Source organism: Mustela erminea, chromosome 3 (assembly GCF_009829155.1).
Source record: "Mustela erminea isolate mMusErm1 chromosome 3, mMusErm1.Pri, whole genome shotgun sequence".
NCBI lineage: Eukaryota > Metazoa > Chordata > Mammalia > Carnivora > Mustelidae > Mustela > Mustela erminea.
Window position 1 is genome coordinate 125,806,027 of NC_045616.1, and position 144,179 is coordinate 125,950,205.

The 144,179-nt window shown below is 37.0% G+C and overlaps 1 long non-coding RNA gene and 1 pseudogene across 3 annotated transcripts; one reads left to right on the forward strand and one right to left on the reverse strand.

The window, feature by feature from the left end:
- Nucleotides 1-7,902: 7,902 nt before the first annotated feature.
- On the reverse strand, nucleotides 7,903-8,796 carry LOC116587244 (annotated as a pseudogene).
- A 19,258-nt stretch (nucleotides 8,797-28,054) lies between these two features.
- LOC116585646 lies at nucleotides 28,055-108,255 on the forward strand. Of its 3 annotated transcripts, none has more exons than XR_004283745.1 (4): nucleotides 28,055-28,117; nucleotides 89,482-89,631; nucleotides 91,762-91,887; nucleotides 108,138-108,255. It is a non-coding gene; the product is annotated as an uncharacterized LOC116585646 (long non-coding RNA). The 3 variants fall into 3 exon arrangements; XR_004283743.1 differs by lacking the exon at nucleotides 108,138-108,255 and adding an exon at nucleotides 94,499-94,878; XR_004283744.1 differs by lacking the exons at nucleotides 89,482-89,631; nucleotides 108,138-108,255 and adding an exon at nucleotides 94,499-94,878 and having other exon boundaries at nucleotides 28,057-28,117.
- Nucleotides 108,256-144,179: the final 35,924 nt, after the last annotated feature.

Below are 144,179 nucleotides of genomic sequence, written 5' to 3' on the forward strand. Positions count from 1 at the left end.
TTTTGCTGAGAGAAGCAGTCTTAACTCTCACAAGGTAGTTCTCCAGAGTCTGATTACACAACAAGAGATTACAGAATCAGCACTTATTCTGGAAATTTGCAAGTTTGTGCTGAAGTGACCCTCCCTAAGCCTTGAGTATTTGGCAAAGAGAATGGGATATAAAAGGCAAACAGAGTTCAGCTATTTATTTCTTTATTAACTAAATGTAACCTAACCAGAATCCAAGTGATGACTCTATAGTAGTGAACCAGTTTTCCTTTGCAGAGATTTAATGAAATATGTGATCATATGATAACATTTGCCATCAGATCATTGAAACTTGAGACAAGTATGAAGGAACAGTGCTGTCTTATCACTTCTAAACACTAGTTATAAGTTGTCTTTGATACTGAGTTCTATTTATATGATCGGTGTAGTTAAATTTCTCTGGGAAAAAAAGTTAATTATGTACTGCACCTTATTCAGGGTGATTTCTTTTTTTAATTTTTGAAGATTTTATTTATTTATTTGACAGACAGAGATCCCAAGTAGTCAGAGAGAGAGGAGGAAGCAGGCTCCCTGCTGAGCAGAGAGCCCAATGTGAGGCTTGATCCCAGGACCCTGAAATCATGACCTGAGCCAAAGGCCTCTGCCTTAACCCACTGAGCCACCCAGGTGCCCCATTCAGGGTGATTTCTGACTTAAAACTCTCTTCTGTCAACATTCTCAATAATATTGCCCTCTTGCCCTGCTGATACTCATCTATTCAGCAAACCTTCAATCAACTCAAATGTTTGCCTATGCTCCCACAGCTTAATTGCCAGAAGTGATACAATCACACAAAATAGTGCTTCTGAAAATTTGTAGAAGATTTTCAATTTAAATGCCAAATTATCAACTTAAATTTTCACATACTTTGTCAGTTCTTGTACTAACTCATCAAAGGAGCCACTCCAAATTATTATCATTTTACTCAAGCACAGCACACACCCTTGTCTTCAGTGAAGTGAAGGTGTTAAGAATTGGGAACTTTCAAGTATAGTCAATGAGACTTTAAATTGGTACAATATTTCTTGAAATTGTATTGGCATAAATTATCAAAAATTTAAATATACAGTCTTTTATTTCTGACCATGATGAAATAATAATGACTTCACTTCTTTTTTTTTTTTCAATTTGGCTATCTTTATACCTTTATTTTATATCTATAAGAGCCTTAAATATGACAATACCATTCCTTGGTTTGTCATGTATATTATAAGTATTTTCCATAATTCCCACTTTGTTTTGTGATTTTATTTATTTATTTAAGATTTTATTTATTTATTTGACAGAGATCACAAGTAGGCAGAGAGGCAGGCAGAGAGAGAGGCAGAGGGAGAGGAGGAAGCAGGATCCCTGCGGAGCAGAGAGCCGGATGGGGGGCTTGATCCCAGGACCCTGGGATCATGACCCGAGCCAAAGGCAAAGGCTTTAACCCACTGAGCCACCCAGGTGCCCCAATGTGATTTTATTTGTTAAGATTGGAACTTGTGGGATTCTTGTAGGGTGAAAATTTAAAGGTTCTGACCTTACATTTGTGTGACCCCAAGAATGAGTGCCTCTTTTTCTTTTTAAATATTTTCTAATTTTTAAGAAATCTCTATACCCGCCTCCCCCCCAAAAAAGGGGGTTGAACTTAACAGCCCTGATATCAGGAGTCACATGTTTCACCGACTGAGCCAGCCAGCATCCCAAAATGAATGCCTCTTTAGGAGTAAGCTGCCAAAGGTTCACCCTGTTATTTATGATATTCATATTCTGCTGTAAACAATTAGAAAGTTTTGCTTTTAGTGCAAAACTTAATGTCTAAGGAAAGGAATGTCTGATGTCTCTGATTTTTTTACCTATTTGTCACTTTCTGGATCACTGTGCAGAAGGAGATCCCAAAAAAGTAAGCCTGTTTCATTAAATTGAGGAAAGAGAGATGAGAGTTTGTAGTAGTTGAGACAAAGCCTTTGGCTTTGCTTTTTCTCAAGATTTCTTTAGTTAATCAGGGTCTCCTGTGGTTCCATACAGATTTTAGGATTGGTTTTTTCCATTTCTGTCAACATGCCATTGGATGTTAGGGATTACATCAAATCTGTAGATTGCTTTAGGTAAGTAGTATGGACATTTTAGCAATGTTGATTCTTCCAAAGGAATGGGGTATCATTCCATTTTTTTGTGTCTTCTTCAGTTTCTTTCATCAATGTCATGTGATTTTCAGTGTGTACAACTCTGGTCTCCTTGGTTAAATTTATTCCTAGGTATTTTATTCTCTTTGATGCTATTGTAAATGGAATTGTTTTCTTGATTTTTTTTTCAGATAATTCAGTATTGGTATATAGAAATGCAATTGATTCTTGTATGAATATTTTGTAAGCTGATTTGGTCATTAGTTCTAATTTTTTTTTTCTTGAGTCATTAGGGTTTTCTGTGTGTAAGATCGTGTCATCTGCAAACAGACATAGTTTACTTCTTCCTTTCCAATTTGGATTAATTTTATATATTTTTCTTGCCTAATTGCTCTAGCTAGGACTTCCAATAGTATGCTGAATAAAAGTGGTGAGAGTAGGCACATTTGACTTCTTCTTGATCTTAGAGGAAAAGTTTTTTAGATTTTTCACCATTGAGTATGATGTTAACTGTGGGCTTATCATATGGGTCCTTTATTATGTTGAGGTACATTTCTTTTGTACCTAATCTGTTGAGAGTTTTTGTCATGAGTGGATGTGGTATTTTGTCAAATGCTTTTTCTGCATCTGTTGAGATGATCATATGATTTTAATTTTCATTTCGTTAATGTGGTTTATCATGTTTATTGATATGTATATGTGGAGCCATTCTTGCATCTTATGGATAAATCCCACTTATTTTTAGTGTATGATCCTTTTAACATATTGTTGAATTTGGTTTGTTATTATTTTGTTGATATTTTTTCATCATGTTTATCAGGGATATTGGCCTGTAATTTTCTCTTCTTGTGATGTTCTTTCCAGCTTTGGTATAAGGATGATGCTGGCCTTGTAAAATCACTTGTAATCTCTCTTCTTTAATTTTAAAAGAGTTTGGAAAGATTGGCATTAATTCTTATTTATATGTTTGGTAGAATTCTCCAATGAATTATTCATTTGATCCCAAGCATTTCTTTTTGGGAGGTTTTTGATTACTACTTCAATCTCCTTACTTGTTTTTGGTCTGTTCAGATACTCGACTTTTTCATGATTCCGTTTTGATAGGTTGTTATGTTTCTTGGAATGTATCTATTTCTTTTAGGTTATACAACTTGTTTGGCATATGATTTTTCATAGTGCAGTTGACCCTTGGACAACATGGGTTTGAACTGCATAGGTCCACTTATATGTGGATTTTAAACAACACAGTACTATAAATATATTTTTCTTCCTTATGATTTTTTAATATTTTTTTTCCTTTGGCTTACTTTATTTTAAAGATACAGTATATAATACATATAACATACAAAAGATGTGTTAATGACTATTAATGTATCAGTAAGGTTTCTGGTCAACTGTAGGCTGTTAGTAGTTAAGTTTTTGGGTAGTCAAAAGTTATAGGTGAATGTTCTACTGCATAGGAGGGTTGGTGCTCTAAACTCTTGCATTTTTCAAGGGTCAACTGTAGTTTCTTTCTTTCTTTTTTTTTTTTTTAATATATTATTTATTTATTTGCCAGAGAGAGAAAGAGCAAGATAACACAAGCAGGTTAAGGACTTATAGAGGGAGGAGTAGGCTCTCTGCTGAGCAAGAAGTCTGATAGAGGACTGGATCCCAGAACCCTGGGATCATGACCTGAGTCAAAGGCAGACACTTAACTGACTGAGCCCCACAGGTGTCCCTCAACTGTAGTTTCTTATGATCTTTTATATTCCTGTGGCATCAAGTGTAATACCTCCTGTTTAATTTATAATTTTATTTATTTGAGTTTTCTCTTTTTTTTCTTAGTCTAGATAAATGTTTGTTAATTTTATTTATTTATTTTTTGGTAAAACTTCTCTCAGTTTCCTATTGTCCTAGTCTCTATTTTATTTATTTCTGCTCTAATGTTATTATTTTCTACCTTCTGCTAACTTTGGGTATAGTTTATTCTTTTTCTGTTCCTTGAGGTATAAACTTAGGTTTTTTATTTGAGATCTTTCATTTTTCTTAATATAGGTCTTTATTGCTGTATGCTTTCTTTTAAAACTGCTTTTTCTGCGTTGCATACATTTTGGTATATTGTGTTTGCATTTTTATTTGTTTCTAGATACTTTTTATTTCCCTTTCAATTTCTTCTTTGACCCACTGGTTGTCTGAAAGTGTGTTGTTTAATTTACCTACACTTGTGAATTTCCCAGTTTTCCTGTTGTCATTGACATCTAGTTTCATACCTATCTATTAGATGAGTTCTATTATAGAACACTCCACATAACATTAGGAGATGATTGTTCATTATTTTCAATCACACGTGGAATGTCCCATAAGACCATGTGCTGGAACATAAAATTAGTCTCAATAATTTCAAAATGATTAAAATAATACAGTATGTTTTCTGGCCACAATAGAATTAAACTAGAAATTAATGATAAAATATTGCCTGGAAAATTCTTAAGTAAGTATTTGAAAATTATTTAAACACTTCAGAAAATAATAGTTGAATGGAAGAAATCACTAGGGAAACTGAAAGTATTTTAACTTAATGAAAATAAAGGCATAGTATGTCAAATTTTGTTGGATGCAGCTAGAACAATTCTAGGAGACATTTATAGCTAAATAATGTTCACACTAAAGTGAAGAAGCATTTAAAATCAATGATCTAAATTTCTGTCTTCTGAAGCTAAAAAAAAAAAAGAAAGACAATGTAGAAGAAAGAGATTAATGATGGTAGAGTACAAACCAAAGAGAATATGGACAACTAATAGAGAAAAATTAAACCGAGAGCCGGATGCTTAGAAACATAAGTAAAATTGATAAGCCTCTAGCTAGATTGATCAAGGAAAAGGGGAAAGAGACAATTTACAAATATCAGGAATGAAAGGGAGGATAATACTACAGAAACTACAGAAATTAAAACAATTTTCAAATGTAAATCTCCTTGTATCTAGTAAAGAAATTGAATGTGGGATGCCTGGGTGACTCAGTCTGTTAAGCTTCTGCCTTCAGCTCATGTCATGATCCCAGGGTCCTGGGATTGAGTTCTGCATTGAGCTCCTTACTCAATAGGGAGCCTGCTTCTCTCCTCTACCTACTCTGCCAGCTACTTACCCTGCTTGTATCTTCTCCCTCTCTCTCTGACAAATAAATTTTAAAAAAAGCAATTGAATAAGTAAATTCCTTTCTACAGAGAAAACTCCAGTATCAGTTGGCTTTACTGGTGAATTTATATATATATATAAAATTATGTATTATATGTATTATTATGTTCAGTTAGCCAGCATATAGTATATAATAAGTTTTTGTTGCAGTGTTCAGTGACTCATTAGTTGTGTATATCACCCAGTGCTCATCCCAACACGTGCCCTACTTAATAACCATCACCCGGTCACCCCATCCTCCCTCCCCCTTCCCTTCTGTAACCCTCAGTTTGTTTCCTGGAGTCCATAGTCTCTCATGGTTTGTCTCCCTCTCTGATTTCTACCCATTCAGTTTTCCTTCCCTTCCCTTGTGGTCCTCTGCTCTATTCCTTATGTTCCACATATGAGTGAAACCATATGATAATTGTCATTCTCTGCTTGATTTATTTAACTTAGCATAATTCCTTTCATTTGATGCAAATGGTGGATATTCATTTTTTTCTTATGGCTGAGCAATATTCCATTATATATATGGACCACATCTTTATCCATTCGTCTGTTGAAGGGCATCTTGGTTCCGTCCCCAGTTTGACTACTGGGGACATTGCTGCTGTGAATATTGGGGTGCATGTGCTCCTGCTCCTTTTTACTACATCTGTACCTTTGCAGTAAATACCTAGTAGTGCAATCACTGGGTTGTAGGGTATCTCTATTTTTAATGTCTTGAGGAACCTCTGTACCATTCTCCAGAGTGGCTGTGCTAGTTTGCATTCCCTCTACCAAATATTTGAAGGTGAGATAATACCAATCACACTAACCCCTCCAGAAAATGGAGAAGGTAATAACTCCCAACTCGTTTTACATAGCCAGCATTACCTTGATTCCAAAACCAAAGAATTACAAAAAATGGAAACTACAGATGAATATCCTTTTATGAACATAGTTGTAAAAATGTTAAATACAACATTAGCAAGTTGAATCCAGTTATGTCTAAAAAGGGCAATACAACATGTGGAATTCATCTCAGGAAAATGTTTGTTTAACATTTGAAAATTAGTAAGTATTATTTACCATGTAAACAATGAGACATAAAAACAATATTATTTCACTAGATGCAGTATAAATATTTGACAAAGTTTAGCATCCATTTATGGTACAGTTATCCAGCAAAAACTATGAATGGAAGAGACTCCCTCAAAATGAAAAGAAATTCTATGAAAACATATCATCCTTAAATTTAAAAAAACTGATACCTGAGATAGGGAATGAAACACAGGGGTTCACTTTCACCACTTCTATTATCACTTTATTGAAGAGCTTAACCAGTGCAAAAAGTCAAGAAAATAAAGGAAGGGGCATACACAATGAAAAAAAAAAACAGAAGTAAAACTATTTTTATCTCATATGACATGATCAGATGTGTAGAAAAAAATACCAAGGAATATGTACTTACCAGACCTGAAGGAAAATTAGCAAGGTATTTAGATACAAGGTTAGTATACAGAAGTTAATTGCATTTGTATACTAGAAATAAGCAATGTGAAAGTGAAATTTTAAAAATTTGATTTTGACTGGCTTCAAAACAGAGTATTTTAATAGTAAATTTAAGAAAATTGGTCCAGAATCTGTGTAGTATTCCAAACATGGGTAGGTAAATCTAATAAGAACTAAATAATTGGAGAGTTATACTGCCTGATTCGAAGACTGAATTGTTAAAAAAAGGTCAGTTCTTCCCATATTGATCAGATATAGTCAATCAAAATCCTTGTAGGCATTTTAGAAGAAAAGCACAAATTGATTCATATGTATATGTGTGTGTTAAGAACCTAGAATTATTAAAAACAAGAAAAGACCAAAAGCTTAGAACTCACACAACTTTATTTCAAGACTTATTGTAAAACTCCATTACTTCAAGATAGTATAACTGGCATGAGGATGCACATGTAGGTCAATGAAACAGAAAAAATAGGCCATTTTGTCAATTAATATTCAATAAGTATGCCAAAGTAATTAAATGAGAAAAGGGTAGCTTTCCAAAAACCAGTGCTGAAAAACTGGATATGAGGAAAAAATGAAAAAAAAAAAAAAGAAAAAAAAAGAATCTTAACCTTTATATCATACACATACACATTTACATACCACCCCAAAAATTAACTCAAAATGGATCCTGTGCCTAAACATAAAAGCTAAAGTATAAAACTTCAGGAAGAAAACATAAAGAAACTCTTCTAGAGTTTGAACTAGACAGATTTTTTAAAATTTAGTTTTAACAGTTATTGAAATGATACACTCTTTATACTAATTCAAAAGGATAAAACTTGTGTTCCCACTCTAAAAATCACTTTTTTACTATAAAGAATTCTCATTGCATTGGAACTCAGACTCTAGAGCTCTAGAAGTTTAAGATGACTGGCCAGAATTAGTTAGTAGGTTCCTCTCTTTTCAATTAGGTACCTGAAATAGGAAGTCTAATTCTAAATATTAGAAGCAAAGTCTATATATTAGAAAAATAAGGAGAGAGACTATAACAGACTGCTTCAAGATACATGCCTGAGGTAAGAAACAGCTTGTACTTTCACATTGTGGCAATTTCCAGAAGAAATCTTCAGGTTTCAATGTTCAGGTTTGTATTTGGCCAGTCTTCTCCCCAGGTCTTTGATTTGGTCATTCTTCCTGGTGAGAATGCCTTTCATGTTTTGATAAGCTGCTGTTTGTTGGAATTTCTTCTCTAATTCCTTTTCAGCCATGCTCTGCTGCTTCTGAACCCTGAATAGGTCATGGTTGGCCATTGCTAGATTCTCCTCCAGGGACTTCTGGTTTTCTGTCTTGTCATTAAGTGTCCTCTGAAACTTACTCTTTAAAGAAGCTACTGTGTTTTCCAGTCATTCAAGTCTTAGACCTTTATAAAATCCTTTTAATTTCTTTGGTCAGGCTGTAAATCCCGCAGTTCTCTTTCTAGCTTTGACTTCTCATCTAATACATGTGTTGCCTATATTTCAATGGTCTTCAGCCTTGACTTTTTCATTCTCTTCTTGAAGTCTTAAAAATTTCCTTGTTCAGAAGTTCTGTTGTTTCACCCTTGTTAAGTGGAGCAAATTTTGACTTCATGGTATCTATGATGGGCTTTTTATTTGAAGATTTAAATTCTGCTTTTTCAAATTCTGCAACTTGTTCTAATGATTCTCTGTTTTCATCTTTGGAGATATCTGTCTGTGGTTTGAGGCACCACTTCTAGCTTGTGAGAAAAGCTGCCACAGAGGTAACACACTGGTGTGGGCTGTGTTGATGAACTCAAACTCCAGCTCACTGTAGACTACAGCCTGCAGCCCTCTCAGGACCTCGGAGACCTCCTTCACAGTGAAGGTCTCTTCCACCACCCTGTTCTCCTTGAGGTCCTGGAAGCAGAAATCTATAGTTTTGAGTCTCAAGCCTCTTTTTGAACAAGCAAGATGCATGTAATTAATAACTTCATTTTAATGGTGTTCATTTAGGCCCAACTCTGCCATGATGTTGGCAGAGGTTGCAGCCCAGTGGAGCTCTGCCAAACCCAGGGTCACTGAGGTATTTGGGCCACAGAAGATAGGTGCAGATGTCCTTCTTTCCCTTTCTTCCTTTCTCCCTCCTTCCCTCCCTCCCTTTCTTTCTTTTGATTTTATTTATTTATTTGAAAGAGAGAGAGAGAGAGCATGAATCAGGGGAAGGGCAGAGGGAGAGGTGGATTCCCCACTGAGTGTGGAGCCTGATGAGGGGGCTCAATCCCAGGACCTTGACCTGAGCTGAGTCCAATGCTTAACTGACTGAACCATCCAGGCGCCCAGACACAGATTTCTTAAATGGCATACCAAATGCATGATCCATTAAAGATGATAAATTGGTTATTATCAAAATTAAAAATTTTCTTTAATGAGAGATTTAATGTAAAAAATTAAAAGGCAAGTTATAGACTGAGAAAAAATTCACAGTACAGATATATTTTTTAAAGATTTGTATCCAGAATATATAAAAAACACAACTCAATAATAAGACAACCCAGTTAAAAATGGGGAAAAATCTGAATAGATACTTAAGAAAGAAAATATAAAAATGGCAAATAAGCATATAAAAAGATGTTTGATAACATTATTTATTAGGAAAATGCAAATGAAAGGCACATTAAAATATCACTGTATATCCTATCCCAGAAGAATGGCTAACATTATTCTGTGGCCATTAGAAAGTGTGAACTAAAGTTATGTGTGTAGACAAAAGAAGTTGCATATAATAAGGAAGGAATAATGCAGAATGCAGAAAAGGATTTGTGCATAAACTGTATATGGGTATTTATCTCTGTCCATATGCTTATGTATTCATGTGTATTAGAATTATCCAGAGAAACAGAATAGGATCTGTGTGTGTACAAATGAAATTTATTTTGGGGAATTGGTTAATGTAATTGTAGATGTTTGATGAGTCCAGAATCTGATGGGGAGACTGTCAGGCTGGAAAGTAAGGAAAGAGTTGTAGTTTTACTCTAAAGGTAGTTTGCTGTAGAACCCACAAGAACTGCGGTTGCAGATGAAGTCTAAAGACAGTTTCTAGAGAAGTCTCTCTTCCTCTGGAAAGGTCTGCCTTTATTCTATTCAGATCTTGAACTGATTGGATGAGATCCATCCACATAGTAGAGGGCAATGGGCCTAACTTAAAGTTCACCAGTTTAAATGTAAATTTCATTCAAAAGCATTCTCACAGAAACATCCAGAATATTGTTTGGCCAAATATCTGGATACCCTGTAACCCCGCTAAGATGACATAAAATTAACAATAATGCTACATGTGTGCTTACCCACATTAACATCACTTCTTTTTGTTTTAGTGCTCTTCACTGATTGTTTTTTTAAAAGCATTTTGATACAATAAAAAATATAATCAGAATAAATCATCAAATAGTCTTTTAAAAACTTTTCATTATATTTATTTTTTGAGATATAATAATAATTGGTGAATTACATTATGTAAGTTTAAGGTGCATACAGTATGTTCATTTGATAAATTTATATGTTGCATTAAAAAAATTCTTTATTGTATAAAATATACATTATTCACCAACTTAACTACTTTTAAATGTAAAATTCAGTAGCATTAAGTACATTTACAATATTGTGCAACTATAGGACTTTTTCATCTTCCCAAACTGAATCTGTTTTTCTTTTTAAGTTTTTATTTCAATTCCAGTTAGTTCAGATAGTGTTATATTAGTTTCATTTGTACAATATAGTGATTCAACAATTCAGTATATCACTTGGTGCTCATCATGACAAGTGGGCTCCTTAATCCCCATCCCCTATTTAATGCATCTGCCACTGACCTCCCCTCTGGTAACCATCAGTTCGTTCTCTATAAAGAGTCTGTTTCTTGGTTTCTCTCTCCTGCTTTCTTTTTCCCCCCTTTGCTTTTTTTTAAATTCTTAAATTCCACATAATAGTGAAATCATATCATATTTGTCTTTCTCTGACTTGACTTATTTTGTTAGCATTATACTCTCTAGCCCCACTCATGCTATTGCAAATGGCAAGATTTCATTCTTTTTTATGGCCAAATAATATTCCATCCTATATATATACCTCATCTTCTTTATCCATTCATTAACTGATGGACACTTGGGCTGTTCCCATAATTTAGCAATTGTAAATAATGCTGCTATAAACATAGGGGTTAATGTATTCCTTTGAATTAGTATTTTTGTTGTGTTTCGGTAAATACCTAGTAGTGCAAATACTGGATCATAGAGTTCTATTTTTAACTTTTTGAGGAACTTCCATACTGTTTCCCATGATGGAGGCACCAGTCTACATTTCCACCAACAGTGAATGAGGGTTCCTTTTTCTCCACATCCTTCTCCACATTCACAAGCCAACACTTGCTGTTTCTTGTGTTACTGATTCTAGCCATTCTGGTAAATGTGAGGTGGCATCTCACTGTAGTTTTGATTTGCATTTCCCTGATATTTACCACGAACATCTTTTTACGCATCTGTTGGCTGTCTGTATGTCTTCTCTGGAGAGATGTTCATGTCTTCTGCCCATTTTTAAATAGAATTATTTGGTTTTTAGGTGTTTAGGCTTAGTAAGTTCTTTATATATTTTAGATACTAGCCCTTTATTGGATATGTAATTTGGAAAAAACCTTCTCCCATTCTGGAGGTTGCCTTTTAGTTTTGTTGATTGTTTTCTTTTCTGTGCAAAAGCTTTTAATTTGATAAAGTCTCAATAGTTTATTTTTGTTTTTTTCCCCTTGCCTCAGGAGGCATATCTAGAAAACAGTCAAAGGAGTTACTGCCTGTGTTCTCTCCTTAGCGTTTTTGTTGTTTCAGGTCTGACATTTAGGTCTTTAATACATTTTGAATTTATTTTTGTGTATGGTGTAAGAAAGTGATACAGTTTCATTTTTTTTTTCATGTTTCAGACTAGTTTTACTGATGCCATTTGTTGAAGAGACTTTTTTCCCATTGAATATTGTTTCCTGCTTTATCGAAGATTAATTGCCCATATAATTGGGGATTTATTTCTGTGATTTCTGTTCTGTTCTATACTGTTTTGATTGCTGCAGCTTTGTAATATCACTTGGAGTCTGAAATTGTGATGCCTCCAGCTTTGCTTTTCCTTTTCAAGATTGTGTTGGTAATCAAGGTCTTTGTGATTCCATAAAAATTTTTTTTTAGGATTTTTCTAGTTGTATGAAAAATGTTGGTGGTATTTTGATAGGGATTGCATTAAATGTGTAGATTGCCTTGGGTACTATAGATATTTTAACAATATTTGTTCTCCCAATCCATGAACATGGAATGTTTTTCCATTTGTTTGTGTAATCTTCAATTTCTTCATCAGTGTTTTATAGTTTTCAGAGTACACGTCTTTTACCTTTTTGGTTAGGTTTATTCCTAGATATCTTATTATTTTTGTTGCAACTGTAAATGGGATTATTTTCTTACTTTCTCTTCCTGCTGCTTCATGATTGGTATATAGAAATGAAACAGATTTCTCTACATTGATTTTGTATTCTACTATTTACTGAATTTGTTTATCAGTTCTAGAAGTTTTTTGATGATCTTTTGGTCATTCTGTATATAATATCATGCCATCTGCAAATATTGAAAGTTTTACTCCTTCCTTACCAGTTTGGGTGCCATTTACTTCTTTTTCTTGTCTGATTGCTGTGGCTAGGACTTCCAGTACTATTTTGAATAAAAGTGAGAGTGGACACCTTTTTCATGTTCCTGACCTTAAGGAAAAGGCTGTTTTTTTTTCATGAAGGATCCATAGAGGATCCTTCCATGAAGGATGTTATTTTTTCATGAGTGGCCTTAATTATGCTGAGGCATGTTCCCTGTTTTGTTGAGGGTTTTTTTTTAATCATGAATGGATGTTGTACTTTGTCAAATGCTTTTTCTGCATGTATTGAAATGATTATATGATTCATATCCTTTCTCTTATTGATGTGATGTATCATGTTGATTAATTTGCAAATATTGAACCACACTTGCAACCCAGGAATAAATCCCATTTGATTGTGGTGAATGATTTTTTAAAATGTATTGTTGGATTAAGTTTGCTAGTATTTTGTTGAGTGTTTTTGCATTTGCATTCATCAGGGATTTTGGCTTGTAGTTCTCTCATTTTAGAATTGTCTTTATCTCATTTTGGTATCAGGTAGATGCTGGTCTCCTAAGTGAATTTGGAAGTTTTCCTTCCTTTTCTATTTTTTGGAGTGATTTGATAAGAATAGGTATTAACTCTTTAATTTAGTTTGTTAGAATTTGCCTGTGAAACTATCTGGTTCTTGACTTTTGTTTGTTGGGCGTTTTAAAATTACTGATCTAATTTCTTTGTTGGATATTGGTCTGTTCAGATTTTCCATTTCTTCCTGTTTCAGTTTTGGTAGTTTACGTGTTTCTAGAAATTTATCCATTTTTTCTAGGTTGTCTAATATTTTTGGCATACAGTTTTTATCGAATAATTGTATTTCTAATTATTTTCTATAAATAATTGTATTATTTATCTAATAATTGTATTTCTGTGGTTTTGGCTGTTATTTCTCTCTCTCATTTGCAATTTTTTTTTATTTGAGTCCTTTCTCCTTTTTTTCTTGATAAGTCCGACTAATGGTTTATAAATTTTATTTTATTTTTTTTTCCTCAAAGAACCAGCTCCTGGTTTCATTGATCTGTTCTCTTGCTTTTTTAGTTTCTATATCATTTATTTCTGCTCTAATATTTATTATTTTCTTCCTTCTGCTGGTTTTAGGTTTTGTTTGTTGTTGTTTTTCTACTCCCTTGAGTGTAAAGTTAGTTTGAGATTTTTCTTTCTTCTTGAGGTAGGCCTGTGTTGTTATAAACTTCCCTCTTAGAACACTTTTGCTGTATCCCAAAGATTTTGGACAATTTTGTTTTCATTTTCATTTGTTTCCTTGTACTTTTTTTTTTAAAAGATTTTATTTATTTGATAGACAGAGATCACAGGTAGATGGAGAGGCAGACAGAGAGAGAGGAGGAGGCAGGCTCCCTGCTGAGCAGAGAGCCCAATGCGGGGCTCAATCCCAGGACTCTGGGATCACAACCTGATCTGAAGGCAGAGGCTTAACCCACTGAGCCAACCAGGGACCCCTGTTTCCTTGTACTTTATAATTTCTTCTTTTATTTCCTGGCTGACCCATTCATTGTTTAGTAGGATTTTTTTTTAATTTTTAATTTTTAATTTTTTAATAAATACATATTTTTATCCCCGGGGTACAGGTCTGTGAATCACCAGGTTTACACACTTCACAGCACTCACCATAGCACATACCCTCCCTAATGTCCATAATCCCACCCCCTTCTCCCAACCCCCCTCCCGCCAGCAACCCTCAGTTTGTTTTGTGAGATTAAGAGTCACTTATGGTTTATCTCCATCCCAATCCCATCTTCTTTCATTTATTCTTCTCCTACCCCCTTAACCCCCCATGTTGAATCACCACTTCCTCATATCAGGGAGATCATATTCCAATATATTTTTTTTCCTCAGTATTCAAAAATGGGATTTATTTATTTATTTTTTAATTTTTAATTTTTTATAAACATATATTTTTATCCCCAGGGGTACAGGTCTGTGAATCGCCAGGTTTACACACTTCACAGCACTCACCAAAGCACATACCCTCCCCAAAGTCCATACCCTCCCCAAAGTCCATAACCCCCATTCTCCCAACCCCACTCCCCCCAGCAACCCTCAGTTTGTTTTGTGAGATTAAGAGTCACTTATGGTTTGTCTCCCTCCCAATCCCATCTTGTTATATTGATTCTTCTCCTACCCACTTAAGCCCCCATGTTGCATCACCACTTTCATATCAGGGAAATCATATGATAGTTGTCTTTCTCCGCTTGACTTATTCACTAAGCATGATACGCTCTAGTTCCATCCATGTTGTCGCAAATGGCAAGATTTCATTTCTTTTGATGGCTGCATAGTATTCCATTGTGTATATATACCACATCTTCTTGATCCATTCATCTGTTGATGGACATCTAGGTTCTTTCCATAGTTTGGCTATTGTAGACATTGCTGCTATAAACATTCGGGTGCACGTGCCCCTTCGGATCACTATGTTTGTATCTTTAGGGTAAATACCCAGTAGTGCAATTGCTGGGTCATAGGGCAGTTCTATTTTCAACATTTTGAGGAACCTCCATGCTGTTTTCCAGAGTGGTTGACCAGCTTGCATTCCCACCAACAGTGTAGGAGGGTTCCCCTTTCTCCGCATCCTCGCCAGCATCTGTCATTTCCTGACTTGTTGATTTTAGCCATTCTGACTGGTGTGAGGTGATATCTCATTGTGGTTTTGATTTGTATTTCCCTGATGCCGAGTGATATGGAGCACTTTTTCATGTGTCTGTTGGCCATCTGGATGTCTTCTTTGCAGAAATGTCTGTTCATGTCCTCTGCCCATTTCTTGATTGGGTTATTTGTTCTTTGGGTGTTGAGTTTGCTAAGTTCTTTATAGATTTTGGACACTAGTCCTTTATCTGATATGTCGTTTGCAAATATCTTCTCCCATTCTGTCAGTTGTCTTTTGATTTTGTTAACTGTTTCCTTTGCTGTGCAAAACCTTTTGATCTTGATGAAATCCCAATAGTTCATTTTTGCCCTTGCTTCCCTTGCCTCTGGCGATGTTCCTAAGAAGATGTTGCTGCGGCGGAGATCAAAGAGGTTGCTGCCTGTGTTCTCCTCAAGGATTTTGATGGACTCCTTTCTCACATTGAGGTCCTTCATCCATTTTGAGTCTATTTTCGTGTGTGGTGTAAGGAAATGGTCCAATTTCATTTTTCTGCATGTGGCTGTCCAATTTTCCCAACACCATGTATTGAAGAGGCTGTCTTTTTTCCATTGGATGTTCTTTCCTGCTTTGTCGAAGATTAGTTGACCATAGAGTTGAGGGTCTATTTCTGGGCTCTCTATTCTCTTCCATTGATCTATGTGTCTGTTTTTGTGCCAGTACCATGCTGTCTTGATGATGACAGCTTTGTAATAGAGCTTGAAGTCCGGAATTGTGATGCCACCAACTTTGGCTTTCTTTTTCAATATCCCTTTGGCTATTCGAGGTCTTTTCTGGATCCATATAAATTTTAGAATTATTAGTTCCATTTCTTTGAAAAAGATGGATGGTACTTTGATAGGAATTGCATTAAATGTGTAGATTGCTTTAGGTAGCATAGATATTTTCACAATATTTGTTCTTCCAATCCAGGAGCATGGAGCATTTTTCCATTTCTTTGTGTCTTCCTCAATTTCTTTCATGAGTACTTTATAGTTTTCTGAGTATAGATTCTGTACCTCTTTGGTTAGGTTTATTCCTAGGTATCTTATGGTTTGGGGTGCAATTGTAAATGGGATTGATTCCTTAATTTCTCTTTCTTCTGTCTTGTTGTTGGTGTAGAGAAATGCAACTGATTTCTGTGCATTGATTTTATATCCTGACACTTTACTGAATTCCTGTACAAGTTCTAGCAGTTTTGGAGTGGAGTCTTTTGGGTTTTCCACATATAGTATCATATCATCTGTGGAGAGTGATAATTTGACTTCTTCTTTGCCGATTTGGATGCCTTTAATTTCCTTTTGTTGTCTGATTGCTGAGGCTAGGACTTCTAGTACTGTGTTGAATAGCAGTGGTGATAATGGACATCCCTGCCGTGTTCCTGACCTTAGCGGAAAAGCTTTCAGTTTTTCTCCATTGAGAATGATATTTGCGGTGGGTTTTTCATAGATGGCTTTGATGATATTGAGGTATGTGCCCTCTATCCCTACACTTTGAAGAGTTTTGATCAGGAAGGGATGCTGTACTTTGTCAAATGCTTTTTCAGCATCTATTGAGAGTATCATATGGTTCTGGTTCTTTCTTTTATTGATGTGTTGTATCACATTGACTGATTTGCGGATGTTGAACCAACCTTGCAGCCCTGGAATAAATCCCACTTGGTCGTGGTGAATAATCCTTTTAATGTACTTTTGAATCCTATTGGCTAGTATTTTGGTGAGAATTTTCACATCTGTGTTCATCAAGGATATTGGTCTGTAATTCTCTTTTTTGATGGGATCCTTGTCTGGTTTGGGGATCAAGGTGATACTGGCCTCATAAAATGAGTTTGGAAGTTTTCCTTCCATTTCTATTTTTTGGAACACTTTCAGGAGAATAGGAATTAGTTGTTCTTTAAATGTTTGGTAGAATTCCCCTGAGAAGCCGTCTGGCCCTGGGCTTTTGTTGTTTTGGAGATTTTGGATGACTGTTTCAATCTCCTTACTGGTTATGGGTCTGTTCAGGTTTTCTATTTCTTCCTGATTCAGTTGTGGTAGTTTATATTTCTCTAGGAATGCATCCATTTCTTCCAGATTGTCAGATTGTTGGCATAGAGTTGCTCATAGTATGTTCTTATAATTGTATTTCTTTGGTGTTTGTTGTGCTCTCTCCTCTCTCTTTCATGATTTTATTTATTTGGGTTTTTTCTCTTTTCTTTTTGATAAGTCTGGCCAGGGGTTTATCAATCTTATTAATTCTTTCAAAGAACCAGCTCCTAGTTTTGTTGATTTGTTCTGTTGTTTTTTTAGTTTCTATTTCATTGATTCTGCTCTGATCTTTATCATTTCTCTTCTCTGCTGGGTTTAGGCTTTCTTTATTGTTCTTTCTCCACATCCTTTAGGTGTAGGGTTAGGTTGTGTACTTGAGACCTTTCTTGTTTTTTGCAAAAGGCTTGTACTGCTATTTCCCTCTCAGGACTGCATATGCTATGTCCCACCGATTTTGAACCATTGTGTTTTCATTATCATTTGTTTCCATGAATTTTTTTAATTCTTCTTTAATTTCCTGGTTGACCCATTCATTCTTTAGAAAGATGCTGTTTAGTCTCCATATATTTGTGTTCTTTCCAAATTTCCTCTTGTGATTGAACTCTAGCTTCAGAGCATTGTGGTCTGAAAATATGCAGGGAATGATCCCTGGTTGAGACCTGATTTATGACCCAGGATGTGATCTATTCTGGAAAATGTTCCATGTGCACTAGACAAGAATGTGTAATTCTGTTGCTTTGAGATGGAATGTTCTGAATATATCTGTGATGTCCATCTGGTCCAGTGTGTCATTTAAGGCCTTTATTTCCTTGTTGATCTTTTGCTTGGATGATCTGTCCATTTCAGTGAGGGGAGTGTGAATGTCCCTTACTATTATTGTATTATTGTTGATGTGTTTCTTTGATTTTGTTATTAATTGGTTTATATAGTTGGCTGCTCTCACGTTAGGGGCATAGATACTTAAAATTGTTAGATCTTCTTGTTGGACAGACCCTTTGAGTATGATATAGTGTCCTTCCTCATCTCTTATTATATAGTCTTTGGCTTAAAATCTAATTGATCTGATATAAGGATTGCCACCCCAGCTTTCTTCTGATGTCTATTAGCATGGTAAATTTTTTTCCAACCCCTCGTTTTAAATCTGGAGGTGTCTTCAGGTCTAAAATGAGCTTCTTGTAGGCAACATATTGATGGGTTTTGTTATTTTATCCATTCTGATACCCTGTGTCTTTTGATTGGAGCCTTTAGCCCATTATCATTCAGGGTAACTATTGAGAGATATGAGTTTAGTGCCATTGTATTGCCTGTAAGGTGACTGTTACTGTATATTGTCTCTGTTCCTTTCTGATCTACTACTTTTAGGCTCTCGCTTTGTTTAGAGAATCCCTTTCAATATTTCCTTTAGAGCTGGTTTGGTGTTTGCAAATTCTTTCAGTTTTTGTTTGTCCTGGAAGCTTTTTTTTTTTTTATCTCTCCTTCTATTTTCAATGATAGCCTAGCTGGATATAGTATTCTTGGCTGCATATTTTTCTCATTTAGTGCTCTGAATATATCATGCCAGTTCTTTCTGGCCTTCCAGGTCTCTGTGGATAAGTCCGCTGCCAATCTAATATTTTTACCATTGTATGTTACAGACTTCTTTTCCCGGGCTGCCACTAAGACTTGTAAATTTTACTATTAGGAGACGGGGTGTGGACCTATTCTTGTTGATTTTGAGGGGGGCTCTCTGCACCTCCTGGATTTTGATGCTTGTTCCCTTTGCCGTATTAGGGAAATTCTCTCCAATAATTCTCTTCAATATACCTTCTTCTCTCTTTCTTCTTCTTCTGGAATCCTAATTATTCTAATGTTGTTTCATCTTATGGTGTCACTTATCTCTCGAATTCTCCCCTTGTGGTCCAGTAGCTGTTTGTCCCTCTTTTGCTCAGCTCTTTTATTCTCTGTCATTTGGTCTTCTATATAGTGCACTAATTCTTTCTTCTGCATCATTTATCCTAGCAGTAAGATAGGATTTTTTTGTGTGTGTGCCTCATTAAGAGCTTTTTTTATTTCAACTTGGTTAGATGTTAGCTCTTTTATTTCTCCAGAAAGGGCTTTTATCTCTCCAGAGAGGGTTTCTCTAATATCTTCCATGCCTTTTTTGAGCTCAGCTAGAACCTTGAGAATCATCATTCTGAACTCTGTATCTGACACATTACCAATGTCTGTATTGATTAGGTCCCTAGCCTTGGGTACTGCCTCTTGTTCTTTTTTTTTTTTGTTGTGAGTTTTTCTGCCTTGTCATTTTGTCCAGATAAGAGTATATGAAAGAGCAAATAAAATACTGGAAGGGTGGCAAAGGCCCCAGGAAAATTCGCTTTAACCAAATCAGAAGAGACCCCAAATCGTGGGAGGGAGAAAGGGGATAAAAAGAAGTTCAGGGAAAAAAAAATTAAAAAAAAGAAAACAAATTAAAAAAAATATAAAAAAGAAATATAAAAAAGAAAAAATATTAAAAAGAAACTAGTTTATCATATATATGATTTTATATATATATGAGATAAACTAGTTAAAAATGTTAGTAAAGAAAAGGATAAAAGTTAAAAAAAAATTAAGCAGAAGAAAAAAAAATTAAAAAAAATTATATTAACCACAAGACTAAAGAATCATGGGGAGGAAGCCATGAGTTCCGTGCTTTGCTTTCTCCTCCACTGGAATTCTGCTGCTCTCCTTGGTAGGTGAACTTTGTCCTGGCTGGATTTCTTGTTGATCTTCTGGGGGAGGGGCCTGTTGTAGTGATTCTCAAGTGTCTTTGCCCGAGGCAGAATTGCACCGCCCTTATCAGGAGCCGGGCTAAGTAATCTGCTTGGGTTTGCTTTCAGGAGCTTTTGTCCCCTGAATGCTTTCTGTAGAGTTCCGGAGGACGGGAATGAAAATGGCGGCCTCCCAGTCTCCAGCCCGGAGGAGCAGAGAGCTCGGCCCCACTCCTCAGTGTGCCCTCAGAGAAAAGAGCCCAATCACTCCCATCTCCCTGGCCTCTGGCCGTGCCCCAAGCTCACCCAGCCTGCAACTGGTTCAAGGTAACCCCCTTGAACCCCGAGCTGAGAGCTCACTCCTCAGCTCTGTCTCTTTGGCCGGCTTCCCCACTCTAATACCTGCAAGCTCTGTGACATTCAGACACCCCTGATCCTTCTGTGACCCTGCGGGACCTAGGGCCATGCTGGACTTTTGTGGGCTTCACCCCAGTTTAGCCTCTGGAGCTATGTCCCTCAGTGGCGCAGACTTTTGAAAGTCCTGATTTTGTGCTCCGTTGCTCCACCATTTGCCAGGAGCCAGCACCTACCCTCACGGTGTATCTTCCCGTCGCTTTGGATTCACTTTTCCGCCGGTCCTACCTTTCAGAAAGTAGTCCATTTTCTGTTTCTAGAATTGCTGTTCTTCTTCTCTTTGATCTCCTGGTGGATTTGTAGTGTTTGCAATGGTTTGGTAAGCTATCTACATGATCTCTTGCTATCTGATGTAGTCTCAGCCTGCTACTTCTCCGCCATCTTGACTCGTCCCTCAACACCTGCACTAAGAGATTCTTTAGTGTCTTTTATACTTTTTACAGGCCCAGCTACTAACTCTATAATTGCTATTCTGAATTCCAACCCTGACATTTTACTTACATCCATATTGATTAGATCAGTGGCAGAGAGTATTACCTCTAGTTCTTTCTTTTGTTGTGATTTCCTCCTTCTAGTCATTTTGCCCAGGAAAGAATGGATGAATGAGAGATATAACCACTTCCCAAGTAAAATACACAGTGGGGAAATTCCAAAGAAGTAAGAAATAAAGAAAGAAAAGAAAAGAGGAAAAGAGGGAATATAATCTAGGTGGACAAAACACTTGGTCCTGGGTGTATTTTGGTCTCTTTGTTAGAAGACACTAAATCCCAAAATTGTAAAGAAAGCAATATGTATATGTAGACACACACATACACTTACATACATAGATAGATATAAAATATTTATATAGAATATATATTTACATTATAATAATATGAATATATATGCAAAAATAAAGTTGAATGTAGAGAAAGGAACTAAAAAATGAAGAATATATCTATAAAATGTAAAAATGAAGGTTAAAAAAAGACTTAAAAAAATGAAGATTTGATAGAATAAGAAACTAGTTGAAAAGGAAAAAACAAGAGAAAAAGGAAATTTTAAACAGAAAGATAAAAGAATCATGAGGAAAAAAACCCTAAAATTCTGTATACTCTTTTCCCCTATTGCTAGAGTTTTACAGTTCTGTGTGCTCCATAAACTTGGTATTTGCTGGATGTTCCAGCTGGCCCTCTGGGAAGTGACCTGCTGTGCTGATTCTTGGGTGTATTTACCTGGGTGAAGTTGCACTACCCCTTGCCAGAGGGCCAGCCTCAGTGTAAGTGGCCCTGGGTTGCTATATGTGGCTTTCGTTCTCTGAAGGTTTTCCTCCCCTATTTAGGAGATGAAACTAAAAATGGCAGTGCCCAATCCAGTCCTGGAGCTGAAAGATTGCTGCCCTGTCTCTTTAGTAAATGCTTACTTTTATGTGTTCCAAACTCTGCAGACTCCTACAGTGCATACCTGTGCTGGTCTTCCACATGGAGAGTCTTTGCCCTATTGTGCCTATGCCCTCACCATCTGCCCTTCCCCCTCCTTGGAGGAAGGTGGAGGGTCACTGACTTTCTGCCCATTGTAGGGCTGCCCACATGGAGAACAGTCACCTAATCATGCTGCAGTTCATGATTTATGGCAAACCAAGCTGACAGACCCCCTCCTGGGCTCACTGACCATAGCTAGCTTCCCCAATACAATGTTTGGAAATTCTGATAGATCAGGCACCCAAGTTCTTCCTGTGACCCTTGGGAATCCTGAGACCACACTGTCCCACCTAAGATTCTGCCCTGCTTCCCCACCTGAGCAGCTTTCAGGTAGGGACATCTCTCATTGGAGCAGACTTCTATAAATTCTTGTTTTGTGCTCTGGAGGTCTGTCACTTCTTGGTAGCCAGTTTATAGGGGTTCCCTCTTCTGGATATTTATCTTCTGAATATCCCCTCAGATTCACTTCTCTGTACCTCCTATTTGCAAAAAGTGGTCATTTTTCTATTTGTAGAATTCCAACAATTCTTTTCTTACATCTCAGATTCAATTCACAGGTGTTCAGAATGATTTGATGGTTATCTAGCTAAATCCAAGGGACCATATGAAGTGATGTCCCCTACTCTTCTGCCGTCTTGCCTCCCTCTGGTCCAGTTTCATTCTTTTGTATGTTGCTGTCCAGTTTTCTCAACACCATTTCTTGAAGAGATTGTCTTTTTTCTGTTGCGTATTGTTTCCTGCTTCTTTCCAGAAGATTAGTTGACCATATATTCTTTCCTGAAGATTAGTTGACCATATAGTTGTGGGTTAAGTTCTGGGTTTTCCAATCTGATCCATTGATCTATGTATCTGTTTTTGTGCTAGTACCATACTGTCTCGATCACTATATCTTTGGAAGTCCATAATGTGATGCTTCCAGCTTTGCTTTTTCAAGACTGCTCTGGCTATTTGGGGTCCTTTGTGGTTCCATACAAATTTTAGAATTGTAAAACTCTAGGCATTAAGTTGCACTGGTTGCCAGAAATCATGAAATTTGGCCCCTCTCACTTTCTAAGCCAATTGCTATGGGGGTTTATCTTTCTCTTGCATTATGCTTTGTGATAGTCAGTATCTTGCTCTTTTCTGTGATGGCAGCTCCATTACCACCATACTGGCTATGATCCATGTCTTTCTCAAACTGTGTCTCTGCACATTCTACCTTCTCTGATGTTGCCTATTCTCTATCTTTAGTTGTGGAATTTGTTCTGTTATTCTTCAGGTTGATTTATTGTGTATTTAGGATGATTTGATAGTTAATCTAGTTGTATTCATGGGATGGGCAAGCCTATGATCCTCCTACTCTGCCACCATCTGCCAACATCCCTGAATCTGTTTGGTTTTAAGTGTGGCAATAAGTAGGCAAAAGAAACACACATAAAATTCCAGATCTGATTTTTGTTTAAAAGATTTTATTTGTTAGAGAGAGACAGAGAGCACAAGCAGGCAGAGTGGCAGGCAGAGGCAGGCTCCTGAGAGAGAAGCAGGCTCCCCAGTGAGCAAAGAGCCCGATGTGGGACTCGATCCCAGGACCCTGGGATCATGACCTGAACTGAAGACAGTGGCTTAACCAACTGAGCCACCCAGCTGTCCCACCAGATCTTATTTTTAAGTGATCTAATTCTGCAGTACCAGCTTTAATTGTGATAAGCTTACATTTTGCTTTTCCTCTGTCTGACCTCTGATGTCCATTTCTCAGTTGGCTTTGAATGCCCAGTGGGATCTGAGGGAGTATAATATATTTATGTAATTGCCTCTTTCAGTCTTAATAGAGTACATAGATTCATCTCCACCATAAGATGAATAGATTCTCCCTCACCCCCATGCCATAAATAAATTATTGGCTGCATATCTGCTACTAGATGTCAGAGTTGCTACATCATTACATTGTTTATAGACATGCCACAAGAATGCTGTGAGCCGTAATCCTCTTGGCTTTTAGGATATTTCAAACTTTGTGAATTAGAATAATGCATCATCACCCTTCTTGTATTATTGTGTGAATGTTTGTACCTGCAAAGGACATGGGCATGGATGCCTCCCTTGGGACTTTTCTCTTTATACTGAAGAACAGATTATCATAGCATCAGGATAGCCCTATGCTTATTTTGTAGAGGCATAATTCAGGTATAGAGAAAGTAAAGCTATATGTTTGCTCACTTACAAAAAAGTTTTCTTTCCACTTTGCCTATAAAGTTGTGATTTTTTAAAAGATTTTATTTATTTATTTGATGGAGAGAGATAGATCACAAGCTGGCAGAGAGGCAGAGAGAGAGAGGAGGAAGCAGGCTCCCCACTGAGCAGAGAGCCCGATGTGGGGCTCAATCCCAGGACCCTGAGATCATGACCCAAGCCGAAGGCAGAGGCTTAACCCACTGAGCCACCCAGGCGCCCCTGTGATTTTTTTTTTGAATAAGAGGCATGTACATTTCAGTGCAATCTTATTCAATAATTATGTTCTTGAATAAAACAATAAGTATATGAATCCAACAATTTGCATATAAGGATGTTGCTTACTTTAAAGCATTCAAAACTGAAATGAGAGTATTAAAGTACTAAATTCATGTCCATTCAACTACTGGGATGTCTGGGTGGCTCAGTCAGTTAAGTGGCTGTCTTTGGCCCAGGTTTTGATCTCAGAACCCTGGGATCGAGTCTTGCATTGGACCCCTGCTCAGGAAGGAGCCTACTTCTCCCTTTGCCTGCCACTCCTCCTGTTGTGCTGTGTTAAGTGGCTGTCTTCGGCCCAGGTTTTGATCTCAGAATCCTGGGATCGAGTCTTGCATTGGACCCCTGCTCAGGAAGGAGCCTACTTCTCCCTTTGCCTGCCCCTCCTCCTGTTGTGCTCTCTCTCTGCCTCTCTGACAAATAAATAAATAAAATCTTAGAGAAAAATTGAAAAATCTATTCAACTATTTGTTTGAAATGGATAAGATAGAATAATTTTTATTTCCATCCACATTATTTTCTGCATTCAAGAAAATCTTGACAAATTTTATAAATAGACATCTACTTTCATTGGCCCATTGCATTTTTTTTTGTGCAACCTACATTCCAACAAATGCACCCCCAGGTGCTAAAAATAAAAACTGGTATTCTTACCTAGTCATCCAATAGAAATCAATATTAACATTAGAAACTCAATGGGTAGCTACTGGTAAAGAAGTACATGATTTAAAATGGGGAAAACAATGAAACTAACTTTAGTATTGTTAGTAACTGAGATGAATATTACATGCTTTGGGAACTATGTTTGTATTACTTGTCACATCCCATTATAAAATATGTCACTAAAATGGAAAGGTTCGTAGAAAAGAGCACGTCCACACCCCTGGCCAATGGCCCATTTATTTCAAACAACATTCAATATAAAACAGAGACATTTCCACTGTTTTTGGAATTCACTAATAGAATTTGGCTTGTATTGCCATATACCTCCTGCCAAAGGATTCACATCTAGTGCACATTTTCCTGTGCATTGATCCTAAAACTGTATTCTTCATGATCCCTTTCTACATTCCCTTGAATTCCCTCCCCACATTCTTGCTAGACTCTTGAACTAGACCATGAATTTTTCTTGTATTGAAATTTTCAAAATGAGTGAAAAGTATTTAAGGCAAGCCAGGAATTCTCTAAGAACTTTGCTGATATTTAATTATTCCAGATGATAAAGCATTACCTTCCAATACATGTCAGGATTGGGTAGCATAATCTGGTGATATCTAAGGAATGTAGCTTGGTAATCCCTTTGGTTTTAGGGTTTTCAGGGGATTGATTTAGATGGGTAATCGTTCTGATGCTGAATTGGAATCCAGTTTTAGTTACACTCTCAGCATCTCTGGGAATAAAATGGAGAAAGATATGATATAAATGTTCAATTGTACAAATTTCCCATATAAGAAGAAACATCTTTTTTTTCCATTTTTAAATTTTATTTTTTCAGTGTTCCAAAATTCATTGTTTATGCACCATATTCAGTGCTCCATGCCATACATCCCTTCACAATACCAACCACGAGGCTTACCCCACCCCCACCCCATCCACCTCTAAAACCCTCAGTTTGTCTCTCAGAGTCCACAGTATCTCATGTTTTTACTCTCCTCCAACTTCCCCCAACTCACTTCTCTCCATCTCCCAGTGTCCTCCATGTTATTCCTTATGCTCTAAAAGTAAGTGAAACCATATGATGATTGACTCTCTCTGCTTGATTTATTTCACTCAGCACAATCTCTTCCAGTCCTGTCTATGTTGATACAAAAGTTGGGTATTCATCCTTTCTGATGGAGGCACAATACTTTATTGTGTATATGGACCATATCTTCTTTATCTATTTGTCCGTTGAAGGCTATCTTGGTTCTTTCCACAGTTTGGCGACCGTGGCCATTGCTGCTATGAACATCTTAATAATTCCTGGGAACTAAAACTTCTTCTTGTACCTACTGATTTTACATGCAAAGGTTGTCACCTAATTTGTCTTAAAGTGCCAAATTGGAATATGAGAAACTAGATCTCAAAGAGGAAAATGCTCCTTGGTATTCAGATCCACACAAGTAGGAAAACACTTGAATGACATCTGAGAGGCTTGATTTGAAAGAATAGCCAAAGCATGGATATACCTACTGCAGGACAGGACCTTTCTTGAATGGAGATTACTTTAACGAGTGGTAGCAATTTTGGAAAAATGAAAGTATAGGCTAAACCTTAATTTAGAGTTATCAATCCACTGCATCATTCTCAGCAAAACATTGAATATTTTCTTGTCAAATATGTCTAAAGACTTTTTTTTTTTGGTAGAGGTATAAAATTACAAAGGTATGTGGTAGTTCTAAGACCTTATTAGGCAAAAATAGAAAACAGAAGCCTTTTTAATATTGCTTTTGTGTAATTAATATTCTATCATATCATGTTGAGGCTGTGTGAATAGATTTTTCTAGGTGGAATAGTTCTGTAGCTCAATTCATTAATATTCCAGGAGAAAAATGGATAGAAGGACTAAGAAAGTAATATTTCTAGGTACCATTTTGCCCCTGGATGACATTATTCTTTCCACTCTTTGTGGGCCCCCAAGGTTTTGCTCTCCAATTGATCATAGCATGATTTATTGCTCTTGATGTTGACTAAAGTATTGTCATAGTTTTCTGGTCCAACAAATAACAGTGGTTCATTGTCTCATTTCTCGTGTAATACAGATCTTGGGAAGGTGCAGTCCTACTTATTTGTTAAAGGCCAGTTCAGATGCTTATCATGAACCTGGAAGTCAGGAATGCAAATCCAACACCCAAAGTCCTTTATTTTATTCTGGAGGTTCTCCAGACTGACCTTTGACACCTTTGACAGCTCCCCAAAGACAGCAGGGAAATAACAGCTTCTGTCCTAAGTGCTTGTCTATTTTTTTATCCATAAAGATCATATCATGAAAATTCTGGTGGATATAGAATCACTCCTTACTAATCTGTTCATTTGATATTAGAATCTTCTTCTTCCAATAGCATTTAGTGTGACTTCTTTGGACATTTGCTCTACTTTTATTTTTCTTGTTTGTACTTTTGAAACTTCCAATTTAACCACCAAACATTTAGGGCATTAAACCATTGTCTAGATCTCTTAGAAAACTATTAAGAACAACCTTCATGCAATGTTTCATATGCCAAAGGAGGTAGATCCGTTCTTACCTATCATAATTTGGTTACTCAATAGTGTAGAATTGTTTAAGGGTTCACTGTAGGTCCATTAAATATATTTGTGGGTACATTTAGCTTGAAAAACACTTTCTTTATACACATTTATATTAACCAAATATATCTTTGTGATACTATTTTAGATTCCAAAATATAAATCCCAGGCAACTAAGGATGGAGCCTATCTATATCTGTTCCTGTGCAGACTTGTTCTGTTCAGTGCAGTAACCATAGTTATATGAAACTTGTTAAATATAACTTAAATTAAAATTAAAAATTTAGTTCATTAGTCACACTAGCTAACCACCTTTCAAACTCTCAATAGCTTCATACATCTAGTGACTACCATGTTAGACAGTGTAGATATAGAACATTTGTATCATCATGGAAGGTTTATTAGACAGTGTTATTCTAAAGCATATAAGATTATCACATTTTTTACTTTTTTATAAAATGGCACAAGACCCACATTATAACCTTGTGCTTTTAAGATCTCTAAGGCAAGGATGTGGGTTCCATTGCAAAAATTCTAAGCTTCTAAGCAACCAGTAAGAAATCCCTTACACAATCATGGGAATTTTACTCTGCATTATTTATCTTATTTTACACTTCAGGAAACACCAGGAGGTCACAGGACTTGTCCCATCATCCTCACAAGGTTAGTGAGTGGCTCAGGTAGAATGAAAGCTGACAGCCTAGACCACTTAATCTGTGGAGAATCCAGGTGCCAGACACAATGGGGATAAGCATCACAAGTGAAGACAATCTCAAATGGGCCTCCGGAAAACCCTCCAATATGCTGTGCAAGTGTGTTTTGTTACAGACTAAAATAGAAGATTGCTTATTTCATTTTCTTTTCAAATTGTCCTTGAAACTGAGAGCTTATTTACTTCATTACCTTCAGTAGACTTGTAGTGACTATAGAATTCATCAACAAGTTATTTAAAACAGAAACATGGAAATATAGGAGATGGTTTTATATTTTTAAAACTTGAATGAGGACATTCAGACACAGGAAAAACTATTTAGCTCAACCCTTGGTAACAGAATAACTGACTTGATTAGAAATTGAGAAAATGACATACTGGAACTGGCTTTTACTGGCTCACACGAGCCCATTTTTAAAATTTCAGGAATTCTGCAAACTGGTTGTTAAATACAGCTGTTATTAAAAGTTAAATTATGTAAACCAATAATTAAATTATATTAAAATCAAAGATAAAAAATACTCAAGAATTATGTTTTCTAATTGTTTTACTACATTTTTTCTATTTCTTATGCTGTCAAGGTCATTTATGCTTACTATGTTTGTACAGAAAAAAATACTATACAAATGTGTGCTGTTACACGTTTCCCCCCAAGATGCTTCACTTGTGAAACTGTAACTCTACTTACTCTTTCAATTCCCACTACATTTGATTTTTTTTCCCCCCAAGGAGTCATGAAATACAGAGATGAGGAAGAATTAGAGATGCTTTCTGAAGTCTTACACCTGCCATTTCTTTCCATAAGTTGTTAGGGAGCAAAGTGAACCATTGAATTGAGTCTCCAAGCATATAAATGATTCTAGGAGTTAGAGAAAGGCTGAAAGGATGGTATTCCAGATTGAGGAAATAGCATGGTCATAAATGTAGAGGAGGAGAATCATAGAACATGTGTAATGAACAAAAAGATTTCTGTAACTCAGATGTTACCTAGATCTTCCCAGCCCTTTTGATAAAATGAATTCAGCACCCTAGTCCACATCATACAGAAGTCCAACAACCTATTCCAATAAGTCTCTGAATTTCTGGGAAAGTTAGAGTATCATGGAGACTCAGAATTTGAACTCCTGTATCTTTTAAATTTGCTGAGTTTAGGAATTTCTCTCTCCAACCTGTGCAGGTTACTCCATAGTTCACATTATGGTGCCTAGTCCCTTCTCATCAATTCTACCAAAAAAACAAAAAACACTCACATCAAACCTTTGTGTATGTTCACATGCTCGAATGTATGTGTTAGGTCCTTGCTATGTGAAATGTGACCCACAGACCAGTAGAATCAGCCTTCCCTGGGAGTTTGTTAAAAATGCAGAATTCCAGGCTTCTACTGAAACTTACAGAATTAGAACTTGATTTATATGTACGTTGAAGTTTGAGAATCCCTAAAGGTAAATGGTGATAAGAAGTCATATGTAGTATGTGTGTATATGTATCTACCTTGAAAGGACTCATCCCTGTATAGCATGACTCCTTGACAGAAAAGTACCAGTTATAGTGGGATTTGAAATAGCAAGTAGACCATTTCAGTTATAGGTAGTTGTATGTATCCTAATTTAAAAATAAAATTGCTGAGGTGATTTAAATACATACACCCTGAATAATGAGAATCTTTGAGAAAAGTGAGATTAGTGATTATTGATATTTATATCTATCTCCATTTTATCTTTAAGTAGATGGTCATATCATTTGCCTAAAACATCCTTATAGAGAGACAACTTCCCTTTAGTCCCTTTCTATGAAGTTACATCAGTAAATTTTTCATAGATATAATGATAAGTAGCCAGGGAGAACATTTGGGTGAATGGCTTTGATCTCGTTTGGATACAAGATAACAAGACTAGGTTCCAGACAGAATTGTTCTAGCTCTGTATAGAGGGCAATCATATGTCAGAGGATGTGGGAATAGGGAAGGAGTGTGAGTGGAAGCAACGCTGGATCCACAGTGAAAAAGCTTAGAATCTAGTACTAATTCTAGCTCTAATGTTTTTGGAGACTTTGCTTCTCTTCCTCTGGGTCGTATCCTCTTTCTCAGTCTCATTTGTGATCAATCATAAGAGTATAGAGTTTACCAGTTCACTAAGAGCACTTAATATTATTTACTTTGGGACCTGCTGGGATACCTAGAACTGCTACAGTTTTTCCAAGCTCACACAATATTGAATCCAACAAATTTTTGTAACTTAGAGAACAATGATTTTGTTCATCTTGCCATTTTCTTAAAACTCTTTCCCTTGAGTACCTATAACACTTTTTTCTTGTCTCTGCTGTTTTATCAGCACTGCTATTCTGGTTATATTTATTGGAATAGAGTGGATGCATTAGTTGCCTGAATTTGAAACAAATTCTAAATTAAGTTTTTTTTTTCTTTTCTTGGTGGTGCTGTAACCTGGAATGGTTATAGGAATGTTATATTGGTAACAATGTTATAGGAAACTAAGAATAGTTATCAGTAACAATGTTATAGGAAAACTAAGAATAGTTATCAGAGATTAGGGATAATTCTTACTTTCCATAGTGAACTGAAGTCCCTCCTGAGTCTTACATACCAAAGTCAAATCCAAGTAAATTATTGTGGAAAATCTAGTGGAGTTTGTTTTTTACTTCTTTCTGCCTTCTCATAGAGATATGCCTAATGGTGAACCTTTATCAAAGATGTGATTTCCTCATGTTACCTTTTGCTTTTCTAGTTATTCCTCAAGGGTCTGATGTCCTAAAGTTACTGTTTTGGCTTGAATCTCCCTCTTTCCTCCCCATTTCTCTCTGAATATTTATTGTAATACTGGTTCAGATTGAAAGACTTGATAACAGAATTCACAATAAAATGTTGATGGGTTTGATCCTTTTGAGAAAGTTTACATTTCAGGATTCTTTCATTTAGCCAAAACAAATAAATAATTATGTTAGAATAGTCAAGAGACTTATAAGCAGTCCTGAAATTCAAAACAAACTTTTTAAAATTCCTTCTACATCTCAGGGTGACCCTTGTTCTAAATGGCAATTAAAGACAGCCAGTGATCCACAGGATAGAGGATCCGGAGGCATGAATCATAGCCCCAAGGAGATTGCTGCTCAGTTTAAGTAGCAGTATTTTCCCAGTATATTTAGCATGTAGTAGGCTGTGGTACCCATCTAGATCCTCTTTACCATGCTCATATACCCATCCCTCATTTATGAGTGTCAGCTCCTACTGTGGGTCCACAGTAGCCTCCCTCTTTAGATAATTTTTCACAGCCTAATGGGAGGCTCTTCCTCTTGGCTGCATGCCTCTGGGGGGTTGGAGAGGAGTTGAAGAGAGCAGTGCAGAGACCCCTTGCCTCAAGCAGGAACAAATCTGTGATACATTCATGCTTCAGAATTTCTATATGTATCAGGCAAAACTGAGCTCTAGCTGGGACCTCATCCTTGTTTAGTTTTATCATGGCATAGCCTGTTTTCTTTGCTCTTCTTCTCCTGAAAGTAATCTATGAATAAATTATTCTTACAAAAATTTTCATCTCAGGTTCTGCTCCTAGGGCATTTGGTCCTAGGAATAGTACTAGAAGTGATCTCTGCAGATGGGATTCTGGAGGTTGGTTAGTCACTGGCCAGGTGGCAGTAAAAACCCCATCCTGGGTAGGTGGAGCCTTGATAGTTGCTGACATGCTGCAGAAGTGCACTCTCTAAGATGCTCACCTATGGTGAATTCGCATAGGCTACAGATGGAAGGTGGAATGCTAACTGATTCAGTGTTTCTGGCATTTGAAAAGTATAAGGAAAAAAGTAACTATTTGGACAGTGGAATGGTTTACTTTTCCTAAAAGGAATTTATATGTTGAAGAGAGATAATGATGATCTCCAATCTATTTTTTTTTTAAGATTTTATTTATTTAACAGACAGAGATCACAAGTGGGCAGAGAGGCAGACAGAGAGAGGGAGAGGAGGAAGCAGGCTCCCAACGGAGGAGAAAGCCCAATGCGGGGCTTGATCCCAGGACCCTGGGATCATGACCTGAGCCGAAGACAGAGGCTTTAACCCACTGAGCCACCCAGGTGCCCCTGATCTCCAATCTATTAATCAGTAGAGATAGAAATCCTTTAAATTCTGTAGATTGAGGGCAGACAAAGCCAAGAGCCTGGAACAGGACTTAATTGCAAGTGGCAGGAAACTTTAGAGAAGATTGAGTTCTTAGCCTAAAAAGGTCTCCTAATCCAGAGTCAGAGGTCCCACTCCAAAAGTGGGAGCCTGAGATGGGAATATCTAAGTAGATGCATTTGACTACCTTGAAATCCTAGATTTTCCTAAACTCTGAGTGTTCAGAACTGACCATTATCCTTTATTGAAAGATAAAGTTCCCTCTCTCCTGCTTTTAAAGAACATTGTAGAGGTTTCAAAGGAGAAAGGCATCTTTGGGAAAATCTTCCTTAGGAGCTGTTTCTATTTCTCTTTCTGCCTATCAGACCCAACACTTGGGCCAGATTTCAGCAAAATTAGACTGGGGAAGTATTAGCATGCTAAAGAAGAGGTACAGAATACCAAAAAAGCTGCTAGACTTAGTTAACATTTACTGGCAGGGTCTAAGAGATGATGTCTAGGAGTGGATCTTGAAGCTACTGGGGAGGAATATAAAGCTGGATTAAGGACAGTGTATTGATATGGCCACTTTTCTGTGACACAGGATTTAACACTCTGGCAGAGTTCCAAAGATACAGTTTTAATGCTCTACAGGGATGGCTCTTAGAAGTTGGGAAAAAACAATGCCATGCATCAAATGTTAGCAGACTTTTTTTTGTAATGGCAGGATAGCAAATATTTTGAACTTGAGAGTAATATTACCAATATATATACAAATGGGTGTGGTCAATAAATTGAGTGTTCCAATAAAACTTTACTTACAAAAGAAAGAAGGGGCTGGATCTGGCTCAAGGGCCATAGTTTGCCAATTGCTACTCCACACTTAATGAGATAGAGGTGCCAACATTTCTGTGGCAAACTGTGAAGGAAAGTATTAAAAGGCTCAGAGAGTGGGCATGTTAGAATGAGGCTATTACTTCAGACTGGAAAAGCCACCATCTGACTAAATTCCTTGGGAGGTCCTGGAGCCGACTTTACTTATTACAACAATAAGGAGTGTGCCAGTAAGGGAGAACCAGTATTTTTAAGAAGAATTGAGGTGGCTGTTCTCTACACTAGCACTGAGTGGGAGATGCTATTACAGACCTGGGGATGATAGGATCTAGTATCATAGTATCATAGATGATAGTAGCCAGTGGTAGCACTTAATTGTCAGAGCAAGGTGGTCATACTTAACCATAATTGGCAGAAGTTTGAAATGGCAGCCAGGAAGGCATTATCCACAGGTATCTGTGGAAATTGCTAATATAGCATCACATTCCTAGGGACAAAATAGATGGGCAACCAACAATGGTGTATATTGCTTAATATACATAGCAGTCAAAATAGACCATAAATATGGGATCAGAAAGCTGAGGGGAGCTGCCAGAAACTCACAGTTTTTTGCCCAGTTTATATACTAAGGAAATTCTTAGACATAGAACCCATCAACTGAAGGAGCGGCCAGAAATCCATATAAACAGTCTTAATAGCACCATGAGTATATAGAACAGTGAGACACTCAGTCTTTCCCTCAAAAATACCTACTGCCACTTACTTATGTATCTCAACTTTGGAGAGGCATAAACCCTAACACTTCATGAACTGATGGATCTGGGTCTTTGTTGATCCTAATACCTACGGACCCAAAGTCCTTTAATTGTCCCCTGTTAGAGTAGCAGCATACATGGATCAGGTTTAAAAAAAAAAAAAAAAAAGTCTTGATCTATGTCTATTTCACTGCATTCACTGGGGTTAGAGACTCAGCTAGAGGTCATTTACTCTGTTTTTGAATGCATAATCAGAAAGAACATACCCTGTAGTCAGCAGGACTTTCACATTAGTCTCTTGACATTTAGAGTAAAAGCTGTTGTAGTCAGAAAAGCCAGGTAGAAGTTTTTGAAACTGCCTCCACCCTGTCAGAGTAAATAAAAACAGTATCATTTTTTTTTTAAGAAGTTGGTAGATTAAAAATTTAAGGGATGCAGGGGTGGTAATGTTTACCATATCTCCAATTAATTTACCAGTCTAGTTCTTACAAACCTGGATGGCTCATGGGAGGATGGCAGTGGAATAATGCAAACTCAACTAATTGCAGCTGCTGTGCCAAATCTGGTATCTTCATTAGAGTAGAATAACACAGCCTCGTTATGTGGTATAAAACTATTGAGCTGGCAAATATATGCTTTTAATATCATTAAAAATGAGAATCAGAAGCAGTTCCTATTCACAGGAATGGGCAGCAATATACATTTGCAGTCTTATCCCAGGGCTATGCTCATTTCCCTCTCATTGTCATAATGTAAAACTAAAGAGAGCTGTGTTATTTGGATATTCTACAGAACACTGCACTGGTTCACTTTCTTGATGATATCTTATTAATTAGTCCTGATGAGCAAGAAATAGTAAATGTATGCCTTGGTAAGATACATGTGTTCCTGAGGGAGAGGTGAATTCTAAAAAGATTCAGGGACCCGTCACATTAGTGGCATCTTTATAGGTTCCAGTGTTGTGAGGCATGCTGGAGCATTTTTATTGAATGTAAAGGCTGAATTGTTGCACCATACACTCCTAACAGTAAGACGGAAGCACATTCCTTGGTAGGCCTGTTTGGGTTTTGGAGGCAGCATTCTGTACTTGGAAGTATTGCTGTCATCCATTTTTTGAGAAGGTGAAAGGCTGTTTTGAGTGGATCTCAGAGCAAGAAAGGACTCTGCAGCAAGTTCAGGCTGTGCAACAAGCAGTCCTACTCTTGAGCAATATGGTCTGCCAGAGGTATCTCTACTAGAGAAAAGCACAATCTGGAACATCTGGATAGTCCCAATAAGGGAATTTCAGCAAAGGGTCCTGGAGTAAGGTCATGCCATTTGTAATAGAATTATTTCCAATTTGATAAACAGATTCTGGAGTGCTGTAGAAGTTGAGCATCTAATCATGTGATATCAAGTGACCATTCAGACGTAACTTCTCATTATGAGCTGGATACTATTAACCCACCAAGTAGTAAGTTCGGGCCCAACATCAATCCATTGTAAAATAAAAGTGGTAGATCCTACACTGTTGGTGGGAATGCAAGCTGGTGCAGCCACTCTGGAAAACAGCATGGAGGTTCCTCAAAATGTTGAAAATAGAACTGCCCTATGACCCAGGAATTGCACTACTGGGTATTTACCCTAAAGATACAAACGTAGTGATCCAAAGGGGCACATGCACCCGAATGTTTATAGCAGCAATGTCCACAATAGCCAAACTATGGAAAGAACCTAGATGTCCATGAACAGATGAATGGATCAAGAAGATGTGGTATATATACACAATGGAATACTATGCAGCCATCAAAAGAAATGAAATCTTGCCATTTGCGACAACATGGATGGAACTAGAGCGTATCATGCTTAGTGAAATAAGTCAAGCAGAGAAAGACAACTATCATATGATCTCCTGATATGAGGAAGTGGTGATGCAACATGGGGGCTTAAGTGGGTAGGAGAAGAATAAATGAAACAAGATGGGATTGGGAGGGAGACAAACCATAAGTGACTCTTAATCTCACAAAACAAACTGAGGGTTGCTGGGGGGAGGGGGTTTGGGAGAAGGGGGTGGTATTATGGACATTGGGGAGGGTATGTGCTTTGGTGAGTGCTGTGAAGTGTGTAAACCTGGTGATTCACAGACCTGTACCCCTGGGGATAAAAATATATGTTTATAAAAAATAAAAAATTAAAAAAAAAAGTGGTAGATCCAGGTTGAGGAATTCCAGGGAGCAAAAGTAAGATGTATGATACACTCATGTCACAGAAAAGTGTTTCACCAGTGCCTCTCCCTCAGCTCATAGGTACACCTTCTGGGACTTTCTTACAAATGGCTAAAGAGAAGCAAAACCCCGAGTTTGATTTACAGATAATTCAATTTGATACGTGGTCATAAAGTAGAAATGAACTATTGCTCTACTACAGTCACATGCAAGGATATGTAATAGTGGTGAGAGGGAATCCTTCCAATTGGCAGTTGTTCAGTGGTATAGTGATTTGGCCTTGTTACTTCATTGGAGTAGAAGGTGGCCTGAGATAAGATATCCCCTGACACGGAGTGATGGTGAATAGTTTAGCTAGTTGGACATATGTAAACTCAGGGAAGTGGTAAATAATTAGTTGATTGGTCAGAAGCTTGATAGGAACAAGATTGGAAGATCAGTGATAATGATGTCTGGGGAAGAGGCATATGGTCAGAACTTTAGAAAAGGGCAGAAACTGTAACTTTATGGTTACTTTATGGGAACTTTATGGTTAATGCAGAAGAGGTACTAAACAACAAATTGTTTAGTACTTCGTACTAAGGTACTAAACAACAACTATCTTGTGGACAAGATAGATATCAGCCTTCCTCCCTTCTCAGTCACTTCAAGGGCTTATGCAATGGGCTTCTGAATGGAGTGTTCACAGTTGGAGGCCACAGAGAGGGAGGCTTTGAATGGGCCCGACAACATGCATTCTCTCTCATTTGCAAAGACTGATCAAACAACTGCTCTTACTAATAATATCCACTCTATTAGCTACCAAGACCAATGCTGAGTCCCTACTAAGGTACCATTTCTCAAGAAGATCAAGCAGCTATTTGGGGGAAAGTTTTTACTTTGATCTCCCTATTACCCTAAAAGGAATGATGATTCATTCTGGACAGGATTGTCTTGTATTCCAGTGTAGATTGATCTTTCCTGCCTTGGCTAGCATCACTACCCAGATGTTCACAAAGTAATCTATTGACATAGGATCTCATATAATATTGCCTTGAACAAAGGAATCAAGTTTAAGGCAGGGCAGGTGTGATGGTAATCATCTGACCATAGAATCCACTAATCGTACCACCTACCACCTACCACACCATTCCCAAACTGGATGGCTTGGTAGAGCAGTGGAATTGCTTCTACTCAGCTGAGGTATCAACTTGAGGGTGACATCCTATGTGGATGGGGTACCATCATTTGGGATGTGATGTGCACGTTAAACCAATGCCTACCATATGCTGTTTTATGTATCTGAGAACCAAGGGGTGAAAGTAAAAGTGGGTGTACTCATCATTAATTCTATTGACACATTTGGGGAATTTGTTCTTCTCGTTCCTGCAACTATAAGCTCTGTGGATCTGGGTGTTCTGGTTTTTAGATGAAGAGTTCTTCCTCTGGAAGACATAGTAAAAATCTCTATAAACATTTGGTGCATGGCCATTTTGGGGTTTTTCATGCCAGTAGACCAGCAAGCTAAGATTATAGTTACGTAATAGTAGGATAATTGACTCCAGTTATCATGAGGAGGTAGGGCTGCTGCTACATTATGGGGGCATTGAGAATGCTTTTGTCACTAAGTTGATCCATTTTGTTTGGTTTTAAAATGTTCGTTTTTTTTTTTTAAGATTTTATTTATTTATTTGACAGAGAGAGATCACAAGTAGGCAGAGAGGCATGCAGAGAGAGAGAGGGAAGCAGGCTCCCTGCTGAGCAGAGAGCCCGATGCGGGGCTTGATCCCAAGACCCTGAGATCATGACCTGAGCCAAAGGCAGTGGCTTAACCCACTGAGCCACCCAGGTGCCCCAAAATGTTCAGTTTTAAATGTAGATGTAGCCATAGCAACCCCAGCCTGACAGGGAGGTGGTCACTAGGACTTAGATTCTCAAGGATGAGGACCCACCAGTAAAACCACCTAGTTTGTCACAGATGCTGTCTATAGAGGAAATCTGTCATGGGTGGTGGAGGAGGGAGATAAAGAATATCAGTTACAACCTTGGAGTCAACTGTAGCAGTCAGTTGATTATAAGCAGTTGATTATAAGCAGTCTTCCCTGAATCCATAAGTGATCTACATATTGGAGAAGCTATGACTGGAAGGAGTAAACTTAATGTGAGAATCAAGTGGGTCTGAGCAGTGTGATGGGTAGACTATAGTGGATGTTGGTGTCCTATGTAGACCTCTTTAAAGAAAGGTGTATTTACTCCTAGCTGCTGTAAATGTTGGCTGCCTAATTGCTCACAGCTTCTTCGTCTGGAGGTTTGCCCTTGGCCAAATGGCAGCCCTCCTTCATGGGAGATGATTCTCCTCTCCAGAAGACTGTCCAGGATACAAAAATATGGCTTCTTTGCTTTAAGATGAGACCAATTCTATGATACCAATGCTAAGACGCCAATTCTATGATGCAATTCTTGCTTCAGAGCTCCCCATGGGATCAGGCTGAAGTTAGTCACCAGCTGAAACTATATATATATGTGTGTGTGTATGCGTATGTGAATGTATGTGAATGTATGTGTGTGTGTGTGTGTGTGTGTGTGTATGTATGTATTTTTCCTCCTTAACTTCTTCCCCTCTCCCCCATGACTTTTGTGGCAAGAGGTATTACACTGATACAGTGATTTATAAATAGCTGAACTGAGAGATAAGATCATCTGCCCTACCTTGCATGCCTTATTTTCCTTCTCTTGATATTATTTTCTTAATAAACTGTTGTACAAGAATCTTCATCACTGGCTCTCTTTCTAGGGAAATTGACCTAAGATAAGACATAAAGCAAATTTCCAAGAATCTTGGTTGTTACTAATTTTGGACATAATCAATTTTAACCAAAGATTTTCTCATTAAGGAAAGGTTTGATCCAAGAGCTATCCCAAACATATATATACTCACATAACATATATATGTACACAGGTGTGTGTGTGTGTGTGTGCATGTGTGCATAAATCGTAGATATTATATATGTTTAATTATGTAAATAAGCCAAATCCTACTCCCCAAAATGGTTTGGGCCCCTTTACATTTTAGCAGCCATTAAAAGTGAAGGTTGAAATCCTAAGTGGTGGGCTTGCCCATTTCAGTAACTTGTGAGCACATGTATCTTCTTCTTGGAAAGGAATGTAGGTTGTATGCCTGCCTGGGAGTGCCTAGGATGAATGTATGACTCAATCACATGTTTTGGAAAAGAACCAGTAGACTCATAGCCTGCTGACTAGAGCACAGGTAAAGCAGTTTTGACTTATAAATATACTTCGGGAAGATTTTATATTACCAGTAGTTAGGACCTTCATACTAGGCCTGGGTCTAATTATTTGAACTTGGATATAAGTGGACTTTTTCAGTTAGAGATATTACATTAACATAATTTTTAAATAGCTGAAATGAAAAGGAGATAAGATTATCCATCTGCCTTGTAGACAGAGATGTGTGTACATTTTTAAAGTTATCATGATGGGAGAAGATACCCAGTGACTTGTAAAAATCAACATCTCAGCAGAAATAAACAAGATAGATCAGTAGATCTGAATCTGAAAACTGTTCAAAATTTAAAAAAAAAAAAACAACACTTTATTTGTAAGCTAGAAGCCTTACCGGAGCCACATGTGTAGTTATTAAAATATTTGATAGATGTCAAAGTAGTTCTGACACAACATTTTAGTGCATTTGGTTTAGTTTCATTAACTATATAATTTTGAATTTTATAATTTTGGCAATCATATGGTAAGAATACCAAAAGAAAACTTAGACAATTGATTTTATCTAATAATAAATAAGAGTTGCTCAGGCGCTTTTCTATGAAAGCAGAGATGCTTCAAATCCCTTGGGGTATTTACCCATCAATTTGCTTAGGATGAAAATAAATGAAAAGAATGTCAAGGAAGGGCTGATATGGAGCATAAAAATGAGGGCTCCATGCAAGTGGAGAAAGGAGCCAAGAGAGCAATGTCTGAACATTTGCTTTAGACAGGTGAAAATTTGCAGCACAAATACAGAGTTGTGGGTTGCAGTCTTTACAAATTCTACTTACTAAGGGCCTTATGGAAGTTCTTTCAGGTTTTTGAAATTCCCTCTCTAATAACATTTCCTCCAAGTTCAGCTGTATGTGGTTGCTCTGTTATTCCTCCCAGCTAGACTATTTCTCACAAATGTGACCAAGAAAATATCACTCAAGAAGATTGCAGTGGCAGGCTATCCATTTAGATTGCAGGACTACTCAGCACAGACCTTGTCTTTGGAGCCATCCAGTATGGGTTGGAGATTTGGAACCTGAACAGGATCTGATCTAGGCAAGTGATAAGAAGACATCAAAAGATTTGGTGCTCAGGTCTTTGGAAGCATCTTAGATGGATATTTCTCTAAATCCAGAATACTCTCAAGTCAGCAAATCTGGACTGGAAATCTTAAATGATTTCCTATGAAATTTCTAGTACTTTATCTTCCCCATCAGGTCATAAATGTCACGAGACCAGCTTTTCTTATCATATTTAAGTTTGTCCAATGCCAGTTTATGTCTTGGCCCAAAGTAAAAAACTCAGAATGGGGACATATTAAAAGAAAATAAAAATAATTGACCATTTTGGAAAAGCCTAGAAAGTTCTGTGTAGATTCTGATCTAGAAGATGCTATGTGGGGTAGGGAGAAAGATGGTTTTTATTTTTGTAAGCTTGTTCTCTCATCCAGGTGGTGTCTTTGATGGGCATCTGGGCGGAGGGTCTCTACCTGAGTCATCCCTTTGCTGAGAAACAACTGTTTCAAGTGAACAATGTTGTACAATGTTATTCTAATCGAGAATCTCAACTGGTACATCACATAGGTTAGACTTGCAAATCTTAAGTCATGTATACATAAATAGCCAAAAAAATTCCAGCTGAAGAGTTAAGTTCTCTTTTGGAATGTGAGAAACCACTGGGCTTATAGTATAGAACATAGAGGAATAAATAGATAGGACAAGAAAGTGAAGGTGGAATATTATACTGTGAAGTGTACATGTAGATGGGGCTGTGAATGGGATGGTTGTGGTGATGAGAAGGGGACCAAATGTGGAAAGAAGTACATCCTAGCTCTCAGCCTTCCAATTTCCTAATAACATATCAGAATCTAGTCTCTTGGATATTGGCATCCATTGACATCTTCCTTTATGGCTTTTAACTTTTTATAAATCTCCAAAATAGGTAGGAAAGAGGTCTGTATACATGAGGGCAACAAACACTTTTTAATTGATTAATTAACCCCCTCATCTCATCAGAAATTCCAAGTAAAATAATTCTATCACAAGGGCAAATTTTTATTTTTTATTGCAAATGAATTGTGCCTTTATAGAATACTGTACAATTCTAGGGCCTTACTGCTTATTGATTTAGTCTTCCAGCATTCATTTACTGAGTGCTTGCTCTCAGACACTGCAATAAGCTTGGGTGTTACAAATATGAATAAGAGAGATTGTTTTGAGCAGGGTTGGCTTCATGGGTATGTAGCTTTTCTAGTGGTGCAGGGCCCATTCTCAGAAGACCCAATGCTTGGCTTAATACTCAGGTATCACTGTCTTGAAGTTTTTAAAGATTTTTGAACAAAGAGCCCCACATTTTTATTTGCACTGGGTCTTCAAATTATGTAGATGGTCTTGCTTCTGAAGCTTGTTTGAGGAAAAAAAACACATTTAAATAAATACTTATAATACAGTATCTCATATGATATGATAATGTTAAAGAAAAAAAAAAAGCAACAAGCATCTATCCAGTCCTGTATTGTGAATCCCAGAAGCAGGTGTATTTATATATGTGCTTGTGTGAGGTCATGTTTTAATTTAAGATGTAATAGTTTGGTGAGAATTTTTTTTATTTTGGTGAGAATTTTATTTGGTGAGAATTTTATTTATTTGATAGAGATTACAAGTAGTCAGAGAGATAGGCAGAGAGAGAGGAGGAAGCAGGTTCCCCGCTGAGCAGAGAGCCTGATGTGGGGCTTGATCCCAGGACCCTGAGACCATGACCTGAGCGGAAGGCAGAGGCTTTAACCCACTGAGCCACCCAGGGGCCCTGGTAGAATTTTAATACCCATTTATACCTTATAATAGTTTCCATTTTGCCAAGACAATGCAAAGTTTTTATTAATTTGTACAATTAGCCTAGCAAAGCCTATAGTACAAAAAGCCAGAAAGTATGATTTGTTAAATAACTTACTTATAACTTGTCACAGACTACTCTTACTTCCCATCGCATATCATAATGGAGCAAGCCTTGAGGGGAGGGAATAAAGAAAATGATGGAAAGGACTGTGTGTATGTGTTTGTGTGTGAATGTGCATGGAAGCATTTCAGCTGAGGACAAGCAGGTAGATATTTGGTTATTAATTGTTTTGCTTTTAAGTTGGTAATAAATAAATTTTAGAAATCTCACATGACTGGATTTTCAGAGGAAACTGCTAAGACTAAGTGAAGGTAGAGATTTAATGCAGACAAAGATCTGTATTTAAGATAGAAATTTAGGATAAACAAGGATGAAGATAAAAAGAAACTAAAAATAATGATGTTACCATATGGTTATATAGTAATTCCATCTTTCATATTCTAATTTATTTCTTTGGCAAATTAACAACAATAACACTTTGTCTTTCCATCAAGTGGTTTTTTTTTTTTTTTTAAAGAAAGCAATTTAGGGAGGAGTCAAGATGGCGGAGAAGTAGCAGGCTGAGACTACTTCAGCTAGCCGGAGATCAGCTAGATAACTTATCTAAAGATTGCAAACACCTGCAAATCCATCGGCAGATCGAAGAGAAGAAGAACAGCAATTCTGGAAACAGAAAAACAACCACTTTCTGAAAGGCAGGACCGGCGGAGACGTGAATCCAAAGCGACGGGAAGATAGACCCCGGGGGGAGGGGCCGGCTCCCAGCAAGCGGCGGAGCAACGGAGCACAAAATCAGGACTTTTAAAAGTCTGTTCCGCTGAGGGACATCGCTCCAGAGGCTAAACCGGGGCGAAGCCCACGCGGGGTCAGCGTGGCCTCAGGTCCCGCAGGGTCACAGAAGGATCGGGGGTGTCTGAGTGTCGCAGAGCTTGCGGGTGTTGGAACGGGAAAGCCAGCTACAGAGACAGAGCCGACAGTAAGCTCGCAGCTCGGTGTTACCTTGAACCGGCTGCAGGCTCGGTGAGCTCGGAGCGCGGCCGGAGGTCAGGCAGACGGGAGTAACTGGGCGCTGTTCTCTGAGGGCGCACTGAGTAGTGGGGCCCTGGGCTCTCGGCTCCTCCATGCCGGAGACCAGGAGGCCGCCATTTGTATTCCCCGTCCTCCGGAACTCTACGGAAAGCGCTCAGGGAACAAAAGCTCCTGAAAGCAAACCCGAGCGGATTACTCAGCCCGGCCCCTGGTAAAGACAGTGCAATTCTGCCTGGGGCAAAGACACTTGAGAATCACTACAACAGGCCCCTCCCCCAGAAGATCAACAAGCAATCCAGCCGAGACCAAGTTCACCTACCAAGGAGTGTGGTTTCAATACCAAGGAGAGCAGCAGAATTCCAGAGGAGGAGAAAGCAAAGCACGGAACTCATGGCTTTCTCCCTGTGATTTTTTTTAGTCTTGCAGTAATTTAATTTTTTTATTTTTCATTTTTTGTTTTTTTTTCTTGCCTTCTGGTAAAAAAAAAATTTTTTTTAACTTTTACCTTTTTCTTTTTTAACGTTTTTTAACTAGTTTATCTAATATATATATTTTTTCTTTTTTATATTTTTCTTTATTTGTTTTCTTTTTTTTAAATTCTATTCTTTTTTTTTTCTTTTTTCTTTTTTTTTTTTTCTTTCTTCCTTTTTGAACCTCTTTTTATTCCCTTTCTCCCCCCTCACGATTTGGGATCTCTTCTAATTTGGTTAAAGCATATTTTCCTGGGGTTGTTGCCAACCTTTTAGTATTTTACTTGCTCCTTCATATACTCTTATCTGGACAAAATGACAAGATGGAAAAATTCACCACAAAAAAAAGAACAAGAGGCAGTACCGAAAGCTAGGGACCTAATCAATACAGACATTGGCAATATGTCAGATCTAGAGTTCAGAATGACAATTCTCAAGGTTCTAGCCGAGCTCGAAAAAGGCATGGAAGATATTAGAGAAACCCTCTCGGGAGATATAAAAGCCCTTTCTGGAGAAATAAAAGAACTAAAATCTAACCAAGTTGAAATCAAAAAAGCTATTAATGAGGTGCAATCAAAAATGGAGGCTCTCACTGCTAGGATAAATGATGCAGAAGAAAGAATTAGTGATATAGAAGACCAAATGACAGAGAATAAAGAAGCTGAGCAAAAGAGGGACAAACAGCTACTGGACCACGAGGGGAGAATTCGAGAGATAAGTGACACCATAAGACGAAACAACATTAGAATAATTGGGATTCCAGAAGAAGAAGAAAGAGAGAGGGGAGCAGAAGGTATACTGGAGAGAATTATTGGGGAGAATTTCCCCAATATGGCAAAGGGAACGAGCATCAAAATTCAGGAGGTTCAGAGAACGCCCTTCAAAATCAATAAGAATAGGCCCACACCCCGTCACCTAATAGTAAAATTTACAAGTCTCAGCGACAAAGAGAAAATCCTGAAAGCAGCTCGGGAAAAGAAGTCTGTAACATACAATGGTAAAAATATTAGATTGGCAGCTGACTTATCCACAGAGACCTGGCAGGCCAGAAAGAGCTGGCATGATATTTTCAGAGCACTAAACGGGAGAAGGGGGTGGGATTATGGACATTGGGGAGGGTATGTGCTTTGGTGAGTGCTGTGAAGTGTGTAAACCTGGTGATTCACACACCTGTACCCCTGGGGATAAAAATATATGTTTATAAAAAATAAAAAATTTAAATAAATAAATAAATAAATAAAAATGAGAAAAACATGGAGCCAAGAATACTATATCCAGCTAGGCTATCATTGAAAATAGAAGGAGAGATTAAAAGCTTCCAGGACAAACAAAAACTGAAAGAATTTGCAAACACCAAACCAGCTCTACAGGAAATATTGAAAGGGGTCCTCTAAGCAAAGAGAGAGCCTACAAGAGGAACAGAGACCATAGGCAGTAACAGTCACCTTACAGGCAATACAATGGCATTAAATTCATATCTCTCAATAGTTACCCTGAATATTAATGAGCTAAATGCCCCTGTCAAAAGACACAGGGTATCAGAATGGATAAAAAACCAAAACCCATCTATATGTTGCCTCCAAGAAACTCATTTTAAGCCCAAAGACACCTCCAGATTTAAAGTGAGGGGGTGGAAAAGAATTTACCATGCTAATGGACATCAGAAGAAAGCAGGAGTGGCAATCCTTATATCAGATCAATTAGATTTTAAGCCAAAGACTATAATAAGAGATGAGGAAGGACACTATATCATACTCAAAGGGTCTGTCCAACAAGAAGATGTAACAATTTTAAATATCTATGCCCCCAACGTGGGAGCAGCCAACTATATAAACCAATTAATAACAAAATCAAGAAACACATCAACAATAATACAATAATAGTAGGGGACTTTAACACTCCCCTCACTGAAATGGACAGATCATCCAAGCAAAAGATCAGCAAGGAAATAAAGGCCTTAAACAACACACTGGACCAGATGGACATCACAGATATATTCAGAACATTTCATCCCAAAGCAACAGAATACACATTCTTCTCTAGTGCACATGGAACATTCTCCAGAATAGATCACATCCTCGGTCCTAAATCAGGACTCAACTGGTATCAAAAGATTGGGATCATTCCCTGCATATTTTCAGACCACAATACTCTAAAGCTAGAACTCAACCACAAAAGGAAGTTTGGAAAGAACCCAAATACATGGAGACTAAACAGCATCCTTCTAAAGAATGAATGGGTCAACCGGGAAATTAAAGAAGAATTGAAAAAAATCATGGAAACAAATGATAATGAAAATACAATGGTTCAAAATCTGTGGGACACAACAAAGGCAGTCCTGAGAGGAAAATATATAGCGGTACAAGCCTTTCTCAAGAAACAAGAAAGGTCTCAGGTACACAACCTAACCCTACACCTAAAGGAGCTGGAGAAAGAACAAGAAAGAAACCCTAAGCCCAGCAGGAGAAGAGAAATCATAAAGATCAGAGCAGAAATCAATGAAATAGAAACCAAAAAAACAATAGAACAAATCAACGAAACTAGGAGCTGGTTCTTTGAAAGAATTAATAAAAATGATAAACCCCTGGCCAGACTTATCAAAAAGAAAAGAGAAAAAACCCAAATAAATAAAATCATGAATGAAAGAGGAGAGATCACAACCAACACCAAAGAAGTACAAACTATTATAAGAACATACTATGAGCAACTCTACGCCAACAAATTTGACAATCTGGAAGAAATGGATGCATTCCTAGAAACATATAAACTACAACAACTGAACCAGGAAGAAATAGAAAGCCTGAACAGACCCATAACCAGTAAGGAGATTGAAACAGTCATTAAAAATCTCCAAACAAACAAAAGCCCAGGGCCAGACGGCTTCCCGGGGTATTCTACCAAACATTTAAAGAAGAACTAATTCCTATTCTCCTGAAACTGTTCCAAAAAATAGAAATGGAAGGAAAACTTCCAAACTCATTTTATGAGGCCAGCATCACCTTGATCCCCAAACCAGACAAGGATTCCATCAAAAAAGAGAGCTATAGACCAATATCCTTGATGAACACAGATGCGAAAATACTCAACAAAATACTAGCCAATAGGATTCAACAGTACATTAAAAGGATTATTCACCACGACCAAGTGGGATTTATTCCAGGGCTGCAAGGTTGGTTCAACATCCGCAAATCAGTCAATGTGATACAACACATCAATAAAAGAAAGTACCAGAACCATATGATACTCTCAATAGATGCTGAAAAAGCATTTGACAAAGTACAGCATCCCTTCCTGATCAAAACTCTTCAAAGTGTAGGGATAGAGGGCACATACCTCAATATCATCAAAGCCATCTATGAAAAACCCACCGCAAATATCATTCTCAATGGAGAAAAACTGAAAGCTTTTCCGCTAAGGTCAGGAACACGGCAGGGATGTCCATTATCACCACTGCTATTCAACATAGTACTAGAGGTCCTAGCCTCAGCAATCAGACAACAAAAGGAAATTAAAGGCATCCAAATTGGCAAAGAAGAAGTCAAATTATCACTCTTCGCAGATGATATGATACTATATGTGGAAAACCCAAAAGACTCCACTCCAAAACTGCTAAAACTTGTACAGGAATTCAGTAAAGTGTCAGGATATAAAATCAATGCACAGAAATCAGTTGCATTTCTCTACACCAACAGCAAGACCGAAGAAAGAGAAATTAAGGAGTCAATCCCATTTACAATTGCACCCAAAACCATAAGATACCTAGGAATAAACCTAACCAAAGAGGTACAGAATCTATACTCAGAAAACTATAAAGTACTCATGAAAGAAATTGAGGAAGACACAAAGAAATGGAAAAATGTTCCATGCTCCTGGATTGGAAGAATAAATATTGTGAAAATGGCTATGCTACCTAAAGCAATCTACATATTTAATGCAATTCCTATCAAAGTACCATCCATCTTTTTCAAAGAAATGGAACAAATAATTCTAAAATTTATATAGAACTAGAAAAGACCTCGAATAGCCAAAGGGATATTGAAAAAGAAAGCCAACGTTGGTGACATCACAATTCCGGACTTCAAGTTCTATTACAAAGCTGTCATCATCAAGACAGCATGGTACTGGCACAAAAACAGACACATAGAGCAATGGAACAGAATAGAGAGCCCAGAAATAGACCCTCACTTCTATGGTCAACTCATCTTCGACAAAGCAGGAAAGAATGTCCAATGGAAAAAAGACAGCCTCTTCAATAAATGGTGCTGGGAAAATTGGACAGCCACATGCAGAAAAATGAAATTGGACCATTTCCTTACACCACACACAAAAATAGACTCAAAATGGATGAAGGACCTCAATGTGCGAAAGGAATCCATCAAAATCCTTGAGGAGAACACAGGCAGCAACCTCTTCGACCTCAGCCGCAGCAACATCTTCCTGGGAACAACGCCAAATGCAAGGGAAGCAAGGGCAAAAATGAACTATTGGGATTTTATCAAGATCAAAAGCTTTTGCACAGCAAAGGAAACAGTTAACAAAATCAAAAGACAACTGACAGAATGGGAGAAGATATTTGCAAACGACATATCAGATAAAGGACTAGTGTCAAGAATCTATAAAGAACTTAGCAAACTCAACACCCAAAGAACAAATAATCCAATCAAGAAATGGGCAGAGGACATGAACAGACATTTCTGCAAAGAAGACATCCAGATGGCCAACAGACACATGAAAAAGTGCTCCATATCACTCGGCATCAGGGAAATACAAATCAAAACCACAATGAGATATCACCTCACACCAGTCAGAATGGCTAAAATCAACAAGTCAGGAAATGACAGATGCTGGCGAGGATGCGGAGAAAGGGGAACCCTCCTACACTGTTGGTGGGAATGCAAGCTGGTGCAGCCACTCTGGAAAACAGCATGGAGGTTCCTCAAAATGTTGAAAATAGAACTGCCCTATGACCCAGCAATTGCACTACTGGGTATTTACCCTAAAGATACAAACGTAGTGATCCAAAGCGGCATGTGCACCCGAATGTTTATAGCAGCAATGTCTACAATAGCCAAACTATAGAAAGAACCTAGATGTCCATCAACAGATGAATGGATCAAGAAGATGTGGTATATATACACAATGGAATACTATGCAGCCATCAAAAGAAATGAAATCTTGCCATTTGCGATGTGCACCCGAATGTTTATCCAGCAATGTCTACAATAGCCAAACTATGGAAAGAACCTAGATGTCCATCAACAGATGAATGGATCAAGAAGATGTGGTATATATACACAATGGAATACTATGCAGCCATCAAAAGAAATGAAATCTTGCCATTTGCGACAACATGGATGGAACTAGAGGGTATCATGCTTAGCGAAATAAGTCAAGCAGAGAAAGACAACTCTCATATGATCTCCCTGATATGAGGAAGTGGTGATGCAACATGGGGGCTTAAGTGGGTAGGAGAAGAATAAATGAAACAAGATGGGATTGGGAGGGAAACAAACCATAAGTGACTCTTAATCTCACAAAACAAACTGAGGGTTGCTGGGGGGAGGGGGCTTGGGAGAAGGGAGGTGGGATTATGGACATTGGGGAGGGTATGTGCTTTGGTGAGTGCTGTGAAGTGTGTAAACCTGGTGATTCACAGACCTGTACCCCTGGGGATAAAAATATATGTTATAAAAAATTAAAAAAATTTAAAAAAATTTCAGAAAGAAAAGAAAGCAATTTAAATATCAGAGTTGAGAATTGTAATACCAAAAATTTCCACATTCTTCTAAGATGTTTTCTTGAAGATGTAGACATATAGATTGTCTTCAAAGAATTTTTACTACATGACATAAGCAGTTAAGATTTTTTTTTGTCATAGGAGTTTCCCTTTCACCCAATATTGTCCCTTTTCAAAAACAGAGCTCTTCTAATCTTCATCCCCTCAAAAAAAAAAAAAAAAAAAAGGCATCTACCCTCCAAAAGATCAGATGAAAGGATTTCCATGTCATTCAGAGGATAGTAGTGACAGTGCTTTTTGTTTTCATTTAAGAGGATTGGGTTTTCACCTGAGCTGTTATCTACACATCTAGAATCATGCATGTGAAAGGAGGACATATTGGATGTTGAGGAAGTAGCCAACAAAGTGGAAAGACAGAGGCCTTGATAATAATTTAATATGATAAAAGTGAGAAAATTGTATACTTAGAGGCTTAGGCAGGAGAATGGAGATAAAGTTAGATACATGGGACTCTTCAGTTTTGCTAACACTCATTATAAAATGTGCACTGTCATGGTTAAACCAACATCTGTAGATGCAAATTAAGAGGGATGATGTTTTCTAATTTGAAAAGATATATGAACCCTTATGTTTATTGCAGGAATATTTACAATAGTCAGACACATGGGAAGTGCCCATGGATAAATTAGCGAATTTAGAAGTTACACACACATCCAAACACACTCACATACATACACTGGACTCAGTGTATACTCAGCCATAAAAAAAGACTTAAATCTTGCCATTTGCAATAATATGGATGGACCTAGAGGGTATAATGCTAATAATAGTCAGAGAAAGACAAATACCAGATAATTTCACTCACATGTGGAATTTAAGAAACAAAAAAGAAGAAAAGAGACAAACCAATAAACAGACTCTTAACTATAGAGAACAAACTGATGGTTATCTGAGGTGGGTTGGTAGGGGGATGGATGAAGTAGGTGACCTGGATTAAATTAAGCGTATGCTTATCATGATGAACAGTGATTAATGCATAGAATTGTTAAATCACCATATTGTATACCTGAAACTAACATAACATTATGTTAACTATACTAGAATTAAATTTTTAAAAAAATAACAGAAGAAGGGAGAGATGAAAAGTTTTGAGGAAACAAACATACGGCAAAAAATTTCCCAGAAATTCAACATAAGTAAACTCTACAGAATGCTGTTACAAAACACACAAGTGTGTCTGTGCAGGTGAATTCTTGGAAAATAAAGCAGCATGAATAATTTTTACAGTTGTGCATATTGGAAAGATGATTGATTAAAGTATGCATTTATTTGGATAGGCCGGGATTATCTCTTCCAATTTCATAGATAAGTCTGTGCAGGTTGTGTTTTGTGGTTTTACAACCAAAATGCCCAGAGGGAGGAGAACACAGCTGGGTTGGTGGCTGTGACTTTGTTACTTCCATCATCACCATTAGGCAACAAGAACACAGTACATTTTGGGGTGTTGAGCCCCACAAGTGTGATCCAAATATCAACTGCCTAATTATTTCCAACTCTTCCAGATTACTGAGATCACAAGCCCAGCCTCAACTGCGTTCCTTATCTCCCCAATCTCTAAGGATTCCTGGCATTGCTATTATTATTCCTAGTCTCTGCTCTGAAATCTTACCTTATGTGACTTATGTGACTCTTCTTCATAGCTCTTTGGCCCATATTGGACATTGGACATTGGACAAATATTGGACATATTTCAGTTCTCCAAACTGCCAATAACACAAGGCTGAGCACGTGGCAGACTTTTACTTTGAGCGTATTTGCTGTGGACTGAGTATTTGTATTCTACCCAGCTTCAGATTTTGAAACCTTTATCCCTAATGTTATGTCTTGGTGTTCAGAGATGGGACCTTAAGGAGGTAATGAGGGTGGAGCTCTCATAATGAGATTAGTTCCCTTTTAAGAAGAAATAAAAGGGAGTTTGTTTCCTCTTTGCATATGCACAGCAAAGGTAAGCCTCTTATAGACATAACCAGGAAGAGGAGCCTCACCAAGAACCCAATTATACTGGCTTCCTGATTTTGGACTTTCAGCCTCCAGAACTGTAAAAAATAACTGTTTGTTATTTAAGCCACCCAGTCTATGGTAATTTGTTATAGCATCCCAGACTAGACAGTAATAGAGTGATACATGGTATAACTATGGAGACAAAAAAGAAATGGAATATTAACCATCATTGTTCTAACATTCATTACTAATTTCCTATCTTCATATAATTTTTGCTATACATATGACCTCCTTAAGTTTTGGCTGCCTCCATTTTTATGTCTCTGGTCCTCTCTATCTGCTAGCCTCCAGCCCCCAAAATTCCCATTAATTTTTAGGCAATCTGCTTTAGTTTTTGGCCTGCTACTCTAAACTAGACCATGTAATTGAGTATGTTTTAACACAAAAGACTTTTCTACTGGGGGTAACTACCATTTCACAGCATACATTTAAGAAGCTCTCCTAACCTAAAAGTCTTTCTACCACAGGTGTCTAAAATTTAACAGTAGAGGGAAAAAACCTAGCAGAAGCTCTGTAATTTTTTATATTAAAATATAATGTGTTATTTGTCCCAGAGGTACAGGTCTGTCAATCATCAGGCTTACACATTTCACAGCACTCACCATAGCAAATATTCTCCCCAGTGTCCATAACCCAGCCACCCTATCCCAGCAACACTTAGTTTGTTTCCTGAGATTAAGAGTCTCTTATGGTATGTCTCCCTCCCAATCCCATTTTGTTTCATTTTTTCCTTTCCTATGCCACACAACCCACAACCCCCTGCCCTTCCTCTCAAATTCCTTGTAACAGTGAGATAATATGATAAATCTCTTTCTCTGGTTGACTTTTCATTTAGCATAATACCCTCTAGTTCCATCCATGTCATTGCAAATGGCAAGATTTCATTTCTTTTGATGGCTGCATAGTATTCTGTTGTGTATATATATACACCACATCTTCGTTATCCATTCATCTGTTGATGGACATCTAAGGTATTTCTGTAATTTGGCTATTGTGGACATTGCTGGGTGCATGTGCCCCTTTGGATCCCTGCATTTTTATCTTTAGGGTAAATACCCCATAGTATGATTACTGGGTAGTAGGGTAGCACTATTTTTAACTTTTAGAGGAAACTCCATACTGTTTTTCAGAGTGGCTGCACCAGCTTGCATTCCCAGCAACAGGGTAGGAGAATTGCCTTTTCTCTGCATCCTTGTCAACGTCTGTCATTTCCTGACTTGTTAATTTTAGCCATTCTGATGTGTGAGGTGATGTCTCACTGTAGTTTTGATTTGTACTTCCCTGATGGTGAGTGATGCTGGGCACTTTTTCATGTGTCTGTTGGCCATTTGGATGTCTTCTTTGCAGAAATGTCTGTTCATGTCTTCTGCCTTTTCTTTACTGGATTCTGTGTTCTTTGGATGTTGAGTTTGAGAAGTTCTTTATAGATTTTGGATACTAGCCCTTTATATGATATGTCATTTGCAAAAATATTCTCTCATTCTCTGGTTGTCTTTTGGTTTTTTGACTGTTTCCTTTGCTGTGCAAAAGCTTTTGATCTTGATGAAGTTTCAATAGTTCATTTTTGCCCTTGTGTCCCTTGCCTTTGGCAATATTTCTAGGAAGAAGTCGGTGCAGCTGAGGTCGAAGAGGTTGCTGCCCGTGTTCTCCTCAAGGATTTTGATAGATTCCTGTCTCACATTGAAGTCTTTCATCCATTTTGAGGCAATTTTTGGGTGTGGTGTAAGGAAATGGTCCAGTTTCATTCTTGTGCATGTGGCTGTCCAATTTTCCCAACACCATTTGTTGAAGAGACTGTCTTTTTTCCATTGCACATTCTTTCCTGCTGTATTGACCATAGAGGTGAGGGTCTATTTCTGGGCTTTCTATCTGGGTTTATTTCTGTTGATCTACATGTATGTTTTTGTGCTGTATGTACTGTACTATCTTGATGATTACACTTTTGTAATAGAGCTTGAGGTCTGGAATTGTAATTCCACCAACTTTGGCTTTCTTTTTCAACATTCCTCTGGCTATTTGGGGTCTCTTCTGGTTCCATATAAATTTTAGGATTATTTGTTCCATTTGTTTGAAAAAAAATTGATGGTATTTTGATAGGGATTGTGTTAAATGTGTAGATTGCTTTAGGTAGCATAGACATTTTCACAATATTTGTTGACTTTTGGTGTATTCTGGCCTCTTAGAAGAAGCTACCTCTTAAAATTTTAAAGAAAGAAAAACTTATATATATTCAAAAATAAGGGTAAACACAATGAAGGGATGGAATATCAGTAAAGATAATAATTTAAAAAAGATTCTAAAAGGAATTGATAAGATAAGTTGGTTGGATAAAGAAAAAAAAAGAGGAAAGAAGGTAATCAGGCTGGAAACTAGAAAAAGCCATGTGCTAGAATTAGGGCATATTTTGATGTATTAGAAGAAATTGTATCCCAAAATTTAAATTTAAAAAACCGTATATGTATACAAAAGGTTAAATACAATGAAGGGATAAAATATGACTGTAACAATGAAAATTTAAAAAGATTTTTAAAAAAAAGTATTGATAAGTTAAAATAGTCTAAAAAAGCATTAAAATAGGAAAGAGGAAAAAATTTTTAAAAATAGAATAAGAAAAAAATAAAAAAAATTTAACTTTGAAAGACTAAAGGATCATGGGAAAAAAGCCATGAATTCTATGTGTTTATTTTCCCTAGTTCTGGAGTTCCACAGTTCTCATTTATCAATGAACTAGTTCTTAGTGGGATGTTCTTGCTGATCTTTTGGGGGAGGGACCTGTTGCAGTGATTCTCAAATGTCTTTGCTGGAGGCAGAATTGCACCACCCTTGCCAGGGGCCAGGCTAAGTAATCTGCTCCAGTTGGCTTTCTGTAACTTTTGTTCCCTGAACACTTTCCATAGAGCTTTGGAAGACAGGAATGAGGATGGCAGCCCTCAAATCTCTGGCCGGTAGGAGCAAGAGCTGGCGGCCCCATTCCTCTGTGCCACCTCCCAGAAAAGCAGTCAATCCCTCCCATCTCCCCGGTCTCTGGCTGCACTCTCAGCTTACCCAGCCTGTGATCAAGTGTCCCTATCTCTGCTGTGTGCTCCTGCACCACTCTTCCCGGAAAAGGAAGGAGGAGATCTTCCCGGATCTGCCACTTGTGGGGTCCCTGCTCAAAGAGTAGTGGTCTGACTGTGCGTTGGGTCATGGTTTAAGGTAAGCCTGAGCTGAGAGTCCATTTATCAGCTCTGTCTCTGCAGCCAGCTATCTGACTCCGATACCTGGGAGCTCTGCCTCACTCAGAAAGCCCTGGTCTTTCTCTGACCCCTTGCTCCACAGGGGTGGAACCCCCTGCTTAACCTCTGGAGCAATGTCCCTCAGTAGAGCAGACTTCTAAAAGTTCTGATTTCATGCTCTGCTGCTCTCTCATTTGTCAGGAGCCGGCCCCTCCCCCCCCATGATTTATCTTCCTGTCATTTCAGATTCATGTCCTACCTTCCGGAAAGTGGTTGCTTCTCTGTTCCTAGAATTGCTGCTCTTCTTCTCTTCTATCTTCTGTTGAGTCTGTAGGTGTTCAGAATGGTTTGATAACTATCTAGCTGAACTCCTGGGACCTGATGATACTTAAGTCTCCTATTACTTCACCATCATGCTTCTTCCCCCTCCGAGGTTCTGTAATTTTTTAACATAATCAGAACTTTAGAGATTTCATTTCCCTGGTTAGAGCACAACACATGGAGAATTTTTTTCTCCTTCTTTTAGAAACACAAATTAAACACAATGATCCTTATATTTTAATAACAAACTGAAACAATTCATTGTAAAGGGAAATAGAAAAATGTATTCATACAAAAAACTTCAAGTGACTTTATGAGTCAGAATTTGTGCTCAAGACTTTTTAAAAATTATTTATTTATTTGATGAAAGATACACACTGAGAGAGGGAATACAAGCAGGGGGAGTGGGAGAGGGAGAAGCAGGCCTCCTGCAGAGCAGGGAGCCATATGTGAGGCTCAACAACAGGACCCTGGGACCAATACCTGAGCCGAAGGCAGACACTTAATGACTGAGCCACGCAGGTGCCCCTGTGCTCAAGACTTTCACATACCTAGTCTCTTTAATTTTTATAACCATCTGATGGGCAGTTTTTAGTCATTTAATTTCATATTGCTAAGGTATTGAGTGCCATTCAGATAGAGATGTTGACTGATGGGCCACTATATTGCAAGTTGTGTTCTCAGTTTGACATGTTAATAATCTATTCAATTTCATATACTCTGAAATGATCCAGATTTCAGTAACAGATTCACACTATCCTGATCCAAAAAAAGCTGATATATGATCCAGAATGCCAAAATTCTAATTTATAATAGGACACATCTCTCCCCAATGACCATAACTTTTTGTGTACTCTACCTTTGGGGGCTACTTCCTTTCTCTTGAATCAATGTATTTGGGGGTCAAACTAGTAATCAGATATTTATCATTGGAAAATAGGAAGAAGAGTTGCTTAGAGGTATTTTACCTAAATTCAGAAAACCGTGATCAACTATGTATATTGCGAAGTCTCCTACAAGGAGACATTTTCAATGCAGGCTACCCTCTTTTCCTTGACACATATTTTCTTAAGATCAGTTAATATTACCAGTTTATACATAACCTAGCCATTAATTCCAGAGCTGAGAAAGAGTCCAATCCTCAGAGTGTTGGATTGGCTCAAATCATAATTTATATACACTGTAGAGAAAATGGAAGGCTAAGATTAAGTGATTCATTCATGTCCCAAGGGGAGGAGGTATACATGTTTTTTTGCTTCTATACTACAGAGGAAAAGCCACTGTTTAAACTGAGAGGCTACAGCATCAAGAGCTATTCTAGGGGAAAAAAATGAAATCAATATGAGTGAATAGGCCCTTGATTTTATAACAGATATAAAATTACTAATGTAATTGGAACACAAAACATTGCTAAACGTATATTTATAGTCTGTTCCCTCCTTTCACTCTCATCAGAGGAAAAGATTCTTGCCCTCTGCATCAGATTCTGGGCTTTCCTTTGGGGTAGAGAACCTTAGTAATGGGCAAAGGAGAGAAAAAAAATTTAAAGAGCCAAGAGGCTGAGTTGATTTACCTAAGATCTGGGAATGGGGATGGTGGAGAGTAGAGCAAAAACCCTTATGGCCTTTTTTTTTTTTTTTTTTTTTAGATTTTATTTATTTATTTGAGAGAGAGTGAGGGAGCATAAGCAGGGGGAGAGGCAGAAGAAGAGGGAGAATCAGGACCCTGGGATCATGACCTGACCCGAACGCAGAAGCATATCTGGCATAGTGGGTCATCGTGGAAGCTGTCCTAATGCCAATGATACAGAGAATTAAGTGGCATAGCAGAGTACAGCCTCCTGCCCACTCTGATGTAGGGGTTTTAAGATCCTTGGAGTCATTTATCTGTGCAGAGTTGGGCTAGTGGGAAGGGGGAAATGCTTGACTGGCTTTCTCTAGGGTGGTTGGTGGGAGGAGGAACCCTTGCTTGGGACCTGATGCAGTGCCTGCACATGGTCCACTTTCCAAGGCCAGACCTTAGGGCCCGACGGTATGGAGTGGGAATGGTCTGGGAAGTTTTTCTGTCTCCCGCCACCAGTATTTTTGTGGCCTGGAGTGCTCCTTTGACTGACTTTTTATTTGTGGGCTTTTCCTACTTCCTATCTCCTATGTTTGACTTGTGTTTGTCTCTTCTGGTCAGTTCAGAAGGCCTATGGGAAGGAACCACTAAATGCTAACTGAGTAATTATGATGATTCCCCACATCAATGAAATACTCACATGTTTCCATTTAGAACTAGCACTGCGTAGTATAAATATGGATGGTAACATTCAAGCTAGTAACTTAAAATTTTAGTTTTTCTTTACTTAGGATGACATTAAATAGCAAATATAAAACAACATGATAAGTAGAGAGAGATTATTGGGAAAATAACAAAACTTTGTACTTTAGTTCATGTAATGGCATTTCCCCCCACCTCTGTTTTTGAACATAGTGCTTTTTTGTTTGTTTGTTTGTTTTGTTTTGTTTTGCACTGGGACCCCCAAATTATATAACTAGCTTCTATGAGGGAAATTTGAAAGACATCATTGCTAGAAGAAGGGAGAGGGCTGGCAGAAACTGATTCAGGATTGAGATGGAAATGCAGTCAAGATGCTTTACCACTGGAAATGATGAAATTACTTTGAGTGGATAAAATGGTACAGAACACAGGATCCCACTTGGATTCTCTGGTATAGCATTTCATGACTTGACTTCTACATGTCAATGTATGGCTTCTACAGTGCATTTATGGAACTTTCATTTTTTGGGAAATGAATCATTCCATCACTTGCAGCATAGGGTATAGCTTGAACATAGGGGCCATTTGAATATATTGTCACTAACTGAATTTTCCCAAGAACTTTATATAATTAGGTTGGTGCTGGATATAATGAGGTTGTCTACTGGAACTTTTGTTCCACCTTCCATAATGTAGAGTTGTCACTGCAAAGTAGACAGGGACTACATTTCCCAGTCCCTCTTGCATCTAAATAGGATCACGTGATTAGTTCTGGCCAGTAGAAAACAAATAAATGAAAATAGGGGTGTCCTTTCTAGATAAAGGAGTTTAAGAAATGAGTGTAGTTTCCTTCCTTCTTCTTTACTCCTTTGTGGGTCAGATGCAGAGAGATCCAAACCTTGGGGAACAGTAGAGCACAAGATGGAGGAAACCTCAGTTCCCTAATTGACACATGGAAGAAAGTTACCTGGAATGTGCTTATTGAACTTGGTCATGTGATGACCAGTAAATAAACTTCTCTTGTGTTAAGCCTCTAAATTTGGGAGATTTTTTTTTTATTTTATAGCTAGCTTACTCTAACAGCTTTCACCAAATTCTGTAACAGACTGCCTGTGACCTTTAAAAAAATTCAATCTACACTCTGATCTTACGGATGAGGAAATCAAAGTCTTGGTACTTAAATTACTCTTTCATATAAATGTAAATAACTGCTAGCAGAATCAGAGACAGATACTAGAGCTCCAGGCATCTAGTCCAGCTCACTTTTCACTTTTTGGTGATAAATTCTAAGCTTAGTAAATATTTACCTATGGTATGATTTTGGAAGTATTATTTGGTAGAGAACTGCAGTAGCATTTCTTACTTAAAAATCAAAATAGCACTAAACTAGTCAATATGTATTTTTTCATGTTATATTGAGTATTATTCAATTTTGTTAATCATAAAATCAGTCTTTTTCCTTTAAACATAATTTTAAATGTTTCATAAATTTTAATTTTGCTATGCATGTTTTATTTTAAATGAAAATCAGGAGAGAACTTGATTCATTTATGAACAATTTTCTTTATAGCAAACTTTGTTAGAATGTTTATTAAACTCTTCTAAATGAAAAAAAGAAATGCCAGTTATGAATGCTATGGTTTAAAATTGAATGGCATTTTTGGAGACTGCCAAGAGATTGCTATGAACTCCATTACCATCAAACAAAGGAATCTGATCACGAAAGAAAAAAAGCACAAGAGAAAGAATGTAGATGTTGTCTCTGTTTGAATATTGAATAGGGAAGGGTGAAAATGTCTTGTGCTTATGAGTTTTGGGTAAAAATCTTGGTCAAAGAATACTTTTGTAGGAAGAATGTAATGATAGATGCTAGCATAAGTATAAAAAATATTTTGGGTGGAAAATAGTGATATGCAGTGTATGTTGAAAGTGGTTCTCCTGTGGGAGGATTAGGAAATTTTCATCCTGTGTGAAGTATTTCTGTAATAATAGAATTTTGAGAATTCATAACTGTTTCTCTAAAGAACAAACCTTAATTTAGGCACAGAGACCTGAATCAGACTATGCACTATGTCAGTTCTGCAAGATATTGAGCAAAGTGTTCTAAAAATCTCTTATAGTTAAGGAAATAGTTAAGTAAAGTGTCAAAGGTGAAGTTTTAAGACATAAAGTCCATTTGAGAGAATTCAGAAGTGGTAACTACAGACTTCTAGATAGATAGATAGATAGAAAGGTAGTTACTAGGATTTTGTTTGCGACATGGACATATCATCATGCCCTTTAATCTCCTTTCCTGATTATTCAAACTCTCTCATAACTATTTTCATACTTAACACTGGTTTTACTACATCTTTGGAATGGAGGTGGAGATGGAGACAGGAAGGAGGAGTATTAACTGAGAGAGAAAGCATTCTTCAAGGCAGGCCATGATCTGCAGAAATATCTCAGAGGTATCTCTCTAAGGCACTTTTGTTCTTAATTTTTGTTGAAACCATGAACACCTCTTTGATGTACTGGGTATAGTAATACACACCTTCTTCCTTTCCAGTCAGCCATATGAATTTATTTACATCACAAGCTTCTGCCAGAGGCCAGGAAAGAGATCTGTGTAGTAATTCCAAACACAGTAAACAAAGGAAGTGCTCTGTAGTTTTCATAAAAATCAATGACACCTATCAAATGGCATTAGAAATATTTAGGAAGGACTATTCACAATTGCCTCAAACTGACATGATAGTACCTGTCTCAAATAAAATTGCACATCACTGGATGGTCTTGTAAAGATTCATCCAAAGTCGTGCAGTCAGCAAGACAGTTTCAGCTGCCCAGAAAAACAGATGTTAAGTGGTGATTGTGCTTTGAAATAGAAGTAAAGTCAAGGGTCTTCTACTGCTTTTGAGTATCTAAAAAGAAAAACAATTAAAATGAAAACATTCTTTTATATTGCAGTTTTTTATGCATCACTCACATTGTGTTGTCTGTGTGTACAGTTTTATCTAGTTTTATAATTAGGAGAAAACTCTAAAAGCAGTTTCTACATAAGAATTGCTAGTAAAATCAGCTGTAGGCCTCTACTCACCTTACTGTATTAGAAGTAAGCTGTTAATTATAAAAACATCTGTATGCTGGGTAGGCAAGCATTAGATGATCAGCTCTTCAATTTTTAGATTAAACAGCAATAAATGTGCCATAATCCATCATACATTGATAGCTCCATTTTTTAAAAACGAAGTCATCTTTTTTATCTAAAAGGTTTTTGTTTGTTTGTTTGTTTCTCAATATAACACTCTCCTTTCTAATTTCATCACTAATTCTTATGTATTGAATTCAGACATGCTCAATAATACCAGGTAGCATTTATTTTTGCTCAGTTGCATTCTTTTAGCAAGTCTTACGGTATAAGCCTTTAAAAAGAAATTTGTTCTCATAATCTATGCCTCTGCAATATTTCAATCCAGCAACTCGGAGAGTCTTCCAGTCATTCTTTCTTGTGTGAATCACCCTCAGGCCTTCCTAAATGAGAACAGAAGGCTCACTCAGCATTCTTTCCCCACTTTCGGGTAACACTGACCTTTCCTCATTGCTTGAGGGCAGCCTAAACTCATGATTAAGATGAGATGCACTAAGATTGTAGGACTGATGTCTTGTTGTTCAAGCACTGGGTACTTAAGGGAATTTGGCCAACTCCTGTGTGTATGTGGACGTTTTATGCATGCATACATATCATATATATGTATTGTATCTTTAGAAGAGCAATATATATTTATATTTCACACTGATTTTAAAGGACCAATTAATCTTTAGATAGTAATGAAGATATATCCTTGAGTATACAAATTTCTGAGGTACAAATTTAGTGTTGTTTTGGCATACAAAATGCTGACAGCCAAAATTGTGTTTATCAAATCTTAAGCTGCTGTTTCCATGTTTCAAACAATATTCCATATTTAAAAAAATATATTAGGACTATATTAATAAGATTTTCTAAAATTTGAAAACCAAAATTTTAAAATAATCAGCTGAATATATTTAAATACCCGTATTTTTTTGCATTTGCCCTATATATTAAAACACCTTGATATTTTTGTAGAGAACTCTTATCCTAATGTTTGAAGTCCAGTAGGTATGATCTATGTCAACTATGAAAATAAGCATTCGTCCCCAAATTATCTTGACTTTGACCAAAACTTTGTCCAGCATATGCTTAAAGGAATTAGGCAGTGCAATTAATGAAAATCAGGTGTTACGCCTTAAACACATAAAGTAGATTCTTCAGGGATTTTATGTTTGAAAGAGACAAAAACTACTATTGTTACCAATAGATACTAGTATTTTCTTGGTCTAAGTTCCATTAAGTGGTAAATATATGATGACTTGTCTTTTTTCCTTTTTTTAACAACTCACTCTTTTTTTTTTTAAAGATTTTATTTATTTATTTGTCAGAGAGAGAGAGTGAGCACAGGCAGACAGAGTGGCAGGCAGAGTCAGAGGGAGAAGCAGGCTCCCTGCGGAGCAAGGAGCCTGATGCGGGACTTGATCCCAGGATGCTGGGATCATGACCTGAGCCGAAGGCAGCTGCTCAACCAACTGAGCCACCCAGGCGTCCCACAACTCATTCTTTTTATTACACTTGCCTTCCTCCCTTTGTATCTCCCCTTAATCAAGTTTCATTGGCTATATCTGCTTTTTTCTATCATCCAGACTTAGAGAAACAATCATGATTTATTTTCTCAGGTCCCAAATCTAGGCTCTTAAAGAACCTAAACTGGTACATACAGATGGCTAACAGACACATGAAAAGATGCTCAGCATCACTTATCATCAGGGAAATACAAATTAAAACTATGAGATATCACTTCACACCAGTCAAAATGGCTAAAATGAACGACAGGAAAAAACAAATGGTGGCAAGGATGCAGAGAAAGAGGAACCCTCTTACACTGTTTTTGGGATTGCAAACTGGTGAAGAAACTCTAGGAAACAGTATGGAGGTTCCTCAAAAAATTAAAAATAGAGCTACCCTACAATCCAGCAATTATACTACTAGATACTTATCCAAAGGATACAAAAGTACTGATTCAGAGGGTTACATACACACCAGTGTTTATAGAAGCATTATCAACAATAACCAAATTATGGAAAGAGCCCAAATGTTCACTGATTGATTAATGGATAAGGAAGAGGTGGTTTATATACAGTGGAATATTACTCAGCCATCAAAAAGAATGAAATCTTTCCATTTGCAATGATATGAATGGAATTATAGAGTATTATGCTAAGTGAAATAAGTCAGTCAGAGAAAGACAAATACCCTATGATTTCATTCATAATAGAATTTCAGAAATTTAACAGATGAACATAGGGGAAAAAAAAAGAGAAGCAAACCATAAAACAGACTCTTAACCATGGAGAATGAACTGAGGGTTGTTGGAGAGGAGGCTGGTGGGGGAATGGATTAAATGGGTGATGGGTATTAAGGAGGGCCCTTGTGATGTGCACTGGGTGTTGTATGTAAGTGATGAATCACTCAGTTCTACACCTGAGACTAATACTACACTGTATGTTAACTAACTGTAATTTAAATAAAAACTTGGGGGGGGGGGAAGAACTTAAGTTGATTACCCACATTAATCAACATGAGTATATTGATATGATACCCTTTCCAGTTAAGCTTTTTGCAAAATTTTATTTTATTTTTAAAGATTTTATTTATTTGTCAGAGAGAGAGAGTGCATAAGCAGGGGGAGAGAGAGAGAGTGCACAAGCAAGCAGAGGAAGAAGCAGGCTCCCCACTGAGCAAGGAGCCTGATGTGGGACTTGATCCCAGGATCCTGGGGTTGTGACCTGAGCCAAAGGCAGGCATTTAACAGATTGAGCCATCCAGGCGTCCCAGCTCTTTGCAAAATTTTAGTAGAGAGGATCATCATTTCCAGACTGGTTATGTAATAGAACTGAAAGGAATATAGTATTTGTAGTGAAAATATTTGGATCAAATATTTCTCTACTTTAGGCAGTGAACCTTCCAGAACTTTCGGTTTTCATCTATAAAATAGAAACATGAAGAAAATCTTGCAATATGTCACAACATGGATGAGACTGGAGGGCATTATGTTAGGTGAAATTAACCAGTAACAGGACAAATACCAAATGGTTCCACTTATATGAGGTACCTAAAATATTCAGACTCATAGAGTGGAGGGTGGAGTGGTAGTTGCCAGAGGCTAAGAGAGAATGAAATGGGAGGTTGCTAAAAACAGGTATAAAGTTTCACTTATGCAAAATGAATAAGTTCTAGAGATCTGTTTTACCACATAGTGCCTGTAGATAACAATACTGTATAGTATGCTTAAAAACCTGTTAAGAGAATAGATGTCATGGTAAGTGTTCCTAGCACAATAAAATAAAAATTGAATTTTGAAAAAGCCAGTACACCTCTACTTGCCTCAGACATAATGGATACATTTTGGGGTTATCTGTTTAACTTATTGCAAATCAGTTGCTCTGAAATTTCCTATTGCCCACAGGCAGGCCATGGCAGCCATGTTTACAGTATCTGGTTCCAATCTACTGACCAAAGAATATTGGACCAAGAAAGGATATCTTTTAAACTAGACTGATTAGAGCTATACTCTCCTGGGAACTTGGAATTGATACTGAGTAATTATAATTCAGCTGGGCTGGTCATTTGATCAGAGGAGGAATAAACTGGGAGTCTTGATGGTCAAGTTAGATATGATGTACAGAGAGAAACAGAGCCAGAGATGTAGACTGCAACTCTCAGGTTCTCCTGGCCTTCCCAGGCCCCGGTTCCAGCCATTTGTGAGGCTGCTTGCCCTTTGGGTTTTGTGAAACAATGATGATAATGATGATGATGATGATGATGAAGGTGGTGACTTTTTTCCTTAATGTTTGACATGGTTTTTTTTTAATTTGCTACAAAAAGGCTTGACTAAGCCATCATAGATGTGCTATAAGGACCAAATCATAATATTTGGGAGACTTTGCAAAACCATGTTGATCTATATAAATATATTTTTAAAATATTATTTATTTCTTTAGAGAGCAATCAGGGGGAGGGGCATAGTCAAAGGGAGAGAGAGAATCTCAAGCAGATTCCATGCTGAGCACAGATCCTAATTCAGGGCTCCATTTCATGACCCTAAGATCACGACCTGAGCCAAAATCAAGAGTTGGTGGCTCAACCAACTGAGCCACCCAGGTGCCCTGAACTACATAAATATTATCTATGATTATTTTTAGAAAATATCCTAATATTTGGGGTAGTGAATATTAGGACAGTGTGGGAGGTACTCACAGGGAGACAGTATCCTTAGTTAGAACCTTTTCAACGTGTAGATAGCTATTACTCTACTACTTCCAGTCAATTTTGTTTTTAGTCTAGTGATAAAGTGAGATGTGAGAACAAATCTGGGCTAGAATTGGAGAAAAGTAGCCCTGAAAAATTTTGGAATTGCCTAATTTAGCATATTTTAAAGATTTTATTTATTTATTTGAGAGAGAGAGAGAGCGTAAGCAGGGTGAGGGACAGAGGGAAAAGTAGACTTCCTGCTGAACAGGGAGCCTTACTGGGGGCTCAGTCCCAGAATTCCAGTCCCAGAATTCCATGACCTGAGCTGAAGGCAGAGCTTAACTGTCTGAGCCACTCAGGCACCTCAATTTAAACTTTTCAAGCCAAATAATTTTTGTCATCTAAATATTTTTGAAAGTTATTGGGAAAACTTTAGTAATATAATAATCTGAGAGAATTATTGGAGATTCCAAATTTTCATAGATAAAAATAGATCAGCCAATGGAACGGAAATTAGTGATTGAGAAATGGAAGCATAATAGCAGTTGTTAACAAATATACTTTTTTCTTATGCTTTTCCTTATTTTTGTTTGTGACTTACAAATATAAATTTTGTGTTCGTTGTTTCCAACCTGAGGGCCAAGGATGCCTGGCCTGAAGACATGGGAGTTCAGAGTAGATTTAGAGAAAATGACCTTTGAATTCTTATATCCAACAGGCATTATCCATAAATGTGATAAATACTTTACTTTGTTTTAAAAATGGCTAACATTTATTAAATAATTACCTAATGGATTATATAATTTAATTCTCACAACAACCTAGATTTTAGCCCCATGTTATAAATGAGGTATATGAGACCTAAGGTGATTTGGTCAGTGTCAAACAGTTAGTGGGTAGAACTGATTTGCACCCAGTCAGCATAACTACTCTTAACTACCATAATCCATTACTTCCAGTATAAACATTATTAGGTTGAACCATATTAAACTGACATTTGTATAGGCTGAGAACATGCAAATATTAGCAATTTCATGATTCAGCATTATTATTTTCTACTGGCTTATGTAAAGCACTAATTCATTTGGAAACATCATTGAATCTAATGCAGTTTAGCAACATATATTTTCCTATAATGCAGAAATTGAAAATACAGCTAATGTATTATGAACATTGATGTCTTTGGTTTTACTGGGAGGTGACATCTTAGAATAACAAGAGTAAGGGAAAAAGGAGAAGTGAAGCAGGGAATAAAGGGAAGCAAATACTAGATTGTAATTCTGAGCTGGCTACAGTTTATTAACACATGCACAGATTCATGTGCGTGCACAGGCACGTATGCAGAGCTAGTTACTCAGGTACATGGGGCTTCTTTTTGTGCACACTGTACCCAGAACAGTTTGTGAGGGACATGAAGACATAGGTGTTCATCTGCTGGTCACTTCTTATTTCCCAGCTCTTGCTGAGGTACGTAAAACTCAAAGTTCGGCCTTTCCAGGTTAAGTTATCTGGTCTGTTTGGGCAGATCTTTTTCTCATCTCAATCTGGAAATTGTGAAAAGCCAGAACCCATCAAGGGTTTGGTCTGACAGCCCTGTATCTGCTATTGGTTCTGACACAGTAGGTTGACTGAAGGTGGTACTGACACTTAGTTCTCCTTTGGGGGGACCCTGAGACAGCATTAGACTATAAGGCCAGGACAGCAGCTGCTGAGGCACTCCATTCAGTAAGCACTTGAGGCCCAGAGGACTGGGGTGAGCCAGGCAATTCTGGGCAAGCTCATAAACTAGATCTAGTATAAGAGAACCTCAATTTTATTTGAAGCTTTGAAGAATTCCTGGTAATCTAACGGGCTGAAAATCACAGAAAAATATAGCATTTTTCCTCTGTTAATAGGCTGATTATTTTCTATTTTTTCCCCTTGGATTACCCTATAATCAGTTATTCCTAATAAAACCACAAAGTTTTAATATCATGCTTTTAGAAATAATAAAAGGTGACCCCTCACCCCCCAAAATGATATCAAACAAACAAATAAACTAGTGTGCAATCTAGGATTGATTAAGACCACTTATCTGGTACAAAAAAAGAATTACATCATTCGTAAATATTCAGCTCTCATCTCTATTTGAGAAAAGATGTTTGCAATTAAAGCCCTCCAGTGACCATGACTTTGCCTTTTTTTTCCCAGTGACTACAAAATAAGTTTTATTGGAATTTAGTCATGCTTATTTGCTTACATGCCATTTTAGCTTTTGTGCCACAAAGAAGAATTAAGTACTTTCAACAGAAACCATATAACCTACAAGGTCTAAAATATTTCCTATCTGTCTCTTTACAAGAAAAGTTCACCGACTTGTGCTTTAGGTTGCTATCTGTATTCTGAGATTCCCCAAGGATTCCTCTGGACACAATTTTATATAAATACGGCTTGCTGTCAGTTGCCCAAAATAATTTTAGAGTTTAGTTAAGATGCAAGAACATTACTAATTACCTGTTCTTAAAACTAGACATATTTGACTTTCTGAAAAGGAACTGGGATATGCAGACAAAATGCACACATGTATTCTTCTATCTGAAACAACTTAAAACTAGTTGAAGAATTTGGACATGTGTTTCTTCCCACAGATAATTTAGAGCAGTTCAGAGTGAATCCTCTCAATTGGACATGAAGTCCTGAACACCTTCAGAATAAAGACAGTGTGTACTATTGGCCAGTTGAGAAGAGTTATTTTTTTTTTTGCCCTGACAAGTTGTCCCACCTCTGGCTTCAAAGGCGTGTCTGAGTCCGCCACCTTTTCTCTAATTTCTTTTCCTAGACTATTCCTGCCCCTCAAGACCAAACCTGTTTCTCAGATAATTTCACAAGCTCAGCAACAGTCACTGTGCATAAGGGTGGGAAGGAAAGCAAGCAATTAAAACATGACTTTGCCTTTTATTCTCATTGGAAAGACAGCACCCTTCATGACACAGTGCCCCCAAACACTGCTATATTGAAATGGATCCTGAGAAGTATTTAATTCCTCCAGACAGTACTTGATCACATTTCTATTGTTGTTGGATAAGTCCCATTTCAGTATTGGCCAGAACTGACATTTCATACAACTATCCATTCTGAACAGCCCTTAGCTTGAGGTGTTACGATGTCAGCCAAATTGAAAGAAATATAATCCGAGAATAAAGTATATTGATATTTTTTTCTCTTTGGATAGGTTTTCAAGAAGAACCTAGGGAGGGGAAAGCTGAGGGGGGAGGAAGAGACAAGAGAAGAGAGTAAAAGGCTTTTTCCATAATCCTGTGTTATGAATGTTGCCATTATAGTAGCAGTCATATGATGGCTGTCACTAACTTTGTCCCTACTGCCCTGCCCAATGATACTACAGCAATCCTTTCTGGTGAACAAATGACAAGATGATGTGCTTGCCTGCCTGAGTATGGAGCCTTCATGTGAACACAATAGAGTTTCTCACTTTTACAAAAATCTTGGTTGTTCTTTTCTTTCATGAACAAAAATGTTTTCCCTACCTAAGACCTGCCACAGAGGACAGATATGATAGAAAATGTTCCCACATGGGGGACTTTGGGTATCTGGAAACCTCATTTACTTGGCATATACTTTTCAAAACTACCATGTTTTCTAGTTTTAAGACTATTTATTAACTTTAATTACAATTCATTGTGAAGCTGGCTAAAATTCAATAGCTAAAAGGGCTAAAATTCAATAACTGAAAGGTCAAAATACAATTACATAAGGAGTGGGCAAACTAGACCAGTTTGGAATTGGCTTAGGTTTTCATCTTATCCTTTCATGGTCTCAAATCTGAGATTTGAGTATTTCTTAAAGTTTAGAGCAGAAAATTTAAAAACTATATACATAGGAGGAAAACAAGATTAATTCCCAGTGTTGTGTGGTGAGATGACAAGTGACAGCATGATTTTTAAAAATTCAAAAAATTCATAGTAAGAACTTGAGCAATATATTATTTCAAATGCAATTTTCCCCCTCCCCCAGAATTGCACCATTTTTTGAAGCTATTTTGGTTCCTCTATATCAATTCATTTTTGAAATATTAGGATATGCAAATAGTCACACGGGAAATAATGGAGGCAGGTTGAAAGAAAAGACTGAAATATGAACATCTGGCTATGGTTTATTGATTAGCCTATGACACAAATTAAGTCCTAGAAATAGCTTGGATCAGAATACTGGAGGTTTAAAATAAAATGCCAAATGCTTGGCATCAGCTAACTCAATTCAACATGATTTTCATTTTTTTAAACACTTAATGCCTGGCCAGTGATTGAAGAGAAGGTATCCAACTCTGTCATTGCCCTTGAATAAAGTAAGACACAGGAGATAATTAAGGACACTTACAAGGCAAAATGGGATGTTGTACATTTCCAAATCAGTTCATACTTTTCCAAGACTCTCTTTTCATGACAAGTAAGATATAGATGGGTCATGTGTTATTTTTAAAATTTTACAGATAAGAAAACTAAAATTCCAAGGGAATATTTGATTTGCCCAAGATTATGCAAGAATAAATGGTGTATTGTGAGTTAAATAAGGTAACATATTTTTCATTGTGGGATTTCAGTGGTAATGGACACAAATATTATGAGTCAAAGGGCAGGACATGACCACTTAGACAAAGCTACGCATAAAAAAAGAGGTTAAAGGCAGCTGTCTATGAATTCTCTTCAGTGAGTTGTTCCCTCTCCTGAAGCTAGAACTACTCAGCTGGTGCTCCAAAGTTCTGTCATGTCCACTGCTAAAAAGAAGCATGAAAATAGGAACAGATAATTCATGTATTTTGTGTGTGTGTGTGTGTGTGTGTGTGTATACACGTGTGTGTGTATGTATATATGTGTGTATATATGTATATAAATATATGTACATATTCAATAAACCCATACATAGATTTTTGTACCTTATTAATGATCTACTTTGTGCCAGTCATTGTTCTTGGTGCCAGGAGTATAGCACTAAACAGTAACACAATAATAATAATAATAATAACAAACAATAAAATACATATTAAATTCATAATAGGATACAATTGTTTTTTGTTTCTGATTGGCAAAAGAAGTTTGAGGTTATAATTTTTTAAAAGATTTATTTATTTATTTGTCAGAGAGAGAGATAGAAAGAGAGAGTGAGAGCACAAGCAGAGGGAGTAGCAGGCATAGGGAGAAGCAGGCTTTCCACTGAGCAGGGAGTCCAATGTGGGACTCAATCCCAGGACCCAGGATTGTGACCTGAGCTGAAGGCAGATGTTTAACTGACTGAGCCACCCAGACATCCCCATATTATTTACAAAATCATAATAAACACTCATATACCATTCATGAAAACAAAGTATCAATTTTTAGAAAGAATTTTGGTAGTATATTTCTAAAGCATTCAAATGATAGCTTTAGAATGGGCAGTTCAATTTCTAGGAATCCATCCTAAGTACATAAGGATGTACCCAAATACTGTATATTTGGAAGTCGTTTAGGTGAATAGATTTTAAAAGTTATTTTCACAAGAAAAAAAAATCGGTAACTGTCTGTAGTTTATTAACTAACTTATTGTGTTGGTCATTTCACAATATATATACATATATCAAATCATTATGTTGTACACCTGAAATAATACAATTATATCTCAGTAAAATTTAAAAAATGTCTGTGGACCAGATCAAGAATTGCATATTGGTAGCCTCAGGGATACTTGAAGCCCACAGATGTGTTTTGTTTAGACTGCATGTTTGTTTTGGTTTAGTTTTTTGGGGCAGTGGGTTGTCTTAAATTTGAATTTCTTTAAGGTGGCCAGTTTAGACACTGGCCCCGTGACTCCTTATTGTCTTAAACAAGTCTGAATCACAAAATTATGTACTTGTTTAGTCCCTTGTAGGCTTTTGAGATTGCAAATTGGGGATTACGTTGTCTCTGAGACCAAAGTCAATTGTGTTTATTTTTTCCTGGAATCTCTGAGGGAAAAAAAAAAGTGCTCACCACTTAACTTCTTGGAAGTTTATTATAACATTGGTTTACAAGAGAGGTACACTGGGGCGCCTGGGTGGCTCAGTGGGTTAAGCCTCTGCCTTCAGCTTGGGTTATGATCTCAGGGTTCTGGGATCAAGACCTGCATCGGGCTCTCTTCAGCGGGGAGCCTGCTTTCCCCTCTTTCTTTGCCTGCCTCTCTGCCTACTTGTGATCTCTCTCTCTCTCTTTCTCAAATAAATAAATAAAATCTTAAAAAAAAAAAAAAACAAGAGAGGAACACTATAAATGTCTAACGATAATAGTAATAACAAGGGTAATGATAATGAGAATTACCATATCATACTTATGTGTTAACACTGTTTTAAGTACTTTAAATATGTTAATGCACTTAATTCTTACTATTCCAACACCCTCAAATAAAACAATAAAAAGAGGAAAATTTGGGTGCATCCTGAGGGAATTTGAGCAGAGCTGATTTGAGCTATATGCTACTTCCTGTACCTAACCACCTGTAAGACTAGATCCTATGCCAGACAGCTCAAAGCATGGGCATGCCACTCTCCAGTGGTGACATAGAGTGTTACTCTCTATATCACCACTGGAGAGTGACAATCTTCTATTGTTCTTGAAAGCCAAACAGCCAAGTATGACCTTTCCCTGAACTTCTGTATTTGTTATATGCCCAAACTATTTTTTGGAAGATCACAGCAATGGTCAGTGTGTCAATGCAGAGTTTGATGATTCCCAAGGCAATTGGTGCTTGCAGGAGAACCACTTACTGAGTTTGACAGCTTTGGTTTTGCTTGCACTGGGTTCTTCTGTGCTTAAGCAGAAATATCCTGAAAAGTTTCACTTGGTTTACTGGAATACCAAATATATGGGAATTTTGGCAAAGCTGTAAAACATCTTGATACACTGGCTATTGTTGATAATTTGAGAAGGCTCTATATTCAACCAAACCTTCAGAAAATTAGTATTGCTCTGGAGTCTGTTAGACAAATGGCAAGTTCCCCGAATTTACTAATTTGGAGGGTCATGACCTTTTTTTCTGAAATCTTTGGGTGTTGGATATACTCGGGCCCATTTTTCCAGAAACATGTGACCTATATTGTGTCCAATGAACCCACTGGTGTTAGCAGCAACTGGATGTCCAAAACCAACTTCAGTAAGGAAGATGAACTGAAGGGACTAACAGAAAGCAATTATTATCCCTCTTAGTTACTGAAAACCACACAAATTAAAGTGACCGTTAAATAAGATCATCTCAAAGCTGGTGTGCATATATTAATACCCCAGGGGAGTTCTGTTCTAGCTAAGTACAAATCAGCCTTGGAAATCTGGCCCTGGCAGTGTTTCATCTTACTTTCTATTTCCTTTATCTCTAAACCTGAGATAGTTACTAGTGAAGTGTGAAAGGCTCTAGACAAAGTTCAGTGTTCTTACATAGAGGGTCCATTGTAATCTGTGTGTCACGCTTGATAAAATTGTGATGATTGGTGCTTTGACTATGGTAGTAATTTTCCTGTAGCAGATATTATAATCAAAAGATAAAGGAATATGAGTAGTGGCATTTCCTTCTTAGGATGTAGGGCTCATGAATACCTTTAGTTATTCACTTAAATGCTATTTTTAAAACAGAAAAGCAGAATGGTTGAGAACAAATTACATTAGTTAGGTAAATTGCATTATGCAAGGAGAATTAGGTAAAATGATTAGTCCCAAGATGAGGGAAACTGAAGTATCAACTTGAAATTAAAAAAAAATTAATTAAACCTAAGAATTTTGCTATAATTCATTCACTTTTGAATTTCAGAGTTATAAATGAAGTATTTTCTATAAAGAGTATTGCAATTGGATACAGGAAATATTTACTTTTAGATAATATATCACAATAATAACAATCTAAGTGTTCACTGAATGAATGAATCCAATGAATCCATCCATTCACTGAATGATGAATGGATAAGAAATGTATAATATGTAAATATATAGACAGTGAAATATTATTCAGTCATAAAAAGAATAAAATACTGCCTCTGTGACAATACGGATGAACCTTGAAAGACTTATGCTAATTGAACTAAATCAGAGAAAAACAAATACTGTAATACCTCATTTATATGTGGAATCTAAAAAAAGCCAAACTCATATAAATAGTAGAATGGTGGTTGTCAGGGACTGGAGAGGGTGGGAGAATGGAGAGATATTGGTCAAAGGGTATAAATATCTAGTTATAAGATAAATAGGTTCTGGGGATCTAATGTACAACATGATAACTATTGTTAACCATACTGTATTAAATAGTTGGAAGTTACTAGAATAATAGATCTTAAATGTTCTTACCACAAAAAAGAAAGGTAATTATGTGAGGTGACGGAGGTATTAATTAACCTTATTGTGGTAGTTATTTTATGATATATACTTGTATCAGGCCATCACATTATACACCTAAACTTACACAGTTATATGTCAACTATATCTTAATAAAGCCAGAGAAACAATAACAAATATTGTATTTTAGACAGTTAATAAGAAAGCAAGCATTAAAACGGAGAGAATTATATCCAAAAGAGGCAGAACTTGATAAATCACATATAAAGTTTTTATATTGAGAAATATATATTAAAAATTGGAAATTAAAATGTGTGCTTTTGGATAAATTGACTCAGTTACTTTGATATGCTCAAAAGTTAGCAAAGCAGAAAATGATACATAAAATACAAACATTTTATAGGCTTTGGGAACTACTGTAATGGCAACAAGTATTTTTTAAACTATGAATTTGGCATAAACATTTATAACTGACATGATCTGAGTCACAAACTCGGGTACCATTAGGTGGTACAATAGTTATTTGTCCTTTGAGCAGGAAGCCCAGTCTTTCCTGCTTCCAAATGCCAGGTGAATTAAGTTTATGCCTGCCATTGCTGTTTAACTCCATGTGCTGCCACTGTTTCTTCAAAGATTGCCAGAGGCTTGTTATCTTACAGTGATGTCTCAAGCATAAAGCACCTTACAACTAGAAGTGTCTCAGCCTAGTGGGAGCATCACTGCAATATGACAAGTTTTTTTTTTCCCTGCTGTCCTGGTGAATTGTTAATAGTACTCCTTTTCCATTTAAAAGCATCATGGTTTAAAAAGGAATCACATGGCCTCTTTAGTTTTAAGGTTAGGGTACTATCTGTTACACGGTACCTATTTCTCCTCAAATTATACTCAATTAACTAGAGTTGTTCTTTTCAGAGAGCTTCCAGCATCAACTACATTACTTCTGAAACTTAGACATTTGCTTGATCCTGTATCACAAGCTTAGACTTTTCCCTTCCTAAGGATAATATTATTTCAGAGATCTCCTTGCTCCTTTTGTCTCTACTGGCCCTGAGGTCTTGATCTACCCCAGTTGGTCTCTTGAGCTTTAAAACCAGGTTTGGAGCCTCTACCCTAAAAACCTCTGGACTCACTATGGAAATGGATCTATCACAACCTCTGCAGCTAACTTCTAACACCAGCTCTCCTACATGATGTCACAGGTTTGACAAAGCCCCAAAAAATTTTGTAATAGCTAATCCTGGAGCAGTAAATCTCTTGTTCTTAAGAACAATAAGCAAGAGGGCCATCCACTCATGTGACCCTTCATGCGACAATAAAATACCAGCTTTTTTCATTTAAAATAATACACTACTTAACAATGAAAAGATAAATAACCCAATTTAAAAATTGGCAAAGGATTTGAGTAAACATTTCTCCAAAGATGTATGAATGGCCAATAAGCATTATGAAAAGATGCTCGACATCATTAGTCATTATGTACATAAAAATCAAAACCACAGGAAAATGCTACTCATACCCATTAGGATGGCAATAATAATAATAACAATATCCAGACAAATGTTGTAAGGATGTGAGGAAAATTGGAACCCTTATACATTAATGGTGGGATGTAAAATGGTGTAGCCAGTTTGGAGAAAATTTGACAGTTTCCCAAAAAGTTCAACTTAGAATTACTATATGGCCTAGTAACACCCAAGAAAAATATCAGTTCATGCCCACACAAAAACATGTATACAAATGTTCATAGAAGATTATTAGTAATAGCCATCATCTTATGAGTGGATAAATAAAATGTAGAATACCTATATAATGGAATATTATCCAGTTATAAATAAGAATGATGTACTGATCAGGACACTTGGGTGGCTCAGTTGGTTAAGCTGCTGCCTTCGGCTTGGGCCATGATCCCAGGGTCCTGGGATCGAGTCCCACATTGGGCTCCTTGCCCTGCAGGGAGCCTGCTTCTCTCTCTGCCTCTGCCTACCACTCTGCCTGCTTATGTGTACTCTCTCTCTCTCTGACAAATAAAAAAAAATCTTTAAAAAAATGTTGTACTGATATATGCTACAACATGGATGAACCTTGAAAACATTGTGCTAAGTTAAAGAAGCCAGACAGGAATGGACAAATATTGTTATGATTTCATTTATATGAAATGTGCATAATAAGCAAATATATAGAGATGGAAAGTAATTTAGTTATTTCCAGGGGCTGGGAGGAGAGGAAATGGGGAGTGACTGCTAATAAGCATATTTTTTTTGGGAAGTGATGAAATTTTCTGGAATTAGATAGTGGTGATGGTTGCACAACTTTACAAATATACAAAAACCACTGAACTGTACACTTTTACAGGGTGGATTTTATGATATGTGAATGATATCTCAATTTTAAAAATATGTTGCTTTGAGTCATTGGATAATTTGGATTTTGTTCAAGACTGATGAGTTATTATTAATGAGTTCTTAGAGATGACGTTAAACCTAAAACTAGAGAGTGAGAGAAATGTTCTGTATAAGGCAAACTTCTTTTGCTAAATATTCCTTTTCTCCCCTCCATACACCTATGCAGATTTTGTATGGTATTTCCATTACATGTAATGTAATTCTTTTCAGATTGGTCTATCCAACTAATCCCATTATAACATAAATACTTTTTCTTTGAAAAAAAAGATTATTAAAATAGGTAAACCTTTATGATTACTTATTGTTATTTATTTTTCACAGGGTTCCCATTAAATAGTGAGAGTCTTATAATTTAACATATGATATTCCAAAAAATTGACTTGATATACCTTAAGAGATATATGAGAAAAAGGTCATCACTATATTAAAATCAGTCTTCTGAAAGGAGTTGCAAACTGGCAGCTCCAGATCAACATCTGGCCTGCAAAGATGTCATAGATTTATTTCAACTCCCTGATTCTATAGGCATTTGAGTTTATTTATTTATTTATTATTGACATATAATAATGTATTATTGGTTTCAGGGGTACAGGTCTATGATTCATCAGTCTTACACAATTCACTGAACTCACATGAGTTCTTTTGAAAATTTGAGTTTATCAGAATTATTGGTACTGTCTTTTTTTCCCCTTCCATTTGTCTTTCATTCCTTTATTCCCTCCTTTCCATTCTTCACTTTTTCTTTCCTTTCATTTCCTTTGTGCTCGCAGACTTGTGTCTGTCACATAATTAGCTCAAATTCAGAGAGTGGATTAAGGATCATTAATCCCTTTATTTTTAGGTCAGCTAGCCCAACTTGGGTAAGTTCATACATACAGAAATTCCCAGTATAGCTTTCCATACAGATCATGGAGATTCATCCCTTTCTGTATTATATCAAAATACTTAAAACTCTTATTATGGTGGTAGTGACAGAGGTATCTCCATTTCCTCTTCCACTTTAAGTCGATTACGTTAATGACTTTTTCTGTTATATTACTCAAGCAGAAGCACAAAATAGAGGCACTGGGAGCTTGGAGTGGTTGATGAGTTTAAGAATATTACAATTTTCATAGATAAGATGGTCGGTCCTTAAGAGGTACATTTTTCACATTCTCTGGTTGAGTTATACAAAGGACACTTAAATGTGAATCTAACATGGTCACACATTGTTTTTCTGGAAGGAGACTCTGAGACTGAGTTTAGTGTGTGTCATATTTACTGAGGTGTGGCCTGAGGGATGAACACTTGGGGAAGTCAAACTGTGATACATGCCTAAGGACAGCCATGGCTGACCGCACAGGAGTTCTGCAATGAGAATGGTCCTTCAGAGTTGTCGCCCATTAGGCCAAGATGGCCAATCCTTTATAGTCCCACATCAATAAATTATTAGATGTCAGTTGTCCCAGTTAACCTTGGGTAAGGAGATTTTCTGTAGCTGAGACAGTTCCTGAAGAGACTGACAGCTATATGCATCTGCTGATGGAAATCCCAGCAGCAGCAGCCATAGGTCCTTCATTGAAAGGCTATCTGGATGGTACATTACAGTCACCATCACAAATCACATGTAGATTATTGCTAACAGTGTCAGGCAATTAATGAATCAATTAGTAGCTGATTTATGCACAAAATAGATATTTAAAGAAATGAACTTCATTTTGTTTTCAGTCTCTTGATGATTGAATTTTAAGTCTTTTTCCCTCTCTACTTTTTGTTTTTAAGCTGGGAAATCAGTGTGGACTGCAATGCTGATAACATACACTTCAACTCTTTAGAAATCGTAATTATCTTGTCCAGGAATCCTCTCACCTAAATATCAATACCCTTTTTAGGAAGGAAAGTAAAATGAAGCCAATAAGAGCTGTTCTGGGAATATTCCTGATCCCAGGAAGTATGAGCTCTTCAGGATGTGTCTCAGTCATGATATATCTGCTTGAGGTGTTCAGTAACTGAGCCCTTCTGAATTTGAGTGAAACTGTGACAGGCAACAACTCTTCTGGGTCTGGCCTAGACTCACTGATACACAAAAGGCTTGATGAGTTGGCTGGGAGAGGAACACTTTTTTGCTCTTTTTGTCTTTTTCTCCCTCTTCTCATTTTCTTCAGCCTTCCCAACAGTATGTTGTATTTGAAAAACTAAAACAATAACTCACAAATTCTGATTTGTGTCGTCTCCACAGTACCTTAAAAAAAAAAATCCTTGGGCAATGCCAAACTAAATACATTTTTTCCCCTTCTGTGCTTCATTTGAAATAATTTATGCAGAGTCTCCTTCAATAGTAATCTTTATGTTTCAAAGACTGAAATACTTGCTTTGGTTTTGGAATAGTCTCACAATCTTTGTCTTCAGAACTATACTTAATGTCTTTGCAAATGTCAAATCTTTTATATGACTTTCCCTTATTTTATTAAACACTAAATATGTATGCATGAGTAAAAATTTCATACTACACTTTGAAGTTCTTAGGCTTCCTAAAATTTATTTTAAACATACTCTGGGGGTGCCTGGGTGGCTCATTGGGTTAAACCTCTGCCTTTGGCTTAGGTCATGATCTCTGGGTCATGGGACTGAGCCCTGCATCAGGATCTCTGCTCAGCGGGAAGCCTGCCTCCCCCCTTTGTCTGTCTTTGTATTTCTATTACCTCTGCAATCCAGGCTACTTATAAACTTTTATCAACCAGCAGTCCTAAATTAATATTAAGTTAAAATATTCCAAAAGTTAGAAATAATGAATCAGTTTGGAGTATATATTCCTCTCTCTGCTTGGGTTGACAAAGTATACTTAACGATAGTTTATCCTCTATAAACTTAGTTCTGTTCATCTAGTTACAATACATATAGTTGTTATAGTCATTAATCCTTATCAAGACAAAGAGAATGAAATGTTATATTGATTAAATACAGAACAAAACTATAGATTAAACGCCAAATCAAAAATCAAAATTTTGGGATGCCTGGGTGGCTCAGTTGGTTAAGCATCTGCCTTCAGCTCAGGTCATGGTCTCAGGGTCCTGGGATCAAGCCCCACATCAGGCTCTCTGCTCAGTAGGGAGTCTGCTTCCCCCCTCTCTCTGCCTGCCTCTCTGCCTATTTATGATTTCCCTCTGTCTGTCAAATAAATATATAAATAAAATCTTAAAAAAAAAAAAAAAGCATCTGCTTTCAGCTAAGGTCATGGTTCCAGAGTTCTGAGATCAAGCCCCACAACAGGCTCCTTGCTCAGCAGGGAGCCTGCTTCTTCCTCTGCTCACTGCTCCCCCCACTTGTCTTCTCTCTCTCTCCCTCATCCTGACAAATAAATAATAAAAATCAAAAGCTTACATGCCATAAGGCATTGGGAGATGACATTTATTTAAGTATTTGACTTAATACTTAAAGTACTTGACATAAGTATTTAAGTATTTGTCATTAGTTTGAATTGTAATGGGACTATAGTAGGGCGGGGAAACATTGTTAGAGAATAGTTTCAGAATAGAGAAAATGAATGACAAATAGAAATCACTTGCCTATGAAGTTTTATCAGTTGCAAGGGCAACATTTAAAATTATATAACTTTTTTACATCTGCTAAGTTAGAATAATTTATTTCTTTACGGGAGGTTGCGGTACCATATCTGTGTCATTCGCCACTCTCTCACCTTTTTTTTTTTTTTTTTTTTTTGCATGCAGGGAAATGCCAGATAAGTTGGAAGAAGTGAGCCTCCTAACTTCCATAATCAGTATCTGTTGGGGGAAAGAGGAAAAAAAAGATTTACTGATGAGCATAATTTCACTACCAAATCACTGAGAAAATATTTCATTTCCAAGAACACTAGCATAAAAAGAGAGCAAACTCATATATTGTGGATGATTCAGTGTTGGCAAGGAAGACTACAAAGGCTTTTTCTAATAATGAATCATATGGTAATATCATATCAGGTGGCAATAACTTAATTACTCTTAATAATTTACAATTCTAGTGGTCAGCTTTTATGTTGCAGATGTGAGATACATTAAAAACACATTTCATATTATCGCACAACATTTTGATTTGCTTTTTCCATAAAACCTGAATACGTTTCTTTGTCTTCTGTGCATTGGAGTTGAGTAAAAATGTCCACTACTCTAATACTCTGTCTTCAATCCCTGTCTTAGTCTGCTTGTGCTGCTACAGCAAAAATACCACAAACTGGAGGGGCTTAACCAACAAACATTTATTTCTCATAGTTCTGGAGGCTGGGAAGTCCGAGATCAGGGTGTAGACAGATTCCATGTCTGATGAGTCCTCTTCCTGGTGGTTCTCTTCTTGCTGTGTCCTCATAAGGGAGTTCTCTAGGGTCTCTTTTATAAGGTCACTAATCCTACTCATGAGAGCTCCAACCTAATCACCTCCCAATGGCCTTATCTTCAAATAACATTGCATTGGGGATTAGGTTTCAACATGTGAACTTGGAGGAACACAAATATTTAGTCAATAGCAGTTTCTTTTATTATATCCACTTTTTCTTCACTCTTTACCAGAGAATATTTCAAACAACAAATTAAGATTGTTATTTTTTGAGGCACTCTCTGTAGATTTGTGTTTGCAAATCTGTTAGACACTAAGAAAATATGGTAGAATTAAAACACATGTTTCCTATTGGGTTTGCCTGTAGCTTATAAAGATTCTTTGTGCAAATTTGAAAAAGATGCCCTTTCCCCTGGCAGCAACAGTACTGCACCAGGACCCAAGGCTGGAGGGCAGAACATAGGCCAGATTGCAGCCCCTGCTCTGCCTTCAGCTGGGTGCCTGTTTGGCATGACCTGAACAGCGATATACAGGGCCTTGTTTCTACTTCCTTTCCGGAGTGTTCCGTGAAGTTGGGGAGAGTGATAGGTGGATAATAGGTAGAACACTATGTTACTCTGCACATTTAGTAAGTGTGGGTTAATGTGATATGAACTTAGGGTTTGTATGAACTTGGGGTAGGAATCCAGAGAAGATGAAAAACATAGTAGAGGGGAAGACTGAGTTACTACTCTAAGTAAGAACCTTTGACTTTATTTCAAAACATGTAAGTCCACTTGGTTCTTGCTAAGCATAGTTCAAGATAACCCTGCCTACCATTTGTTGAGAAGCAGAGGCTTCTTTTTTTTTTAAATTAATTTATTTATTTTCAGCATAACAGTATTCATTATTTTTTCACCATACCCAGTGCTCCATGCAATCCGTGCCCTCTATAATACCCACCACCTGGTACCCCAACCTCCCACCCCCACCCCCCGCTTCTTTCTAAAGTCTACAAGCTCCTGAGTTTCATCTCCAAGAGAGAAGGAGGGGACTCTCCAAATGACTGTTATCAGACTTTCCACCACATGTTGGCAGATGGAGGTTAAGCCAGTTCTAATTAAGTCTGAGAAAATCAAGAAATGCCAGACATTATGCTAAGAATTTAACATGCCCTTGCTCAAACGATCCTCAAAACACCCTGTGAGGGGGGCGCCTGGGTGGCTTATTAGTTATTAAGCGTCTGCCTTCGGCTCGGGTTATGATCCCCGGGTTTTGGGATCTCCTGGGATCGAGCCCTGCATTGGGCTCTCTGCTCAGCAGGAAGCCTACTTCTCCCTCTCCCACTCCACCTGCTTGTGTTCCCTCTTACTGTCTCTCTCTCTGTCAAATAAATAAATAAATAACCTTAAAACACACACACACACACACACACCCTGTGAGGAAATTGCTTTTCATGTTATCCTCATTTTACAGATGGTGAAACTGAAATTTGAAAGAGCAGTAATATACTCAATGTACAGCTGGTAAATGGTATAGCCTAAATTTAAGCTGAGGCAGTGATCATAGGTATCACCACCTGGCTACACTGCCTGAATTTATCAGGTCTGATTCCACGAGTCTTAGACTTTATAGTATGCATACAGGCTTGGCAAGCAACTCCATGACCCAGCACTTCTAGCACAGATCAGAAGGACTTACATTAAAATACTGGTATTATGAACAGAGTAAAAATAGCAATATGTCAATATCAATCATGTGCTTGTTATTTCTTGAAGTGGATAGATACTAAACCGGGTTTATTTATGATATACGATGCAAGGTAAGCTATGCATATGTGGCAGATGTGTAGGATATCATCAACACATCTATAAAAAGCAGCTCAAATGTTTTTCAAAGCTCTTAAGGGTTTCCCTGATCCTATTTGTTAATTGGTGTCCTTTTGAGTTAACATGTATTTTATGCCTTTTTCACAGGTACTTGCCGTTCATGCCTAATATCCACACCTTCCTTCTTCTCTAAGCAGGAAGAAAGCATGGGTGTAGGGGTCTGGGTAAGAATTAGGTATTAAGTTTGAAGCCTAGGCAACCTGCACAAGAGCCAATAGGAGGCGATACTCAGCCTGGTTGAAGGATCTTGCTGGTGTAGGTAGAGAGCCTGAGGTGGGGGCTCTTAGATTTAAACCCATGGAGTTCTAGGAGTGTACAGGCAGGGGAAGGAGGCTTCTCAAATGATTGGTATTGGAATCCACACCAATTTCTGACAGATTTAGTTTCAAGTTGGTTTTAATTATATCAAAGAAGGAAAATGAAGGAATGTGAAATTACCTCTATCCTGAATATCATAGGAAGGGAGACCACAGAATTTATAATCCAAGCTGAGATCCTTTTGAAGATAAAAGGTCATTCTATTACTATCAGCCTGAACTCTATGTGTCCCAAGCAAATTAGGAGTCCCGAGCACATCTGCCACATACATAGTTGTTTATCTTTGTGCAGTATTTGAGAGTTTGGTAGCACATCCATTACCATATATAGAGTATAAAACCCGTTTCCCTATATGCATTTGTACAACTTATAAAAATAATTCCCTGAACATTAACCATCAAAGGGTCATTTGAACAGCCATCTCCTTCTTGCTGGGTCATCGTTAAAAATATTTCTATTTGAAGGTTATCAAGAGTCCCTCAACCTCAGCAATATGTGCTTTTTCTTATGTGTTTTATAAATTGGGTTATCTAAAAATCTGGGTCAGAAAGTTAAAAATTAAAGGAAAAGCTGATCAGTGAAGTCAAGTATAATACAGAGCTCTCCCAAATGAACTCCTTAAATGCACACTACTCAGCTGGGTCTTCAAAGCCCTTGATAATGTATCTATCTAGCCAGTATTCCTCTTGCTTCTCTGTTCTCTTGACTCCTCTTTATTCAAAGTGATTTATTTGAATTAACATTTTACTGTATCATCCTGAAATCACTGAAAACAGTGGCTTACACAGAACCAAATTAGAATATCCAGAAACTTCTCTAAAGCTTTGTCTGAGTCCCTGAACTTTGCGGCAACACTGGCACCATCTCTACCACCATGCTAAGCACATTCTGTCAGTGCTCAGAATGCAATGTGAATCATTAGCAAAATCAAAAAGAAAAATGTGAAGAACATTATAAATAAACCACACAGTAAGGTCTTTGAAATGGTTTTCTTTACACAGGGTTTATAAAAGCAGCAAACACTGAAAAAGTGCCATCAGAAGTTTGTATTATCTATTGTGCGGTGAAGCAGAGCATTTTCCATGGTCAATGAAGGCTGAAACCAGATTCTTGGCAATGTATATCACTGCATTCTCTGTTACTGGTCCTGCTGGCTGCAAGCCATGCATCTACCAGAGTAAGACAAGTATTTGGAAAACTTATAAATAAATCTAGGCAATAAATCATTATCAATGTAGTTTTAACTATGCCTTTACCACACTTAACCTTAATCTGCCTACTAACCTCCAAAATATCCTATTCACTTCTACATAGACCTTTGATCAGACTAAGGGGTACTAGAATGCCCTTTACTCCAAACCTCATCTGCCTAATACCTGCCTATCAGAACGCTGTAAGTCCCAGTTCAAATAATCAAATTCTTCTAGTAGGATTATCTTCTCCTTCCCCAGTGCCATGTTTCTATGTTCTCCTATACTATTTATCATAGACTATTTTCTCTATAGTCTATGAGTACCCATGTAATTTATTATGCAGATCAGGATACTTTTGAAAGTGAAATTATGTGCTGAAAAAATTAATAGGTGTTAACTGATGGATAATAGGCAAGAAACAAGTGAGATGCCTCGTCAACCAATTGAAGAGTTTTAGATGTGTGCCTATCTGCTCCCACTAGAATGTGAACTCCCAAAGGCAAGTATATTGGTCAGGATTGGTCAAATTTATGCTTCAGTAACAAACAACTCCAAAATTTCAGTGGCTTAATTAAAAAAAAAATCACACTTTATGTCCAGCATGAGGCAGTGGGAAGAACTAGTTCATATAGTTACTCAGAATTCCAGCTGGTAGAGGCTCTATCATTGTGGCACTATAGCATCTCAGATAGCTTTCTTGATTGTCAAGGAAGGAGAAGAGCAACCAGGAAAGTAATGAGTCAACTCTTCCTGTGCTTTGGCCTTTCTTTTACTCACAGATAATTGATAGAACAAGCCACATGGTCTTGTCTAATTCCAAGAGGGCTGAGAAATGCAGGAAAGCAGATCAAATGTTTCATGGGCACCATTACCTCTCTCAAAGAAAAGATCCTAAGGGCTATATTTTTATGCATTTATATCCCTACAGTGCCACTCATAGTGCTCTATATGTAGAAAACACCCAGTAAAGTCTGTCATGTTGACTTTGTTGAGTTTTGACTTGACCCATTTTACTTTCCTTTTGTATATTGTTTGCCTACTTTAAGAGGAAACCTGAATTTTTGAAAGTGAGGTTTATGTCTGGAAAACTTACCTCTGTAAGATGAGGAAAGGTTGGGAACTGGTTTTTACCATGAGACACTGCCACTCAGAAGCATAAGGAGGCTCTTCTCTTTGCCAAAACATCTGTTTGCTATTTTGTAGGCATGGTCTCCCCAATGTGATCTATATTTAAAAGTATGTTATTACATATTGATCTATGGCTAAAGGTCACATGTGGAATCTTGTGAACTTTACTATGGCTTTATCACTGTGAGGTAGAACACAAAATTCATTCAGGTAACTCTCAAGCTGAATTTTGAGATTGTGTGCAAAGAGCCAGAGACAGAAACACATATTTGTTCTACACACATAGGCAGAAGTATTTCATGTGACGTGCAGGACTTTTGGAGCATCTAACTGCGAGAGGACTTTCTCTATGCCCACTCTGTATGGGACTGACATGGGAAGTGGAAGGGAATTAGGGAAGAAATAATCTTTGATACTGTTGATAGCTCTTAACCCCTTGGTCTTTGAATTTATTACTGTTTTTTCTTCTGTGATTCTCCTTCCTGCTTCTCTTCTTACCTCGCTAACTACTTTTCCTCTTTTCTTTTTTTTTTTAAAAGATTTTATTTACCTGAGAGAGAGAGAGCACAAGTGGGGGAGAAGTGAAAAGGGAGAGGGAGAAGCAGATTCCCTGCTAAGCAGGGAGCTGGACGTGGGACTTGATCCCAGGACACTGGGACTATGACCAGAGCCAAGGGAAGCTGCTTAATTGACTCAGCCACCCAGGCGCCCCATTTTTCCTCTTTCTTTTCCTAGTTCCTCTTCCTTCAACTTCCCATTTAATATAGTCCCCAAGGGAAGTTATCAATTTACATGGTTTTAATGTGTTGCCTTTCTGCAACAGATCAAATATATATTTACAAGTGATAAGTGAAGAATTTCAGTTTCCTAGTGCTCAGAGCTTAGGAGATGTCAGCATAAATTTCAGAAGGCGTAAGCCTGGTTCTGGTCTTGTAATTATCTCCCAACATGGACTTGGGATAAATTATTTATCGTCTCCATGTTGTTTGTTTTTATGTAAACTGGAAATAAAATTTTCAATGCTCACTTTTGCTGAACTGTAGTGCATGTAAAACACAAAAATGGTGATAAAGTACTTTGTTCAATGTACAGAACTATTAAAAACATCACTCTAAATATTAACAAGAAAAATAAATATAAAACTATAAACCTGACTACTCTAGCACCAACTCTGAATTTGCATCTGTTTGCTGAACAATTTATCTCCACATGCTTGTCTTCCAGGCACCTCAAATTCAACATTTTCAGAAACAAATTTTTTGTTTTCTTCCCATGGGATTTTCCTTCTCCTTGTTCTCTGCCTCCTGCATTTCCTATTAGTTCAGGCATCACCATCTTTCCATTTTTCTCAATTGCAAGCCTCAAGGACATCTCTAATTCATCTCTCTACTGAACCTTCATACTTGCTTCTCCAATCAGTTTATATATCTTGTAGATTCCTCCTCTAAAATGCCTCTTGAATACACTCACCATTTCCTTCAGACTGCTGCCAGTCTTTTTCCCTATTCAGATTCTGATTTTTCCTTCTGCCTTTGTTCAGTCTATAAGCAGTATATTACCTCTAGACCAATTACAGCTTGTTATGGGAGAAGACCAGTGCTTCCTTTTGGTAATGCCTGTAGAGACAATCTGTGCAATATAAGATAGACCTGAAATTTCAGTTCTTTCTGATGTACCTCAGAGTCTGCAGTCATGATGTATTTCAGCCAACTGAAATATATTCTCTCAAATAATTACAGAGGTATCCTTGATGCCCTGGTCCAGGGGATTTGATGTATGGTGAATCTTCTGCTGATACATTCCCTTAGTGCAACTAAGGGAAAATCTTACCTGCAACAAGGACAAACAATTGTGGGATAGCAGAACTCTACTGGGGTCACTTATTTCCAATACTAATGTCCATTAGTTACATGAGACTTTTGGTTACTTAAGTTCAGGCAATGGTCCCTACATCTTATATATCAAGCTGTGTATCTTTGTACCCTGAAATATGTATTCACGACAAAAAAAATGTGTGTTTACTTTGTGAGACCAGAAACAGAAGAAGATAAAACAAAACCAGCCTCAAAACTTTTTACTGTGTTTATTTTTCATCTGTGTGTCTCCTAAAGCCCTCATTTTTCACTTAATATATAAAAACTTGTGAATCAATTAAAAACGTCAAGTCTCACATGCAAACAGAAGAGTTGCTCTTTCTTCTCCACGTGTTTCAAATTAGTTCTCTTTGTTCATCAAAACAGAAATAAAACAGTAGACTGAGTTCCTGGCAGATGCTAATCTAGATATATGGAAGTATTGAAAGATTAACACAACATTAAGACTCAGAATACAACATTAAGACCCAGAGTTGGTAAATTTCTTTTCCTGGCATTCATTTGAGATTTTCCACAGTGGTGCATCTTAGTATTTCTGAAATGATGTTTCTTCTACTTTCTGTTCAAGCGAAAGACTATACTGAAGGAAGGCACTGACCTTCCCAGTTTTATATTACTGAGGATATTGAGCTAAGAATTAATCTCAAAGTTAAATTCATAATCTTGAGATTGGTTTTGTTTTCTACCAAATCACAAAATTATAAAAATTAGTTATAGCTTTAAAACTTAGACCATTTATTCATTTACTTTCAAATAAGCTTCCCATTTAAAAGAGAATACTTTAACATAGCTCTGACTCTGTGACAGTCATTGTTCTAAGCCCTTTATGTATGTTAACTCATTTAATAGTCACACCAACTGTAGAAAGTAGACACCATTATTTTACCCAAGTAGTTATGAGGAAACTGAGGTAGCATAAAGAAACAGAAAAATGAATCCCTATCTTCCATTTCATCTTGTTCCAACACGAAACTCCAAAGACCCTCAGACTTACTCACTATACTTATTTACTCCTGTGTTTACTTAGAAGTTGTGACATCATTCATTCATCCCACAAATATTTTTAAGCACAGACTGTGAGCCAGATGCCAAATAGACCTGGAGAACAAAGGTAATGGCATGGACCCTGCCATAGAAAAGCTCAGAGTCCAGTGAGAAGACAGACAAGGATGACTGCATGAGTGAAACCAGAGTGAAAGTATAATGGGACCCTCAAACCAGGGGTGGGGGTCAGGAAAAACAGTAGAGTGACCTGTGTCCTTGAGATCAAGTACGGGAGGACATCTGGTCCAAGGAGCAGACTGCACACAGCTTGGAGATGGGAAAAGGCATTTGAGTAGATCTGTGTGGCTGGAGTATAGGGCATGAGAAAAGATCTTGAGCTTTGGAATTCAACTGAACTTAACTGTTCTACCACTTATTTGACAGCTAACTTAGGACACTTATTCTGACCCTCAATTTCCTTATCTATAAAATAGGGATAATTACTATCTCAGAAAGTTATGAGGATTTAAAGAGATAACACATGTATACTTACTTCCTATGGCTGTTGTAAAATGTTACCAAAAATTTAATGGCTTAGAACAACAGGTATTTGTTCCTTCATGGTTCTTGGAGGCCAGTAGTTGGAAATCAGTATCACTGGACTAAAATGTAGGGGTCATCAGGTCTGTACTTCTTTCAGAGGCTCTAGAACAGAATCCATTCCTTGTCTCTTCTAGCTCTTGGAGCTGCTGACATTTATTGGCCTTTGGCCACATCACTTTAATCTCTACTTCCATGGCCATATTTTTTTCTCATTTTCTGTATTATTTCCCTCTGCCTCTGTCTTATGAGGACACTTATGATTGCATTTAAGGCTCTTCTGGATCATCCAGGATAATCTCCGCATCTCAAGATCATTAATGTAATTTCATCTGAAAACACTCCTATTTAATGTAAGGTAACATTTACATGTTTCAGGTATTAGAATCTGATATCTTTAGATGGTCATTATTCAGACTACTACAATATGTAAAAGATACTGGCACGTCAGAGGCCCTCAATGCATACTAATTCCTACCATCCCTATATTATGCTTTAGCTGGGTCCATGATAGGTCCTAGCCTATTGTACCTGCTGGCCTTTCTATTTCTAAGTGATGTTTAGGCAACTTTTATATCCCAGACAAGCCTGTCACTATAAAGATAAAAGGAACACAAAGATTAATAGCTTTGTGTTAATGCAGGAAATAATTCTTATTTTGCTAATGCAATCCAAACCATTAAGATTATTATGTTGAGGACCCAGTGGTACATTTCAGAGAGGGCTTTTCTTCCATGTTTCATTTGCCAGGCATGGCCATGGGCTTTGTATATGATTAGAGTAGATATATATTGATCTTCTTTTCTCTAAGCATTACTCATTCTTCTTTGCCCATCAGAGTATGGGAAGTATAATCACTGAAGAGGTCAGTTAGCACTTATGAACAATTTAAGAGTCAAAGTACTAGGCTATGAACTTTGGGTAATGCTCAACTTTACACAGACTCATCAATTCTTACATTTATTTTGACAAAGACAAATATTTTCATAACTCACCAACCCTACGTCAAGAGGGCAAACCACAAGGATTTGAGATAAATATTTATTGCCCTGAAAAAGTAGAAGTTTGAATTCACTTACAAAATTACTGATAATGGAATAATGAAGCAATTGGGTATCTGAAACAAAAAATGACTAAAAGGATATATATAGTGTCAGGGATGTGACCCACTTACGGTTCCAAAGTTTGGCTGGTTACAATGAAATGAGATTTTCCCTAAAATTTCTGAGCAAAAGATTTGCCCTTATGTGCTGGATTTAAAGCCAAGATGATGCAAGGTGTAGATTTGCTATAATTAACCTATTCCTTTGAGGGTGAAGCTGCCTGAGGAGGAAGATTTGAGAAACAGAAAGGGAAACGAAGACCCATATATGATGTTTGAGTCCCTGCCTCAAGTATTACTTGAAGCCAGAATTTCCTCTGGATTTTTCATCTGTGAACCAGTAATCTCCGTTTTATGTTTAAGTCAGGTTTAGATGGATTTTCAGTTGCCTCCACCACAAAAACAGCAAAAATCTTATAACTCAGGTAACTTTTAGGCACTTTTTTCTTCTCTGTAATTTATTCAATTTTTTAAATTTTAATTACAGCGAGTCCAGTGTATTCTTCTTCAACCTTTTCACTTGAGAATGAAAAAAGAGAGGAGAATGACTATTTTCAAAACACAAAGAATCAAAATAGGGTAGAAGTAGGTAAAGTGTCACTGGGAATTTTGATTATATAATGTGGCAGATAGATCTGTGTGCATGTCATATTTATAAGATATCTTGTAGTTCTGTCATGTGGAAGAAAAGTACACAAAATTTTAGTATATTTCTCCATATGCCTGCACTGACCCTATAAATTTGTTATTTTGTTATTGGCTTTATAGGAAAACTGTGAAGGTTGCAATATCAATCAAGAGTCTAAACCAGACTGTCTTTGAGTGACCTGCAGTTTCAAGCAGGACACAAGAAAGGTGAAGATGAATTTGCAGAAAAAAAAATTTACCCTAATACCCGAAAAATCTCTCGAAAATGAGGTGGTTACTTACTTATTATATTTATTTTCCCATCACTTACTAGCTTCTAACACAGTTGTGCATTAAAAATCTATCAGGTTGAATGGTCATGTCTGACATTATAACTCAGCCTGTAATAAACATAAAAAGTAAGCTTGAGATGCAAATAGCATTTAAAATAAAACCAAATAGAAACTCTAGGAAGGAAATTTGCCATGGCCATGCTGATATAGGATGCTCAGTGGAAGGCAGCCCCATCAAGCTCACTATAATTTCAGATTCTTAATATGAACTGGAAATGCAGCTACCTTTGTATTCAGACATTATTTTTTTCATTCAGGTTGTCTAAACAGCTAGCAAACCATGACCAGTCTATACAATCCTGGCCTTTGTTCTCTATAATACACTTTACTCTTAATATATTAGGAATGATTGAAATCTCATGAGTAGCCATTTGTGCTGATCACATTTAAAGCTTTATCTTATGGAAAACCCATTCTGGATGGTCATTATTCTTGCCAGAAGTCGTATTAGAAGCATGACTATTACATTTATATATCTATAGAATTAAAGTTAAATTAGAAGGTTGAAGTTATATTATCTTGGACCCACAGCCTTGCAACAATCTGGTTTAAAGGTCTCCACTGTCCAAATCAATCTCTATCCATCTTTTAAAAAAAAAACCCATATTAGGTCTTTTTGTACACACTTAGAACTTAATACATGTATCTGAACTAAATTAATGTTACAAAATGTGAACCTTCTTTCAGTAGCAGAATTTGATATTGTGTCTGGGGCTTGAGTAACACACTTAACATTTAATTTCTGTTATGTTTTAAAATTGGATGAAAAAGAAGCTATTTTAGAGATATTATCTTTAAACCTCAAATCTCATATACAGTCATCTAATATATCTCCAGTTATACCAATATGAGCAGGAAATGATTCTGAAACAGAGCAAAATTTTATTTTTAAAAAAGGAATGCTATGCAGTATTTGGCGTAAAAATGGAAGAAATTCATGTAATCAAATAACATGCCTCCCTCTAAGAGAACAAAGAATCATTGCTTTGAACTAATGAGGAGGTGGCTTGATTAAACAAAAATATTTATTTTGGCTTGGTTTAGTTCTCAGAAATACCATATTAACATAGGGAATCATTTTGAAGATGATTTGGGTATTTTAACATTGCTCACTGAATAACTGGAATCTCTTCTGGTGGGACATTTCACTAATCTGAGATAACACTTGATTTTGTTAAACTCCTGAGTCCCATGTTTGGCCACATTAACCTGAGAGCATGATTAAAGTTAGAAAAGCAACTCTGTAAAAGCTGTCACCTTCCTACTGAACCATATCTGCAACTCCCCATGTGTCTCTGGATCACATCTGTTTACTGACAGAGGTCCAACTAATGTCCTCATTCACTCACACGGAACATCAGTGAGGGTTGCGTGTATGTTCTGACAATACATGTTGGCCCCAAACACAAGATGTACTACTGTTAGCCCTGAAGTCCATACAAAAGGGACCTGGATTTTATCTACTCAACTCTGTACATTAAAATAACTCCAACCAAGTTCCTACCCTTGCAGCTTCATGGTGGTGAAAAAAACCTAAAAAACAAAACAAAAAAAACCCCCAAATACTGTGTTACAATTTGATTTTCAGATCTCAGATAGGGCTGTTTTAAGCTCACTGAAATATTAAAGTTTGTATTTCTAGCAAAGTAAGCTGCTTTGGTAGAGAAGTTAAAATTTACTGGGAAAAATTAAAGTTGCTTTCTCTGACGTGTATAAAGGTGCATTTCTCCGTATTTCTCCCCTACCAACCCTTAAGACCACAAATAGAGTTAATTTTTTTTTCAAAGAGCAGCTTATGGAGTTAAAAAAATAAGTGTGAGATATTGCCTCAGATAATTTCATCATATTTTATAGGGAAGGAATATAGAGTGCTTGATGATAAATACAGAATCCTACCCTTATTTTCAAACAAAAGTTTCATTTAATGTACTTTTCTTTATGATAGCTAAGAATAAGATTATGCCTTTTCCTTTTAAGACTGGCATAGATTTCCTCTGCTTTGGTAGCTTTTTATAGTTTTAAGAAAGAATATCAACATGTAACTATGTAACTTTACTTTTACCTAAAGCATATTCCTGTAGAACAGCAGTGGATACATAATGATCAACATTATGGTGACCTAGTTTGAGCCAAATTCTTTCTGCTTATGAGGAAGAGAGAGGTATGTAAATCACCAGACCCAGGGGGAGCAAATGTAAGTAGAAGTCAAATGACAGCTTGTGATTGCACCCAGGACACTGTCACACACCAGTCTTTGCAAACACATTTATTTATATGGGAAATAAAATAGAAGCATCTATTTTAAACATAGTATTTCTAAGCTAGAAATGATGTGCTACACAACTGGTAAATAAATGGATGAGTAAACTCAGGAATTTTGTTAGATGATGGAGCAATTTTACTTTTCTTTGATTATATACTGGTTTCTCAAAGAAAATGTGAACTTCTTAAGTTCAACATACTATGTTGACTCATCATCTGGTGTGCAGATTACTATTTAAGAAATTATAATCCATGCATTCATTCAATGTATTTATTGAGAATCTATTATGTACTAGGCAATATGTTAAATGATGGATATAGGGTAGTGAATGAGGGAGATGAAGAAGAAGAGATCCCTACCCTAGGCAATAAGGTTGTAATCCATTTTGTAAATTTAGAAGAAAGAAACAGGCATAGCCAACTGAATGCTTCCTTCTATTTGGAGTCATCCTTCTGACAGAGAGCATGTTTTATGATCAGCCTTTCGCCAGGAGCTAATAGGGCCTTTACCTATACAAGGAGGTCTAAAGTTTCCCACCTAATCACTGGATGAGTAAAATTCCTGATTTTGGAATGAAGTATCAGCATGCCTCTTTGATCTTATGCCCAAGATATTTTTCTCCCAAATATTCTCATCACTCAAAAAGTCAATTCTTTTTCTGCCTGACTTCTATCTCTTTCTAACTGGGTTCTAAATTTGAGTGGATAATAGAAGGGTAGTAATATTGACTTCTTAAAACATCAAGATAGGCATATCTCTGTCACTAAATAGCAGGATGACCCATGTCAAATTACTTAACTTCTGAATTTCTTTATCTGAAAATAAGACTAGGAAGTGATTTCTAAATTCCATGCCTCCTCACATATTCTTTGATTCTATGATTATTTAGTAAAAACTGTTTTAAAGTGTAATTGATTGTAACTATTTTTTATTACTGAGAGTTTAGAAGATTTTTAGCTTTAAAACTTGTTATTGGTTGTACAGTGCAAGTACTTAAGACTATGGTCAAATTTTGGAAAATACCTGTCACAGTTCCTTTTACATATGAACTGTTCCATATATACTTGCTTTTTGTTTCATTGCTATAAGTTGTGCCTTATAAACATAGGAATTCTGGGAAATTTTATTTTACATGATTTCTGTCAAAAATTTTTTAAGTATGACACATATATCACTGTATCTACTCTATTATTTAATGTATTTCTAAAAGAAGAACTTCCCTTTTGTTAAGGCACTCATAAGAACCAAATCCTCTTTTTTATATATACAATGATTAGAAAAAATTTCCACAGGCTATCTTCTTGATCCTTCTCCATTATCCATATACTTCAACTCAACTGCTATTGGAAGTATATGAAATTGACCTAGCTATGAATAGAGGAGGATAAACATGTAAGATGAGAGGCTTAAATTTATTTGTTCAATATAAATATTTTTACTCTAAAAGAATACTCACATGAAAAACTCATATTATCATAGTCTTTGGTGTGGACCTTCCTATTATGACTTCAAGTGGTTGGAATATTTCTGGAAGCCCTTCCTATACTAAGATAAGGAGAAATAATTTAACTACATACAAGTAATTATTTTTTTACAAAATATTTTTATGTACTTTGCTTTTTTAAAAAATTTAAATTTAACTAATTAACACATAGTATATTACTGGTTTCAGAGATAGAGTTCAGTGATACATCAGTCTTATTTAATAGCCAGTATTCATTACTTCATGTGCTTTCCTTAATGTTCATCACCTAGTTAATCCATCTCCCAACCCCCCGTAAGCAACTGTAATAGGCAGTAAACCCTAGTTTGTTTCCTATGATTAAGAGTCTTATGGTTTGTCTCCTTCTCTGATTTTGTCTTGTTTTATTTTTCCCTACTTTCCCTTATGATCCTCTCATACAAGTAATTATTAGCTACATAAATAAATACCACTAAACCCAAACTAAGTATATCTTCAAGTTGGGTTCCCCTTAGTTAGATCTCAAGTATGCCCAGAACCACTGCACCTTCATACAACACAAGGACAAGTGTGACAGAAAGTGTCATGGACTGAATTGTGTCTCTTCAAATTTTGTATATTGAAGCCATAACACCCAATGTGATGACTGTACTTGAAGATATAAGGTTTATGAAGAGGTAATTAAGATTAAATAAGGCCATAAGGGTAGGGTCCCAATCCATTAGGACTGATGTCCTTATAAGAAGAGGAAGAGACACTAGGGATACTTGTGTATACATAAAAGAAAGGCCCTGTAGAACATGAGAAAGTGGTCATCAACAAGCCAGGGAGAGAGGAGTTAGGAGGAACCAAACCTGCCAACACCTTGATCTTGGATTTCCAGGCTCTAGAATTGGAGAAAATAAATTCCTATCATTTAAGCCACCCAGTCAGTAATATTTTGTTACAGCAGCCCTAGCGGACCAAGTCAGAGGGGAAAGTTAAGTGGAAAGAGTCCATGATCTTAATTGATTTTGATTAAAATATCTTAATTCTGAAAGTTTTGCAAAAATATATGACTCAAGTTCTGTTTCCACTCAGGATGTAGCAAGATACAAGAGAACATTGACTCCACCCTAACAATGAGAACAATCTGTACTGTCTATAAACTCACAACTTTTCTTCAGCTTATCAGAGAGTGAGATTGCAAGACAACTAGGTGGATTGAATTCCAAAGGGTGACAAGCCCCCCTGTGAAGAATGGAGATAGGAAATATTTCACCTTTGACAGAATATTGGAGGAAGAGACAGCCACCATAAAAGAGGGTCAGAAGAAAACAGCTGAAAATTCAACAAATTCCCAATGGCAGACTCCAAGTTAACTTGACAGTTTGGAGCAGGGGTCAACAAACCTTAGCCCATGAGCCAAATCCAGCTTTCTGCTTACTTTCTATATTTTTAAATCACTGGGAAGCACTCATAAGAGTAATATTTTGTGACATGTGAAAATTATATGAAATTAAAATTTTAATATTTATAAATAATTTTTGGGAGCACAGCCACCTCATTGTTTACTTATTGTCTACATCTTCTCTTTCTACTACAGTGGCAGAGTTCATTAGTTGCAACTGAATGTATGTTCTGCAAGCCTGACCTCAATGTTTTTTAACTCCTGATTTAGAGCCCTGTGAGCCCAGGACACAGCGAAGTTGAACTTACCTGCCAGCTCTTTTCTGTGCCAGATCTCCATCTTGTTCTTATAAGAAAGACTGGGGCAGGGCAGTAGAACAGAAAAATCCCCTGGTGATACATAGACATAAAACTACTTCCTCCTCCCCAGAACTTTCTCTCATATGAGGCAAAAGCTGCAAGTGCCAGAGGAGTGCCAAGAAATCCTTCCACTCTCTAGGCCAGGAAAAGAGTTAGTCCTCTGAGGGAAGAGAAGAAGTAAAAGCTTCTGACACCAGGGGAGTTGTGGGAAACTCTTCTACTCTCCCAGTCTCTGGTCCTCACTGAGGAAGAGGTAGAGGCAAAAAGCCTCTGTTGCTGTTGGAGAGTAAGGAAATACTCTCATGCCCTGGATTTTGTGTTTAAACAAAATAGAGATCTAGTACCACTGGGTAAAGACTAATAAATTCCTCTTGCATAATACCTCTCAGCTATATAAGAACTGTTATATTGCAATAGGGGGAAGGGGCAGAAATGCTGAGAAAGTCCCTCTTCTAAGATCCAGATGTACAGAGCTTGCCTAGACTGAGGCTGGATTAGAACAATAGAGAACTATGCCTACCCACCATAAGCCTTGTACTAAGTAACCATCAGTAGTAATCTACTAGTTGGGGAAAGACAACTACCTACAAAGAAGCACTCTGTGTAACGTAGGTGTACAGGACTTGCTGAAAGGCATTGGTTGATCAGGAACATGGAAAAAGAAAAATCCTCCAACACTGCAGGTCATGAATTAGGTATAATATACAGTTGACCACTAATGGAGAAATCTGAAGTCTGTGGTACATTGAAAGTAACTCAATTAGTGGAAAACCCAAACTCAATTCAAGTATTGAGTAAATTGACTTAACTTCCTATACTAATAGTGATGCAGAAGAGATCTGTCCTGTTCCAACTATAAGTACCACTTACCTTAGTCTCTGCTGGTTTTTTTGTTTGTTTGTTTGTTTGTTTGTTTTTACACAAAATATTCAAAGAACTACAGAAAATTATGAGATATATTTAAATAACAAGAAAAAGGAAACTTAACCACTTTTCAAGAGAAAAAGTAGTCATTAGAATCAGATGAACAGGGGCGCCTGGGTGGCTCAGTGGGTTAAGCCGCTGCCTTCGGCTCAGGTCATGATCCCAGGGTCCTGGGATTGAGCCCCGCATCGGGCTCTCTGCTCAGCCGGGAGCCTGCTTCCTTCTCTCTCTCTCTGCCTGCCTCTCTGCCTGCTTGTGATTTCTCTCTGTCAAATAAATAAATAAAATCTTTTAAAAAAAAAGAAAAGAATCAGATGAACAGATGACTTACATGTTAGAACTACCAAAAACTTTAAAGTAATTGTAATCACCATGTTAAAAGCCTTATGGAAAAGATGAATAAAATGAAATACAACATATAAGAAGTTGTAGCAAAGAGATGAAAACTTTAAGAAAATTAAATGGAAGTCCTATTATTAATTCAAATATTAAAGTTGACTAAGTCCTTTGGCAGGTTAGTTAGCAGACCAGACACAGCAGGAAAAAAAAATAAAGCATAGTCAATAGAAATTATCTGAATTGAAACATAAAGAGAAAAAAAAAAAGGTAGAGCAGTTCATCAAAGAGCTCTTGCTCACCATCAAATGGGCTAACTTGTGTAAATGGAATCCCAGGAGAAGATTTGAGAGAGTGAGGAGGAAGAAATATTAGAAGAGTTAATGGCAAGAATTTCCTCAGATTAATGAAGACAACAAACTACAGATTCATGAAACTCAAAAAAAACCCACAGAGGATACATACAAAGAAAAACACAACCAAGCACATCTTAGTCAAACTGCTGTGAACCAAAAATAAAGGAGAACATCTTAAAGGTAATTCAGTGAATGAAAGAATTCACTGCATGTAGACAACAAGATAAGAATAATAGTAAACTTCTTATCAGTAATTATGTATATCAGAAGACAATAGAGTATTGTCTTTTAAGTACTGAAAGGGGGGAATGCTCAAGCTACAGAAGACACAAATTATAAATTATGAAGATGAACAATGAGAGAGAAGTCATTGGTATTGATAATATACACATTAAAAGGATAATAAGAAACTAATTTTTAAATTCTCCATTTCTACTTCATGTACATAGGTTTGAAACCTTAGGTGAAAAGGACAAATTCCCAAGCCCTTGCAAGAAAAAATATAGATAATTTGAATAGCCCTGTACCTCTTAAATACATTGAATTCATATTTTAAAAACTTTCTTATTGGTGTATTTTGCTAAACATTTAAGGAAGAAATAACACCAACTTTGTAAAAAATCTTTTAGAACATGAAAGAGGGAACCCTTCCTATCACATTTTGTGAGGTCAGCATTATTCTGACACCAAAACTAGAGAGCAATATTCCTTATGCACAAAGAAACAAAAATCTTCAAAATATTGTAAACCAAATTGTACTGTATATATAATGATGAGATGAGTTTATCCCAGGTTTATAAAGTTGGTTCTAATTAAATGATCAATCAGTATAATTTACTGTCTCCATATATTCATAAGAAAAATCATATGTTCATCTCCATAGATGCAGGAAAACATTTGACTATGTTGAACAACCAGCAGTGATAGAGTCACTGGAATATAAGAAAACTTCCATAGTCTGACAAATGGCATTTATAAACACCTGCAGATAACATCATATTAAATCAAGAAAGAACGAATGCTTTCCCTCTAAGATAGGAAACAAAGCAAGGATTTCCATAAAGGCATACAGGTAGGAAAGAAAGAAAAAGAGTCTTTATATAAAAATGACTTCATTAACTGTGTGAAAAATCTAAGGAATTTGTGAAAAAAAAATAGAACTAATAAGTGACATTAGCAAGGTCAGCATGCAGTTGTGCAAAAGAATGAAGTCTAAGGAACTTTGCTACCTGATTTTAAGATTTAATATAAAGCTATAGTAATAAAAACAGTATGATATTAGAGAAAGAATAGACATATAGATCAAATGAACGTAATAGAGAATCCAGATTTACTAAGTCAGAATCTGCATCTTAATAAGATTCACAGTTAATTCATTTATACATTCAATTTTGAGAAGCATTAGGCTAGAATAAGAGGAATGAATGTTGTTAATCTACAATAGAAATGATCTCTAATTAGTTCGCATCTCTTAAAATGAACTTACACTGACTAGGTCCTCAAATCTCTAACTTAGGTGTTTTCCTTTATTTTTTTTCCTTTTCTTCACCCCTTCCTCCAAAATCATAACCATCTGCATGTTGTGTTGGTTCGTACCTCCTGATCAGGTCTCAATCCATCAATGTCCCCATTCCATGGCCACCCTATTCCAAGACATCATTTTCTCTCCTATATTACTGTGGCCTCCTGATTTCTTTACTTCGTTTTTCCCCCTACAGAGAAGTTACAAAACAGCCAGAGTGATTTTCATGGAGCTTGTGTTCTAGTGGAGAAGACAAAATAAACACATAAGTAAATAAACTTAAATAATCATTATTAACTGTAATAAATGCAATGAAAGGCATCAGTGCTGTGATATGATAGAGAGGAGGCTACTTGCCTCCTGTAGATGAAGACTATTTAAGTAAACTTGGGTTGTCCTAACAAAATACCATGGACTGGGTGGCGTGAGCAACAAAAATTTATTTTCTCACAGTTCTGGAGGCTGAAGTCTAAGATCAGGGTAATCTCAGGGTTAGTTCCTGGTTAAACCTCTCTTCTATCTTGTAGAGAGGGAGGTACTTTTTTGCTATATTCTTACCCCACCTTTCTTCTGAGCCCATACAGGGTGTGAGGGCATGGAGCATACTTTTGTGTCTCTTCTTCTTCTTCTTATAAAGACACTAGACCACTCAGATTAGGTCCCTTATGACCATTTAACCTTAATTACCTTTCTACAGGTCCTATCACCAATTGTGATATTGGGGTTAAGGCTTCCAAGCATGAAATTGCTTGGGTTGAAATACAATCCAATCCAAAACAGGGAGTTTGGGAAGGCTCCTCTGAAGATGACATCCAAGGATCTAAGGTTTGAGGTGGAGCCAACCATGTGAAAAAATAAGGAAAAAAGTATAATGGGTAGAGGGAAGCCATGGACATGAGACACCTTCAAGTATTGGAGTTTTGTTATCAAGAGAAAAAGTAAATCAAGCTGTTTCCATCCTGGTCAGAGGTGAGACTTTACAATCAGACCTGACATCTTCATATTTCTATTCAAAAGTCACTTGACCAGCATTTGAAAAGGGCATTTGGACGAGGACAGAAAGAATACAAGAAGAAACCAATTACAGACAGGTGGGAATTGCAGCTTTTTTTTTCTTTAATTGTGAGAGCAATTTAATGCAAAACAAATAATAAGGCATGGCAAATGTAATAAGGGACTGATGGTATTAAAGAACTCAAAAGAAATAGTATTATATGTATAGCAATCTCTCTGGAAACAGATGCCACTTATTTTTGGGTGGTTTTTTAAATGGTAGTGAAGCGTGTACAATTTTAAAAAAATAATTATTTTTATTGCTTTCCCTTTCTGTACTTGCCTTTTTCCTTAGTTCAATTTTCCTTTTATTTTTTAAATTAACATATAATATATTATTTGTCTGTAAGTCATCAGTCTTATACAATTCACAGCACACACCATAGCACATACCCTCACCAGTGTCCATCACCCAGCCATCTCATCCCTCCCACCCCACTCACTTCAGCAACCCTCCATTTGTTTCCCGAGATCAAGAATCTCTTATGGTTGGTCTCCCTCTCTGGTTTTGTCTTGTTTCATTTTCCCCTCAATTCTGCTATGATCCTGTCTTGTTTCTCAAATTCCTCATATCAGTGAGATCATATGATGATTGTCTCTCTCTAATTGGCTTATTTCGCTTAGCACAATACCCTATAGTTCCATTCATGTTGTTGCAAATGACAAGATTTTGGTTTTTAATGGCTGCCTAATATTCCATTGTATGTGTATGTATATATATATACCACATCTTCTTTATCCATTCATCTGTTGACAGACTTCTGCACTCCTTCTGTAGTTTGGTTATTGTGGGCATTGCTGCTGTAAACATTGGGGTGCACGTGCCCCTTCAGATCACTACATTTGTATATTTAAGGTAAATACCCAGTATTGCAATTGCTGGGTTGTAGGGTAGATCTATTTTCAACTCTTTGAGAACCTTCATACTGTTTTCCAGAGTGGCTGCACCAGCTTGCATTCCCACCAACAGTATAGGAAGGTTCCCCTTTCTCTGCATCCTTGCCAACACCTATCATTTCCTGACTTGTTAACATTTTAGCCATTCTGACTGGTGTGAGGTGGTATCTCATTGTGGTTTTGATGTGTATTTCCCTGATGCCAAGTGACGTTGAGAACTTTTTCATGCATCTATTGGCCATTTGGATGTCTTCTTTATAAAAATGTCTGTTCATGTCTTCTGACCATTTCTTTTTTTTTTTTTAAGATTTTATTTTATTTATTTGACACAGAGAGACACAGTGAGAGAGAGAGAGAGAATACAAGCAGGGGGAGTGGAGAGGGAGAAGCATGCCTCCTGCCCAGCAGGGAGCCCGATGCAGTGCTCAATCCCAGGACCTTGGGATCATGACCTGAGCCAAAGGCAGATACTTAACAACTGAGCCACGCAGGTGCCCATTCTGCCCATTTCTTGATTGGATTATTTGTTCTTTGGGTGTTGAGTTTGATAAGTTCTTTGTAGATTTTGGATACTAGCCCTTTATCTGATATGTCATTTGCAAATATCTTCTCCCATTCTGTTGATTGTCTTTTGGTTTTGTTGACTCTTTCCTTTGCTGTGCAGAAGCTTTTGATCTTGATGAAGTCCCAATAGTTCATTTTTGCCCTTGCTTCCCTTGCCTTTGGTGATCTTTCTAGGAAGAAGTTGCTGTGGCTGAGGTCAAAGAGGTTGCTGCCTGTGTTCTCCTCATGGATTTTGATGGATTCCTGTCTCACATTGAGGTCTTTCATCCATTTTGAGTCTATTTTCGTGTGTGGTGTAAGAAAATGGTCCAGTTTCATTCTTCTGCATATGGCTATCCAATTTTCCCGACACCATTTGTTGAAGAGACTGTCTTTTTTTCCATTGCACGTTCTTTCCTGCTTTGTTGACCATTGATTAATTGACCATAGAGTTAAGGGTCTATTTCTGGGCTCTATTCTGTTCCATTGATCTATGTGTCTGTTTTTGTGCCATTACCATACTGTCTTGATGATTACAGCTTTGTAATGCAGCTTCATTTCTAATCCAGAACTAACACCTCTCTCCCTGAGACTAGCTCACTTAACAGCCATCTCAATAAAGGATGACTTCTTGGGACATCTTATTAAGTATTCAGTGGCTGGGGCACCTGGATGGCTCAGTGGGTTAAGCCGCTGCCTTCAGTTCAGGTCATGATCTCAGGGTCCTGGGATCGAGTCCCGCATCGGGCTCCTGCTCGGCAGGCAGCCTGCTTCTCTCTCTCTCTCTCTCTGCCTGCCTCTCTGCCTACTTGTAATCTCTCTCTGTCAAGTAAATAAATAAAAAAAAATCTTTAAATAAAAAAAAAAAGTATTCAGTGGCTATATGCCTATTCCACTGATCATGATTTAAAAGCATTACCATGCAAGAAGATTTGTTTGACAGTTCTAAAGTTCTCATTGGCTGATGTACCCGGAAATTCTTTTTTTTTTTTTTAAGATTTTATTTATTTATTTAACAGACAGAAATCACAAGTAGGCGGAGAGGCAGGCAGAGAGAAAGAGGAGGAAGCAGGCTCCCCGCTGAGCAGAGAGCCCGATGCGGGGCTCGATCCCAGAACCCTGGGATCATGACCTGAGACAAAGGCAGAGGCTTTAACCCACTGAGCCACCCAGGCGCCCCAGTACCCGGAAATTCTTAATCTCAGACTAAGTCAACTGAAAAATATTTGATATCACATGTCAGCAAAAACTTCTTACAGGTGCTGCCTGCAGCTCTTCACTTTTACCCAAGCAGCAGCACCCAGCGAACTGTGGTTGAGATGTGCTCCAAAGCAGGAATGGGGAATGTGCAACACTGAAATTTTTCCACATTTCTTCAACCACACCCCATTTTCATTATCTCCATGCAGAGAGGTGAATAGAGAGAACTACTAACTACCACAGTAATCATGTTTTATGCTTGAATCATTCTTTCCCCACTCAGTGTGATCATCTATAACATTGCACTGATAAAAACGGGTATTTTGCTGAGTTCATGCCCAAGGAAGGGTTGCTTTCATGGCAGGTCTTTAAGGGATTGAAGTCTTAACTTACTCAGACTCTCCATATGTTTTCCTAGTGTTATTTTTTAGCAATCATCTGACCAAAAATCATATTTTAAAAAATTATCTTAAACATTATTATAGTGCATAGATTCTATTGTTTGTGAAAAAGAAATATACAAAAACAATACACACTGTTTGTTCCATTGCCAATGAATAAGTTGTATTCTTTGATAGATTCTATGTCATACTGCTTTGAGATGTAATATCATTGGTTGGTTTTCTAAAGCAATGGTCAGGAAAAATTAAAAATTATCTTTACATTGCATTTGGTGCTGAATCTGCTTGTATAAATGATAAGTAGATAGGACTATGTTGCTTATCTATTTTTTTGTGGTTTAATTTGTACTTAACTGGACAAAATTGGAAGAGAATTTTTATTAGGTAAAGTGTTAGTATCCAAAATCTATAAAGAACTTATCAAACTCAACACCCAACAACAAACAAACAAACAAACAAAAATCCATTCAAGACATGGACAGAAGACCTGAACAGACATTTCTCCAAAGGAGACGTACAAATGGCTAATAGACACATGAAAAAATGCTCAATATCACTCGACATCAGGGAAATACAAATCAAAACCACAATGAGATACCACCTCACACCAATCAGAATGGCTAAAATTAACAGCTCAGGAAACAACAGATGTTGGTGAAAATGCAGGGAAAGGGGAAGGTTCTCACACAGTTGGTGGGAATGCAAACTGGTGCAGCCCCTCTGGAAGATAGTATGAAGTTTCCTCAGAAAGTTGAAAATAGAACTCTCCTACCCAGCAGTTGTACTACTGGGTATTTATCCAAAAGATACAAAAATAGTGATTTGAAGGGGCACTTGCACCCCTTTGTCTATAGCAACAATGTCCACAATAGCTAAAATATGGAAAGAACCCAGATGTCCATCAACAGATGAATGGATAATGAAGACTATGGATAAAAAAGACACATATAAAAAGACACATAAATTAAAAAAAAATATATATATATGAATGAATATTGTTCTGGCACAAAAAGAATGGAATGAAATCTTGCCATTTGCAATGAGGTAGATGGAACTGGAATGATTATCATGCTAAGCAATATAAGGGAAAGAAAAGTACCATATGATTTCACTCATATGTGGAATTTAAGGAACAGAACAGATGACCATAGGGGAAGGAAAGGAAAACTAAAGTAAGGTAAAAACAGAGAGGGAGGCAAACCATAGGAGACTCTAAACTATAGGGAACAAACAATTATAGGGTTGTTGGAGGGAGGTGGGTGGGGGGAATGGGGTAATTGGGTGATGAACATTAAGGAGGTCACTTGATATAATGAGCTTTGGGTGATATATGCAACTGATGAATCACTAAATTCTACCCCTGAAACTAGTAATACACTATATGTTAACTAAATTGAATTTAAATAAAAATTTTAAAAATAAAAATAATGGGAACAAACCTCTGAAAATCATTTGATTATAGCTATTAAAATCAAACAGAATCTTATATTTAAGATTAAGTGATATGTAAAAACATCTCATTACCCATGAGCCTGGAGTAACCCAAACTTCAAACTTTTGAAGTTTGAGTATGTATGTTAAAATAATATACATGTTTATTTCAATTCAGCTTCTTTTTAGTGAATGCAGTTTTCCTGTGTCTATTAAAATCATTAAGAATCATTTAAGCAATTAAATAGTGAAACAGATTTCCTTAAAACTAATACTGTGGTTTGGCCAATTTTAGATGACACTTATTTAGTTAAAAAATCCACTTGTTGGGGCACCTGGGTGGCTCAGTGGGTTAAAACCTCTGCCTTCGGCTCAGGTCATGATCCCAGGGTCCTGGGATCGAGCCCCACATTGGGCTCTCTGCTCAGCAGGAAGCCTGCTTCTTCCTCTCTCTCTCTGCCTGCCTCTCTGCCTACTTATGATCTCTCTCTGTCAAATAAATAAATAAAATCTTAAAAAAAAATCCACTTGTTATTTCTGTTTTCAACAAAACCTGTATATTCTTCTTGGTTTTCTCCAAGGACCAATTTTGGGATCTTTTTCTGTTTGGGGGTTGTACTAATAATCTTTTTTTCTTATAAATAATTTGAAGTTTACTTTATTACAGATGGTTATTTGTCTATAGCCAAAAATACTTTCCAAGATGCACCCTAGCTCAATAGACTAGTTTAAAAATCATCTTTAGTGAAAACAACCAGTCAAAACAGATTAACAAGTATCAAAACCCCTTAAGAGCATTATAACTGGCTATTTGTACCTTACTCATCCTAGTTTTAAAAAAAATTAATCTAGAATACAAATGGATAAGAAATAGAAAATGAATGGTGTAAACTACATACATGATTTAATGGGAGATGGTAACTTGAAGGGCTGCCACCTGTTAAAAACAGGATTTTACACACCAGTCTAAACACCAGTTAACACTGATCACTGAGTTTAATACAGTCTAGATTACCAAGTATGGAGCAGTTTTGGCTAAAACCTTGGACAGTTTGTTGAATAGGCAGAAATACTAATTTTTCTACACTCATAATTTTATCTGAGATTTTTGTATTAACATGAAGCCATTTAAAGAAAATATCCTGAGTGTCTACTACTTATAAGGCACTGAACTAGATTATCAGGGAACAAAATACATATGACATATTACATAAATGTATATTGCACGTATCATGTGATATTTATTATATATTTTTACAAATACTATCACTGATAATATGTATCAGTGAATAAAATACAGATCATCTACAATCATTAATTAAAATATAAAAACATCTGAAAGGTAGTTTCATTCTGATCTTTTATCAATTAAATGGGCAATGAATTGCCTATATGAAAAGATTATTAGAATTTAAGAAAATGAAATAAAAATTCCATTTCAAAAGTAATGTGTTTTACTAGCAGTATTAGGCTGTTCTGAACATGTACTGCCACCCAATGGAGATACGCCCCAATGGCACCAGCATGTAGGTTTGGAGACCATATATCCTTTCGTGGAAATAATACAATGTGCAAATCATTCAGTATAGTAGGCTTTTTGGTTTAGAATGCACTAGATTGCCTTGGGGAGGGAGGAATGGCAACTTTTAGGTAAAAATATTTTCTTCTGTAAACCCAGAGGGGAAAAAACCTTATCCAAAATCTGATCTGAGGTGACTATAGTGAAAGAGTGAAATTGCCTATAAATATTTTCCGTGGTATCAAGTGACAGTGACTATCTCATGGAAACATTACCAACATGCTAATAATAACCTTTTCGTGTTATGGAGACGTTGTATCATGAAGAATTGAGGCTGGGAAAAATACTGGAATGAACCAGAGGTCTTCCAGGCTGCAGTCTCTAATTTTCAGCCTGATGCTTTTGTCCTGTTTTTGTTTGTTTGTTTGCTCTGTTTTTGTTTTTTCATAGGATCAGCTGGTTTTTATGTATCAAGGATAGCTTGTAAAGAGTTCTGACTGCTCAAGACGAGGAATATGATTAGAATGTCCCTCAGGATCTCTTCCACCTTCATGATTACATTGTTCAAGCCTCTGACAAAAAGTATCTAAGGAGGGAAAAAAAGTAATTCACCTCCAAAGTTCTTAAAATGACTTACGTTAGGTGCTTTTTAAAAGATGTTGAATAGGCATTTTCACATTTTTATTGACCCAGAACTTGAGATAACAGCATATTGTCCCATGGCAAGTTTTTAAATAAAAAGGTGCGCTGATGCAGAGCGTTGCTTTGTTTAGGAAATCTGTCATTCAGTAAAAGTTAATTTCCAGTTCAATGATAATGTTGCTGTGGAGTCTCTTTATGTTCAAAATGCAACTTCCATTTTTCACATACACCAAAGTAACAGAGGGGTTGGGGTATTGGCTGGGACCCCAGCACACTGGAACCAAAGCTTTTTTTTTTTTTTTTTTTTTTTAACTTTAGCTGTTAAAAAGGTCTTGAGCTTAGTAGTATCATTTTAGGTATGCTGCAACATTCTCTAAGGCAACAACTGCATTACTGAATTTGTCATTTGATTACCTTAACACCCTAGTTGCCAAAGAGAATAATTACCTAATAATGCACATTATGTGACTATTTAAGTTACAGTATGAAATGTGTTAAGAAAGATTAAATTGGTTAAATGAAAAATGTTATGGTAAATTTCTTGTATAGATTTCCTGAACAAGTGATTGAAGCTATGCTTTGCATAGACTTTGCAGAGTTTTCCTGTTTCTTTAAGTGTCAGAAAGTGACAAACTTTCTGACAGGCAAAACTGATGGAAATTACATCAAATGATCATCAAGTGAATTGGTACATTGTTGCTATAATTGAAAATTACTGTTCCATTAAAAAATAACTTATATTTTTTACAATAATTATGCCAAGGATAGCATCTTTTAGCCAGAAGAAAGTTTCCATGATCAAATCAGATTACTTTAATAATGATAAGGTATTCTACTAAAAAAGTTATAAATGTTATATGTATGTAAGATCCATAGTGATACTTTAATGACTGACCACATGGGAATGCAGTTGCTCTGCTGGATTCTCATTAATAAAATTTGTATCAAAGGAAGTTGCTAAAGGACCACAGGGCGATCTAGTTGTCCAAGATAAGGGGTCTTGTGTCTCACTTGCAATTCACTGGGCTTGAGAATCACTGGAGTTGTACATGTAAATCTTGATCATGTTTTTGACTTGCTCAAGTCACAAAAGGGTCTGTTTTACCCCCTTTTTATCTTAACTCCTAGCCAGATTCTCCAAATGCAGAAATCGCTTCCATTTTAATTCTTATGAGCTCCTGAGGGTGCCAGTTAAAAAATTGGCTTTTACATTAATAGCTCTCAAATGACCTTGGTGTTGAAAACTTTCTAAAATTGCCCAACTGACTCCCAGAGAGTAATTTATGACCAGAAAGTTACTGGTTTTGATCTCTGTGGGGCGTACTCTGTAGATCAGAAGGTGAGTGGACTAATAAACATCTTCATAGACTATTCATATTTTGGATGTTCATGGATTATTCATGAATTAGAGAATTACAGAATTAGAGTTAATTCAATTTGCCTGTTTTTTCATATTTATCTCTAACTTTGACTCCATCATTAATAACATCAATTATACATCCACTGTTTGTAGAACCTTCTGTCTTCCTTCTAGATTTCTAACCCCTTTTAAGGGAGATATTTTGTTTTCTTTCAACAAAATTTATATCTGTTCTTCTCCCTTCCAGTGGACTGAGAAAACAAAGTGTTCTATGGGGGAGAAATATTTAATGTGAAAAGATCTCTATTCTGTGACCCCATCTGGACTTTCTGATTTGGACAGTATATAATAAAATTGATTATTTGGGAGGATAGAAAAGAATGCTTGGATTCTTTTAATGAATCAGTCCTTTATGAATGGGCAAAACAACACAACTAGTTAATGAAGGAATAGCAGGTATTTCAAAAATTATGTCGTACTTTATATTTACTTTTAATAACAAAATGAAAACATTTAGAATATCTTTCTCCAGAGCCACGCTTATCTTCCACTCCCCACAGATGCACTCATAAAAATCACCTTATCTTTCCTTGATTCTGAGACTTTTTTTTTTCTGTATCTTTAAGGCCATGTAATGTTTCTTGTTTGTCTGTTTCTTTCCATGGTCATTGCCCAATGACACCAGGTCCAGCCAACTTCCATCCACAAGGATCTGGGTTTGCCCATAGCTTATGTCTTCCAACTGTCCCTGATTTCTGTTCTAAATTCTGTGTTCTGTGTCCTCAGATGCAGCTTGTCCCTGGAACTATTCCCAGTTTTCGGAACTAGCCAAGAGAAGCTGACCCACAAGGCAAGAGAAAAAGAAGAGAGATTTCCTCAGGTCTCTCCAATTCTTTGGATCTGTGGCTGTCATGGTAGGTAGTAGGAGCATGTCAAGTTCTAGCAATGCCATTCCACTCTCATTATGGGCATTAGTCCCTTGAATCTTCATAATTCCATAAAGTGGATAATTCTTTTATACATAAAGAAAATGAGATTTCAGGAGGTTAAATCTCACACTTACAATGGCATAACTACTAAGAGAGCCAGGATTTGAACCCAGTTGCACCTGACTCCAGGAATCATACTCTTTTTTTTTTTTTTTAAGATTTTATTCATTCACTTGACAGACAGAGATCACAGGTAGGCAGAGAAGCAGGCAGAGAGAAGAGGAAGCAGAGGAAGCAGGCTCCCTGCTGAGCAGAGAGCCCTATGCAGGGCTTGATCCCAGGACCCTGGGATCATGACCTGAGCTGAAGGCAGAGGCTTTAATCCACTGAGCCACCCAGGCACCCCCAGGCATCATATTCTTAATCACTATAGGTCACTGCATTCTAGACATCCAGCTGTATAAACAGCACCTATGACATTAATTTTTACTAGCTAAGCAAGTGAGATGCAATACAAATGACCTATTCAATTATATTTTGTTTAATGTATTTGGAGTTTATAGCTTCCTGAATTTAATGTATGAATATATAGTAGCTCATAGTTTTGTGTAGTTATTGTGTGCTAGGCAAGGTATTTTACATATATTTTCTTCATTTATTTCTCATAACTACCATGTAGAAAGGCAGGTACTATTATTTTTGCCACTGAAAAAAAATGAAAACAAAGGCACAATATGCTTAAATAATTTGCCCCAAATCGGAGAGCTGGGAAGAACTGAGAGTTGAATTAAGTATTTCTTACCCACTGTGTTTGCCACTTCAGACAGAATTTTATGGCTTCTATTATAAATGCTTCCCTATGAGTAGATATTGTGCAAAATGTTGTTTATGTATTATCCATTGAGTTTTCATATAAACCTAGAGAGGTAGTACTATTATCTACCTTTTATAGCTGAAGAAAACAAGGATAAGAGACTTGATGCAATAATAGGAAATAGTAGAACTAGGATTTGAACCTACATCTGACTGATTCAAAATTGATGCTTATGGGAAGTAATCTGGAAAATAAGAGAACAGTGCAAAATGGTGGCATAGACAGACCCTGAATTCACCTCTTCCCATGGACATATCAAATCTATACCTATATATAAAGCAATTCCTCCTGAAGAAGAGCTGAGGGTTGATTAAACAGCTTGTGCACAATAAACAATAAAGGTATCACATAGAAAAGGATAGGAGAGATGGAGACATGGTAACAGTGGGAACCCCACCTTTTAAAAAAAATTTTAATTTTTTTCAGTGTTCCAAAATTCATTATTTATGTACCACATGCAGTGCTCCATGCGATACGTGCCCATATTGGAACCCCATCTTTGATATGACACTCTGCAGTAGGGAGGGGTATTGCTAAGGAGCCCATGCAGACTCACTCACTTTGGGACATAGTGGAAAAACAGTAGTATGGAAAACAACTAGACTATAAGTGAAGAAAATGCATTTACTAATGCTAACACATCAGCCAAATGGATGGGGAAGTTCTAGAATTCTCTCTGGGGTCAAGTGTGCTGATGAGGGTCACTTTTTAGGCTCTTCTTCTACACTGATAGTGCCAATAGGAGTAGCATACAGGTGCTCTAACTGGTTGGCTAGGCCATCCCGGTGTGCCCTGGACCATGGGCTCACAGCTCCAGCCATTATGCCAAGGTGGCCCCAGTACAGTTCACCATGAGACCCCTAGGCCCATGCCCAATGTAACTTCAGCCATCTGCCAGGGTGGACCATTCCCAGTGCAGCATGCCTAGAGACCCCTTTGTCTGTACCTGCTTCAGCTCCTGCTGTCCTGTAAGTGTAGCCCTGGCATGGCATGCTTCAGGAGTCCCTGGACCACACCAGCTTCAGCTCCAGGCATGCTGCCAAGCTACCAGGTACGCACAGTTTACACAGGTGACATCCCTACATAAGGCCATTCCTTCAAGACAGGAGAGGTAGCTGTTTCACCTAATTCATAGAAACATAGAATGTTAAATAAAATGAGGAAATGGGAATATGTATCAGATGAAAGAACAAGATAAAACCCCAGAAAAATACCCTGGTGAAATGTAGATAAGTAATTCACTTGATAAAAATTTCAAAGTAATGGTCATAGAGATGCTCACTAAACTCAGGAGAGGAGTGGAAAGACCCAGTGAGGACTTCAATAAACAGTTAGAAAATACATGAAATCAGAGTTGAGGAATACAATAACTGTAATGAAAAATACACTAGAGGGAGTAAATGGCAAATTAGATAATATAGAGAAATGGATCAGTGATCTGGAGGATAAAATATGGAAATCACCCAAACAGAATAACAAAAAGAAAAAATTTTTTTAAAAGAATAGTTTAAGAGACCTCAGGGACAACATCAAATATAGGAGTCCCAAAAGGAAAAGACAGACACAAAGGGGAAGAAAACTTATTTGAAGAGATAATGGCTAAAAGCGTGGGGAGGAAACAGACATCCAGGTCCAGGAACACAGAGTCCCAGAGAAGATGAACCCAAGAGATCCACACCAAAATCTGTTAGAATTAAAATAACAAAAGTTAAAGACAAAGAGAGAATCTTAAAGTTACCAAGAGAAAAACAAATAGTCACATGGAAGGGAAAACCCTAAAACTATCACTGAGTTTTCAGCAAAAAGTTTGTAGGTCAGAAGAAAGTGGCAGGATACAAAATGTTAAATGGAAAAACTTAGAACCAAGACTATCATTCAGAATTGAAGGAGATATAAAGAATTTCCCAGACAAGCATAAACTAAAATCTTACTAAACCAGTCTTACAAGGAATGTTAAAGGATCTCCTTTAAGTACAAAAGAAAAGACCATAGCTAGAAATTTTTTAAAAATGTGAAAAAAAATCTTACTGGCAAAGGTAACTATATAGTAAAGACCATAGATCAGCCACTTGAAAAGCTAGTATGAAGGTTAAAAGACAAAAAATAGTAAAATCAACTATAACTACAATAAGCAGTTAAGGGATATACAAAATAAAAAGCTGTAAAATATAACATAAAAAACATAAAATGTGGAGTGGTGGAATAAAAATGTATTTTTGGAATGTGTCACAGTTAAATGACTATCAGGGTTTTGTTTTGTTTTGTTTTGTTTTACAATTTTTTTTTATTAACATATAATGTACTATTTGTTTCAGGGGTACAGGTCTGTGAATCATCAGTCTTACACAGTTCACAGCACTCGTCATAGCACATACCGTCCCCAATGTCCATCACCCAGATTAAAATAGACTGAGATAGATAGGTGATAGATGGATAGATAGATAGATAGATAATAAATAGATTGGCAGATAGAGACTTCATGGTAACCACGAACCAAAAATCTACAGTAGATAAACAGAAAATAAGGAGAAAGGAACTAAAATGTAAAAGTAAAGGAAAGCGTCAAATCACAAGGGAAGAGAGAAGAACAAAACTACAGATATAATCAGAAAACAATTAACTAAATGGCAATAAGTACATACATGTCAATAGTTTCTTTTAATATAAATGGGCTAAATACTCCAAAAAGACAGAGTGGCTCCATGAATTAAAAAAAATAAGACCCATCTAGCTGCCTACAGGAGACTCGCTTCAGATCTAAAGACATACACAGGCTGAAAAGTGACGTGATGGGAAAAGGTATTTCATGCAAATGGAAATGAAACAAAGCTAGAGTAACAATACTCATGTTAAACAAAATAGTCTTTAAAACAAATACTGTAAGGGGCACCTGGCTGGCTCAGTGGGTTAAAGCCTCTGCCTTCCGCTCAGGTCGTGATCCGCAGGGTCCTGGGATCACAGCTCTCTGCTCAGCAGGGATCCTGCCTCCCCCTCTCTCTCTGCCTGCGTTTCTGCCTACTTGTGATCTCTGTCTGTCAAATAAATAAATAAAATCTTTAAAAAAATACTGTAATATTGATCTATGTGTCTGTTTTTGTGCCAGTACCATGCTGTCTTGATGATGACAGCTTTGTAATAGAGCTTGAAGTCCGGAATTGTGATGCCACCAACGTTGGCTTTCTTTTTCAATATCCCTTTGGCTATTCGAGGTCTTTTCTGGTTCCATATAAATTTTAGAATTATTTGTTCCATTTCTTTGAAAAAAATGGATGGTACTTTGATAGGAATAGCATTAAATGTGTAGATTGCTTTAGGTAGCAGAGACATTTTCACAATATTTGTTCTTCCAATCCAGGAGCATGGAACATTTTTCCATTTCTTTGTGTCTTCCTCAATTTCTTTCATGAGTACTTTATAGTTTTCTGAGTATAGATTCTGTGCCTCTTTGGTTAGGTTTATTTCTAGGTATCTTATGGTTTTGGGTGCAATTGTAAAGCCCAGAAATAGACCCTCAACTCTACAGTCAACTAATCTTCGACAAAGCAGGAAAGAATGTCCAATGGAAAAAAGACAGCCTCTTCAATAAATGGTGCTGGGAAAATTGGATAGCCACATGCAGAAAAATGAAATTGGACCATTTCCTTACACCACACACAAAAATAGACTCAAAATGGATAAAGGACCTCAATGTGCGAAAGGAATCCATCAAAATCCTTGAGGAGAACACAGGCAGCAACCTCTTTGACCTCAGCCACAGCAATATCTTCCTAGGAACAATGCCAAAGGCAAGGGAAGCAAGGGCAAAAATGAACTATTGGGATTTCATCAAGATCAAAAGCTTTTGCACAGCAAAGGAAACAGTTAACAAAATCAAAAGACAACTGACAGAATGGGAAGATATTTGCAAACGACATATCAGATAAAGGACTAGTGTCCAGAATCTATAAAGAACTTAGCAAACTCAACACCCAAAGAACAAATAATCCAATCAAGAAATGAGCAGAGGACATGAACAGACATTTCTGCAAAGAAGACATCCAGATGGCCAACAGACATATGAAAAAGTGCTCCATATCACTCGGCATCAGGGAAATACAAATCAAAACCACAATGAGATATCACCTCACACCAGTCAGAATGGCTAAAATCAACAAGTCAGGAAATGACAGATGCTGGCGAGGATGCGGAGAAAGGGGAACCCTCCTACACTGTTGGTGGGAATGCAAGCTGGTGCAGCCACTCTGGAAAACAGCATGAAGGTTCCTCAAAATGTTGAAAATAGAACTGCCCTATGACCCAGCAATTGCACTATTGGGTATTTACCCTAAAGATACAAACGTAGTGATCCAAAGGGGCACGTGCACCCGAATGTTTACAGCAGCAATGTCCACAATAGCCAAACTATGGAAAGAACCTAGATGTCCATCAACAGATGAATGGATCAAGAAGATGTGGTATATATACACAATGGAATACTATGCAGCCATCAAAAGAAATGAAATCTTGCCATTTGCGACAACATGGATGGAACTAGAGCGTATCATGCCTAGCGAAATAAGTCAAGCAGAGAAAGAAAACTATCATATGATCTCCCTGATATGAGGAAGTGGAGGTGCAACGTGGGGGGTTTGGGGGGATAGGAAAAGAATAAATGAAACAAGATGGGATTGGGAGGGAGACAAACCATAAGTGACTCTTAATCTCACAAAACAAACTGAGGGTTGCTGGGGGGAGGGGGTTTGGGAGAAGGGGGTGGGATTATGGACATTGGGGAGGGTATGTGCTTTGGTGAGTGCTGTGAAGTGTGTAAACTTGGTGATTCACAGACCTGTACCCCTGGAGATAAAAACATATGTTTATAAAAAATAAAAATTAAAAAAAAATACTGTAACAAAGGACAATAAAGGGCATTACATAATGATAAGGAAAATCCAACAAAGGGATATAATATTCCTAAATATTTATGCACCCAATATAAGCACCCAAATATATAAAGCAGATAATAAGAGATACAAAAGGAAAAATTGCCAGTAGTCCCATAATAGGAGGGGACTTTAATACACCATTTATATCAATGGATAGATCATCCAGTCAGAAAATCAATAAGAGAACATTGGCCTCAAATGGTACATTAGACCAAATGGACTTAATAGATATATACAGAACATTATATCCAAAAATTGCAGAACACACCTTCTTTTTAAGTGCACATGGAACATTCTTCAGGATAGGTTACATATTAGGCCACAAAACAAATCTCAATAAATTCAAGAAGATTTGAAACATATTAGGCATCCTTTTGACCACAATAGTATGAAAGTAGAAATCAGTTACTAGAAGAAACTAAAAAACCACAAACACATGGAGACTAAACAACATGATACTAAACAACCAGTGGGTCAAGGAAGGAATTAAAGAAGAAATAAAAAAATAACTTTGGACAAATAAAAATGAAAACACAACAGTCCCAAATTTTGGGGACACAGCAAAAGCAGTTCTAAGGGGGAAGTTCATAGCAATACAGGCCTACCCCAAGAAACAAAAATTCCAAATAATTTCTTATTTAATCTCAATCTAATGTTACATCTAAAATAATTAGAAAAAGAAGAGTAAACAAAGCCCAAGGTGAATAGATGGAAGGCATTAGTAAAGAAAGACCAGAGCATACATAAATAAAATAGAGGGGGAAAAAGCCATAGAAAAGATTAACAAAACTAAAAGCTGGTTCTTTGAGAAGACAAACAAAATCAATCAACCTGTAGCCAGATCCATGGAGAAAAAAAGTGAAAGCCTCCCCAAATATAATCAGAAGTGAAAGAAGTTACAACGGACACCACAGAAATACAGAGGATCAGAAGAGACCACTACTAACAATTATATGCTAACAAATAGGAAAACCTAGAAGAAAGGGGTAAATTCCTAGAAACATACAACCTAGAAAGACTGCATCATGAAGAAATAGAAAACATAAAGACTGAATCATGAAGAAATAGAAAATCTGAACAGACCAATTACAAGTATGAAATTGAATCAGTAATTTAAACCCACCAAAATAAAAGTCCAAGACCAGACAGCTTCCCAGGTAAATACTCCCCAAATTCAAAGAATTAGTACCTATCTTTCTTGAATTATTCCAAAAATTGAAGAGAAAGGAATGTTTCCAAATGCATTTTCTGAGACAAGCATTACCCTGATACCAAAACCAGGCAGACACTGCAAATTAAGAAAAGTATAGGCTAATACCCCTGATGAACATAGTCGCAAAAATCCTTCACAAAATATCAGCAAACTAAACTCAACAATACATTATAAGGATCATACACTATAATCAAGTGGGACTTATTCTAGGATGCAGGTATGGTTCAACATCTGCCAATCAATGCGACACATCACATAACAAAACAAAGGATAAAAATTATGTGATCACTGGGTGTGGTGCATAAACAATGAGTTTTGGAGCACTGAAAATGAAATAAAATTCAAAAAAATTATGTGGTCACCTGAATAGAAGCAGAAAGAACATTTGAGAAAATTAACATCTATTTATGACAAAAACTCTCAAAGTACATATAGAAGGAATATACCTCAACATAATAAAGGCCATATGTACCTCAACATAATAAAGGCCATATGTGACAAAACTATAGCTAATATTATACTCAATGGCAAAAAAGCTGAGAACTTTTTTCTAAGATCAGAAACAATACAAGGTTGCCCACTCTCACCACTTTTATTTAACACAATTTTGGAAGTCCTTCTTGTCATAGCAATTGGGCAAGAAAAAGAAATAAAAGGGATCTAAATTGGAAAGGAAGAAATAAAATTGTCACTATTTAGAGATGACATAATATAGAAAATCCTGAAGACTCTACTAAAAAGATTATTAGAACTAAGACATGAATTCAGTAAAGTCTCAGGACACAAAGTTAACATATAAAAAATTGCATTTTATATAATAATAACAACTTATCAGAAAAAGAAACTAAGAAAACAATCCCACTTCTAATTGCATCAAAAAGAATTAAACAGCTATGAATAAATTTAACCAAGGAGGTGAAATACCTATATTCTGAAAACTTTAAGATATTGATGAAAGAAATTAAAGTTAACACAAATAAATGGAAACATATTTGTCATCATGGATTGGAAAAAGTAATATTGTCAAAATGTCCATATTCCCCAAAGTAATCTACAAATTTAGTGCAATCTCTGCCAAAATACCAAGAACGTTCTTCACAGAGTTAGGACAAAGAATCCTAAAATCTGTATGGAATCACAAAAGACCCTGAAATGCCACAGAACTCTTGATAAAGAACAAAGCGGGAATTATCTATCACTTTCTCCGATTTCAAACTAAATTATGAAGATGTAGTAAATAAAAAGCAATATGGTACCAGAATGAATACAGACATGTACATCAATGAAACAGACTAGAGAACCCAGAAATAAGCCCACACATATATGGCCAATTAATCTAAGACAATGGAGGTGAAAATATACAATGGGGAAAAGGTCTCTTCAATGAATGGTGGTGGGAAAACTGGACAGCTACATGGAAAAGAATGAAACTGGACCACTGTGTTACATCATATACAAAAATGATTTCAAAATGGATTAAAGACTTGAATGTAAGACCTGAAACTATAAAAATTCTAGAAGAAACATAGGCAATAAACTCTTTGACATCAGTCTTGGCCATATGTGTGTGTGTGTGTGTGTGTGTGTGTGTGTGTGTGTGTGTGTGTATATATATATATATAACCAGTTTCCTCAGGCAAGGGCAACAAAAGATAAAATAAACAAGTGGGATTACATCAGACTAAAAAGCCTTTGCATAGCAAAGGAAACTATCAAGAAAATGAAAAGCAGTCTATTGAATATGAAAAGACATTTGCAAATCATACATCCCATAAAGGATTAAGATCCGAAATTAAAAGGGACTTACACAATTTGATATTACAAAAAAACCTCAACAACTCAATTAAAACATGGCCAGAGGGCTTCAGTAGAAGTTTTTCTAAAGAAGATATACAGATGGCTAACAGGAACATGAAAGATGCTCAACATGACTAATCATCAGAGAAAAGCACATCAAAACCACAATGAGCTATCACCTCACTCCTGTCAGATTGGCTATTGATACAGCCTTGGAAAGGTGGAGTCTCCCTTGCAAAGCAAGAAGGAATGGTAGATACACAGAGATAATTGTCTCCCAACCATATAAGCAGTCCTGTAACAAATTAAATCTGTTGTTTACAAGGGGGAAAAAAGACAAAAAATAACAAGTGTTGGTGACGTGGAGAAAAGAGAATTGAGCATTGTTAGTAGGAATGTAAATTAGTTCAATGACTTTGGAAAACAGTATGGAGGTTGCTCAAAAAATTAAAAATAGAACCACCACATAATCCAGCAATTCCATTTATGAGTATGTATCTGAAGAAAACAAAAACACAAATTTGAGGAGATATATGCACCCCTATGTTCATTGTAGCATTATTTACAATAGCCAAGATATGGAAGCTACCTAAGTGTCCATCAAAAGATAAATGAATAGCAAAGATATGGTATATAACATGATGGACTATTTCCCAGCCATAAAAAAGCATAAAATAGTGCCATTGGCAACAGCATGTATAGAATTGGAGGGTATTATATTAAGCTAAATAAGTAGAGAAAGACAAATACCTTGTGATTTTACTTGTATGTAGAATCTAAAAAAACAAAACAAACAAACAAACAAAACTAAGCAGAAACAGTTTCATAGATACAAGAAACAAACTATTGGTTACCAGAGAGGAGAGAGTTTAGGGGGTGGGTGAAAGAGGGTGAAGGGAATTAAAAGGCGCTAATTTCCAATTTTAAAATGCATAAGTCATGAGGATGTGATGTACAGCACAGGGAAAATAGTTAATAACATTGTGATAAATTTGTATGCTGACAGATGGTAGATTTATTGTGGGGATCATTTTGTAATGTATAAAAATATTGAGTCACTGTGATATACACCTGAAACTAATAGATATTGTATGCCAATTATACTTCAATAAAAAGTAATCAGTCAGTCCATCCCCCGAAATAATTCCTGAAGAGGAGATTCCAAAAATACCTCCTTCATTCTCTGGCAAGTCCATTCATCTTGGGTTTCACTTGAGTTTCACTTGGGTTTCACATAGCTTCTTCTCATGAGCAGTACAATTTGGAATAAGTAGTGTTTGAATCATAAGAAAATATTTATTGGAATGGTTTCTACCTATTGGTCATAGTTTAACAGTCATGGCATTAGCATTTTATTTTTACCTTCTTTTGAGGGTTTATATTCTTCATTTTAATGCTTTGAGTCTTAATTGCACACAGGTTGACTATCACGGACAGACCATTAAAATGTGTGTCACCTTCCACCCTCTTAATCTTCCTAGAGTCCAAAAACCTCTCAGCTGTGAGTGGTGTCTAGTCACCTGAAGCCATTTAATAGATCTGTTAATGCAATTCTTCTGGCTTTTCTGGAAGTTCCACTAGCTCATTCCATGGTGCTATTAGAGTGGCCTTATGTGATTATTGACCTGATGTGCCTTTCTGTGGTTTCATTGCTACCCTCTCAGCTACATACTCTGGCTTTATGATATTTGCAAATAAGTTTTAATCTCCACTCTTGGAAGTGACAGATCTTATTTGGGAATGAAAAGCACTGTTGAGTTTTGTTACTTGCTCTTTTTTTTTTTTCTCTCTCTTTAGGACAGATTTTGGACCCTTTTCCTGTTTCATATTATAATTCCCAGTTGTATTGACATTCATATTCCAAGTTGAATTTCATTTCACAATTTTTTGCCGTATTTCTAGCCCCTCTTTTTCATGGTGCATTATATTGTCTATAGTTACAATTTTAAATAGCTGCCAACTTAACACATTTATCAAACTAGCAGAGAATATGGTTTACTCCCTGCCCTTAACCAGACCATGAATAAAGATATTAAAATAACTTGGTTCCACTCCAATACTATAGAGACCTTACTGGACACCTTCCCCTGTCCAGGGATGGCCATTTATCACTGTTTTTGGATGTGGTATTCTGGCTTGTTTTCAGCCCATCTGACAGGGCTTCCATATGAATATATCTACTGCAAGAGAGATTTTTGTGTTGCAATATATTAGCTGTGATATTGCAGATAGGCTCTATTAGGTCTACTGAATTCTTTCCTTCGCACTGATCTTGGTAATTCACTTAAAAGATAGATTAAGTGTGCCTGGCATTATGCACACTGCATTTTGTTTAGTGTTCCATTATTACAGATTTTCAGAATAAGCAGCTATGTGTGTACTTTTGATGAGAAAAGCAAAATACTCCCAGGCACCACATTGTGTGTACATAAATGTCAGAAGTGGTTGCTGACTATAAGTATATATGTATTTATGTACATATTCACATATATGAATTTATATATGTATAATCATATATGTTCCCTGAGACAGCATATGGTGGCATGTGAAGCAGAACTATGAAAGAGGTAAAACATTAACCAGGTTGTCAAGAGATACTTCTTCCACTTTAGGTTCTGACACTATATAGTTATTTGACCCAATTTAACCCACTGAGCCATGTAGGTGCCCATTTGACCCAATTTAAGACAACGATCTTATAAAGTCTCACTTTCTTCATATGTGAAATGTCTAGGTGGGTCATAATTATTTCTAATGTCCAATGTGGCATCTAAATATATTGTTGCATATCCTTTTTCTTTTTATCTTCAATTCTAGTACCAGGGCAAATAACCGTCCTTTGAGGTAGCCTGGGCAAACTGATGTGCTACATCTGAGTCTGTGTCTTTCCTCCACACCCCCAGCATTAGGGGATTCAGGCTTTCTTGGCATATTAGCAGAAAATATTTGATTCTGGAACTAAACTATAGTGGGAAAAAGTGTGGGGAGTTGCCGGTACCATTATTGGTAGAACAGATGAACCACATTCCATACTCTGAGCTGGAAGATTTGTTTTTAAGTTTGCTCCTAAGAGTTCCTGAAAATAAAATGAAAACTTCCTTGCTTTGCAGAGCTTCTGCCTTAGAAACTCACAGAGTTTTAGATCTGGGAGTATATTTGTAAGTCAACTATCTAGGCCTTCATTTTAGGAGACCTAACTTCTTACAACTCTCAGTGTAGGGCTCTTTCCCTCTACATGCAAGAGAGGAAGAATCAAGAGTTTATAGCCAAAGGGTGATCTCACCTTAAAGTTTCACTTGGAGCAGGAGCTGGGGACCTGCCACCTACAGTTGGTAATCAAGAGGCACAGGGAGATGCCTCAGACACTCTCTGAGAGGGAGTAGGGAAGAATGACAGGGTCAAACACCTTTCCCCCTGACCCAAAACCAGAGCAGAGGGCTTTGTCCTTAGATTTTCATGAAAGCTTAATTCACAATTTAAAAACAAGTGGCCATGACTTCTCACCCTGGTATTTCTCTCAGAGTTTACAGTTCAGTAGAAACAAAGGTGAAGCAAACACGGAGGAGGCATGCTTACCCTCCATCTCCAACCAAAGTGCAAGAGTTACAAGGTTATTTACTCATAAAAGCACTAAAACCAAAGGAGAGTCTGTACTTTATTTAATCAAATGAATGTTATTTTGAAAGCCAAGTTTCCCAGAGTAAATTATGTCCATTTCTATTATGAGTGAAATTTCTGTATTCTTTAATTAAGTCATCTGCAACACATGAAGTAATGAGATTCTGAATATTTCAGAAATTATACAAATACTTTGCAATCACTTGATCTTAAAAACAGTTTCATAAACTATCGAATATACTAACTAAAAAAAGAGAAATAATCACCCTCTTTTATTAAAAAAATGTATAATTGCATAGGAAGGTTACTGGGAGAATGCTCACCAAAATATTAAGTGTTTATCTCAGATTTTTAAAGTTTGGGATAATTTTTACTTTCTTTTTAAACTTTTCATATATTGTTTAAAGGGCATAAATAAAAATTATTTTTTAACTCTATGAAGACAAAGCTCATATCTTTCATAACTACTAATATAGTATTAGCTTCCAGGTGCCTACAGAATTTTTACCTTTTGGTTCATGATGGATACTTCTATTTCCCATCCACTCAATCTCTTCTTAAACCTCCATTATTTTTTCCTCTTCAACCCAACTCTAATGAAACTCTTTTTCGAATGTTACCAATGATTTGCCCTTTTAAAAGACCTGATGTTATTTTTTGTATCTTTTTTTTTAAGGTTTTATTATTTATTTGACAGACAGAGATCACAAGTAGGCAGAGAGGCAGAGAGAGAGAGAGAGGAGGAAGCAGGCTCCCTGCTGAGCAGAGAGCCCGATGTGGGACTCCATCCCGGGACCCGGAGATCATGACCTGAGCTGAAGGCAGCAGCTTAACCCACTGAGCCACTCAGGCGCCCCTATTTTTTGTATCTTAATTCCCTGAATTTTCTGTAGTCCAGGAACCAGCTGGCTATATATTCCTTGAACACTTCTTCCCATAATTTTTAATGACACTGAAATTTTCTCCTCTTTCTTCATCCTATGTGAACATCCCTTCTCTATGCTATCACTGAACTGTAGCTGTATTTTCCCTCCTCTCTTCACTCACATCTTTGGTGAGCTCATCAGCCCCAATGGTTCTAACGCCTCAGGATTCTACCACATGGAAATTGATAGCCACTAGATGCCAGACATTGTGCTATGTGATGAGGAGTCCATCACAGATAAGGCACAGTATCCTCAAAGAATTCACAAAAATGGGAGAATATTAGATTATGCAGCTTGCTTATTTTAAAGCTGGTATCAGACAGGGATATCCAAGGAAGGAGTACTTAGCCCAGCCTAGAAAGTGAGGAGAGAAAGCCTTCCTTAAAGAAATGGTCAGTCATTTTAGAAATAGAATGCAGTTCAAGCAAAGAAACAAAGACATGGGGTAGCACAATGTACATGCTGAGCTATAAGCAGTCTGGTGTTGATGAGCCTGCAAGGCAGGGATGCCCACAGAGAGCAGACAGTGGAGGCCCTTGTGTGATGTGCTAGTGCTGTGGACTGAATTGTGTTTCCCTAAAACTCATATGTTGAAGCCCTTACTCTCAATGTGACTGTATTTGAAAATGGGGCCTTTATGGAAGTAATTTTATTTTAGATGAAGTTATAAGGATAGGGCCCTGATCTGATAGGATTTGTGCCCTTTGAGAAGAAACACCAGAAAAATTGTTGTCTTTTTCTCTGTACCATGTGAGGACACAGTGAGAGGGTAGCCATTTGTAAGCCAGAGGAATATACTCACCAAAACCTGAGTATGCTGGCACCTTGATCTCAGATTTCCACCTTCCTGAACTGTGAGAAAATAAATTCCTGTTCCTTAAGTTCTCCCATTCTCTGGTATTTTGTTATAGCAGCCTGAGATAAGACAGCTAGGAAGTTTGGACTTCATCCTGCAGAGCGGGGATTCTTCACAAAGAGGTATGGCTGCCAGAGGCATTTTGGAAATTGGAGAGAGAGTGTTATTTTTTTTGGTTGTCACAATGATTGCCAAGTGTTATTGGCATTTACTGGGTAGAGGCCAATGTTGCTAAATACATTTTACCTCATGGAGCATTTCCATGCGATGAGGAAATGTCTCACATCCAAGAAACATTGATGTAGGTGAAAAACCTGTTTATCATTATCTGGATCCAGAACCAGTCTTCATTTTACCTAGAAGTCCTAAGTGTTTTTATGTAATTTAACATACACTGAACTTTTCAGGAAAGTCGCTACCCTGTAAATTGAGAAAAACATATTTTTAAAATGTGCAAACATTATGTACAATTGCAGAAAAACATGTTGCCATAAGAAAGCCATTCTTGGTATTTGTCTTTCCAGTTTGTATACCTATAGAAGCCAGCATTTGTAATTGTCATGTGTGTGGTGTTTCAACATATAGGTGTAAACATATATCTACTTTATCAGGTCTTTTAGTGGTTTTGTGTCTAAGCATTTATTATTGAAAGATATTTTATTATATTACTTTTAAAAATTTCTCCTTCATAATACAGCTAGAAAAAAATTCTAGTTTTTTGCTTCATTTTGTTCTAAATTTACACAGGAAGATTGTACTTTTATGTAAATTATATATGAGGATAATAAAAAGGACATAGAAAATATTTGTTATAAAATGGGAGGATTAAGATCTGTTGCTCTAGAAGATGGGGTTCTTGTGAAGAATTTTAAGACAAAGATTTATATAAATTTTATAATTATATAAATTATATAAATCTCTTCACAGCCTTTTACTTTTTCTTCTTTTTCCGAGAAAGAGTTCAGAGGTAGGAAGGACACAAAAGTCCTCTTATTACCTACTTCCCACCCCCTGAGTACTTCTTTATTACCTGCTTCCCACCCCTAAGTACTGTTAGCATTAAGAAATCTTTTCAAGCTCCCAATTTGAAAGTTAGATTGAGGAAAGAAAGGATTGAGCCTTAGGCTTGACTATTAGTGGCATAGACCAAATGTAGGAAGAAGTTGACACTCATTTCAATATTACTTTAGCCAACCTCATCAAAACCCTGCTGCTGGTTACTGTCAATCTCAGGGGATCATGATAACCCAAAGAACCTTCTGTCCCTTCTCTTGAAGATGCACTTGTTTCAGGATGTACGAAATTCTGCACTCATAGTAACCTTGGTTTTGTGCTCAGCACCTCATAGCACTCTTGATTTTGTGCTCAGCAAGGGTAACAAAGTGATCAGTGTGTCTGAAGCCACACTAAGTCACATGTCAACAGCTCTGTGAGTTGGATATCAATACCATGTATGGGTCTTGAGGAGGTCAACTCACAGTTTTATGCTGCATAATTTAGCTTCTTTGCCCAGGCCTAGTTCTATGACTGCTGCTCTGGAAAAGTCTTAGGATAGTTCCATGCAATGAATGCATAACAAAAACTGAAACACTACTTCTACAGGCTGGTGGACTTTGCCTTGATGTCAGATATGAAGCTGGCAGAAGGATCACATTTCACTTGTCATCATATATTTTGAGGACTTTTAGATACAGGGTCTGAGTTGACACTGGTATCTAGTAACCCAAAGTATCTTCATGGGCCCATGTTAGGTGGAAGAATATAAGGGTTAGGTGATAAATGGAGTCTTCATATGGCTCCCATTGGGTCTACTGGATCCATAGACTATCCGGTTGCCATTCTCTGGTCTCAAATGGATAACTGAAATAACCTAATTGGTACTTGTGACAACCTGTATTGGTTGTCATATAGGTGACCTCCTATCTGGAGTAAAAGCAGTCATAGTGGGAAAGGTCAAGTGGAGCCTCTGAAACTATCTCTACTTAAGTCAAGAGAGTAAACCAAAAAACAAAATAATATCTGGGGATTAGACCAAAGCCATCTTTAAAGACCCAAAAGGTGCAGGGTTAGTGGTACCCATCATATATCTGATTAATTCAGGAATCAGTTTCCTGCAGAACTCAGATCAAGAGGATAACAATAGATTACTGTGAAATCTACAAGACAGTAGTCCCTGCAAGATTCTTTGTCAGATATTGTACCTTTTGCTGGATCAGATGAACACAAATCCAAGAATGTGGTAATTTGCCATTCATTTGCTTTTTATCCTTATCAGAAAAGAGATTCAAGATCAGTTTGCCTTATTTGGACCAAGACACAATATATACCTTCAGTCTTGCCTCAGAGCTATATCAATTCTCCTGGCTTTTGACATCATCAGTCTTAAAAGATCTGAGCTTACTAGACATCCTTCAGAATATTGCATCGATGGTATCATATTAATCAGACCACATGAATACATAGTTTAAGTACATTTGAAGGCCTGGTAAGATACAAGCACTTCAGAGGGTGAGAGTTAAAACTTATAGAAATTCAGGGTCCCGCCACCATTTTAGGTACCTGGTTGTCTAGGGCATGCTGGAATATCCCCTTCAAAGTCAAAGCTGCATTTATTGCTTTTGTACCTCCCACACCAGTAGCAATTCCACTCCTATTAATATCACTCCAGCTAATATGGTGTGTGACACAAACACTGCCAGGTTTGAAAGGGGTCCAGAGCAAGAAAAGTCTTGGCATTAGCTCCAACTTGCAGTGCAAACAGATCTACTGCACTGACCATATGATCTGTAAGACACTATGTTATTAGAAGAATAGCTGGTGGGAAAAGACAATGTATGGAGTTTATTGCAAGCTTCAGTGGGGAAAATCATAATGCAGATGTCTTCGGTTCAGCCATGCCATCTGTAGTATGAAATTACACACCTTTCAAAAAATAGCTTCAGAGGGTGCCTGTGTGGCTCAGTGGGTTAAAGCCTCTGCCTCGGCTTAGGTCATGATATCAGGGTCCTAGGATCGAGACCCACATCGGGCTTTCTGCTCAGAAGGGAGCCTCCTTCCTCTCTCTCTGCCTGCCTTTCTGCCTACTTGTGATCTCTGTCTGTCAAATAAATAAAATCTTTAAAAAAAAATAGCTTCAGGTGTGCTGTTGGGCCCTGTTGGAGACAGAATACCTCAACATGGGACATCAAGTGACCACAGTGCCAGAACTATTCTCATGAGTATTATCAAACCTACAAAACCCAAAATTCAAGTGGGCCCAGTGTCAATAAATCTTAAGATGGAAGTGGTACCTTCAAGAAGAAGCACAAGTAGGACCAGTAGAGGAGAAGCAGGTGCGTGAGCTGGTAACCCAGACTTCCATGTCATCCACCACTGTTGCACTTGTGCTGTCGTCCTCAGCTTACATCTGTGGTGGAACCATTTTTGACCACAGAATGAAGGAAGAAAAAAAAATGTCCAAACTTGTTTTGCAGATAGGTCATGTTAGGAATTTGAATGCAAATAAAAAATGGATGGTGGTTGTGCTACATCCTCACTCAAGTGTGACTTTAAAAGTTAATGGTAAAGGAAAATCTTCATAATGGACAGAGCTTCAGGCAGCAGACCTGGTTATTTACCTTATCTATAAAGAGAAGAAGCCTGTGGTTAGAATATACATAGTATACACAGACTTGAGTGGCAGTGCCAAATGTTTTGGCTCCATCTTCAGAAACTTGGAAATGAGCAAGTTTCAAGCTGTAGTAAGTGGACCTATGGGAGTGGACATAAAGTGTGAATATCTTTATATCTTATGTTATCCACCAAAGAGAACAGAAGAAGCACTAAATATCAGTTAATCAAAATGACTTGACAGTAAATATCAGCTAGACTGTGCCATTGGCTCCCCGATGCTGTCATAATGGACATGTGAATGGAGTAGCAATGTTGGCAATGATGCGGACCCAACAGCATGAGCTTTTGAGGCTGAGCCAACTATTGCTAATAATAAAGACCAGTGCTGAATTGCCAATGGATTGTTAGATATATGTGTCTGGAACCTAGGAAAAAAGGGTAGGATGGTGGTATACATTTGGTACTTTACTAGTATCGGATTAGTATGTTATAGGCTCTGACCAAGGGGAAGATGGTAAAATGTAGGAAATAACAATAGTTATTTATAGTTATAAATCAGGCAAAAGAAGAAAAATTTTAAAGGGAGGCTGAGAAGGAGCTGTTAGAAGAAAAGTCAAGAGCCAAGGGAGGAGAGCTTCATATAGAAAGAAGTACAAACAGATTAACTAAGATGTGGATTAGAAATTATCCATTAGTTTTAGCAACAAAGAGAACATAAAAAAATTTTGGCTGGAGCAATTTCAAAGGAAACTACAGAAAATATAGCCACTGAAAATGTAATTGGGAACTGAAGAAAGGAATGTAATGAGTGTTGGTTCAGTTTTCAAAGCAAGGTACTACTGTGGGAGAAGAACAGACAGGTGGTACCCAAAGAGGAAAGTAGTGACAGTCTGAAATAGCTGCTATAGAAAAATGAGTTGGCCAACCATATACACAAATAAATATAGTCAAGCAATGCTAAAGCCAAGCCAAAATTCAAGTCCACAAATCTGCATTGGTACCAATCAGTTTGATCTTTGTGATTTTTCACTGGTGTTTGGCTTCTACAGGTGGGGTCCACAAGGTTGGACTGATTTAGGAATTGGTATAAAGGTAAAAGTTTTGTGCAGTGGGTATTGTGGGGGGAGGGAAATGGGCCACAATGTTCAGGACTCTGGCAGGTAAGATTATAGTATGATTCATCATGTTTGGGTGGGGGGGGGTTGGCGAGAAGGGAAACCATAAGGAGGTGATGGTCTAAGAAACATAGAATCCAGATGTCTAAGACCAAGAATTCTGGAAGCTAGAGGGTGAGAGAGATAGAGGAATGAGAGGTTATGGGAAGATGTGATATACTGGGGTTTATGCTTTCATAGGTTATTCTATTCCAGCTGATGGTTGTGTCTACCTTGAGACAACAATATACCTTGAAGTAGATACTTTGATGGATCACCAGCCTGGGTAGCCAATGGCTAAAGTGCAATGAATTTGAAAACTTTGAAGTAAGGAAGTCAATAGAAGTTGAATATGTCTTCAACATAGATTCTGAGGACATCCAGAATAATGATAGTAATTAACTTTGAACATCCCAACAGCTAAGGCATAATAGAGATTTATTATCTTATTTAGTTCTTATGTTCTTAAAGAAGCTATCATATTGGTCTGAAGAGGTGTTAAATTCTAGAAAGAATTTATTTGGTGAACAATTTTACCAAACTAGGGTTAGGGTTAGGGTTGAGTGTGACTCAAATGAATATGATATTCAAATGAAGTATGATATTGTTCCAGGAGCAACAACTGAGTTCTGTTAACAGGCTGGGAGAGTACCACTACTGCTCCTACCACGTCCAGCCACTAGAAATGCTCTATATTCCTTTCTAATTAGTTAAACTGTAAAATTGCTGTTTTATTTCAGTCCCCAAAATATAATACTAGGGATGTGCAGCTAGGATGACAACATGTGGCTAAGGTGTCTTCTAAGAGCCTCTCTGCTGCTTAAACCACAAATTCCATGGTCTGTGGGAATTCAGAGACTTCCCAAGAGTGTCTTCTGATTCTGCAGGTGGTTTCTGTTTTCTTAGCTTCTCCCAACTCTTAGATTTATCACTCACCTACATCATTTTGACCCCAAAGTAAAATTCAGTCTTTTCTGCAGTTTTTGCTAGTAAGACAACCACAAAGAATTTTCTCAAGTCAACTGTTTTTTTTTTCTGAGTTAAAACATAATTTACAGCATGCAATAGGTGGAAAACAAAGAGATAGCACATAGAATGCCACCTCAAGAGAGCCAAGCCATAGCCTAAATAAAGTTTTGCTTGTCAACTCTAAAATTTCATGTTTCTTGAATCATGGAACACTACATCCAACCTAATGATATACTGTATAGTGAATAATATACCATAAAAAATAATGAAAAAAGAAAGAAATCTGTGATCAAAAAACGAAATAAAATCTTGTATTTCTAAACTCTAAACTCTGAGAATTCATCTCAGATGAAGTCACGAAATCTAAAGAAGTTGATTTCAACTTGAGGCTGAGGACACCAGCATAATGGTAGCAATTAACTTTGAACATCCCAGCAGCTAAGGCACAATATTTAGTTCTTATCTTCTTAGAGAAAGTATCAAATTGGTCACTTCATATTTCTTATTTCAAGGCAAATGATTCTTTTAGATTTATAACAGGAATGATAACCATTATAGCCCCACTAGAGAGTGTTTGCAGAGTGCACATGTGCTTAGGAATTTTGTACCTATTGCTTGAAGGCATAGATATATATCATTTTGTTACTAACAGAGAAGTTTATAGGTCAGCCTATTTATAGGCCAGACTATTTTCCTATCTAGCCTGGATAAACAGGAGAGAGGCAAACTGAAGATGCTATGTGTTGGCATAATAAAAATTTGCTAGGGGGCAAGAGGAACTGCACTACAGAAAGTAATTATAGCTACAATCCTTTGAGAAACTGGCAGGGAGAAAATGATTCTTCAGTTTTACAACAAGAACAATCTTCTTAGGGACTACCCATTGCAGCCATACTTGATACTGTTTGCAGAATGCACATGTGCTTAGAGAGTGGTGGTGTTCCCTCATAGGTATTAGGATAGATAAGCAACTGATGGATGCTGTGATGAAGAGAAAATCCACCTATTAGCCAAATGCACATTGCTTCCAACTTTTGTCCTAATCAGATTCTCCCCAAACTAATCAGCGGTACTTTTATTAACTTACGTAGGTGGATGCTGTTTGGTAAATTATGAAACAGTTTGTTATACTTTTTAAAAAGTTAATAAGACAACATCTGATTCCTGTTAACATGTTTCTTCCCTTGAATATTTTCATTACTTTTGACCATGGACTTATAACCAGTTGTTATTTCCATTGACTAACCCAACTTTTCTAGTTTCTGGTTCCATACTGGAGCCCAGTAGATTTAATCACATTTAAAGATGACTTAAGTAGCTGAACTTTGCCTTAGCTTGAAGCTGTGAGTTCAACTGTGCCTTGATATGCATTAGCTGCCTAATCAATCACTCTGCTGGCTACACATTGTACTGTAGGAGAGTTTGTCTGTGTGTTCATGTGAAAAATAATGGATCTGGTCCAGAAGAATACCCAACAGACTTTCAAATCATTAATTTTTGGATTAGGGCTTTACTTTGGCAACATGTGTACAAATAAACAAGCATGACTGAAATTAATTTATTGCATTCAAGAGACATCTGTAATTCTGCAGTTACTCGGTGAAAAAGAATTAAACAATTTCAGCTTTGACCATTTCCTTTTTTATTCCAGCTAAACAAACCTTGCTTTCCTAAATTACTCAGATCCTCTCTTCCAGCTGATAGGAAAACAAAGGGCCTCAAAAACGAGCCTTTCTTTGTATTTGTAAATTTTAATACACATGAAAACACAAGGATGACATTAAAGTGTCCTGAAAGACCAATTTAGAGACAAATTAAAGACTAATGCTCTTTGCTCCAAGTGGATCTTCGGCATCTGTGCCAAAGTATTGCAGCACATGCTATGTGAGAGAACAGGATCTGAGCTCATCCCTTTGCAGTTCTAAAATATGAAGGCTGGTATACACATTACCTCTGGATATCTTGTGGATCTTGGAAAGTTATATTCAATAGGACCTTATTTCAGATTTTCCCCCCATTTTAATTTACTTCCTTTAAAAAAAGGAGGGGGGGAAACTTGGAGAAAGGTGAAAGATGCAGTTTGTAAGATTATCATAGTGCCCTCTTATCTTATTAGGAACACCCTCACCAAAACTGCCAGCTGGCTAAGCATTGGGTTGGCCTCTTCTGACCCAGGACAAGTAGCCTAAGGCTAAAGGGTAATCAGAAATACATCAGGATAAATGACAACCCTATTCCAATCATTGACAACTTAATGCTCCAGGGTATTTGGGATTTCTGCCAAGGTTAGGAAAATTTTAATCCCAGGTGGCTAACTGGGAAGATGTCCACAGGTACCAATATGTTTTATTGGAAGGCCTACAGGAAGTAGGGAGAGGGAGGGAAAGAAGATAAATCCAGGCGGTAGGATAATGGAAAAGGAAGAGAGGGGAGCCATTTAGTAATAATGGAAGAAAGCCCTCAACCTATGAAGAGGCAGTTTATAGAATGGGAAAAAATATTTGCAAACCATGTATCTGATATATCCAAAATGTATAAAGAACTCGTACAACTCAATGGCAAAAACATACATAATCTAATTTTAAAATGAGCAAAGTACCTGACTAAACGTTTTTCCAAAGAAGACATACGAATGGCGAACAGATATATGAAAAGGTGCTCAATATCACTAAGCATCAGGGAAATGCAAATAAAAACCACAATGAGATGCCACTTCATGCCTGTTAGGCTGACTACTATCACTTATTTACTCTGGTTGGGGTGGGGGGCATTAAGATGGAAAGATATTTAAAATGCATTTTTTTCCTTACTACATAAGAATTTTTGTTGTCATTTCATATTGTTTTGAGAGCTTTGTGGAAGTGCATTGAGTGGAATAAGTTCCACTCGTTGAATATCCACTATGGATTTGCTCTTACAACATCATCATAAGGGGTTTTATCTAGATTTATCTGGGTTTATAAGGAAATTAAACCTCCAAGAAGTTAATGCATTAAGAGATTGGCTGAAGTCAAATATATTGGAAGGAAAGTTGGGCTTGATTGACCCTGGATCTGGTTTCAAAGTCTGAATACCTTATAGTGCCCCCTCTAAAGTGCCAACTTCCCTGACTGCAAATTAAAATCTCTGCATTAGGTATTTAATTGTTCAAGCAGATTATCTTTCTTTAAGTAAGGTATTACTTTCATTATATGAAAATGTCATCTTCTTTTTTTTTTTTTCAAGGTACACTCCATGCCTAGTGTGAGAGACCATTACATGGTTTGAACTCATGACCCTGAGATCAAGACCTGAGCTGAGATCAAGAGTCGGATGCTCAGCTGACAGAGACACCCAGGTGCTCCCCAAAATGTCATCTTCTTCTTAATGTGGATTCTAGTCTATAGAATATTATTTTGTAGATTCATTTAGGACTTGGGTGACAACAAAAAGTGTTGTAGAAGGCAGACATAGAGCCAGAAAATCCATTTAGCATTGGCTGGATGATTTCATGGTACATAATTTGTGCTTTTATTTCATTTTAGCTTATAGAGTTAAAAATATGAATGATTATTGATTTACAAAGTTCAAAATAATTGCAACCCACCTTGTTCTAGAAAGGATTTCAGTTGACTTCAATAGTTAGTTAAGTATTTCTTTACTCCTTCATCTCTCCACTAGGTAGTTTCAGTCTTTGGGGCCAGAGAGTATCCTAGCCATCTTTATTTCCCCAGCAGTACATAGTAGTTCCTGATACGGTAAGCGACCAACATTTGTTGAATTTATTCTTGCTGAGATGGCTTGACAATGGAGTATACAAACAAGAAGGACTTTTGTACAAAAGAACTGTACTGATTGTTTCTCAAAAGAAATAGAATATTTTAGAATCATGGCTAGATGGAATGATTGAAGTTTGATACTCTTTACAGATTAGTAGATGACTCTTTTGAGTCTTCAAAAGCAGTAATTCACATTGAATGAAGAACATTTCTATATTTAAATCTATCATTTTATGAATATTTTCCAGGCCAGCAACAATCGTTCTACACTTAAATTGTAATAGATATTGTTATTTCTGCTCTTTTATAAGGGAACAAAAGAGACAGGTGCACTGAGGAGGAAGCATGTAAATTGTATTTATCTCTGGGTTCTGCTTTTATCTATTGACAACTTTATGGATGTTATTGGCTGCCTTCTACTTGTATTCTTTTTGCTTTTTATATGTTGGCAGATCTTCATTACACTTTGAGGAAATAAAAATGGTACCTGACAGACTTTGGTTTTACTTTATTCTTACATCAATTTTTACTAGCACAATATGAGTGCTATAATTAAAATGGCAATTAAAATTCAATGCTACCATACTATAGACTCTGGGAATCAAACTGAGAGTTTTAGAGGGGAGGGACATCGGGGAATGGGTGACTCTGGTGATGGGGATTAAGGAGGGCATGTATTGCATGGAACACTGGGTGTTATACACAATGAATCATGGAACACTACATCAAAAACTAATGATATACTGTATGGTGACTAATATAACATGATAAAAATTATTTAAAAAATAAAATTCAATATTACATTATATATATTTAATGCTATGTTACCTGTGACATAGTGAAAAATTAATAAATGATGATGGATTAAGAGTTCACTTGCTGTTAACTTTGGGTGAGTTGTATCTCCCCACCAGATTTCAATTTTAGCATCTGAAAAATGCAGAGATTAAAGCAACTAATGTACAAGGACCATTGAAACCTTAGCATTCTATGAATGACTACACAGTATAGATTAGTTCATTACCTTTGTTTTTACACTAGGAGAGTCCAGTTACTTGTAGGTTTATGGGGTGGATGAGTTGAGAATACAGCTTTACCATTTCTGCTTTTCTTAACCAGAGGCCAACTTCAGGGCAAATTATATTAAGGTGTTTTTTGTAGTAACATAAATACTCTTCCTTCAACCACTTAGGGTAGGCCTAGAAAGATTCTTTTTGCCATGTCATTCCACTAATGTCATTCTACTAATTTCAGAAATATTACTACTTTTACTGATATTCAAGCTACCCTCTTGAAAAAACTTTTTTAGCCTCCCAAAACTTCCCAGTAAGGAGAAGAAATAGCCAGAATCAATCTGACTTTAGATGAAATCATATACTAATCCAAATACAAGTTAACTTGGAAGAAATTAAATGTCTTCACAGTGAACTTCTAGACAAAGTCTGTGAAAGTAGTTGCTATTTTTTCATAAGGGTATTGGGTGGGGAGGCTACCTAGCTACAAATTATACTATAAGAGCTAGTGAGTCCATAAATTATTTCTAAAAGATTATTGGTGATACTCTTTTGTTATGCAGAACAAATTTCCAGAAAGAAAATTATCAAGATTGATAGCTGATATCCAAGCCAGTTAAAAACAAAACAAAACAAAACAAAAAACAGGAAACTTATTACAAGTGCCAATAAAATACTCACAAATTTCCCCTTCTTTAAATGTGATTTCTTTTACTTTTTTCTTTTATGGTCTTCACTTTTCTGATGCCAGCGATATGTGATAAAAAAATGTAATATGCTCCAAAGATTGAGATGAATTGCAAAAGCCAGCCAGGGAATTTATTTTAATACTTTAGACTACCCAGAGGATTAGAAAATATATCTTAGGTTTCTAGGGATTCTGGAATAAATTTGGATTATGCTGCTAGCATTGAGTAACTAATACTTTGTGTACACAACTAATATTTACTGTATTTTAACTGAGATGGAGAAATATCTTTAAGTAGACCCTCATATATGTTTGCTCCAGAACACTCATTTTTGCTTTCTTCAATTAACAATAAAAGAGTTCTAATCTTTGGCAGATGGCACTGATCAACTCTGTGAATATGTTCTAAATTCAGTTGAATTTTATATGGGAATCAATGTTTTGAGTTATGTCCCTTCTATCCCAAATGTGAAAACCCAACTTTGAAATTAATGTTTAAGTATATGCTTATGTATTAATATTTTTTAAAAGAAAAATCTACAGATAGTTTAAGTAAAAATGTCTCATGAATGGATAAATGAATTGCTGTTTATATATATTTTTTATTTTTTAAGATTTTATTTATTTATTTGACAGAGAGAGAGCTCACAAGAAGGGGAAATGGCAGGCAGAGGGAGAGGGAGAAGCAGGTTCCCCGCTGAGCAGGGAGCCCAGTGCAGGACTCCATCACAAGCCTCTAAGTTCATTACCTGGGCCAAAGGCAGATACTTAACCAACTGAGCCACCCAGGCACCCCTGTTTATATCTTATTTTAAAAAGTTGTGCCGTAGTCTTATAATATGCTCCAGTATTGTGTGCTACTATTGAAAGAGAACAGTGAGTATTCAGAAATGTCATTGCCTTCCCCAGACAGGCTGACTTTTGGGGATTTTTTGTTCTTGAAGGTTATATATAATTCTGGTAGTTCATCCCATGAGAAGGTCATGGCCTTTGCAGCCTCTCAAAAACAAATAAAATAAAGACTGCTTTCTAAACTGTGGTCACAGAAAGATTTGCAACCACTGGAGTCTGAAGGGCAGTTTGAATTAATGTGCCATTGATTAGCAGACTCTTACTACTCTGAGTTTAGCAAATAGCCCATACTGACCTTGACTCAAAGAGCAGAAGGGTGACCAACATTTACAATGTAATTTTGATGTCAGTGGACCATTTTAGTGTGCAAAACATTGGAACTTGGTAGAGAAAATGGAGAAAGATTGGTAGATAGGTAAAGAGACATATAGATGGACAGATATCGCCAGGAATTATTTTTGTGACATTGATTTAATTCACCACAGTGAGAAATACTTATTTTTAAAAATACCTTCTCCAGCCAATCTGTAGTTTCTGGTTTGGGGTAGAAATATTAGGTGCCTGGACTTTTCTATGCCCTAATTGATGTCAGATGTTAGAAAAATCTTGCACCTGAGTGAATTTGGCAGGAGATCTACACCAGGAATTCTTGTCTCTACAGAACACTGCCCAGGTTTGGTTGGTACCTGTAGTACTGTCATCAAGTTGTACTTGACTTTTAAGTGCTAGTTTGATTGAAGGCATGGCTTCTTCTGTTTGTAGTGATCCTTGTGACTACAGAAAAGTCATGATTGAATGTTATGTTGCATGCATCTGCTTTGTATAAATGCTTTATTTCACTTGGAAAAAGTTCAAATTTTTGAGCAACCACAACTTTTGAGTATTATAGACAGACAAATGAGGCTCTGGAACTTCAAGAGATAATAAGGAAGTGTTTAGTTTTTCAGGGATAACTGAAAAACGTCCCTTTATTTACATAAGATGTGGTTATCTTAGAGGGCACACATTGTTTGCTTTCTCTCTACTTTGAGCCAACATACACATCACTCTGATTTCCTGGAGTTTCTTCACTCCTCCTTCTGCCAAATTACATCCCAGTCTCCTTTCAAAACTATTTGTAAAACACACATCCTTCAGGGAGCCTTCTGGACTAACCCCACCAAGTTCCAGTCACTCTCATAATATTCCTGTTGAGTTTTATTTTTATTTTTAAAGACTCAATCATTCATTCATTGATTCATGTAACATATGCACCAACTCTATGCTAGGCATAGTTCTAGGCCCTTGAGGTATATAGTGGACAAAAAAAGATTTCGTTCTTCTAGAAACTTATATTTCACTTAAAGAGAGTGTGGTGGTTAATTTTATCTGTTACTTTGGGTAGGCCACGACACCCAGATATTTGGCTAAACCCAGTCTAGATGTTACTGTGAAGGTATTTTTGTAATGAGATTATTCAGACTTATTCAGAGTAAAGCAAATTAACTTCCCTATTTGGGTGGGACCCATCCAATATTTGTAGGCCTTAAAAAGACTGAGATCTCCTGAAGAAGGAAGTCTATCTCCAAACTGCCTTTGGACATCAGCTAAAGCATCAACTCTTCCCTGCATCTCTAAACTGTTGGGCTGCATCAGTGCAAAATTCAAACTTGCCAGTCCCCACAATCAGGTAAACAAGTTCTTTAAAATAAGTGTGTCTCTCTTTTTACACACACACACACCTCACACACACACACATACATGCGCACTGCACACTCAGTTGGTTTTGCTTCTTTGAAGAACTTTGAATAATTCAGAGATACATACAACAAATAATTAAGTAAATTACATAATATATTAGAGGATGGTAAATGTGAAAGAAAAACATGGTAAAAAGTAGAGCAAGATAAGGAGAACTGGGAATGTTGGGGATGGGAATCAGGCTGTTTTATTAAAAAGAGGAGGCCTTATAATGAATGTGAGATATGAGAATGAATATGAGAAAATATCTGAAAATACAGGGAATGCTAGCCAAGGGACTCTCTAGAGAAAGATCAGGCAGTGATCAACCGAAGCAAGTTCCTAAGGTAGAAGTGTGTCCAGTATATTCAAGAAATAGCAAGGAAGTCAATATGGCTGCAATGAAAAAACACAAAGGGTTGAGAAGTAGAAGATGTAGGCAGAGCAATAATAGAAAGCAATATGAGTTAGAGTCTTCCGGCCCCCTGTAAAATGAGCCATTGTAGGGTATTGAGCAAAAGAATGATACGATTCTGATTTACGTTTTTTAAAAAGTTATTCTTTTCCCTTGGGGATAAAAAATATATTATATGTTTATAAAAAAGAAAAAATAAAAAAATTTTAAAAAAAGTTATTCTTTTTTTTTTAATTTCTTTTCAGCATAACAGAATTCATTGTTTTTGTACCACACCCAGTGCTCCATGCAATACATGCCCTCCTTAATACCCAAACCTGGCTCCCTCAACCTCCCACCTCCTGCCCCTTCAAAACCCTCAGATTGTTTTTCAGAGACCATAGTCTCTCATGGTTCACCTCCCCTTCCAATTTCTCTCAACTCCCTTCTCCTCTCCATCTCCCCTTGTCCTCCATGTTATTTGTTATGCTCCACAAATAAGTGAAACCATATGATAATTGACTCTCTCTGCTTGACTTACTTCACTCAGCATAAACTCTTCCAGTCCTGTCCATGTTGCTAAAAACGTTGGGTATTCATCCTTTCTGATGGAGGCATAATACTCCATAGTGTATATGGACTACATCTTCCTTATCCATTCATCCGTTGAAGGGCATCTTAGTTCTTTCCTCAGTTCGGCTACTGTGGCCATTGCTGCTATAAACATTGGGGTACAGATGGCCCTTCTTTTCATGATATCTGTATCTTTGGGGTAAATACCCAGTAGTGCAATTGCAGGGTCATAGGGAAGCTCTATTTTTAATTTCTTGAGGAATCTCCACACTGTTCTCCAAAGTGGCTGCACCAGCTTGCATTCCCACCAACAGTGTAAGAGGGTTCGTTCCCCTTTCTCCACATACTTTCCAACACACATTGTTTCCTGTCTTTCTAATTTTGGCCATTCTAACTTTTAATTTGAATCTCCCTGATAGCTAGTGATGATGAACATTTTTTCATGTGTCTGATAGCCTTTTGTATGTCTTCATTGGAGAAGTGTCTGTTCATATCTTCTGCCCATTTTTTGATATGATTATCTGTTTTGTGTGTGTTGAGTTTGAGAAGTTCTTTATAGATCCTGGATATCAACATTTTGTCTGTACTGTCATTTGCAAATATCTTCTCCCATTCCGTGAGTTGCCTCTTTGTTATGTTGACTGTTTCCTTTGCTGTGCAGAAGCTTTTGTTGTCTACAAGAGACCCATTTTGAACCTAAGGATACACCCAGACTGAAAGTGAAGGGATGGAGAAGCATCTTTCATGCCAGTGGGCCTCAAAAGAAGGCCAGGGTAGCGATTCTCATATCAGATAAATTAGATTTTAAACTAAAGACTGTAGTCAGAGATACAGAAGGACGCTACATAATTCTTAAAGGTACTGTCCACCAAGATGATCTAATAATTGTAAATATCTATGCCCCCAATATGGGAGGAGCCAATTACATAAGAAAACTATTAATCAAGATAAAGAGTCATATTGATATGAATACATTAATAGTAGGAGATCTTAACATGCCTCTCTCAGTAGTAGATCATCCAAGCAGAAAATCAAGAAAGAAACAAGAGAATTGAATGACACATTGGACCAGATGGGCCTCATAGATATATACAGAACATTCCACCCTAAAACAGCAGAATACTCATTATTCTCAAGTGCACATGGAACCTTCTCCAGAATAGACCACATACTGGGTCACAAATTGGACTCAACCAATACCGAAAGATTGAGATTATTCCCTTCATATTTTCAGATCACAATGCTTTGACTCTGGAGCTCAATCACAAGGAAAAGTTTGGAAGAAACTCAAACACCTGGAAGCTAAAGACCACCTTGCTTAAGAATGCTTGGATCAACCAGGAGATCAAAGAAGAACTTAAAAAGTTGTTCTTGTCTGCTGTCCTAAGAATAGACATTAGAGGCCAAGAGTAGCAGAAGGGGCATGTGTTAGGAAGCTGTATCCATCAGCTATTGCTTAGTGGAAGCCACCCCATATTTTAATGGCTGAAAACAAGAACCATTATTTAGCTCACAATTATATGGATTGGCAAATGAGGCTGGGCTGAAGTGGGCAGTTCTACTGGTCTTGCCTGCAGTTGGCTACAGGTCAGTTGAGTGGCTCTGCTTCAGGGAACTGCCTAGCTGTTGGCTTGGCCAATAGGGAACACTGGGCCCCATGCTTATTCACATGATGGCAGCAGGGTTTCAAGAGAATATGAAAGAGTGTGCAAGATCTCTTGAAGCCTAGCATCAAAACAGGCATGTCATCGCTTGGGGGTTATATTATATTAGCTGAAGCAAGTCATGGAGGTTTACACAGATTGAAGAATTAGAGGAATAAATTCCATATCTTGATAGAGAAGCTCCGAAGCCAGATTATGAAGGGATATGCTATAGCAAGGGGAATAATTGTGGCTATTTTTTTTTTTTTTGGCAACAATATATTTTGGATGTTATGGAGGCTATTTTGGATGTCCAGGTGAAAGATGATGGTTGCTTAGGCTAGGATGGTAGCAGTTGAACTAGTGTGAACTAGTCAGAGCCATATCTGTTTTCAACTTTGAGGCAACATGATTTCTTGATGGATGGTAGAGAGGAGGAAAGGAGAAGAGTCAAGGGTGAGTCTGAACTTTTCAGCCTGAATGACTGGAATGATGGAATTGTCTTAAACAGAAATAGAGGAGATTGTATGTGGGACATATTTCTGAGAGAAGATCAGGACTTTCATTCTGGCCATATTATTTAAAATGTCTATTAGACATCTAAGTAGAAATGTGACACAGACAATTTGATAATAAGACTGACATTTGAGAGATAGGATTTAGCTGGAGTCCTCAGCACATAGCTAATATTTAAAACCTTAAGACTGAACAATATAACTTCAGGAATGACTAAAGATAAAAGGAAAGGCCCACGGATTGAGTTCCAGAACTAATACACTAATTCTAGTACAATACTGATGCTAATGCTAATATGGTGCTCCTAATAGTTAGCAGTTCAAGAAGAACAGCAAGAACTGATAATGGAGGCTGAGAAGGAACAGACAGTGACATGGAAAAAACATACTAAAAGAGGGAATTATCCTAGAAATCAAGAGAAGACAGTGAGTGAATTGAGTTTAAAATGATTATGTCAAATGCTGCAGACAGATCACCTGAGATCATTGCCAGCAAGATCATTTGAGGATCTTTGCAAGATCAAGCTTTGGGAATTTTATGTTATATTTCTATCAAAAAAAAATATTCTACATAGGCTATTACAAGAATGGCAGTGGTAGTAGTACCAGTAATACTAGTAATGTAGTACTTGTGGTAGTAGTTAGTTGTGGTAGTAGTTGTAGTAGTAATGTTGTAGTAGTAATGTAATATTAGTAGCAACAGCAGCAGTAGTAGTGTAATAATAGCAGCAACAGCAGGGCAATGGTTGTATAGTAGCAGTAGTACAAGTAGTAGTAATGGTAGTAGCAGTAGAATAGTGTAGCAGCAGCAGTAGTAGTATAGTATAATATAGCATAGTTGAGTACAGCATAGTGTAAGAGTAGTAGTAATAGCCACAGCGGCAGCAGTGGTATGCTCCAGTCACTGTTCCACATGCCTCATGTGGATTATCATTGAAGCTTCACAATAATCCTTTTCTTTATGGATGAGGAGACTAAGTCAGAAAGGAAACTCACATTTCCAGAGTCACACAACCAGTATGTGATGACTCCAGAAGTCACATGCAGACATTAGGATTCCAGAGCCTTTCCCCTCACCACTCTGCTATACTGACACTTGGAAAGTAGGAGCAGTGGGCCTCCTTAGGGCTGGGGTTATAATATATTACATTTTAGGCATCAGATTAAATCATCATTTATTATGAAAGCCAGGCTCCTGGGCCTGTAACCATTCTTCTAGCATATCTTGTTCTTATTTATTTACTTAATTATTTCCACTTCAACCTAAAACCAATTTGAAGCATGTTGTACCAAATTATCTAGCATAACTAAAGAATAACTGATGGGCTAGCGCAGGCATCTTGCTTCCATAGGTCATTCTAATACCTGACATACTTCTGAAAGGGAAATGATAGCTTTTATTGACTCAAAATTCGCTTGCCAACCAGATAAAGAAGGTAATATGTGAATTTTGTTAAAATCTTCCATAATTGTCAATTTTTTTCATAGAATAAGTGGTAAATGTCCTATATCATTAATTATAAGCATGTTATTTCTTCCACTTGAAATTCTTTTTTTTGTATTCTCCCACCAACTCCTCCCTTCTTTGTCTGTAGTCTTGCTATATAGTTTTAGATGTCTAGCTTATATGTCACCTTTGCTGTCAAAACCATCTTCATCTTTCTGGAGATGATAGCTCCTTTCTTTAAATTCCTATGGAAGTTGACTATATATAACAAAGATCCTATCAAACCCCAGAATATAGTGATGTATGTACATGTCATCTCATCTTCTAAATTATAATCTTTGACTAAAATTTGACCCATATGTCATTATTTCCCCTGGGGTGGGGAGCATTAAAGTTCAGTGTTCATTTTTTTTTTTCCTAAATGAGTTGATGGATGAATAAAGGAAATGGATTAAAAGTCTCTAAAATATAAAGTAGTGTGGAGTGGCAGAATTCAAAAGTGGTGATGTTGAGAGGACTCCCTAGATAAAGCCAAAGAATAGTCTCTCATTCCAGAGGCCACAAAAAGTTCCATCAATTATGGGACAACCTAAGTGAGGTTTTGGTCAATTGCAAGAAATGAAGCAACTCTTTGGTCTTAAGTCATATTTTGACAATTGGGTGGTTGTGCTTTTCTGCATCATTTTTGTTACATTTAATGAGAATTTGGCACATAATTCTATATGTTCTACAAGGGAAACTGGGCCCATAAAATATTCTAATTAAAAATTGTATTCTTTGTGGTTTTCTTCACATGTTTTCTTTGTATTATAACCTAATATGCTTGCTTAGGAAAACACATTTCATTGTTTTTGAGTCATTTCTCCATCTTGAGTTTATTAAACTTGAATTAAAATTATTCTAAAAACAAAGCTCTGTTTTCTACACTGGAACTTGAAAAACTTTTGAAACTAAATAAAGTTAAAATTCAAAACACTAAGCAAATATAAGTCTTAAAAATGCTAAGGCCTTCCTTGCCCATCTCAAGTACAGGCATTTATTACAGTAACATGGGAGTCATTTAGTTCCTTAGTCTTTTCCAGTCGAGGCTGATTAATGTGATGTTAAATCCCTAATATTAGATAATGAATTAAGTTACTCATACTGTGCCTAGTCTTCCCACCCACTTGTAGCAACAAAGGGTGGTTGAAGATAAACAATACGTGAGTGGAAATAAATATACTTACACATATGTACAGACAGACATATCCAAGGCCTTGAAGAAAGAAAGAGAAAGAGAAAGCTTTGAGGGGAAAAAAAGTCCTTCAAATATTTTCCTTTTTCTCCCCATCATGTTTCATAAATATGTATTATAGAAGAAATAAAAATGCTTAGCAAATAAGGAAAGCCTGTTAGTACTCCCTAAGGACTGCCGTCACTACTAGATCTTGACTGCCAGCATTCTGAAGAAATATATCTAAATCATGGACTTTTATTTTTTAAGTTAAGAAATCCAGAAAAGTCATAGGCCCTGATTACAGATTCTGTCATGAGCTCAGTAAAAGTTTTTAGACATAGTGTCCTCTCAGTTGTAAACCCACATATGGATACTTTACTGGCCACTTCAGAACCAGTTTCTTCATGCAGGCCTGGAACTCTGTCTACTCCTTTTGGATCTTCCAACAGTTTTCAAGGAGTCATCTTCCTTCTTTCCAAAAAGAAACCACCCATTCTTTCAACTTCATGTCACTAAAATTATTCATCACAGAGAAGGAATAGACAAGGGTAATCATATATTTTTTTAAATTTTGGAAATAGCCCAAAGTTTCCAAATTTCTTTCAAAATGATCTCAGTAGCTCCCCATTTTGTGATTGTCATTTTTTCAGAGGCTATTGGAAGTTTTTTTTACTTTGTTCATTCATTCATTCATTCATTCACTTCTTTATTCACCAAATATTTATCAAGCACCTCCTGTACAGTGGGCACTGTTCTGGACTCTGGGAATACATCAGGGGACAAAATCCTAATGGAGATTGCTTTCTAATAGGAAGAGATGATTATAAGCAAATAAACAAAAACCCAATATACTAGGCAATGATAAGAAATACAAGAAAAACAAGCAGAGTTATGGACAAAGAGAAAGCTGGGTGGGAGTACTACTATTTGCATTGTGTGGTCAGGAAAGGACGCTCTGGTAATGTGCACCAAGCTGGAAATGATTCTATGCAGATATCTGGGAGAAGAACCCTTCTGGCAGGGCGAATAGGAAGTGCAAAGATCCTGAATGTGGCATTGTGTTCAGGGAATGGCTGGAGGCCAGCATGGCTAGAGCAGACTGGGCAAGATGTGTGGGGTTGGAGAAAATGACATTAGATATGACATAGCAGAGGCTAGATCAAGGCCTCATCATCCATTTTAAGGATTTTGGCATCTACTCCAAGCAAGATAGGAAGTCATGAAAAAATTTTTAGGAGAGGAGTGATAGGATCAGGTTTAAGTCTTAAAAGGATTACTTTGTTGAGAATGGACTGTAGGGATCAAGTTCAGAACCAACGCGACCAGTTAGAAGACTACTACAATTATTCAAATGCTAGATGAGTTTTTGTCTTAGAAATTTATATATCCAGACTGTCTGCATTAGATTTTTAACCAAGATGCTCACCTCATAGCCAACTTATGGTTGTGGTATTTCTTCAGAATCATTAATAACCTGCTCTGATCTCATTTCTGTACATGGACAAACATCTTTTTAATGTACCTACATTCAAGTCAGCCCTATGATACTATCCTAGGAAAGGAAGACATTCAGCTTTTTGACTCTCAAAATTTCTCCCTCTAGGCCTTAAATGTTTTTGAAGGAACCTTGCATTTATATATTTCTCCTCTTTCCAAGTATCTCTGATACCTACAGTTTTGATACCTCTTCCATCCTTTGGTCCATTTTTTAAAAATCCTCTTGGGTCTTACCCATAGCACATTCAACTATATGTTCTAAAGCAGGTTCTGGCTTTAGTCAATTTCAGTCTTTTTACTTGTTCTCAGTGGTGCCTGAAATGAGTCTTTCTGAGCTGATGTGTCCTGTGGCAAGCAACATCATCCTAGGGGCACCAGTGCCTCATTCTTCAGCATTAGCAGAATTTTTCCTGCTTCCTTCACCCCTCAGACTTCCTACAAGGTTCCTGTTTCCAGTCTAAAAGATGCCTCTGGTCCAGAACTCATTTTAGGAGCAACAGTGATTGACAGGCCCCTAGCCTTCATTCCACTTTTCAGTTCCGACCACCTTCTCCCATTACTTATGCCAGAGATTGCTGGCAACCCACCAGCCATATCAGCTCACAGATGTGTTTCATTTGGCCTCTACAGTGCTGTTTAA